Here is a 105440-nt window from a genome sequence, read left to right as displayed (position 1 = left end):
CACACAATGGAAAGCCCATACATGTAACAGCAGATCTTCCTGCAAGCCAGCAGAAACTCTGCAAGCCAGAAGGTAATGTCAGGATATATTTAAAATTCTGAAAGGAAAAAAAAAAAATCTACCGTCAAGTCTACTCTATCTAGTAAGGAAGGATCTCATTCAAAACTGATGGAGAAATGAAAAGCTTTACAGAAAAGCAAAATTTAAGAGAATTTAGGACCACCAATCCAGCATTACAACAAATACTAAAGGGACTTATTTTATATGTCATAAACAAAACAGAATGGAAAGACCTACAAAAACAATTAAGAAAATGTCAATAGAAACATATATATCAATAATTATTTTAAATGTAAATGAATTAAATTCTCCAACCAAAAGATATAGACTGGATGAATGGATACAAAACCAAAACTCATATATTTGCTGCCTACACGAGACCCATTTCAGACCTAGAGACACATACAGATTGAAAGCAAAAGGATGGAAAATGATATCCATGCAAATGGAAATCAAAAGAAGCCAGAGTGGCAATTCTCATTTCAGATATAATATACTTTAAAGTAAAGAATATTGCAAGAGATAAAAAAGGACTCTACATAATGATCAAGGGATCAATCTGAAAAGAAGACATAACAACCATAAATATCTATGTATCCAATATAGAAGCACACCCTTGCATGAGGCAAATATTGAGACATAAAAATGAAGCTCAAGAAGAGCAAAATAATCGTAGGTGGCTTTAACACCCTGCTTATACTAATGGACAGAGCATGAAAAACAGAAAATCAATAAGACAACACAAACCTTAAATGAAACATTAGGCCATTTGGATTATTGATATCTTTAGAATTTTCCATCCAAAAATGCAGAAGAATACACTTTCTTCTCAAGTGCACATGGAACATTCATTCTCCATGATAGACCACAGCTTGGGCTGCAAATCATGCCTCAGGATATTTTAGGAAACTGAAATCGTACCAAGCAACTTCTTTGACCACAATGCTATGAGACTAGATATCAATTACAGGGAAAGAACTGAAAAAAAAAAAAAAAACCAAAAAACACAAAAACAAGGATAATAAGCAATACATTTCTAAGTAATAAAGAGGTTACTGAAGAGATCAGAAGGGAAATGAAAAGATTCATAGAAAGAAATGACAACAAAAACACAATGGCACAAAACCTAAGGGATGCAGCAACTCAGTTCTAAGAGGGAAGTGTATAGCAATACATTCCTACTTGGAGATACAAGAAAATTATAAAACAGAGAACCTAACTCTACACCTAAATCAGCTGGTAAAAGAACAACAGCAACAACAACAAAAAGCCAAACATAGTAAATGGAAATAAATTATAAGGAACAGAGCAGAAATGAATGAAAAAGAAGTGAAAGGAGGCAGTCCTAAGATGGCAGAGGAATAGGACGGGGAGACCACTTTCTCCCCAACAAATTCGTTGAAAGAACATTTGAACGCTGAGAAAATTCCACAGAACAATTTCTGAATGCTGGCAGAGAATACCAGGCACCCAGAAAGGCAGCCCATTGTCTTCAAAAGGAGGTAGGAGAAAATATAAAAGATAAAAAGAGAGACAAAAGAGGTAGGGACAGAGATCTGTCCTGGGAAGGGAATCTTAAAAAAGAAAGAAGTTTCCAAACACCAGGAAACATGCTCACGGCAGGTCTGTGGCGAGTCTTGTAACCACAGAGGGCAACATAACCAGGAGGATAAATAAATAAATAAATAAATACTTAAAACCCAGAGATTACAAGCCATGGTAACTCCCAGTGGAGAAGCAGCCCAGAGGCTCGCATCTGCCATTAGCAAGCAGGGGCTGGACAGGGAGGTGCAGGCTGTATTGCATAGGGTAAGGCCTGGGCCTGAATGCCCTGAGGGCAATCTGAGGGAACTAAGGTGAGAAAGCAACCCAGACTATGGGGTAGCCAAAGAGACAGGAGAGAGAGAGAGAGAAAGAGAGAGAGAGAGAGAGAGAGAACTATCTGCTGAAAAGCTCTAACCTAAGACTGCCAGGCCCACTCACAGAACAAGGACTGAGCAGAGCTAGTGGACCGGCCCATTCCCTGCCAGAGACAGGCAGGCGGGGGCAGCCAGAGCCAGAAGGGCACAATAGTGGCCCCAGAGAGGCATCATCTACCAAACTGCAAGCAGGCTTTGTTGCTAACCAAGACTACTTGGGATTCTGGATGGCCGACATCTGCCGGGAGGGTCGAAGCCAGAGATCAGCTCCCCAGATGAGACACCCGGCACACCTGAGAAGGCGCGTCCATTGTACACTCAGAAAACCGAGCAGCTGGGACGGGGGAGGTAATAAGATGCACCCCCTACTTGGGGGTGACTGCGCTCACCAAGGACCTGGTCACCTGAGCTCCTGGGACCTGGGAAGGGCACCAAACGCAGGCCCAACCAAGTCTGCACCTTTGTGGAGCACCCAAAAACCTGAACCTGAGCAACTTAGACCTGGGAAGTAAATGCAACCCAGGGCCCACCTCAGACAGTTCCCGGCAGAGCAGCATAGAGCCTGAGAAGTGTAGAATGAAAGCACGCACGCAGCGAGCGGGGGCAAACCCAGGGCGGCTGAAACCCTGTGAGCACTTCCCATACACGCCAGGGGTATTTGTCTGCAGTGTTGCTCCCTCCTGACAGCACGACTGAACAAGTGAGCCTGAAAAAGTGACCACCATCACCCCCTTGTGTCAGGGCAGAAACTAGATGCTGAAGAGACCAGTAAACAGAAAAAGCTAAAATAAACAGAGGAATCCACTTTAGAAGTGACAGGTGCAACACATAAAAACCCAGTTAGCACTGACTACATAGGAAGGTGCCTATAAATCTTGAGAAGTATAAGCCAGATCAAGGAACTATCTGAAAATGAATTGACCCCACATTGTCCAGAACAGCTCCAGAGAAATTCCTAGATATATGTTTACTATTTTCATTTTAAAAATTTTTTAAATATAAATTAATTTAATTGGAGGTTAATTACTTTACAATATTGTATTGGTTTTGCCGTACATCAACATGAATCTCCCCAGGTATACACAGGTTTCACATCCTGAACCCTCCTCCCTCCTCCCTCCCCTTACCACCCCTCTGGGTCATCCCAGTGCACGAGCCCCAAGCATCCAGTATCATGCATCAAACCTGGACTGGTGATTTGTTTCCTATATGATATTATACATGAAATTAAAATACACTTACTCCTTGGAAGAAAAGTTATGAGCCACCTAGACAGCATATTCAAAAACAGACATTACTTTGCCGACTAAGGTCCGTCTAGTCAAGGCTATGGTTTTTCCAGTAGTCATGTATGGATGTGAGAGTTGGACTGTGAAGAAGGCTGAGCGCTGAAGAATTGATGCTTTTGAACTGTGGTGTTGGTGAAGACTCTTGAGAGTCCCTTGGACTGCAAGGAGATCCAACCAGTCCATTCTGAAGGAGATCAACCCTGGGATTTCTTTGGAAGGAATTATGCTGAAGCTGAAACTCCAGTACTTTGGCCACCTCATGCGAAGAGTTGACTCATTGGAAAAGACTTTGATGTTGGGAGGGATTAGGGGCAGGAGGAGAAGGGGATGACAGGAGATGAGATGGCTGGATGGCATCACTGACTCCATGGACGTGATTCTCAGTGAACTCCGGGAGTTGGTGATGGACAAGGATGCCTGGCGAGCTGCGATTCATGGGGTCACAGAGAGTTGGACATGACTGAGCGACTGAACTGAATTGAACTGAACATGGATCTGTCACGGGTGTACACGTGTCCCCCATCCTGAACCCCCCTCCCACCTCCCTACCCGTACCATCCCTGTGGATCATTCCAGTGCACTAGCCCCAAGCATCCTGTATCCTGCATTGAACCTGGACTGGTGATTTGTTTCATACATGATATTATACATGTTTCAGTGCCATTCTCCCAAATCATCCCACCCAGCCCTCTCCCACAGAGTCCAAAAGACTGTTCTATACATCTGTGTCTCATTTGCTGTCTCACATACAGGGTTATTATTACAATCTTTCTAAATTCCATATATATGTGTTAGTATACTCTATTTGTGTTTTTCTTTCTGGCTTACTTCACTCTGTATAATAGGCTCCCGTTTTATCCACGACATTAGTACTGATTCAAATGTATTCTTTTTAATAGCTGAGTAATACTCCATTGTGTATATGTACCACAGCTTTCTTATCCATTCATCTGCTCATGGGCATCTAGGTTGCTTCCATGTCCTGGCTATTATAAACAGTGCTGTGATGAACATTGGGGTACACGTGTCTCTTTCAATTTTTTTTTTCATTTCACATACAAGTGATATCATATGGTACTTGTATTTCTCTGTATGAGAAATTTCACAAAGAATAATACCTTCCAAGTCCAATCATGTTGTATCAAATGGCAAAAATTCATTCTTTTTTATAGTTTCTTAGCCCCTTGTGTACATACATACACATATATATATGTATGTATATGTATATATACACATACATATACACATACATATATATGTGTGTGTGTGTATATATATATATATATGTATATATATATATACATAATTAGTGGTTTTGGTTAAATCTACTATAAAGATGAGAAAACCGTCATATCTTTTATCAGTGTAGTCCTTGTTATTGAAGGTAAGCTAGGGAATAGGAAATTTAAATTTGACTCATAGTCATCCAAATTTATATGCTTACACTGAGTAAGAAGTATTAATTTCCAAGCTGCGATGGACTTTGACTAAGCATATTTGAAGGTTTTGTTTTTAAAGAAGTCGAAAAAGAGCTGTGGAGTCTAGCTTATTTTGCATGAATCTGGTGTGCAGGTGTGGGAGGTAAAACAGTGGAATTGTTTTACAATTGTCCCAGTATTTCAGAAGGCCACTTATAAATAAAATTTGTTATAATTTTCCTTTTAGTCTTTCTTTAATTGTACTAAGATATCTAATATTTTTGGAAAACACAGAGCAATATATATATATATATATGTATATATATATACCTCTAGGAGAGGAAGTTAAATGAAAGCATCATCACTTGAGGTACTTGAGAGAATAGACTATGATCTGGCACCTTTAATAAGTACTAGAGAGGAGAATCTAGACATATTTTGTAAGTCTGCAATGTGAAACACCAGGGGAAAAAGGATTACATACAAGATGCAAGTCTGGGAAAAATAATGAAGCGTGAGTCTAAGGAAGTAACCTGGACAGTAAGAACACAAATTGTTTTTTCAGTTTCAGTGAAAGGCTATGATTTTCTAAGCTAAAAATGAGATGAGTATGTACTATGCATGAATCATTACATGCAAATATGAGAATCGTGAACAAATCTCAGACTTTTATTTAATTTTAAAAACAAAATTTTTTGGAGCATAGTTGATTTATAATGTGTAGTATCAGATGTATTGCAAAGTGACTCAGTTAAAGATATACACTTTTTTTTAAGATTCTTTTCCCATATAGGCTGTAACAGAGTATGGAGTAGAGTTCCCTGTCTTCCATGGTAGGTCCTTATTAGTCATCTAGTTTATATATAGTAGTCTGTATATGTCAAACTTCTTCTTTTTTTTAATTAAAGAATTATGAACAGATCTTACACACAGTCAATTCTCTTTGGGAGAAGTGGCCCGTATCCACATACTAAGATGCAAATGATAAATTATACAACCCAAGTCTAGTATCAAGAAAGAAATTTAGGTTTACACTAATGCCTTATGAGAAGTCAATCTTTTAAATCCAGCAAGGATAATTAAGTCTAAGATCTTTTATTCATTATGAAAATATATTGAATAAAATAAAATGGTTTCAAAATCACTCTTAAAAGTAATTATTTTTAATGGAGGAATTCACAAACATGAAATTAAAAAACAAAACTCAAAATACAATGTCCAAGGGGTTGATATCAAATTTGTATAAAAAATGAAGTACACAAGTTGACCAAATGATCAAATGCCTTGATCATTTAAAATTTTTGATATTTGGTGTTTGCAGTTGTTCTATTAAAAATAGATTCTTTTTAGAGTTACATAATTTTTAAGTTAAATGGGAGTAATAAAACAAAGAAGTGTATTTTTTACATCTGAAAAATAAAATGTGATTTTACTCAGGTACTTTGCCTACAATAAGCTCACACACTTTAAGCACAGAGTTGAAGAAATTGTGACCAATATATACAGTTGCATAAGAGTCATCTAGTAAAAATACAGGCTGTCGTGCATTCAGCTGTGTCTGACTGTGTGACCCTATGGACTTTAGGCTGCCAGGCTCCTGGGTCGATGGGACTCTGCAGGCAAGAATACTGCAGTGGGTTGCCACTTCCTCCTCCAGGTGATCTTCCCCACCCAGAGATCAGACCTACGCTCTTACATCTCCTGCATTGGCCGGCAGATTCTTTACCACTAGCACCATCTGTTCAATAACCCCAGAAGAATCTTCTGCAGGCAATCCTCTTCATCAAACCCTAACCTCTGAGAAGCATTAATTTGGCTTTTGTGGCTGTAGTTCTGCCTTTTCTGAAAAGAACAGCCACAATCTGGGAATAATCTAAGTTTCACTTAACTGGTAGATGGATCGATCTTTGTTCTTATCAGCTAACTCTGTTAGTCATATGTTTCACTACTAGAAGTAAAATTACTGAGACTTATTCTTCAGTTTCCAATATTAGTATATCATCATTTGAAATCTCCAAATGTATAATCTTCAAATATACATTTGAAATCTTCATTAAGTACAAATCTAACCGATTCATGACCTGAATTCAGGTAATACACGACAGCATAGTAAATATATCACTACACATAAAGAGAATTGCAGTTAACTCTTTTTTGAAGAGTTATTGACTTTGGAAAAATGATGGAGTGAGTTCTCCAGAATCTGCATTTTGAAATCAAACTTTCTAAAGTGAGAGAATTGAGGTAGAACCTTTGGATGGTGATTAGGATTAGAGGAGGTCTTTGGGGTGGAGCCCTTATACATGGATTGAATCCCCTGGAACACTAACAAGAGCAGTTGCTTCCTTTTCTTTCAATTTGTTCTTCTTTATTCCACGCTCTCTCTGAGAATGAGTAGAATATTCTTTGCTTCTTTGTAGCTTCTGGGAGTGGCCATCAGTCCTCACTGGTTTTTGGCTTGCAGCTGCATTAGTCTAACTGCTGCCTCTCTGGTCAGAATATTTTCTCTGTCTTTGTCTTTACTTGTATTTTCTTCTTCTTAAAATACATCAGTCATATTTCATTGAAGCCCACCAAAACGACCTCATCTGAACTTGATTACATCTGTTAGACACCTAATTCCAAATAAAGTAAGACTTTTAGGTCTTGGCTGTAAGGATTCTAAAAACTCTTTGGAGGACGCTGGTTGACACATAACAGTGCACATTGCAGCCTCTCAGCTTCCTGTGTTTCCCACGTGTCAAATATATTCACTCAATCCCAACATCTCCCAAAGTTTTCACCCTTTTCAGCATCAACTCTAAGGCCCAAATTTTATGAAATGTCTTCCAAATAAGTTATGGGTGAGACACAGTTTCTTGTCCATCCTTGAGCAAAATTCCTATTCATGTGTGACCCTATGAACCAGAAAACAAGAAATGTGCTGCCAAAGTACAATGTTAATACATACATAGAATAGACATCACCATTCAAAAATGGAGAAAGAGAAAGAAAAATGAGTCTCAAGTCTTAAACTCAAAACCCATGAGGAGAAATTTCATTAGATTCCAATTGGGAGAACACATTTCTACGAAAAAAAAAAAAAAAAAAAGCTCGTGGGGGACAGTCACAAATCTTCTTTTTATTTTTTTAATTTAATTTATTTTTTAAAATATAAACTTATTATTTATTTTGAGGTTAACTACTTTACAATATTGTGTTGGTTTTTCAACCCACCATAGAAGTGAGCCTGCTTTCTCAGCTGAAAGAAGCCCTGTTATCAGAGCTCTATCTTTGGAGGCATTCCTCCTTTATGTGTATGATGCCTGTCCCTTTCAGTCCATGCTGAATGCATTTCTGCTAATATAAAGTTCTCAAAAACCTTGTCAGTCTCTTGTGCTTTAATACGTATAAGTTCTCAGCCATGTGGATAAAACACAGATCATCCCTGGATAACAGCATCTCTATTTCTGTCTTGTGCTGTGCCATGCTAAGTCGCTTCAGTTGTGTCCAGCTCTCTGCGACCCCAGGGACTGTAGCCTGACCAGGTACTCTGTCCATGGGATGTTCTAAGCAACAATACTAGAGTGGGTTGTGATTTCCTTCCCCAGGTGGTTTTCTCAACCCAGGAATCAAATGCCCATCTTTTAAGTCTCCTGCATTGTCATGCAGGTTCTTTACCACTAGCTTCACTGAGAAATTTCAAATCTTAATGACTGATGATTCATTCTTCCATATACAACTCATCTCATGTACTTTTGCAAGCAGTGAGAAGAAATTAGATGAATCTTCCATTATTGGGTTGGCAGTCTCCTGAACTAAATATCCAAGGTCACCTTGGATATTTTGTATAGTGGTTAATTTTATATCAGCTTGGTGGAGTTATAATACTCAATAGATTGGTCAAATCAGTTTGGCTGTTTCTCTGAAGGCATCTTAAAGATATGATTAACATTTAATCACAGACTTTGAATAAAGTAAATTACCTTTCATAACATGGGTGTACTTCATCCATTCTGTTGAAAGTTTTAAGAGAAAACACTGAGCTCCTTCCAGGAAAAAGGAACTCTGCCTCTCAAGGCTTCCAAAGTAAAAACTGCAACACTCACCCTTCCTGAATTTTCCAGGCTGCCAGCTGCCCTGCAGGTTTCAGACCTACCAGTCATCACAATCACATGAGCCAGATCCCTAAAACAAATCTCAGTCTGGTGTGTGTGTGTGTGTCTGGTGGGGAGTTTGGGAACTTTATATTTTCTGCTCACATTTGCTATGAACCCAAACCTGCTTTAAAACACAGAATTATTTTTCTAATGAAGTAATTTGTAGAATTATATGTGTAATTTCCTAATCCATTCTCCACTATATTATTCTTTATTTTAGTGTTAGGAAATATCAGTTTGTATCTGGAGATATGACTTGCTAGTGAGAATTACGTTTCTATCTCCCCTTGAAGTTTGTATCCACAGGAATGTTTAGTGGTAAGATAATTGCCTAAGAAGATATCAAATTAAGAAAAACTAAGTTTTCGTAACAACTGAATACTTATCTATACTACATTTCAAGATATTGTATAATTAATATGTGCTATCTTCACAGAGGGCCTTATTACTGGGTATTCAGTTCAGTTCAGTTCAGTCTCTCAGTCGTGTCCGACTCTCTGTGACCCCATGAATTGCAGCATGCAAGGCCTCCTGTCCATCACCAACTCCCGGAGTTCACTCAAACTCACATCCATCGAGTCAATGATGCCATCCAGCCATCTCATTCTCGGTCGTCCCCTTCTCTTCCTTCCCCCAATTCCTCCCTACATCAAAGTCTTTTCCAATGAGTCAACTCTTCATATGAGGTGGCCAAAGTACTGGAGTTTCAGTTTTAGCATCATTCCTTCCAAAGAAATCCCAGGGTTGATCTCCTTCAGAATGGACTGGTTGGATCTCCTTGCAGTCCAAGACACTCTCAAGAGTCTCTCCAACACCACAGTTCAAAAGCATCAATTCTTTGGCACTCAGCCTTCTTCACAGTCCAACTCTCACATCCATACATGACTACTGGAAAAACCATAGCTTTGACTAGACGGACCTTAGTCGGCAATGTAATGTCTCTGCTTTTGAATATGCTATCTAGGTTGGTCATACCTTTTCTTCCAAGGAGTAAGCGTCTTTTAATTTCATGGCTGCAGTCACCATCTGCAGTGATTTTGGATCCCCCCAAAATAAAGTCTGAAGCAGTTTTCACTGTTTCTCCATCTATTTCCCACGGAGTGATGGGACCAGATGCCATGATCTTCGTTTTCTGAATGTTGAGCTTTAAGCCAACTTTTTCACTCTCCTCTTTTACTTTCATCAAGAGGCTTTTGAGTTCCTCTTTTTGCCAGAAGGGTGGTGTCATCTGCATATCTGAGTTTATTGCTATTTCTCTAATTTTCTTGAAGAGATCTCTAGTCTTTCCCATTCTGTTCTTTTCCTCTATTCCTTTGCATTGATCGCTGAAGAAGGCTTTCTTATCTCTTCTTGCTATTCTTTGGAACCCTGCATTCAACTCAGATGCTTATATCTTTCCTTTTCTCCTTGGCTTTTCGCATCTCTTCTTTTAATAGACAGCCATTTTGCTTTTTTGCATTTCTTTTCATGGGGATGGTCTTGATCCCTGCCTCCTGTACAAAGTCATGAACCTCATTTCATAGTTCATCAGGCACTTTATCTATCAGATCTAGGCCCTTAAATCTATTTCTCACTTCCACTGTATAATCATAAGGGATTTGATTTAGGTCATACCTGAATGGTCTAGTGGTTTTCCCTATTTTCTTCAATTTAAGTCTGAATTTGGCAATAAGGAGTTCACGACCTGAGCCACAGTCAGCTCCTGGTCTTGTTTTTGTTGACTGTATAGTGCTTCTCTATCTTTGGCTGCAAAGAACATAATCAATCTGATTTTGGTGTTGATCATCTGGTGATGTCCATGTGTAGAGTCTTCTCTTGTGTTGTTGGAAGAGGGTGTTTGCTATGACCAGTGCATTTTCTTGGCAAAACTCTATTAGTCTTTGCCCTGCTTCATTCCGCATTCCAAGGCCAAATTTGCCAGGTGTTTCTTGACTTCCTAATTTGCATTCCAGTCCCCTATAATGAAAAGGACATCTTTTGTGGGTGTTAGTTCTCAAAGGTCTTGTAGGTCTTCATAGAACCGTTCAACTTCAGCTTCCTCAGTGTTACTGGTTGGGGCATAGACTTGGATAACTGTGATATTGAATGGTTTGCCTTGTAAATGAACAGAGATCATTCTGTCGTTTTTGAGATTGCATCCAAGTACTGCATTTCAGACTCTTCTGTTGACCATGATGGCTACTCCATTTCTTCTGAGGGATTCTTGCCTACAGTAGTAGATATAATGGTCATCTGAGTTAAATTCGCCCATTCCAGTCCATTTTAGTTCACTGATTCCTAGAATGTCGATGTTCACTCTTGCCATCTCCTGTTTGACCACTTCCAATTTGCCTTGATTCATGGACCTGACGTTCCAGGTTCCTATGCAATATTGCTCTCTACAGCATCAGACCTTGCTTCTATCACCACTCACATCCACAGCTGAGTATTGTTTTGCTTTGGTTCCATCCCTTCATTCTTTCTGGAGTTATTTCTCCACTGACCTCCAGTAGCATATTGGGCACCTAATGACCTGGGGAGTACCTCTTTCAGTATCCTATCATTTTTCCTTTTCATACTGTTCATGGGTTCTCAAGGCAAGAATACTGAAGTGGTTTGCCATTCCCTTCTCCAATGGGCCACATTCTGTCAGACCTCTCCCCCATGACCCACCTGTCCTGGGTTGCTGGGTGGGCATGGCTTAGTTTCATTGAGTTAGACAAGGCTGTGGTCCTAGTGTGATTAGGTTGACTAGATTTCTGTGAGTCTGATTTCAGTGTGTCTGCCCTCTGATGCCCTCCTGCAACACCTACCATCTTACTTGGGTTTCTCTTACCTTGGTTGTGGGGTATCTCTTCACGGCTGCTCCAACAAAGCACAGCAACTGCTCCTTACGTTGGATGAGGGTATCTCTTCCCGCCACCCTTCCTGACCTTCAACGTGGGATGGCTCCTCTAGGTCCTCCTGTGTCCACACAGCCACCACTCCTTGGGCGTGGGGTTGCTCCTCCTGGTCGCTGCCCTGGCCTCCTGCATGGGGTTGCTCCTTTCTGCTGCCACCCCTGGCCTCTGGTGCTGCCCCTGGCCTGGGACTCAGGGTGACTCCTCCCGACCATCATCCCTGGCCTTGGACATGCGGTATCTCCTCCCGGCGGTCGCCCCTGACCTGGGGCGCGGGGTAGCTCTCAGCCTTGCTTGTGCACTGGCTGCTGCCACTGCCGCCTGCGCTTAGTGCAGGTATTACTGGGGATCAGTTCAGTTCAGTTCAGTCGCTCAGTCGTGTCCGACTCTTTGCAACCCCATGAATTGCAGCACGCCAGGCCTCCCTGTTCATCACTGTTTCCCGGAGTTCACTCAGACTCATGTCCATCGAGTTGGTGACGCTATCCAGCCATCTCATCCTCAGTCGCCCCCTTCTCCTGCCCCCAATCCCTCCCAGCATCAGAGTCTTTTCCAATGAGTCAACTCTTTGCATGAGGTGGTCAAAGTATGGGAGCTTCAGCTTTAGTATCATTCCTTCCAAAGAAATCCCAGGGCTGATCTCCTTCAGAATGGACTGGTTGGATCTCCTTGCAGTCCAAGGGACTCTCAAGAGTCTTCTCCAACACCACAGTTCAAAACCATCAATTCTTCGGCGCTCAGCCTTCTTCACAGTCCAACTCTCACATCCATACATGACCACAGGAAAAACCATAGCCTTGACTACAAAGTAATGTCTCTGCTTTTGAATATGCTATCTAGGTTGGTCATACCTTTTCTTCCAAGGAGTAAGCGTCTATTAATTTCATGGCTGCAGTCACCATCTGCAGTGATTTTGGAGCCCCCCAAAATAAAGTCTGACACTGTTTCCACTGTTTCTCCATCTATTTCCCATGAAGTGATGGGACCAGGTGCCATGATCTTCGTTTTCTGAATGTTGAGCTTTAAGACAACTTTTTCACTCTCCTCTTTCACTTTCATCAAGAGGCTTTTTAGGTCCTCTTCACTTTCTGCCATAAGGGTGGTGTCATCTGCATATCTGAGGTTATTGATATTTCTCCTGGCAATCTTGATTCCAGCTTGTATTTCTTCCAGTCCAGCATTTCTCATGATTACTGGGTATGGTGGTGATTTAATTGCTAAGTCATGTCTGACTCTTGTGACTCTATGGACTGTAGAATGCCAAGCTCTTCTCTCCATGGGATTCTCCAGGCAAGAATACTGGAGTGGGTTGCCATTTCCTTCTCCAGGAGATCTTCACAACCCAGGAACTGAATCTGGATCTCCTGCATTGCAGGCAGATTCTTTACTAATGAGCTATGAGGGGAGACCATAGAAAGGAAGCTCATATACTGGAGTATATGATTGTAGATATTTCACAGATGAGATGGAAGCCACACAACTCATAGTATATCGCTGAAGACCTCACATCTATCCCGTTGTTATGACAAAACTTAAATTCTTATTAGTCTGTCTCTAAATATTGTGCCGTTTACAAAAATGTTATGCTATTTCTTAAATGCACAGGATCTTTTATATAGAATTCTACACAATTTTATATAATACAGCAATACATAAAAAGTAGAAAACAATGGCAGAGGAGTAGGATGGGGAGGTTTCCAGCTTCTCCACAAATACACCAAAAACTCATCAAGATATTGAACAATGCTTACAAAGCAGCCTCTAAGAGACAGCAGAAGATGACAGGCCTCTAGGGTGGCAAGCTAAGCTCACTGGAATGAGGTGGGGGAAAGATAAGACATGAAAAACAAAAGGAAGAGATGGAGAATTTCAGGATGGGAGATTATACCTGAGACTGAACCACTGAGGTGGGAGCATTGAGTCCAAGATCCGAGACTGCTAGAGAACTCCTAATTGCACCCCCCACCCCCCCCATGGAAACAAGGAAATTAAATACTGAGAAAATCCATGAAGGCCCATAACTGTAAACACAGCTTGGTATCACTGGGCTGGCAGTGGAATAGTCTGCAGGACACCTTGCCCAATCAAGTGGCAAGACAAAAGCACAAAAACAGTATCAGCCACAGGATTCCCACAGACACTCCAAATTATACCGCCTCACACAGCCTTCTCCATCAGGAAAGATAAATAAATAAATAAAACAACTCACTTCCTCCACCATGACACAGGCTCAAGTCACCCCTAACAAGAAATCAACACAAACCACTGAAATAACCTTTCCCACTGAGAGCAAAAACCAAAAAGAAGAAGGGATACATCCCTAAAGTCTGGGAAAAGGTGACTTCAAATGGAGCAAGTTAGGGAAAAAGGAAAAAAAAAAAACAGAAAAGACAGAAATATAGGACAAATGAAGAAACAAGGTAGAAACTCACAAGACCAAATAAACAAGGAGAAAATAAGCAAACTGCCTGAAAAACAATTCAGAATAACAACAGTAAAGATGTTCCAAAGCCTCAAAAGTACGATGTAGACTATGCCAAAAACAATTAACACAATTAATGCAATTACCAAGGACATAGAAGAAATAAAGAGAGATGAATAACACATTACTGAAATTAAAAATACTCTTGAAGGGACCAATAGTAGAGTAACTGAGGTATAAGAACAGATAAGTGAGCTAGAGGACAGAATGGCAGAAATAACTGCTGAAGAGAAAAATAAAGGAAAAAGAATGAGAAGGAACCTATGACAGTATTAAACTCACCAATGTTTGAGTTATAGGGGTCTCAGAAGAAGAACACAGAAAGAAAGACACTGATAACATTTTTGAGGAGATTATAGTTGAAAACTTCCTCAACATGGGAAAGGAAATAGTCAATCAAGACCAAGAAGCACAGAGTTAATACAGGATAAACCCCAGGAGAAAGATGCTGAGACACATACTAATCAAGCTAACAGATATTAAACACAAAGATTAAAAGCACAAGGTATAAAACACAATATTAAAAGCATCAAGGGAAGAGAAACAAGTAACACACAATGGAAAGCCCATACAGGTAACAGCAGGTCTTTCTGCAAGCCAGCAGAAACTCTGCAAGCCAGAAGGTAATGTCAGGATATATTTAAAATACTGAAAGGAAAAAAAAAAAAAAAAAAACTACCATCACGTCTACTCTATCTAGTAAGGATCTCATTCAAAACTGATGGAGAAATGAAAAGCTTTACAGAAAAGCAAAATTTAAGAGAATTTAGGACCACCAATCCAGCATTACAACAAATACTAAAGGGACTTATATAAGTCATAAACAAAAGAGAAAGGAAAGAAAGACCTACAAAAACAATTAAGAAAATGTCAATAGAAACATGTATATCAATAATTATTTTAAATGTAAAGGAATTAAATTCTCCAACCAAAGATATAGACTAGATGAATGGATACAAAAACAAGACCCATATATTTGCTCCCTACAAGAGACCCATTTCAGACCTAGAGACATATACAGATTGAAAGCAAAAGGATGGAAAATGATATCCATGCAAATGGAAATCAAAAGAAGCCAGAGTGGCATCTCTCATTTCAGATATAACACACTTTAAAGTAAAGAATATTGCAAGAGATAAAAAAGGACTCTACATAATGATCAAGGGATCAATCTGAAAAGAAGACATAACAACTGTAAATATCTGTGTATACAACATAGAAGCACCTTCTTGCATGAGGCAAATACTAAGAGATATAAAAATGGAGCTCGAGAAGAGCAAAATAGTAGTAGGGGGCTTTAACACCCTGCTTAAACCAATGGACAGAGTATGAAAAACAGAAAATCAATAAGAAAATACAAACCTTAAATGAAACATTAGGCCATTTGGATTATCGATATCTTCAGAAAGTTCCATCCAAAAATGCAGAAGAATACACTTTCTTCTCAAGTGCACATGGAACATTCATTCTCCATGAGAGACCACAGCTTGGGCCACAGATCATGCCTCAGTACATTTCAGGAAATTGAAATCGTACCAAGCAACTTCTTTGACCACAATGCTATGAGACTAGATATCAATTACAGGGAAAGAACTGAAAAAAAAACCACAAAAACAAGGATAATAAGCAATACATTTCTAAGTAATAAAGAGGTTACTGAAGAGATCAGAAGGGAAATGAAAAGATTCATAGAAACCCACGACAACAAAAACACAATGACACAAAACCTAAGGGAAGAAGCAACTCAGTTCTAAGAGGGAAGTGTATAGCAATACACTTCTACTTGGAGATACAAGAAAACTGTAAAACAGAGAACCTAACTCTACACCTAAATCAGCTGGTAAAAGAACAACAGCAACAACAACAAAAAGCCAAACATAGTAAATGTAAATAAATTATAAGGATCAGAGCAGAAATAAATGAAAAAGAAGTGAAGGGAGGCAGTCCTAAGGTGGCAGAGGAATAGGACGGGGAGACCACTTTCTCCCCAACAAATTCATTGAAAGAATATTTGAACGCTGAGCAAATTCCGCAGAACAATTTCTGAATGCTGGCAGAGAATACCAGGGACCCAGAAAGGCAGCCCATTGTCTTCAAAAGGAGGTAGGAGAAAATATAAAAGATAAAAAGGGAGACTAAAGATCTGTCCCAGGAAGGGAATCTTAAAAAAGAAAGAAGTTTCCAAACACCAGGAAACACTCTGAAGGCGGGTCTGTGGTGAGTCTTGTAACCACAGAGGGCAATATAACCAGGAGGAAAAATAAATAAATAAATACTTAAAACCCACAGATTGCATGCCAGTGGCAACTCCCAGTGGAGAAGCAGCAGAGGCTCGCATCTGCCATTAGCAAGCAGGGGCTGGACAGGGAGGCACCAGCTGCATTGCATAGGGGAAGGCCTGGGCCTGAATGCCCTGAGGGCAATCTGAAGGAACTAAGGTGACAAAGCAACCCAGACTGTGGGATAGCCAGAGAGAGACAGAAAAAGAGAGAGAGAGAAACTATCCCTTAAAGCCCTAACTTAAGACTCTGCCAGGCCTGCTGCTCACAGAACAGAGAACTAAGCAGAGCTAGTGGACTGGCTCATCCCCCGGCAGAGACAGGCAGGCGGAGGCAGCCAGAGCCAGAAGGAGGCAATAGTGGCCCCAGAGAGGCTTCATCTACCAAACTGCAAGCAGGCTTTGTTGCTAACCAAGACTACTTGGGATTCTGGATGGCCGACATCTGCCGGGAGGGTCGCAGCCAGAGATCAGCTCCCCAGATGAGACACCCGGCACACCTGAGAAGGCGCGTCCATTGTACACTCAGAAAACTGAGCAACTGGGACTGGGGAGGCGATAAGATGCACCCCCTACCTGGGGGTGACTGCGCTCACCAAGGACATGGTCACCTGAGCTGCTCGGACCTGGGAAGGGCACCAAACGCAGGCCCAACCAAGTCTGCACCTTTGTGGAGCACCCAAAAACCTGAACCTGAGCAACTTAGACCTGGGAAGTAAATGCAATCCAGGGCCCACCTCAGATAGTTCCCGGCAGAGCAGCATAGAGCCTGAGAAGTGTAGAATGAAAGCACGCACGCAGCGAGCGGGGGCAAACCCAGGGCGGCTGAAACCCTGTGAGCACTTCCCATACACGCCAGTGGTATTTGTCTGCAGTGTTGCTCCCTCCTGACAGCACGACTGAACAAGTGAGCCTGAAAAAGTGACCACCATCACCCCCTTGTGTCAGGGCAGAAACTAGATGCTGAAGAGACCAGTAAACAGAAGAAGCTAAAATAAACAGAGGGACCCACTTTGAAATGACAGGTGCAACAGATTGAAACTCTATAGTTAGCACTGACTACATAGGAAGGTGTCTATAGATCTTGAGAAGAAGTATAAGCCAGATCGAGGAACTATCTGAAAATGAATTGACCCCACACTGTCCGCAACAGCTCCATAGAAATTCCTAGATATATTTTTACTATTATCAGTTTTTAATTAAAAAATTTTTTAAATATAAATTTATTTATTTTAATTGGAGGTTAATTATTTTACAACATTGTACTGGTTTTGCCATACATCAGCATGAATCCGCCACAGGTATACACATGCTCCCCATCCTGAACCCCCCTCCCACCTCCCTCCCAGTACCATCCCTCTGGGTCATCCCAGTGCATCAGCCCCAAGCATCCAGTATCACGCATCGAACCTGGATTGGTGATTTGTTTCCTATATAATATTATACATGTTTCAATGCCATTCTCCCAAATCATCCCACCCTCTCCCTCTCCCACAGAGTCCAAAAGACTTTTGGAATTTTTTTAAATTTTAAAGTCCTTTATTACTCCTTTAATTTTCATTTTTATAACCTACTATTTTTATATCCTTGAAGAAAAAGACCATATTTTTAAAGCAAACTTCATATATACATATTTTTAATTTTGTGACTTTGGTTTTTTTTTAATATCATATTTTTGAGAATCTAACCTCTACTCTAGATTTTTAATCTTTGCTTTTTGGTATTTTTTATCAATTTGTATCTTTAAGAACCCTATAGTCAGTACCCATTTTTACTTGGAAGTGAGATTTCTGGCTTGACTGCTCTCTCCCCCTTTTGACTCTGCTTTTTCTCCACCAGGTCGTATCTATCTCCCCTCTCCACCTTCTCTTCTCTATCCAACTCTGTGAATCTCTTTGTGTATTCCGGACTGTGAAGAACAGTTAGGGAACTGATTACTGGCTGGATCTGTCTCTCTCCTTTTCATTCCCCATTTTTGCCTCCTGGCCACTTCAGTCTCCTTCCTCCCTCTTCTCCTCTCTGTGTAACTCCGTGGACATCTCTGAGGGATCCAGGCTGTGGAGAGCACATAGGGAAGTGATTACTGGCTAACTTGCTCTCTCCCCTTTTGATTCCCCATCTTCTCCTCCTGGTCACCTCTATTTCCCTCCTCCCTCTTCTCTTCTCCATGTAATTCTGTGAACCTCTCTGGGTGTTCCTCACTGTGGAGAAATTTTTCCTCATTAACATTTCTAGGTTAATTATCATTGGTGCGGTATAGATGGAGAAGTCTTGAGGCTACTGTAAGAATAAAGCTGAAACCCAGAGGCAGGAGGCTTAAGTCCAAATCCTGAGAACACCAGAGAACTCCTGACTCCAGGGAACATTAATCAATAAGAGCTCATCAAAAGCCTCCATACCTACAATGAAAGCAAGCACTACCCAAGAGCCAACAAGAACCAGAGCAAGGCATACCATGAAAATTCTCCAGCAACACAAGAACATAGCCCTGAGCTTCAATATACAGGCTGCCCAATGTCACACCAAACCCAAAGACATCTCAAAAGTCACTACTGGACACTTCATTGCACTCCAGACTGAAGAAATCCAGCTCCACCCACCAGAACACCGACACAGCTTCCCTAACCAGGAAACTTTGACAAGCCACCCATCCAACCCCACCCACAGTGAGGAACGTCCACAATAAAGAGAAACCACAAACTGCCAGAGTAGGGAAAGGCAACCCCAAACACAGCAATGTAAATAAGATGAAAAGGTAGAGAAATGCTCAGCAGGTAAAGGAACAGAATAAATGCCCACCAATCCAAACAAAAGAGGAAGAGATAGGGAGTCTACCTGATAAAGAATTCAGAAAAATGATAGTGAAAATGATACAAAATTTTGAAAACAAAATGGAGTTACAGATAAACAGACTAGAGACAAGGATTGAGAAGATGCAAGAAATAAAGACACAGAAGAAATAAAAAAGATTCAATATATAATGAATAATGCAATAAATGAGATCAAAAACTGTCTGGAGGGAACCAACAGTAGAATAATGGAGGTAGAAGATAGGATTAGTGAGGTAGAAGATAGAATGGTAGAAATGAATCAGAGATGATAAAAGAATTAAAAGAAATAAGGACAACCTTCAGAGAACTCTGGGACAATGGTAAATGCCCCAACAATCGAATCATCAGCATCCCAGAAGAAGAAGGCAAAACGAAAGGCCGGAGGAAAATACTTGAGGAAACAATAGTTGAACACTTCCCTAAAATGGGGAAGGAAATAGTCACACAGTCCAAGAAACCCAGAGAGTCCCAAACAGGATAAACCCAAGGCAAAACACCCCAAGACACATATTAATCAAATTAACAAAGATCAAACACAAAGAACAAATATTAAAAGCAGCAAAGGATAAACAACAAATAACACACAAGGGGATTCTCATTAGGATAACAGCTGACCTTTCAATAGAAACTCTTTAGGCCAGAAGGGAATGGCAGGACATACTTGGAGTGATGAAAGAGAAAAACCTACAACCCAGATTAGTGTACCCAGCAAGGATCTCATTCAAATATGAAGGAGTTATCAAAAGCTTTACAGACAAGTGAAAGCTGAGAGAATTCAGGAACACCAAACCAACTCTCCAACAAATGCTAAAGGATCTTCCCTAGACAGGAAACACAGAAAGGTGTATAACCTCGAACCCAAAACAACAAAGTGAATGGCAACAGGATCATACTTATCAATAATTACCTTAAATATGAATGGGTTGAATGCCCAAACCAAAAGACAAAGACTGGTTGAATGGATATGAAAACAAGACCCCTTATATATGTTGTCTACAAGCGACCCACCTCAAAACAAGGGACACATACAGACTGAAAGTGAAGGGCAGGGAAAGATATTTCATGCAAATGGAGACCAAAAGAAAGCAGGAGAAGCAATACTCATATGAGATAAAATAGACTTTAAAGTAAAGGCTGTAAAAAAAGATAAAGAAGGACACTACATAATGATCAAAGGATCAATCCAATAAGAAGATGTAAGAATTATATATGCACCTAACACAGGAGGACCACAATATTTAAGAAAATGCTAACAAGTAGGAAAGGGGAAATTAACAATAACACAATAATAATGGGAGACTTTATACCCCACTCACACCTATGGGTAGATCCACTAAACAGAAAATTAACAAGGAAACAAAAACTTTAAATAATACAATAGACCAGTTAGACCTAATTGATATCTATAGGACATTTCACCCTAAAACAATGAATTTTACCTGTTTCTCATGTGCACATGGAACCTTCTGCAGGATAGATCATGTCCTGGGCCATAAATCTAGCCTTAGCAAATTCAAAAAATTGAAATCATTCCAAGCACCGTTTCCGACCACAATGCAGTAAGATTAGATGTCAACTACAGGAAAAAGAAACTATTAAAAATACAAACATATGGAGGCTAAACAACCTCCATATGCATCAGACAATGCAGAAATACAAAAGATCACTGTATGCTAAGAAAATAGACAATCTAGAGAAAATGAATGGACAGATTTTTAGGAAAGTTCTACCTCCTTCAATTCAAGACTGAACCAGGAAGAAATAGTGATTATGAACAAGACAATTAGAAACACTGAAGTTGAAACTGTGATTAAAAATCTCCCCCAAGACAAAAGGCCAAGGCCAGATGGCTTCACAGGTGAATTCCATAAAACATTAAGACAAGAGCTAGTATCTATCCTTCCAAACTCTTCCTAAAACTTGCAGAGGAAAACATTTTCAAATGCATTCTACAAGGCCACAATCACACTGATGGCAAAACCAGACACTGATATCACAGACACACACACACACACACACACACACACACAATTAGAGGTCAATATCACTGATGAACATAGGTACAAAAATCCTCCACAAATTATAGCAAATGGAATTCATGAACAAAATAAAAACATAATACACCATGATCAAGTTGAGTTTATTCCAGGGTGCAAGGATTCTTGGATATATGCAAGTCAATTAATATGATACACCATTTTAACAAATTGAAAGCTAAAACAGTATGATAATTTCAATAGATGCAGAAAAAGCTTTCAACAAAATTCAACACCCATTTATGATTAAAAAAAAAAAAACTCCAGAAAATGGGCATAGCAGGAACCTACCTTAACATAATAAAAGGCATGTACAACAAGCCCACAGCAAACATTCACAATGGTGAGACAATGAAAGCATTCCCTGTAAGATCAGGAACAAGAAAAGGGTGCCTACTCATGCCACTAATATTTAACATAGTTTGGAATTCCTGGCTACAGCAATCAGAGAATAGAAAGAAATAAAAGAAATCCAGATTGGAAAGGAAGAAGTAAAAGTCTCACTATTTGCAGATGACATGATACTGTACATAGAAAACCATAAATATACTATCAGAAAATTACTAGAAATTATCAGTGAATTTAGTAAAGTCACAGATTATAAAATCAATACACAAAAATCACTTGTATACCTATAGAATAAGAAAAATCAGAAAGAGAAATTAAGATATCAGTCCCATTTACCACTGCAACAACATGAATAAAATACCTTGGAATAAGCCTACCTACGGAGAGAAAAGAACTATATACAGAAAATTATGAGACACGGATGAAAGATGACATAAAGGGATGGAGAGATATTCCAGGCTCCTGGGTTGGAAGAATCAATATGGTGAAAATGACTGCCTTACCAAACACAATCTAGAGATTGAAAGCAATATCAAATTGCTGGTGGCATTTTTCACAGAACTAGAACAAAAAATTTCACAATTTGTATGCAGACACAGAAGACCCCTAAAAGCCAAAGTAATTTTAAGAAAGAGGAATAGACATTATAGAGAAATGCAAATAAAACTACAATGAGGTACCATCTCACACCTATCTGAATGGCTGCTATCCAAAAGTGCACAAGCAATAAATCCTGGAGACGGTGTGGAGAAAAGGGAAGCCTCTTACATTGTTGGTGAAAATGCAAACTAGTACAGCCAGGATGGAGAACAGTGTGGAGACTCTTTAAAAAACTGAAGATAGATCTGCCATATGACCCAGAAACCCCACTGCTGGGTATACACACTGAGGAAAGCAGAATTGAAAGAGACACATGTACCCCAATGTTCATCACAGTGCTGTTTATAATAGCCAGGTCATGGAAGCAACCTAGATGTCCATCAGCAGAAGAATGGATGAGGAAGTTGTGGTATATATACACAAAGGAATATTACTCAGCTATTAAAAAGAATGCATTTGAATCAGTTCTAATGAGGTGAATGAATCTGGAACCTTTTATACAGAGTGAGGTAAGTCAGAAAGAAAAACACCAACACAGTATACTAACCCATATATATGGAATTTAGAAACTTCATAATGATAATCCCATATGCAAGACAGCAAAAGAGACACAGATGTATAGAACAGTCTTTTGGCCTCTGTGGGAGAAGGTGAGGGTGGGACGATTTGAGAGAATATATTGAAACATGTATATTATCATAGGTGAAACAGATCATCAGTCCAGGTTTGATGCATGAGACAGGGTGGTCAGGGCTGGTGCACTGGGATGACACAGAGGGATGGGATGGGGAGGGAGGTGGGGTGGGTTCAGGATGAGGAACACATGTAAACCCATGGCTCATTCATGTCAATGTATGACAAAAACCACTACAATATTGTAAAGTAATTAGCCTCCAATTAAAATAGATAAATTTTTTAAAAAGAATGAATACAGCTGGAGGAATCAACTTATGTAATTTCAGACAATAGTACAAAGCTATAGTGATCCAAAGAGCATGGCACTGGCACAAAAACAGAAGGATAGACCAATGGAACAAGATAGAAAGCTGAGAGATAAACCCCCACATCCATGGGCACCTTATCTCTGAAAAAGGAGGCAAGAATATACAATGGCAAAAATATAGTCTCTCTACTAACTGATGCTGGAAGAACTGGACAGCAATGTGCAGAAGAATGAAATTAGAACACTTCATAACACTATACACAATGATAAACACAAAAAGGATAAAAATTAAATGTTTTCAATTTAAGACCAGACACTATAAAACTCTTAGAAGAACATATAAGCAGAATATGGTATGACATAAATCACAGCATGATCTTTCATCACTCACCTCCTAAAATAATGGAAATAAAACAAAAAATAAATAAGTGGGACCTAATTAAACTTATAAGATTTTCACAGCAAAGGAATTTATAAACAAAGTGAAAAGACAACCCTCAGGATGGAACAAAATAATAACAAAGGAAAAATTGGTGAATTATTAATTTCCAAAATATGTAAGCAGCTCACACAACGCAATACCAGAAAAACAAACAAGCCCGTCAGAAAGTGGGCAAAAGACCTAAACAGACTTCTCCAAAGACCTCAGTTTAGTTCAGTTCAGTCTCTCAGTCGTGTCTGACTCTTTGCGACCCCATGCACTGCAGCACTCCAGGCCTCCATATCCATCACCAACTCCCGGAATTCACCCAAACTCATGTCCATCGAGTCGGTGATACCATTCAGCCATCTCATCCTTTGTCATCCCCTTTTTCCTCCTGCCCCCAATCCCTCCCAGCATCACAGTCTTTTCCAGTGAGTCAATTCTTTGCATGAGGTGGCCAAAGTACTGGAGTTTCAGCTTTACCATCACGCCTTCCAAAGAACACCCAGGACTGATCTCCTTCAGAATGGACTGGTTGGATCTCCTTGTAATCCATGGGACTCTCAAGAGTCTTCTCCAACACCACAGTTCAAAAGCATCAAGAAACCCATGAACATCACTCATTATTAGAGACATGCTAATCAAAGCTACTATGAGATATCACCTCACACCAGACCAAATGGCCATAATCAAAAAATTCATAAAGAAGAAGTGTTAAAGAGGGTCTGGAGAAAGGGAACCTTTCTGCGCTTCTTCTGGGAATGTAAATTGACACAGCTGCTATGGAAGATAGTATGGACATTCCTTGAAATAAAACTAGGAATAAAACTACCCTATGACCTAGCAATACCACTACTAGGCATATACCCTGAATAAATCAAAACAAAAAAGAAACCTGTACCCCAGTGTTCATTGTAGCACTATATACGATAGACAATGCATGCAAACAACCTAGATATCCATCAACGGTTTAATAGACAAAGAAACGATGGTGCATACATACAATGGAATAAAAAGTCATAAAAAGGAGTGCATTTGAGTCAGTTCTGATGAGGTGGAAGAACCTAGAGTCTATTATACAGAGCGAAGTAAGGCAGAAAGAGAAAAACCTATATTGTATATTAATGTACTTATAAGCGTGGTACTGATGAACCTGTTCACAGAGCAGCAATGGAGATACAGACATAGAGAACAGGCTTATGGACAAAGGTGGGGGAGAAGAGGGAGAGGGTGAGATGAATGGAGAGAGCAGCATGGATGCATATACACTAACATATGTAAACAGATACCAACAGGAATTTGCTGTATGACTCAGGGAACACAAACCAGGGCTCTGTGATAACCTAGATGTGGTGGGAATGGGTGAGAGGTGGGAGGGAGATTCATGAGGGAGGGGATATATGTACAACTATGGTTACTTCATATGGAGAAGGCAATGGCACCCCACTCCAGTACTCTTGCCTGGAAAATCTCATGGACGGAGGAGCCTGGTGGGCTGCAGTCCATGGGGTCGCTAAGAGTTGGACACGACTGAGCAACTTCACTTTCACTTTTCACTTTCATGCCTTGGAGAAGGAAATGGCAACCCACTCGAGTGTTCTTGCCTGGAGAATCCCAGGGATGGGGGAGCCTGGTGGGCTGCCATCTATGGGGTCGCACAGAGTTGGACACGACTGAAGTGACTTAGCATGGTTTCTTCATGTTGATGTATGACAGATTCAAACCAATATTGTAATGCAATCATCAATCACTTAAAACAAATAAATATTTTTTAAAATCACAGCAGAATCCTCTATGATCCACCTCCCAGAATTCTGGAAATAAAAGCAAAAATAAACAAATGGGATCTAATTAAAATGAAAAGCTTCTGCATAACAAAAGAAAATATAAGCAAGGTGAAAAGACAGCCTTCTGAATGGGAGAAAATAATAGCAAATGAAGCAACTGACAAGCAACTAATCTCAAAAATATACAAGCAACTTCTGCAGCTCAATTCCAGAAAAATAAACGACCCAATCAAAAAATGGGCCAAAGAACTAAATAGACATTTCTCCAAAGAAGACATACGGATGGCTAACAAACACATGAAAAGATGCTCAACATCACTCATTATTAGAGAAATGCAAATCAAAACCACAATGAGGTACCACTTCACACCAGTCAGAATGGCTGCGATCCAAAAATCTGCAAGCTATAAATGCTGGAGAGGGTGTGGAGAAAAGGGAACCCTCCTACACTGTTGGTGGGAATGTAAACTAGTACAGCCACTATGGAGAACAGTGTGGAGATTCCTTAAAAAATTGCAAACAGAACTACCGTATGACCCAGCAATCCCACTTCTGGGCATACACACCGAGGAAACCAGAATTGAAAGAGACACATGTACCCCAATGTTCATCGCAGCACTGTTTATAATAGCCAGGACATGGAAACAACCTAGATGTCCATCAGCAGATGAATGGATAAGCAAGCTGTGGTACATATACACAATGGAGTATTACTCTGCCATTAAAAAGAATTCATTTGAATCAGTTCTGATGAGATGGATGAAACTGGAGCCAATTATACAGAGTGAAGTAAGCCAGAAAGAAAACACCAATACAGTATACTAACACATATATGAAATTTAGAAAGATGGCAATGACGACCCTGTATGCAAGACAGGAAAAAAGACACAGATGTATATAATGGACTTTTGGACTCAGAGGGAGAGGGAGAGGGTGGGATGATCTGGGAGAATGGCATTCTAACATGTATACTATCATGTAAGAATTGAATCGCCAGTCTATGTCTGACGCAGGATACAGCATGCTTGGGGCTGGTGCATGGGGATGACCCAGAGAGATGTTATGGGGAGGGAGGTGGGAGGGGGGTTCATGTTTGGGAACGCATGTAAGAATTAAAGATTTTAAAATTAAAAAAATAAAAAAATAAAAAAAATAAATTAATTAAAAAAAAAAAGTAAAGAAGCAGGATGTTCTCACCTAAAACTTTAAGAAGTGGCACAGTTCAGTTACTCATACAAGGTCAGCTGTCAGGTTTGCTGTTGATCAATCACTAACCAGTGTCTGACTCTGTGACCCCATGGACTGTAGCACGCCAGGCTCCTCTGTCCTCTACTGTCGCCTGAAGTCTTTCATGTCCATTCAGTCTATGATGCTATCTAACCCATCTCATCCTCTGCCGCCCCCTTCTTTTGTCTTCAATGTTTCTCAGCATCAGGGTTTTTTCCAATGAGTCAGCTCTTTGCATCAGGTGGCCAGAGTATTGAAGCTTCAGCTTCAGCATTATTCCTTCCAATGAATATTCAGGATTGATTTCCTTTACAATTGACTGGTTTGATCTTACACTTCAAAGACTCTCAAGAGTCTTCTCCAGCACTGCAATTCAAAAGCATCATCTCCTCAGTGCTCAACTTTCTTTATGGTGCAACTCTCAGATCCATCCATGACTACCGGAAAAACCATAGCTTTGACTGAATGGGCCGTGTCTGGAATCTGATGTCTCTGTTTCAGTACACTGTCTCGATGACTGCAGCCATGAAATTAAAACATGCTTGCTCCTTTAAAGAGGGTTACAACAAACCTAGACAGGTGTCAAGTTAGTAAATGGTACTTAGGAAGGACAGGGAAGCCTGGTATGCTGCAGTCCATGGGGGTGCAAAGAGTCAGACACGACTGAGTGACTGACCCACAACAACAACAACAACAACAACAGCCACATATGAAGAAGACAGTGGGAGGGAAGACAAGAAGCATAATTGAACTGTGCAAAGTTCAGTTTGTGAAACTGAACATTTTCAGTTACCACACTTAGCTGTAAGTTTATTCCCACTGAGGACAAGTCTATTTGTTATCCCAACTGAAATATGCTACTCAAGTAGATTGATGATCTTTTCTATCATGATGTGTATGTGTATGTTTTCCATACCTCCAAGCAATTCTCCAACACGAGCTGAGTATCCTACAATTTAGTACATACTATTATCATCTACCTGGAACAGCTTCAGATCCCAGAGGTTAAGGGCTCAGTCCCACAAACATGCCACCCTCCCCACTTTAGAAGCCGATGACAAATCCATGTGACTCTGCACTTCTGGTCTAATCATTAAGATTGGATGTAGCTGCAACTTCGTCTTCAGGTTCAGTTACTTTGCTAGTGTGGCCCCTGGAACTCAAAAGAAACTCACTGGATTAACTCATGACCAGCCAGATGGAAAGGAGGCCCAGGGCAAGGTGTGATAGAAGTTAGTAGAAGACAGCAGGAAGCTACTAAGTGCAGAGCTTCTATGCTCTTCCAGGGCTCCACACTCCCAGTTCCTCTAAGCTATGAGTCCTGGAGGTTCTCAAACCAGCGCATCACTACATGGGCATAAATTATTTATTTATTCACCATTGCTAACTGAGGAAACCTCCAGTCCCTTGCCCTTCACTAGACATCAGGAGGGTAGGATCGTGGTTTAACCATCTAGTCGTATGGTTGGTTCCCCGGGCAACTAGCCTCCATCATTAGAAGATTTCTAAAAGTCACTGCATTAACATAAGTGTTAACATATTAACATAACAAAAGTGTTAACATATTAACATAACAGAAGACATATAGGAAATTCCAAGAGTTTCTGGAGTTCTGTGCCCAAAACGGGGATAAAGACCAACTATATCTTTTTTTATTGAAAATCACAACATCACAAACCCTAACATTGTTGCAAATTTGTTGGGATGGTACATATTGGCATTGTATCTTATCAATGGCTGTATATTGAACAAAGAAAATTTCTATTTGTCTTTGCAAGAACTTGATTTCTTGTATTTCTTTTTTACCAAGTATTAGTGTTTGTGTTAGTATTAGTATTAGTGTTAGGTTGTCTGCATTTGTTGAGATGTACAATCACTAATAACATTCTTTTTCCAGGCTTACAAATTCTTATCCTGCCAAAGTGCATGGTTTAGGTCACAGTATAAGATCTTTTCACCAGAAAAATGGATATTTCCCTTTCCTGGAAGTGGAAAGTAACTATCTGTTGTCTTAAGCCTTTTATGTCATTGAACTGTCAGGAACAGAAATTGATATGAACACAGGCTGGGGACATTGAACTCAGCCACCAAACGGCCATTGTCTATTGCTACATGATGTGCACAGGAAACTATATTTGGATAAGGATATTCTCTGAGGCTTCTCCCTTGCACACTTTTCAATGTTCATATTAAGGTTAATAGAAGACAGCAGGAACCGATTAAGTGTGAGATCCCTCTAGATTCTGACCACTTGGAAATGAAGTTTAGGTTAACCCCACTAGGTAAGGGAAATGGACTTTTTCATTGCCAGCTGAAGACAAGGCAGATATATTATCAGGTGTATAAAAACGAATTTATAATTTCAACAGAGTCTACTTTTGAGTCTGCTTTGAGGATTGTTTCATTGTGCTTTCTAGTTTCTTATAAACATACTTGTAAATTTTTAACCACATTTTCCTCTTGCCCTTATGGTTTTAAAGAAAAATCATTCCCTTTTTCAAAATACAAGACACCTGTGTGGAGTTGTGACTAAATTAAAAAGGTGATAATGTCACCAAATATAAATAAGGTGACTCTTGGAAGTTTTAACTTCAGCCTATAGAAAGAGAACAAAGGAATCTTCATTTTAGGAGACAGATTTAATATTGTTATGTAGAAGCATCATTGTTGTTATTGTGGTGGACAATGGTGAACTACACTGATTATTTACTGGTGTTGCCAAGCACCACATCCACCTTCTAGACACTGCTATTCCCTCTTAGAGGTTAGCGCTTATAAACTGTTTCAGATTCTTTTGGTTTTCAGGTTTTCCCTGAGTTTTGCCCATAGATTGGAGTGGGAAATCAGAAACAAGAAGATTTCTCCAGCTCTACCAGTGAGGCAGTTGCCCACAGTAGTTAGAGACAGAAATCTGGTGAGAGATCTCCACGTGGAGATGTGGTGATCCAGAGGGAAAATCCTGTTAGATTCCTGCTAGCCTGTTCCTCTTCTTCTCTAGATCCAGAAAGTGAAAGTGAGTGAAGTCGCTCAGTCGTGTCCGACTCTTTGCCACCCCATGGACTGTAGCCTACCAGGCTCCTCTGTCCATGGGATTTTCCAGGCAATAGTACTGGAGTGGATTTCCATTTCCTAGACCCAGAACTAACTGCAAAACCGTATCTCCAACAACAGAGGGGTGGTTGGAAGCTGAAGGTACATCCAGGAGCAGTAGAACCTCGTGTTTCTGGATCTAGCACAAGTTTCCCAACCTGGTAAGTCTTTATTGTGATTTGGACTTTTTGCATTGTGCAGTGTCCTTTGTTCCTCTGTCGTGAGCTTATTCTCTCAGTTCTCTCAGACTCCTTGCAACCTCATGGACAGTAGCCTGCCAGGCTCCTCTGTCCATGGAATTCTTCAGGCAAGAGTACTGCAGTGGATTGCCATGCCCTCCTCCAGGGGATTTTCCTGAGCCAGGGATCCAACCTGCATCTCCTGTGTCTCCTGCATTGCAGGTGGATTCTTCACCTGCTGAGCCATTTGTTCCATTCAGTTCAGTTCAGCCGCTCATTCGTGTCCGACTCTTTGCGACCCCATGCATCAAAGCATGCCAGGCTTCCCTGTCCCTCACCAACTCCCGGAGTTCACTCAAACTCACGTCCATCGAGTCGGTGATGCCATCCAGCCATCTCATCCTCTGTTGTCCCCTTCTCTTCCTTCCCCCAATCCCTCCCAGCATCAGGGTCTTTTCCAATGAGTCAACACTTTGCATGAGGTGGCTAAAGTACTGGAGTTTCAGCTTCAGCATCAGTCCTTCCAATGAACGCCCAGGACTGATCTCCTTTAGAATGGACTGGTTGGACCTCCTTGCAGTCCAAGGTACTCTCAGGAGTCTTCTCCAACACCACAGTTCAAAAGCATCAATTTTTCGGTGCTCAGCTTTCTTCACAGTCCAACTCTCTCATCCATACATGACCACTGGAAAAACCATAGCCTTGACTAGACGGACCTTTGTTGGCAAAGTAATGTCTCTGCTCTTCAATATGCTATCTAGGTTGGTCATAAATTTCCTTCCAAGAAATAAGTGTCTTTTAGTTTCATGGCTGCAGTCACCATCTGCAGTGAATTTGAAGCCCAAAAATTTCTTGTTAAATCTAAATTCTAACTTACCTCATAATACTCTGTCTCGCTCCCCACATCTCTCCCTGTCTCTGTCTCCTCCAAGCCTGGCCAATTGCAGTGCATAAATCAGGTTTAGTTTCCTAGGTCACTCTGATTAGGTGTGCTCCTTGTATAAGGACAGAATAAAGTTAAGTCAGTTGAAGGACCCTTTCTTTAATAGACAGTTTCACACTGCACATGCTTATAAATATGACTCATGTTTGGTGGAAACTGCTATAGCATCTTATGTTGAAATATATACACTCCTCTTTCCTTTTGTGCTTTTACATTTACTTTGTTATCTGCAAAAGTTTTGTGCTTTTCTATATGTCTAAACCTGTATAGTGTATTTCATAGAACACCATTCCTGTTTTCGTTATACTCCACCATTTGACATCTTACTACCAGTTGTAAGTAGAATGTTTGAACACTCACCTACTTCTCAGTGGTCAGTGTTTTTATTCCATTCATCTCTTCCCTCTCCTACCAGGATTTGGTTACATTCTTTCTACTTTGCAGAATATTTAATTCATACAAATATAAGTCTATCCATGCCCCAGTTCTTATTTCAGTCTCAGCTCTGGAAAAAAATATACAAAATGTTTAACATCATGACATTGCCTATTTCCCACATCATCTTTTGAAATGTATATTAAAGCAAAAAGAGTCTCAGAATCTTCAAGGCCCCTTCCTTCCTTGCCCACGGAATAACTAAAAAACAACAACAACAACAACAACAAAACACCTTCTTTAGAGGCTGAACAGTGCTATCTGGTGGAATAAGCTTCATTTTGTTGTTCAGTCACTTTTGTACCACTATTTGCAACCCCTTGGACAGCACCTCACCAGGCTTTCTTGTCTCTCACTATCTCTAGGAGTTTGCTCAAATTCATATCCATTGGGTCAATGATACCATCCAACCATCTCATCCTCTGTCAACCCCTTCTCATCCTTTCCTCAGTCTTTCCCAACATCAAGGTCTTTTCCAATGAGTTAGCTTTTCACATCAGGTGGCCCAAGTATTGGAGCTTCAGCTTCAGCATCAGTCCTTCCAATGAATATACAGGGTGGATTTCCTTTAGGATTGACTGGTTTCATTTCATCGCCCTCCAAGAACTCTCAGGAGTACACCACTGTTTGAAAGCATCAATTCTTTGGTGCACAGCCTCCTTTATGATCCACCTCTCATATCCGTACATGATTACTGGAAAAACCATAGCTTGAATATATAGGCCTTTTTTGGCAAAGTGATGCTTTTTAAAATTCTATCTACATTTGTCATAGTTTTTCTTCCAAGGAGCAGCTTTTTTTTTCTTTTTAATTTTGAGGCTGCAGTAACTCTTGTCAGTGATTTTTGAGTCCTCAAAAATGAAATCTGTCTCTATTTCCATTGTTTCCCCATCTATTTCTCATGAAGTGATGGGACTGGATGCCATAATCTCAGCTTTTTCATGCTGAGGTTTAAGCCAGCCTTTTCACTCTATTTTTTCACCTTCATCAAGGGATTCTTCAGTTCATCTTGGCTCTCTGCAAAGAGTTGGTGTCATCGGCACATCTGAGGTTGTTAATATTTATCTGGCAATCTTGATTTCAGTTTGTGAGTCATCCATCCCAGCATTTCACATGATGTACTCCACATAAAGTTAAATAACAGGATGACAATATACAGCCTTGATGTACTCCTACCCCAATTTGGAACGGCTCATTGTTCCATGTCTGGTTCTAAATATTGCTTCTTGACCTGTGTACAGGTTTCCAAGGTGGTCTGGAATGCCTGTCTCCTGAATTTCCCACAATTTGTTGTGATCCACAAAGTCAAAGGCTTTAGTGTAGTCAATGAAGTAGAAGTATATGTTTTTCTGGAATTCCCTTGCTTTATCTATGATCCAGCAGATGCTGGCAATTTGATCTCTGGTTCTTCTACCTTTTCTAAATCTAGCTTATAGATCTGGAAGTCTCAGTTCAGTTCACACACTTTTGAAGCTTAGCTTGAAAGATTTTGAGCATTATATTGACAATATGTGAAATGAACATAATTATATGATAGTTTGAATATTCTATGGCATTGTCCTTCTTTGAGATTAGAAAGAAAACTGACCTTTTCCAGTCCTGGGGCCTCTGCTGAGTTTTCCAAATTAGCTGGCATATAGAGTGCAGCACTTTATTGCCATTATCTTTTAGGATTTGAAATGGCACAGCTGGAACTGCATCAACTCCACTAGCTTTGTTTGTAGTAATGCTTCCTAAGGCCCACTTGACTTCACACTCCAGGATTTCTGGCTCTAGGTGAGTGTCACACCATCATGGTTATCTGGTTCATGAAAACCTTTTTTTTTTTTTGTATATTTTATTTTACAATACTGTATTGGTTTTGCCATACATCAACATGAATCCGCCACGGGTGTACACGTGTTCCCAATCCTGAACCCCTCTTCCACTACCCTCCCCATACCATCTCTCTGGGTCATCCCAGTGCACCAGCCCCAAGCATCTTGTATCCTGCATCAAACCTAGACTTGTGATTCGTTTCTTATATGATATTATACATGTTTCAATGCCATTCTCCAAATCATCTCACCCTCTCCCTCTCCCATAGAGTCCAAAAGACTGTTCTATACATCTGTGTCTCTTTTGCTGTCTCGCATACAGGGTTATCGTTACCATCTTTCTAAATTCCATATATATGTGTTAAGTATACTCTATTAGTGCTTTCCTTTCTGGCTTACTTCACTCTGTATAATCCACTCCAGTTTCATCCACCTCATTAGAATGGATTCAAATGTATTCTTTTTAATGGCTGAGTAATACTCCATTGTGTATATGTACCATGGGTTTCTTATCCATTCATCTCCTGATGGACAACTAGGTTGCTTCCATGTCCTGACGATTATAAACAGTGCTGTGATGAACATTGGGGTACACATGTCTCTTTCAATTCTGGTTTCCTCCGTGTGTATGCCCAGCAGTGGGATTCTGGGTCATAAGGCAGTTCTATTTCCAGTTTTTTAAGGAATCTCCACACTGTTCTCCATGGTGGCTGTACTAATTTGCATTCCCACCAACAGTGTAAGAGGGTTCCCTTTTCTCCACACCCTCCCCAGCATTTATTGCTTGTAGACTTTTGGATCACAGCCATTCTGACTGGTGTGAAATGGTACCTCACTGTGGTTTTGATTTGCATTCCTCTGATAATAAGTGATGTTGAGCATCTTTTCATGTGTTTGTTAGCCATCCATATGTCTTCTTTGGAGAAATGTCTATTTAGTTCTTTGGCCCGTTTTTTGATTGGGTCGTTTATTTTTCTGGAATTGAGCTGCAGGTGTTGCTTGTATATTTTTGAGATTAGTTGTTTGTCAGTTGCTTCATTTGCTATTATTTTCTCCCATTCTGAAGGCTGTCTTTTCACCTTGCTTATAGTTTCCTTTGTTGTGCAGAAGCTTTTAATTTTAACTAGATCCCATTTGTTTATTTTTGCTTTTATTTCCAGTATTCTGGGAGGTGGGTCATAGAGGATCCTGCTGTGATGTATGTCAGAGAGTGTTTTGCCTATGTTTTCCTCTAGGAGTTTTATAGTTTCTGGTCTTACATTTGGATCTTTAATCCATTTTGAGTTTATTTTTGTGTATGCTGTTAGAAAGTGTTCTAGTTTCATTCTTTTACAAGTGGTTGACCAGTTTTCCCAGCACCACTTGTTCAAGAGTTTGTCTTTTTTCCATTGTATATTCTTGTCTCCTTTGTCGAAGATAAGGTGTCCATAGGTATGTGGATTTATCTCTGGGCTTTCTATTTTGTTCCATTGATCTATATTTCTGTCTTTGTGCCAGTACCATATTGTCTTGATGGCTATGGCTTTGTAGTAGAGCCTGAAGTCAGGTAGGTTGATTCCTCCAGTTCCATTCTTTCTCAAGATTGTTTTGGCTTTTTGAGGTTTTTTTGTATTTTTGTACAGATTTTCTATGTATTCCTGCCACCTCTTCTTAATATCTTCTACTTCTATTAGGTCCAACTCTTTCTATCCTTCAGTGCCCATATTTGCATGAAATGTTCCTTTTGTATCTCTAATTTTCTTGAACAGATCTTTAGTCTTTACCATTCTATTGCTTTCCTCTATTTCTTTACATTGTTCACTTAAGGATGCTTTGTTATCTCTTCTGTCTATTCTTTTGAACTCTTCATTCAGGTGAAATAAGGTAGATTCCATATTTAAGGGGCCCCTTACATGCATGGAGGTAGTTCCTTGATGACTCAACATTTAAAGAATCTGCCTGTAAGGCAGGAGACATAGGAAATACTAGTTTGATTGATGGTTTTTGAAGATTCTGTGGAGGAGGTAATGGAAATCCTCACCTTTATTCTTGCCTAGAAAATCTAATAGACAGAGGAGACTGGTGGGCTAAAATCCAAAGGATAGCAAAAGTCAGACACGACTGAGTGACTAAGCATGTAGCTAAAGCCACAGAATGTGTGCATCTGTAGATCAATAGTGTCCTATGAGTTCTTGCACAATTAAAAATATTTTCTGTAGTGTAATACTTGGCTGTCTGGTTGTATGGATATAAAACTCTTGATTTTCATTTTTTTTCTTAACTTTTATGAAAATGCTCTTCTTTATTGCCTTGGTTTTTAGTTTCTTTGGAGAATTCTAAAGTCTTTCTATTTTCCCCCACCTAGAGCTCTGAGGAACTTCCCATTACCCTTACAGAGAAGACATGTTTAACCTGTCTATTCTAAATATGCAACATGATGAGTCTCACAAAATATATATAGTTATGTTGTGACAGGCTGTATCCATCTCTTGCGATCCCATGGAGGGTAGCCTGCCAAGCTTCTCTGTCCATGGTATTTCCCAGGCAAGAATACTCGAGTAGGTTTCCGTTTCCTTCCCAATACATCTATACAATTACTCTATATTCAAGATGTAGAGTATTTTCCTCATCCCAAATGTTCCTTCATGCATTTTGAACTCTCTCCATATTCCACAACTACACTATTTCTTTTTAGAGTGGAGGTTTGTGTTCAATGAGAAATGAACTTTTGAAGAAAAACAATAACTTTAAAAATATATATAATTTTTTTAATTTTAATTGGAGGTTAATTACTTTACAATATTGTATTGATTTTGCCATACATCAACATGAATCTGCCACAGGTAACTTTTTCTTTTTCTTTTTTTCAACATTCTTTTATTGATAAACATTTAAACAATCTGTAGTTTTCTCTATGAAAACATAAGTTGTATGGAAATTTTAGTTTATGGAAATGTCCACAACTATTTTTATAGAAGGTATACATAAAAAAAGAAACATTAAAATGTTGAAAGTGAAAATAGCACCCCATTCACAAATTTGTTTAATTTTTCATATAGGATTTCATATTATTCAGTAGAATCTAGTATGACCAATACCCCAAATTCTTGTGTTTGGGGATAAAAACTCAAGGCTCTTTCAAGTCCTTTTGATTTGAGACATAAGGTGTGTCCTCTGGATTGGATTTTGACTTTTAACTTTACATTTGATTCTGAAAATGGTAAGTTTTAAAGCAACGTTAAACATAGAAATAGCTAAACACCTAAAGTTAATCTTAACGTGATTGATAATTTTTTTAACACACATGTATGCCTGTGTAATTGAGTAAATGTCCAACACATCCTCAGGTTTCCTTGTCTCTCGTCCCATTCTGTACCACACGTTACCTCGTAGGCACCACCTTCATGATGAGGTTTTCTACCTTTCGAAAGCCTACCAATGAAATTATAAGATATGTACTTAGTGAGTGTGTTTGATTTTTTTTCCATTTACAAGAGCTGTGAGATTATCCCAAACCACTATCATTTTCTAAATTAGTGTGTATTAATCAGTCATATGAAAATGCTACAAATGTTTTATCCATTTTCTCAATGTTCATGGGAACAATTGCATTTTTGCCATTTATGAATAAAGCTGCAATGAACAATTCTGTATGTGTCTTTTTAAGGGATGCACTCCAGATCCTCTGGTGAGGGAGAGGTTAAGGGGAGAAACTTCCAGGTGCAAGATAGATGAGTCATAAACATGAAATATTCAGTGCGGAGCATTTAGTCAATAATTATGTGATTTTTAAAATCTTGCTAGATTGTAACTAGACTTACTGTGGCAATTATTTTGAAATGGACAGAAACATGGAATCACTACACTATGTAACAGAAAGTAACAGAATGTTATAGGCCAACTGTACTTAAAAGAACAAACAAATACTTTGAAAAATAAATCTCATTTGTGATTACCATAGTCTAGGCCTGGAGATAGGGGAACTGGATGAAGCCAGTCAAAAGGTACCAACTTCCTGCTGTGAGATAGATTAGTACTAAGAATGTAGTGTACAACATGATTAATATGACTAATTCTGCTGTATCTTAAGTATGAAAGTTAATAGGATGGTAAGTCCTGAGTTCTCATCACAAATTCTTTTTTGTTTACTTTTATATCTGTATGAGATGATGGATATTCACAAACCTTATTGTTGTAATCATTTCAGGATATATGTAAATTACATCATTAGGCCATACACCTGAAACTTATGCAGTGCTTTATGTCAATTACATGTTAACAACATTAGGAAATTGATAATCATAAAACCCATACATAAATAGCATGCAAATGAAGGGATTGTGCTATAATTTATATGATTGTTTTTAAGCTCTACTATAATTTTTTTTTTGTATTTCTATCAATATTTATTTTATTTGCAATAGTGATACACTCAGTATAAAACAGGGTCATGAACATATGCTTAAAAATTTTAATTGCAGTATATTAGTTCAAATATACAACATAGTGATTCAATACTTTTATAGATCTTAGTCTATTTAAAGTTATTAGGAAAAATGGCTATATGTATTTAGTTTACATTTTATTCACTTTTGCCAGTCCATGAAAATACAGATGACCCAAATGGCTGGTAAAAACTTCACCTACTGTCTTGAAATATATTATTGAAAGTTAGTATCTGATATATGGCTTTGGAGCTAGTCCATATCAGCCACAGAAAGTTGTGCACATAGATATCAGGTGGTGAATACAATAACTTATTGTGAAACTACCAACAGAAACAAGGTAGGGACATTTCAAAACTTTGAACTTTGATATTTACTAAATGGCACTAATTAACTAACTTCATTGTAACGCATAAATTCAATCACACTAGGTAACTGCAAATGAAGCAGATTTTTGAACCCTAAACAGTGCAACTGGAGTATTTGTGTGAATGTACCACTGGGAAAATCTAACATGTTGTTGTTAATCAATGTCCTTCTCACCTTGTGGTTTTACACTGTTCATGGACAGGGTAAGTTGAAACCGATGTGAACACTCAGCCTTCCTCCTAAATATAACTATCTACTTTCCTTTGTGTGTATTTTTGATGGAATAAACTGGTTAAAATAGTCTGCACTGTGAGATAACCATAAGAATACCTTAATGGAAAAATGATCAGACATTCACCTAAAAGGGGAAAACAAAATGAATACTTTTCTATGTCATCTGAGTTCCACAGTGCAAAAAGGTACTCTATGTAGATTATGGGGTCATGTGAATATGCTCATGAAAATGTGAATAGAAAATGTGTCACAGAAAAGTAGATTATAATTCCAGAATGTTTAGGAGAGTCTTACTTGTAATATGAGAAAGCTCTGGAGAACAATGGTTATTTTTATACTTTTACATATGGTGATTTTTACAGGTTCAAATCTCATTTTAAATATATTCAGTTGACTGTATTGTGATTATAGCTTAATAAATCTATTAAAGGTCATTAACATCGCTGTTAGTTTTTAAAAACCAGTGTAGGTACAAGATATATTTTCCTTTTACAAAATGTGAAAGACAGTCTTAATTTCCAGTGTAGTGCCAATATATTTAGAATTCTTTTCAGAGAGAAATGTAAATGTTGACAACCTTAAAAAAACTGTCACTTTTATTTTTAAACTTACAAGTTGTTTTCATTAGTTATCTATTTTTTACACTCTCCCAATTCATCCCTCTACTCTTGGGCCCCCTTGTATCTATACATCCATTCTCTATGCCTGTATCTCTATTTTTGCTTTGCAATAAGTTCATCCATAGCATTTTTTAGATTCCATATGTAAACAATATTATACAATATTTATTTTTCTCTTTCTGACTTGCTTCACTCTATGTGACAGTCTCTAGGTCTATCCATGTCTCTGCAAATTGTGCAATTTCATAGCTTTTTATGGCTGAGTAATATTTCATTGTGTATATGTACCACTTCTTCTGCATCTGTTCTTCTGTTGATGGACATTTAGGTTGATTCCATGTCCTGGCAGGTGTGGATAAAATAGATAACTAAGGAGAACTTACTGTGTATCATAGGCAGCTCCACTCAATGCTCTCTGGTGACCTAAATGGGAAAGAAATCCAAGAAAAGGGGATATATATATATATATATATATATATATATATATATATATGTGTGTGTGTGTGTGTGTGTGTGTGTGTATATTTTCATATAACAGATTCAGATTCACTTTGATGTACAGCAGAAGCTAACCCAATATTTAAAAGCAACTCCAATACAAATGAAAAGCAAAAATCAGCTTATATACATGTATTAATATAGGTAATTAAATCATATTAAAAACCAAGATTTTACTCCAAAATATAAAACTTATATGTTCTTCATTATGATGTTTTTGTCTTTCATTTTCTTTAATAATCCATTTGTCTTCAAGTTTTTGTAAATGAAAACTCTAATGAGTTTTAAGATCCCACATGAAATTCAAGATGTGAATAGAATATGCATCATTCTGCATTATTCATCTCATAATTTGTCGCATGCTATTTTAGTCCATTTGGTAATTTTCTTCGTGAACAACATTTGGAGCACAATAAAGCTCCCTGTCTAGTCCTTAGTGTTACAATTAAAAGCAGCTCTGGCCCCAGATCACTTATAAGAAAGGCTGTATCACCATTATTCTTGCTGAGGAACAGGCAGACATGAATTGTTTCTCCTGATTCTCAGGTACATGAGTGATGGTTTATTAATCAGCTAGAATAAGATTAATGGAGAAGGCAATGGCACCCCACTCCAGTACTCTTGCCTGGAAAATCCCATGGGCAGATGAGCCTGGTAGGCTGCAGTCCATGGGATCGCTAAGAGTCGGACATGACTGAGCAACTTCACTTTCACTTTGCACTTTCATGCATTGGAGAAGGAAATGGCAACCCACTCCAGTGTTCTTGGCCTGGAGAATCCCAGGGATGGGGGAGCCTGGTGGGCTGCCGTCTATGGGGTCGCACAGAGTCGAACATGACTGAAGCAACTTAGCAGCAGCAGCAGCAGCAGCAGAATAAGACTACAGGCATATTTCCAGACAAGAGGAGAAAGAGTACACAATATGAAAGAGAAATGTGAAACTTTGACAAATCTTCACCAGATATTCCAGTGCAACCCTTCTCTTCTCATTAACAACTGAACTCTTTCCAAAAGTGGTCTTAAAGCTAAATGTTTGAATATTTAAGCAAAGTTTTTCTTCCATAATTTATGGGTGCACTTATGAAATTTTTAGCATGCAAAATAATTGTAATATCAGATTCAAGCCATTAAGTAAAACTCACATCAACTAACACCTATTGTAGATAGATACCTGCATGCCTGCGTGCTAAGTCGCTTCAGTCATGTCTGACTCTTTGCCTCCCCATCGGCTGTAGCCCACCAGGCTTCTCTGTCCATGGGATTTTCCAGGCAACAATACTGGAGTGGGTTGCCATGCCTGCCTCCAGGGGATCATCCAAACCCAAGGATCAAACCTGCCTGTACTATGTCTCCTGCATTGGCAGGCGGGGTCCTTGTTTACCACTAGCACCAAGTGGGATGCCCATTATATTAGATACATAGTCCTAATTAACAAATGTTCCAGAAAACATATTGGCTTAAGATAATACACCTCCATATTCGTAGAGCTCCTGTGGGTCAAGAATAAAGAAAGGGCTTCGCTGGCTAGTTATGTATCACTCTGTTTGGGAGGCAACTGGGTAATGGCCTGGGCTGCTGTTACCTGGACATTGAGCTGGGCTGGAGGCTTTGCTTCCAAATTGGCTCACTCTCTTGGCTTTTGGGGGAGGCCTCAGCACCTGACCTCGTGGTCATCTGCGCAGGTTGCTTGAGAGATATCTAGCTTTCCTCAGGGCCAGTGACAGCAGACAGGGAGGAGGAAGCCTCCACAGCAGGTATGAGTTTGTCACACTGTCACGTCAGTCATGTGCAATCATGAGAAATGGTCACTAAGTCCTGCACACTCAGTAGAGAGGACTTAGGCTCTAATATTTGGAGAGAGGAGTGTGGAAGGCGTTGTGGACTTTCCTAAAACCATCACATACAGAAAAATGTCAGGTCAACTGAACAGAGTCTTTTCTGGGGATGCTTCCTTTACTTCTCAACTTCTTTCCTGCCTGTTTTGTAACAATACTCTTTTTTCCAACAGTACCTCATAAAATTTTGGCAAACTTAAACAAGTTATTACAGGAAAGAAAACTGTAACTTTAGAAAACATGTCAGTGACCTTAATAGCAATTGCAAGCATAAATCTAAAATGATTTTTCGAACCACAATTTCTTTTAAAATGAGAGTGTTAACAGTATAAAACAGATTTCAATCCACATAAGAATTATACTAAAGATATTTAAACTTGTTTAAGATGGATTTATGAAAATGGTGCTGTGTGCTTAGTCCCTCAATCATGTCCAACTGTTTGCAACCCTTTGGACTATAGCCCTCCAGGCTCCTCTGTCCATGGAATTCTCCAGGCAAGATTACTGGAGTGGGTTGCCACTTCCTTCTGCAAGGGAATATGATTGACCCAGGGATCAAATCTGCATCTCCCTTGTTTTCTGCATTACAGGTAGATTCCTTACCCACTGAGCCATAGGGAAAGCCTATGAAAATGGCAGATCAACCCAAATGTATTTACATCACAGCAAAGTTATCCCACAAGGGACCTTGTAAAGTTCATGGAGACAAGATGAGGAAATTGGCCAGTTAAATAGCTTATCAGATATTCATAATTTCATTAAATAAGCTGATTATCAGATGCAGGATTTTGTTCTCAGGCCTGCTCCATTGCTGTTTTGTATCAACAACCAGTTTAATGGAGCAAAGGAGATGTGCCTGGAATGATCCTGAGGTACTGAAAGTGAACCCACTTTAGGACAGGTTCATCACTCAGAAAGATGCCCATGTGTGAGGTTGGACTCAATAACATGATATTTAGCTGTGATAATTGTAAGATCCTGGGCCTGGACCATAGGAATAAGCAGCACAAATACAGAATGACTAGAAACACTTTTAAAACTTACTGAATACTTTTCAGTCAATTTTGAGATCAATCTGAGCCAACACTATGATGGACAGCCAAGCCTGCTCATGAGACCAGAACTTGTATTTGTAGAAGTGTGAGAGGAGAATGAGGTTGTTCTTAGTCTTGACAGAGTCAGTGCCACTCTGACCATAGTGGACTATGTATGTGCTTCAATAAATGATCTGATTAGAGAGACAAATACAGATTCACATGTGACCAAATAAAAGAGAGGAGGAAAAGAGCTCAGGGCAGTGACAGCAATGATGTTTACTTTTAATTATGCCCTCTTTGTGTACCTTTTGGAAGTGAATCTCAGTGGATTATTGTACTAATTCATGTTCTATGAGGCATCAAAATGAGGTGAATAACTGTACTAGATCTGAACTCAGATAATCAGGACTCAAATCTCTCCTCTACAATGTAATGACAAAGTTAGTTGAGTTCTTTTCACTTGAGTCCTGCAAATACAAACACTCAAGCTTGCCCAACATGGTATTATTGTTAAATATACATATCTTGACATACATGGTGAAATTTGTAAAATTCAAGGATTAAGAGAAAGTATTCTAATCTATAGAATGTAGTGGGAAGAAACCTAGACTGTTACTTAAGAGTAATCAAACTAAATAAGCATTTCAAACTAAAAAATGTAGAGAAGCTTCAAAAAAGTGTGGGAAATCTATTAGTGATGAGAGATGCAGACTATAGGCCATGAGATTGTATAATTGACAAGTCTTTGTTAAAGGGATTAAGATATACAAAGATTCAAAGTTTATAATTCACTTAGTAAGCATATAAGTGACAATTACTCAATATATACTAAAAAATAAATTGTAATTATGTTTTACCTCATTTAAAATATTTGTAAGAAATACTGAAAAAAATGCATCATTCTCCAATTAAAATTAGACACAAGCATTCAAGGGTTTCCCTTAATCTTAACCATTTGGAAATTAAGAATTATTGATTGTCCATTTCTCCAATTAGATAAGCAAGGGAAAAGATGCCTAATATCCAGTCTGAATGATAAACAATAATGTTACTTTCCTGTGTGGTTAGAGCCATGAAAATTATTGTGATTCTCTATATATATCACATGTTTCCAATAAACAGAAAATTAAAGTAATGAACGTTAATTGGAAAAACAACAACACTGTTTTCTTTCTACATTGATTTGGTCTGAGAAGAAGTGTCAGGATGTTGGTTTCTGATTAGAATGGAAAAGCAAGAAAAAGAAGTCAAATGAGCCACAAGATAAAATCTGTACTTTCATCTCTTGACTAAGATGCTAATTTAGTCAACTATGGTTAGCACTTCTCTATTCAAGGAGAATTCATTTATTAAGTCTCTATAGTTTTCAACCAAGAGAATCTACATACAAATTTTATATGATATGACTCACAAGACATAATTTGACCTTCAATATCAAGGACATCTTTATGTATTTCAATCATCTGAGTTTTCTATAACCTCTTTTCCTAGAAATCATAATGTAGTGAGTGTAATTAACTGAACAAGAATGTAATTCATAGAGATAATGTTAATTTCTTATATAATTTAATAATAAGGTAAAGCATTATTTCTACTTTTTTTACTCCAAGGGAAACACTGTAATTATCCAGTAATAAAACATGGACGGCTTTATCATTCATACAGAGGACGCTTTCCAGCACGTGTAAATCAACAGTTTCTCTATAACTGTGATCAGTATTTTGTGTCTCCTTCACAATATTCCTCAGATTACCTGACTTGCACAGCAGAAGGATGGTCTCCAGAAGAACCATGCCTCAGTAAGTAAACCTATTTAAGTTTATATGCATAAATCTTTGAAAGAGTGAAGAGACAAAAGTAGACAACTGAGTAAAGTGTTGTGTAACAACAGCAAGGCCAAGGGATGAGTTCTATGAAAAAAAAATCCAAATAGATCTTCCCTTTACTAGAGGCTCTTCATGTAAATCCTGTGAGATAGAGACTTTATAAGAATATCTGTATCATGTATACATACTTTAATCATAAATGAAATAAAAATAATATGGAATGTTATTTTCATTTGTAACAATGGTGGTAGTAACTTTCATTTTTATTGTTACATATCATATTTAGATGCTAGTGCATTCACATTTAAATTCTAGAAGGTTAATCTTTAAGGTTCTATTTTAACAAATTTATGTTTTTTTCTACCATATTATTTTTATGATCCTTAGGAGAATGTATTTTCCATAATTTGGAAAATGGATATAACCCAAGTAGTGAAAAAAAAGTTCTACAGGGTGAAACTGTAAGGGTTCGCTGCTATCATGGCTACAATCTTCAAAATTATCGGAACATAATGACCTGCACAGAGAGTGGCTGGTCTCCTCCTCCCAGATGCATCCGTGTCAGTGAGTAAACTGGGCTGAGATCCCACTGTGTTCATAATTTTCTAAGACTCAGCTGTTTTATTCACTCCAAAAGTTTATATCAACCTCTTGTTTTGCCAAAGGACCTATTTGATGTTATTTTTTACAAGTGTCTATGAGTGTACCTATGGACTTCCTGATAAGTATATAACAAAATACATGTACCTATTGATAGACATTGCTCAAGAAAATAGGAAAAGATCCACAAAGAAGAAACCTGTAATAACAGAGTGAGGTTAGAAAGATGGCAGGAGTCTCACTGTCTTTCCTGATATAAACACAGACTTTGACCATCATTCGTGGATAGGAGGATCTTTGTGGGGGGTCCAGGAGTCTAGCAGAGACATGACAGCATGCTGCTAGAGCACAAAGATGGAAGACTGCACGCATCACTGAGGGTTAGAGCAGTAGCCTCATTTTGCCCTTGAGGTGGCACTGCTTAGTGCCAAGACAGTCCCCTCAGCACAGGATTTTACCTGTGGGGAAAATAAGAGCATGTGAGCAAGTGCCATGTCCTCATCTTCCAGCCCTCTTCTCTCTCCCTTTATCCAGGCCACTGGGGTCACCTGCATGGCTGGGATGGGGAGAGGCCAGGAGCACAGCATCCAGGGCTAGAATTCTTCAAGGGACATGGGTTCTACTGACCACATGGAGACCCCAGCAGGGAGCCCCAAACCATTGCAGACACCGTGCTTGTGGTCCTGCTCACCCCTGGGCCCCTCATCTCATCCACATCCCCCTCCCCAGGGCCAGCTCCCTGTGTAAGTCCCCACGGTGGCACCTAGACCTTTGCAGATGGCCTGTGGGACATCCAGAAGCCAACCTGTCCCCGTGGGTCTGTGAGAAAGCACATGAATGTGAGCATTTGGCATTGCCCCAGGGAAGCAGCCAGGAAACTGTCAGCACAGAGACTGTCTTTGCTGCATTGGTAGAAGCATACAAGCTTCAGAATTCTCTCCTAGGAGGAATTGAGTACATGGGACAGGTGTGTCCTTAAAAAAGGTCTGAAAAAGTCTCAAAATCCCTATCAGTGTGACAGTGTACTTCCCTCCCCAAGTCAGTCTGTAAAGACAGGAGGGAGTGACTGCTTCGTTAAACGCAAACACAGCTACCTGAGACTTCAAGGGACACAGACATCAAAGGACTAAAATGTTAACAGAGAAACACGATAGTTTTTCAGTTACTGTCCCCAAATAATGGATATGGATGATTTGTCTGATAAGTCAAAGTCATTGCTTAAGAACTTCATTGATATAGAAGACAACAGTGGAGAAGGAAATGGCAACCCACTCCAGTATTCTTGCCTGGGAAATCCCATGGACAGAGGAGCCTGGTGGGCCACAGTCCATTGAGTCTCAATGAGTCAGACACAACAGTAGCTACATGCATTCCTTTATATTTAGTGTAATTATTGATAGATAAATGTATTAATACTATCTTTTGTAACAGGATGTTTTATAGTTCCCTAATTCCTTTGCTCTGACTGCTTGCCTTTGTGAATTCATGATTTTTGTTATAGTAGTGTAACAACACTACTGTAATTTTTGTTATAGTAGTATGTGTTTAATAAACTTCTCTTTACCGTTTGTGAATCTAGTATGGATTCCTGCTTTGTTTACCATGAGATTTACATCAAGCATCTTTCAGAGAGAGCAGTGTGTTTTATGCTGATAATATATGAGCACAACCATATATTAAATCTCCTTCCTTTTCCCCTTCTCCATTTTATCTTTTTGATGTCATGATTTGCCTCTTTTTATAGTGTGTACTTAATTAAAAAATAATTGTAGCTAGAGTTACTTTTATATTCTGGCACTTTAACTCTTAAATTGTTAAGTGTTTAACATTCCATATCAAAGTACTATAGTGTCCTGAGTGTGAGTGTGCACTTAAATTTACCATTGTACTATGTATTTTCATGGAATTAATTAGCATTATTTTACTTTAGCTTGAATAATTCCTTTTAGTGTTTCAGTAGGGAAGGTCTGTGTGCCTGCTCAGTTACCTCAGCTGTGTCTGATTCTTTGTGACCCTATGGGTGGCAGCTTGCCAGGTTCTCTGTCCATGAGCTTCTCCAGGCAAGAATACTGGAGTGGGTTGCCATGCCCTCCTCAAGGAAGGTCTAGCTGTGTTCAATTTTCTCAGTATTTTTTTGTCAGGTGAAGTCTTTATATTGTTTTCTTTTCTGAAGGGTATTTTCAAATATTCTTCTTTGGCAGTTTTTTCTTTCAACACTTGGAATATGTCATCCCACTTTCTCCTGGCCCACTAGGTTTCTGCTGAGAAATATTCCTAGATTCAAATGAAAGCTCCTTAGTAAATTCCAGGTCAGGAAGCAACAGTTAGAACTGGACATGGAGCAACAGACTGATTCCAAGTAGGAAAAGGAGTATGTCAAGGCTGTATATTGTCACCCTGCTTATTTAACTTATATGCAGAGTACATCATGAGAAACGCTGGGCTGGGTGAAGCGCAAGCTGGAATCAAGATTGCTGGGAGAAATATTTATAGCTTCAGATATGCAGGTGACGCCACCCTTATGGCAGAAAAGGAAGAAGAACTGAAGAGCCTCTTGATGAAAGTGAAAGAAAAGGGTGAAAAAGTTGGCTTAAAGCTCAACATTCCGAAAACTAAGATCACGGCATCTAGTCCCATCACTTCATGGGAAATAGATGGAGAAACAGTGGAAACAGTGGTTGACTTTATTTTTTAGGGCTCCAACATCACTGCAGATGGTGATTGCAGCCATGATATTAAAATATGCTTACTCCTTAGAATTACAGTTATGACCAAACTAGATAGCATATTCAAAAGCAGAGACATTACTTTGTCAAAAAAAGGTCCATCTAGTCAAGGCTATGGTTTTTCCAGTGGTCATGTATGGATGTGAGAGTTGTACTATAAAGAAAGCTGAGCACGGAACAATTAATGCTTTTGAACTGTGGTGTTGGAAAAGACTCTTGAGAGTCCCTTGGACTGCAATGAGATCCAACCAGTCCATCCTTAAAGAGATCAGTCTTGGGCGTTCATTGGAAAGACTGGTGTTGAAGCTAAAACTTCAATACCTTGGCCACCTGATGCGAAGAGCTGACTCATTTGAAAAAACCCTGATGCTGAGAAAGATTGAGGGCAGGAGAAGGGGATGACAGAGGATGAGATGGTTGGATGGCATCACCGACTCAATGGACATGGTTTGAGTGAACTTCGGGAGTTGGTGATGGACAGGGAGGCCTGGCGTGCTGCGGTTCATGGGGTCACAGAGTCAGACACGACTGAGCGACTGAACTTAACTGAACTGAAGTAGTAAATTACAAGGTTTTTGTTTTGTTAGCTTGTTTGTTTTTTCCTCACGCTGCTTGAAGGCTTCTCATTTTTTCTTTGATTTTTGCAACTTTATTACAACATGTGATGTAGAGGATTTTTTAAGTTGACTTGGTTTGGTCACCTGTAAGCTTCTTGAACGTAGATATTCAAATATCATCCTTGATTTGAGAAGTTCTCAGATGTTACTCCTTAAATATGTTTTCTGCCTCATCTCCTTTTCTCCTCCTAGAACTTCAATAATTTGCAAATTGGCCTATTGACAATGTTGCATAGACCATGTAACCTTTCTTTGTTCTTTTTCATTGCTTTGTTATAAGATATTTTTGTTTTGATTTGAATCTCCTTTGACAGGATAACTTTGATATGTCATCTGTCCCACAGATTCTTCTGCTCTTTTCACTCTGTGGATGATGCTCTTCAATGAATTTTTTCATTTCATTCTTGGATCCTTCAGCACCAGAATTTCTGTTTTTTTTTTTTTTATGATTTGTACATTTTATTAAAGTTTTTTTGTCCATTGTTTACTGTTCATTTGTTTAATGTTTTCCTGCTTTTGTTCAATTCTCATAATGTTTTTTCTGTAGCACACTAAGTTATTAAAAACAGCTATTTTGAATTATTCCCTGGACAAATCACAGATCTCCAATCTTCAGATGTGAATACTGAAGATTTTTATACTTTGTTGGTGTCATGATACTTTGGGTTCATGTTCCTTGAAGTTTTGTTGTGCTGTTTTTCTAATTAAAGTACCAGTCTCCTTTGGGTGAGAGATAACTTCCTTCAACCCAGCTAGAGACTCTGCAGCTATCTCAGATCTTCTATAGTGGCCCCTGCTGACACTTCTCATCCCTGCTTTGTCAGAATTTCTGTGCATCATGTCTTGTCTAGATACATTAGTGCACCAGGAATGGTACTGACAGCTTGTCATTTGTTTCCCCCAAAGTAGCACTACATCTTAAGCTCGTGTTCCTGTACTTGGTCACAGATTTAAGCCAAATTTGTGTGCAAACTCACTGGTGGCCTGTCAAAGGTTGCTCTTCCCTTTGAGTTAGTTGTAACCACAGGGATCTGGCCACAGGGTAGAAGGGTGTGTGAATGAAGCAGACAGAGGTCCTCCTGTGAAAACCTGGACTTTCACAGAAGGATTAGCTCCATGCATGAATTTTTAAGCTAGGTTTTCCGGGACTCCTGAAGTGCAGCTGAGAGGGAATTGAGATGGTTCATGAGCCACTGTAGGCATCTCAGTCAAGACAGAGATCTGTCTGCCTTTTACCTTTTGCATGCATGAGCAAGCCTTCTCCTGGGCCCCTTGGCATATGGAATTTTGGGGTGGGTGGTTGTTTATTTTATATTTATTTATTTTTAATTGAAGGATTTACAGTATTATATTGGGTTCTACCAAATATCAACAAGAATCAGCCATAGATTTACCCATGTCCCCTCCCACATGAACATCCCTCCCAGGTCCCTGCCCATTCCACCCTTCTAGGTTGTTACTGAGCTCTGGTTTGAGCTCCCTGATTCATACAGCAAATTTCCATTGACTGTCTATTTTACATATGGTAGTGTAAATTTGCATGCTAACCCTCTCCATACATGCCACCCCCTACTTCCTCCCTGCCAGCCGTGCCATAAGTCTGTTCTCAGTGTCTGTGTCTCTATTGCTGCTGTGCAAATAGGTTTATCAGTACAATATCTCTAGATTCCATGTATATGTGTTAGCATACAATATTTGTTTTTCTCTTTCTGACTTACTTCACTCTGTATCCTAGGCTCTGTGTTCACCCACCTCTTTAGGACTGACTCCAGCGCATTCCTTTTTATGGCTGAGTAATATTCCACTGTATTTATGTAGCACAGCTTCTTTATCTATTCATCTGTCGATGGACATCTATGTTGCTTCCATGTCCTAGCTGTTGTAAACGGAACTGCAGTGACCATTGCTGTGCATGGGTCTTTTTCCATCTTGGTTTCCTCAGGGTGTACGCCTAGGAGTGGGGTTGGTGGGTCTTACAGTGGTTTTATTCCTCATTTTGTAAGGACTCTTCATACTGTTCTTTATAGTGGCTGTATCAGTTTACATTCCCACCAACAATGCAAGCAGGTTCCCTTTTCTCCACACCCTCTCCAGCATTTATTGTTTGTAGAATTATTGATCATGGCCATTCTGACTGGTGTGAAGTGATATCTCATTATAGTTTTGATTTGCATTTCTTTAATAGTGAGTGATGTTGAACATCTATTCATATGTTTATTAGCCATCATAGGTCTTTGGACAAATCTCTGTTTAGGTCTTTTTCCCACTTTTTTATTGGGTTGTTTGTTTTATTGGTATTGATTTGTATGAGCTGCTTGCATCTTTTGGAAATTAATCTTTTGTCAGTTGTTTCATTTGCTGTTATTTTTTTCCATTTTGAGCATTGTCTTTTCACCTTATTAATGATTTCTGGATAAGCTTTTAAGTTTAATTATGTCCCACTTGATTATCTTTTTTTTTTTTCTGACTACTCTAGGAGGTGGATCATAGATGATCTTGCTGTGATTTATGACGTAAGGTGTTCTGTCTGTGTTTTCCATCCATTTTGAGTTTATCTTTGTGTATGGTGTTAGGAAGCAGTCTAATTTCATTTTTTTCCCGTGTAATTGTCAAGCTTTTCTCAGCAGCACTTATAGAAGAGACTCTCTTTGCCCTATTGCATATTCTTGCTCCTTTTCAAACATAAGCTGTCCATAGGTGTGTGGGTTTATTTCTGGGCTTTCTATCTTGTTCCATTGGTCTCTATTTCTGTTTTTCTGCCAGTACTATACTGTCTGGATGACTATAGCTTTGTAGTCAGTTCATAGTCAGGAAGGTTGATTCCTCTAGCTCTATTTTTCTTTCTCAAGATTGTTTTGGTTATTCAGGTCTTTTGTGTTTCCCTATGAACTGTGAGCTTTTTGTTCTAGTTCTGTGAAAAACAGCATTGGTAATTTGATACAGATGGCATTGAATCTGTAGATTATATTTGGTAGCATAGTTATTTTCACAATGTTGATTCTTCCAACCCGAGATAATGGAATAGCTCTCCACCTGTTTGTGTTGTCTTTGGTTTCTTTCCTCAGTGTCTTATACTTTTCTGTATACAGCTCTTATTTCTCCTTAAGTAGGTTTATTCCTAGGCATTTTATTCTTTTTTGTTGCAGTGGTAAATAGGATTGATACCTTAATTTCTCTTTCTAGTGTTTCATAGGGATTCAAGTGATTTTTGTGTATTCATTTTTCTCTTTCTTTCTTTCTTTCTTTCTTTCTTTCTTTCTTTCTTTCTTTCTTTCTTTCTTTCTTTCTTTCTTTCTTTCTTTCTTTCTTTCTTTTCTTTCTTTCTTTCTTTCTTTTTTACTTTACAATATTGTATTGGTTCTGCCACACATCAACATGATTCCACCATGGGCGTAAGCATGTTCCCCATCCTGAAGCCCTGCTTCCACGTCCCTTCCTGTACCACCCCTCCAGGTCGTCCCAGTGCACCAGCCCCAAGCATCCTGTATCGAACCTGGACTGGTGATTCGTTTCTTATATAATATTATACATTTCAGTGCCATTCCCCCAGATCGTCCCACCCTCTCCCTCTCCCTCTCCCACAGAGTCCAAAAGACTGTTCTATACATCTGTATCTCTTTTGCTGTCTTGCATACAGGGTTATGGTTACCATCTTTCTAAATTCCATATATAGGTGTTAGTATGTATGTATATAGTGTTTTTCTTTCTGGCTTATGTCACTCTGTATAATACATTACATTTTGTATCCTGTCACTTTGCTAAATTCACTGATTACCTCTTGTAATTTTCTGACAGTATCTTTTGGGTTTTCTATGTGTTGTATCATCTGTGTAAACAATGAGAGTTTTGCTTCTCCTTTTCCAATCCGGATTCCTTTTATTTCTTTTTCTCCTCTGCTGTAGCTAAGGCTTCCAAACAATGCTGACTAATAGTGGTGACAGTGGGCACCTTTGTCGTTTCCTGATCATAGAGGGTATGCTTTCAGTTTTTCACCATTGAGAATGATGTCCGCTCTGGTTTTCTCATATATGTATGAGAGAGGTAGTTTCCCTCTTTGCTCATTTTTTGAAGAGTATTTATCATAAATGGGTGTTGAAAATTTTCAGAATTTTTCTGTATTTATCTTGATTACCATATGAATTGATCTTGCAATTTGTTAATATTGTATATCACATTGATGGATTTGTGTATACTGAAGAATGTTTGCATCCCTGGGATAAACCCAAGTTGATGGTTGCTATCATGGTGTGTTGCTGCCACTGCTGCTAAGTCACTTCAGTCCTGTCTGACTCTATGCGACCGCATAGATGACAGCCCACCAGGCTCCCCCATTCCTGGAATTCTCCAGGCAAGAGCACTGGAGTGGGTTGCCATGTCCTTCTCCAATACATGAAAGTGAAAAGTGAAAGTGACTCAGTCGTGTCCAACTCTTAGCGACCCCATGGACTGAAGCCCACCAGGCTCCTCCATCCATGGGATTTTCCAGGCAAGAGTATTGCAGTGGGGTGCCATTGCCTTCTCTGTATCATGGTGTACTATCTTTTTAATGTATTTTTGAACTCTGTTTGCCAGTGTTCTGTTGAGGATTTTTCCATCCATTTTCATCAGTGATTTTGGCCTGTAATTTTCTTTTTTGTGTTGTCTGTGTCTGGTTTTGGTATAAAAGTAATGATGGCCTTGTAGAATGAGTTTGGAAGTGCTTCTTCCTCTGCAGTTTTTTGAAAGAGTTTTGTAAGAATATTATTAGATCTTCTCTAAATGTTTGAGAGAACTCACCTGTGAAATCATCAGGCCCTGTGCTTTAATTTTTTGAGAGTATTTTTTTTTTTTGGTCACATTTTCAATTTCAGTGCATGTAATTGGCTTGTTCATAATTTCTATTTCTTCCTGGTTCAGTCTTGGAAGATTGAACTTTTCTCAGAATATATCCATTTCTTTCAGGTTGTTCACTTTATTGGCATATAGTTGCTCATAACAGCTTCTTATGATCATTTGTATTTCTGTTGTAACCTCTCCTTTCTCATTCCTAATATTATTGATTTGATTCTTCTCCCATTTTTTCTTGATGCATTTGCCTAATTGTTTGTCAATTTTGTTTATCTTCTCAAAGAAGCAGCTTTTAGTTTTATTAGTCTTTACTATTGTTCCTTCCTTTCGTTTTCATTTATTTCTGCTCTGATCTTTAGGCTTTCTTTCCTTCCACTAACTTTGGGTTTGTTTTTTGCCCCTCTTTATCGAATTGTTTCAGGTGTAAATTAGGTTGGCAATTTGATGTTTTCCTTGTTTCTTCCTATAAACTTCCCTTTTAGAACTGTTTTGCTGCATCCTATAGGTTTTGAGTTGTTGTGTTTTCATTGTCATTTGCTTCAAGAATTTGTTGATTTCCCTTTTGATTTATTCAGGATCCAGTCTATTATGTAAAAACATATTGTTTAATCTCCAAGTGTTTGTGTTTTTACCATTTACCCTCTATTTGACATCTATTCTCATAGTATTGTGGTCAGAAAAGATGCTTCATATGATTTCAGTCTTTTAAAATTTACTGAAGTTTGATTTGTGACCCAAGGTATGGTCTTTCCTGGAAAATGTTCCATGCACACTTGAGAAGAAGGTGTATTCTTATGCATTTGGGTGGAAAGTTCTGAAGATATCAATTATGTCCGTTTGGTCTAATGTTTCATGTATGGTTTATGTTTCCTTATTAATTTTCTGTTTTGATGATCTGTCCATTGTTAACATCCCTTACAATTATTGTGTGTTAACATCCCTTACCATTATTTTATTGCTGTCAGTTTCCCCTTTTATGTGTGTTAGTTATTGCCTTATGCATTGAGGTGCTTCTATGTTGGGTGCATAAATGTATAGAATTATGTCTTCTTCTTGGATTGATCCCTTCATCATTATATAATGTCCCTTCTCTATTTCATATAATATTCTTTATTTTAAAGTCTGTTTTGTCAGAAATGAGAATTGCCACTTCAACTTCCTTTTGGTTTCCATGTTCATGGAATATGTTTTTCCATCCTTTTAATTTCAGTCTGTATGTGTCTCTAAGTCTGAAGTGGGTCTCTTGTAGACAGCATATATATGGGTCTTGTTTTGTATCCATTCAGCCAATCTGTGTCTTTTGGTTGGAGAGTTTAATCCATTTACATTTAAAGTAATTATTTATATATTACTATTAGCATTTCTCTGTTATAATATAATATAATATAATGCTATATGTTCCAATTAGCATTTTTTAAAGTATTTTGTGTTTCTTGTAGGTCTTTCCTTTGTCTTATGCTTATAGGTCTCTTTAATATTTGTTGTAAATCTGGTTTGGTGGTGCTAAATTCTCTTAACTTCTGTTTGTCTGTAAAGATTTTTAACTTTTCCATCAATGTTGAATGAAATCCTTGCCAAGTAGAGTAATCTTGCTTGTAGATTTTTCCCTTTCAGTACTTTAAATATATCCTGCCATTCCTTTCTGACCTGCAGAGTTTCTGCTGAAAGATCAGCCTTTAATTGAATGGCTTTTCCCTTGTGTGTTACTTGTTGCTTTTCCCTTACTGCTTTTAATATTCTTTCTTTGTTTTTAATCTCTGTTGCTTGGTATGTGTCTCGACGTGTTTCTCCTTGGGTTTCTCCTGTATTGCACTCTGTGTTTCTTGAACTTGATTGGCTATTTCCTTTCCCATGCTGGAAAACTTTTCAACTATAATATATTCAAAAATGTTCTCAGTGACTTTCTTTTTCTCTTTTTCCTCTGGGACCCCTATAACTCAAATGTTGATGAGGTAAATACTGTCCCAGAGATCGCCAAAGCTCTCCTCAATTCTTTTCATTCTTTTTCTTTTATTCTGCTCATCAGCAACTACCACTATTTACTCTTCCAGCTCACTGTTTCACTTTTTTGCTTCAGTTAATCTATCATTGTTTCCTTCTAGAGAACTTTTTTATTTCCATGATTGTGTTATTCATCTTTGTTGATTTATTCTTTATTTCTTCTATATCCTTGTTTATTGTGCTAATTTCTTGATTGCTTCATGGCATTTTATCCATTCTCTTTTCAAGGTTTTGGAACATGTTTCCTATCATTACTGTTAATTCTTTTTCAGGTATTTTACCTATTCTCCCCTCCCCACGCCTTTTTTTTTTTTTTTGGTCTTTTGTGCTTCTAGTTTCTTTCTTCACTTGAGCAATATTTTTCTGCCCACCCCTTTCTTTTCTCATTATTGCATTTGATGTCTCCTTTTCTCAGGCTTTCAGGTCGAATTCCTCCTTCTTTTTGGTTTCTGCCTTTGGTGTGTAAGACGGTGCTAGTGGTTTGTTTAAGTTCCTTTTGGTTGTTTTTGTTTGTACTCTGCTGAAAGGAGGTAAGATTTTTTTTTTTCCCCTCTAATGGGCAAGACTTTGTGAGGTGGCAATCTTATTTGCTGATGACTGGGTTTGTGTTTTTATTTTGTTTGTTTTTTGGGTGAGGCATCCTAAACTGGGTGCTGCTGGCAGTTGGGTGATGCCAGGTGTATACAGATGGAGGCCTTTATGGGAGTTCTCACTAATAAATACTCCTTGGGGTTAGGAGTTTTATGGCAGTCTAGAGTCTTGTCAGTGCTCCCACATCAAGGGCTCGGGGCCTGATCTCTGGCCAGGGAAGTGAGATACCACTGGCGGTTTGTAATGGCATTAAAGGGGATTAAAACAAACACACTGAAACAAGAAAACAAAATGGAAACCCCATACAAATGGCAAATACAAAATAAGGCATGTATTCACAAAAATAATGGGATATAGACACATGCATGTACATGCGGGGTGGGGAACAAACAGTGTTAAAAAAAAAAAAAGAAGAAGAAAGTAGAAGAGATTGATCCAGTGAGAAAATGAAAGCAAAAATGATATGAACTAGTTAAAAACAAAACTAACTAAAACCATAAACTGGAAAACAAAACCAAAGCCATGTGACAACTGGGGAATAAAGCAAATAAAGCAAAACAGACTAATAAACATAGTGAGAAAAGGAAGAAAAGAAAGAAAGACTAGAAAAGAAAATTTCAGTAGAGGTAGATGAATGTTTATATATATATTAAAGAATAATTTGCCACAGGAAAAGAATAAGAAAAGCAAATGAAAGAATATATGTGGAAAAATAATAAAATTTTTAAAAACTTTGAAAATTAAAAGTAGGAAAAAGTCCATAAAACAACAAAAACCAATGTAGAGGAAGAAGTATTTAAAGGAAATTAAAAGTGTGATTTAAAAAATTTCTCAAAAGCATAAGTAGATTTAATGGTAGCATTAAAATCAACAACTAGAATAACAGGAATAAAAAGGTAAAAACCCAATAGCAACTACTGAATAAGTTAAAATATAAAAATAATAAAATTTTTTTGATGGGCTGTCAGCATCCTTTTCCTCAGTGTGAGTCACAGTCCACCTCACCTCCCTGAGCTGGTCTCTGGACCTATTGTGGGGGCAAGCTCAGACTCTAATCTGGTCCTACTCACATCTGCCAGTGCTAGTGTTTTTTGTTTTTCAGGAACTCTATATATTCCATAAATAGAAAGTCTGCCTACTTGATCATGTGGATTCAATCTTCAGCTTGTACCACTGGTGGGAATGTTTTGGTTCTATTCTTTAGCCACCTGCCCCTGGATTTCACTTGTGGTTTTATCTCCACCTGTGCATGTGAGTCGTCTACAGGAGTTTGCTTCTGAGGCTCGCTTGGACGACTTGGGTGTGCCCCAGGGAGGACCAAATGTGGAAGTGGTGCAGTTGCTTGGATTGCAGGGGCCCTGGCAGTACCAGGTACTAAGGGGAGCCATCGGCTATGACAGCAGGAAATATGAGGCCCTTAGGGATTTTTGCAGCCTCTGGCTGCTCTGTCCTTGTGGGATTGAGCTAGGGAGTGACACAGGAGCTTGGATAATGGGGACCCTGGCAACACCAGATACAAAGCTGGTGGCTATCATCAGGAGTTTTGTGACTATTCGGGACTTTTCTAGCTTCTGACAGCTCTGCCCAGTGAGGATTGAGCATGGAGGTGACACAGCTGCTTGAATTATGGGAACCCTGGCAGTGCTAAGAGTGCAAGGAAACCAACTGACTCAGCTGCAGGAGCGATGACCCTATTAGAGTCTTTTCCTAGCTTCTGGCATCTGGCCATCAGAGGGCCTCTTTGGCTGGCCCTTCCCTGTTGCTTGGCCCCTTCAGCCGCTTACAGGGCCCCACACTTGGGGTAATTGTCTGTTGTTTATCTCATCAGGGACATAAAGATCACCCTGGCTGGGGTCCCTCTGTGTTGCTTTGCACATCAGGTCCTTATAGGGCTACCCTCCCTGGGTTGTTTCAGCTGTCTGGTGCTGATGTGTTCAGACAGAGAGGCTGCAGAGATTGCTCTATTGTCTGTGTGTGACTCAGCAGTATTACCCTTCCTCCAGGTTAGCTGGCTTTCCTTCAGAAGCATTTTCCACTGCAATCTTCTCCATCAGGTTCCCTCACAGCATCTCCCTTCAGTCAACAGTAGACCTTGCCCTGGGATTGTTTTCCAATCTCTATGTTCCGGCTCCAAACTACAGCACTTTCTAGGGGACTTGAATACTTGTCTGGTGTGGGTACAGCTGTGGAAAGGATTGTCTGTGTGATCCTCATTCCATTCAGACTCTCACAGATCTGCTGCTTCACTCTCCAACAGCCTCAATGCTTCACCTCTGTCGCAAACATTTGCCCTCCCGTGTAGCTCTGTGCCCATTCATCCAACCCCAGCTGCAGATCCAGTTCTACTCACTCTCCTTTTTTTCTGCCATCCTTCTTTTGTCCTGCTGACACACTGTGGTTGTGCCGCCCATGGACCATAAACGTCACCATGGATACGTCAACTACAGTGTTGAATGCATAGGTTTAGCCAGGAGATGTACATGTGAGATTATCATTCTGTAAATGATGACATCAGATTGGAAATGAATGTAGAATGAAAATAGAAAAGAGCTCAAGACTGAGTCCTGAAGCTTCCAACACTGAGGCGCCTGACGAAAGAAGAATAGATGGCAAAGTAGACAGAAAGAAAGGAGAACCCAGAGAATTTAGGGTAAAAAAATGTCAGAATGAATGATTCATAGTTGTGGACAGAAGAACATGATATAATAGCAAGGAATAATAAAATGACTAACAGTAATTCCTGTGGAATCACCCAGAAATGGTTCTATATCCAATTCCACCATTATCTAACTATATCTAAGAGCAACGACCTATTTGAAGTTTGTTCACACCTCTGAATCTGTACAATGATTTAATATTTACAAATGTTCTAATATTTCAAAAGATTTTTTAGTTATTAAAATAAGTTATTCATGTAAGCATCTTGTCATAATGTCTACCATACAGTTTATTCAAGGAAAGTGCAATCTAATTACATTAGAATAGTTACACTAATGAATATTTCTAATTCAGTTAATGTCAGGTTAAAAGACTTAAAATGTGGTGGATTTGGCTACATGGAGGCCAACAATAATTGTAACAGAGACAGTTTCAGATGGAATAGACAGGGGAAAATCTACTTACAGCCTGCTAAATAAATTATTAGTAAGAAATGCAATACAGCATGATTACATAACTCTTTCAAAAGGTTTGGTTGTGGCAGAGAACAAGAGGTTCAGGATATATTGCTCGGTGGATTATGTATTGTTTTAATGGGAAAGATGAGAGTGTAATGAACGTTGAAGAGGATGAGCCTTGAGGGAAGCAGCAAAGACTGACCACAGGCTCCCTGTGAAAGAGGTGGGAGAGGAACCAGCAGTTTTGAGAAAGTCCTGGACTTGGTGACAACTGGATTCTTTGCAACTTCCTGTCAGGAGAAGGAAGGAAAATGGGTGTGTAAATACAATGCTGGAGAGAAGCAGGTGCTGATGGTTCCTCTTCTCATTTCAGGAAAGAGACAAAGTCATGTGAGACTGAATGGTGCATGGGGGAAGGAGGAGAAGGAACACTGGGCAGTGTAGAAAAGATTGAGCACAGAGATTTCATATAGACACACAGAGGGAGCTTGTTATAGAAATGGGCCAGGCTTGTTCAACAGTGTCCAGAGCCCAGGTAGTTTCAGTTTTCAGGCTGTAGGCAAGCATCTAATATGTGCCAGAAGTAGGCTAAGAGAAAATTGTGAAAGATACAGTGGCGACCACTGGTTTGCCTTTCAAGAGCTTTCATGCCAGTATGAAAAAAAGAAAAAAAAAAGATGAAATAAAATATTTAATTAACCAAAAAGTAAAAATATTTCTATTCTATTGTTCCAATAAGTGTATTCTAAGAACAAAAGAATCCAAGTGCTTAAAAAGTAGGAGGGACTGCGGGTCAAGTTTATGTAGGAAGACGTCTATGCAAAGAAAGCCTGGAAACCATTCATCAGCAGAGACACACGCCTTTGCAGCAGCCGAGGCAGCAAAGAAATTGACTATTTTAGAAAAGATTGATTATTTTAGTAAAGAATCCGCCTGCAATGCAGGAGACTTGGGTTCGATCGCTGGGTCAGGAAGATCTCTTGGAAAAGGGAATGGCATCCCATTGCAGTATTCTTGCCTCAAGAATTCCACAGACAGAGGAGTATGGTGGGCTATAGTCCATGGGATCAAAAAGAATCAGACATGCCTGAGAGACCACACTTTCCATTTCAAAATTTCTGAGCCACCTGGCAGTAATATATCTACCTGCATTGCAGGAGACCTGGATTGGATCCCTGGGTCGGGAAGATCCCCTAGAGAAAGGAAAGGCTAACTACTGCAATATTCTCACCTGAAGAATTCCATGCAATTTTGGCAAGCTGCAGTCCATTGGATCACAAAGAGATAGACACAACTGAGCTGCTAACAATTCTAAGTAAAGGCAAAGGCTTTTAAGATGATCATGTCATTTTTACAGTCACTCTTTGTAAAGAAAGCAGTTAGAAAAGAGCCTAATATTAAGATCTTTTTTTGTTAAGGCAGCACTTTACGTAGTAGGATAAAATAGGAATTTTATGTAAGTTTCCAGTGGTCATGTATGGATGTGAGAGTTGGACTGTGAAGAAAGCTGGGCACCAAAGAATTGAAGCTTTTGAACTGTGGTGTTGGAGAAGACTCTTGAGAGTCCCTTGGACTGCAAGGAGATCCAACCAGTCCATTCTAAGGGAGATCAGCCCTGGGTGTTCTTTGGAAGGAATGATGCTAAAGCGGAAACTCCAGTACTTTGGCCACCTCATGCAAAGAGTTGACTTATTGGAAAAGACTCTGATGCTGGGAGGGATTGGGGGCAGAAGGAGAAGGGGACGACAGAGGATGAGATGGCTGGATGGCATCACCGACTGGATGGACGTGTGTTTGATCGAACTCCGGGAGTTGGTGATGGCCAGGGAGGCCTGGTGTGTCGCTATTCATGGGGTGGCAAAGAGTCGGACATGACTGAGCAACTGAACCGAACTGAACTGAACTGAAGCACAATATATGTAAACAAAGTCGCATACCGTTAGAAATATTGCTATGTGGAAGTTTGGAATACAACTTTAGGAAAGGAATCCCAATGGTTCTCATCAAGAGTAACCTCACAGCTAAGCTACAAAACTCAACAGTAAAACAAAAGCAGAAATAAATTTATTGATTTTGGGAAGAGGGAGCATTACTTTTAAAACTAGTTAGCTTCTATATAATGTTATGATAATGTTTGAAGACTATTAGATAGTCCTTCTTTTGGGTGAGATTCTAATTCTTAAATTCCAGTTTTGAAGTTTATAAATTATTGAGCAATAGGAAGATTCCAAATAAGAATAATGAAATTTTTGATAATATGTAGCAATCCCTGGTGGCTCAGATGTAAAGAAACTGCCTGTGGTGCGGGAGACCTGGGTTTGATCCTTGGGTTAGGAAGATCCCCTGGAGAAAGGAATGAATTACTCCTTTCAGTATTCTTGCCTGGAGAATTCCACGGACAGAGGAGCCTGGCCAGCTATACTCCATGGGGTCACAAAGGCTCAGAAACAAGTGAACGACTAATCCACACACAGCAATGTCACAAATTTCATAGATTTTACACATTTTCAATGATAAGTTTACACATTTTTAAAAATGAATCAGAATAATTAAGCAGATATTAATAGTTAAGCTCATTTATGGGTACAATAAGATTAGATGTCTGTGTTGTCCCATATATAATCAAGACATCTAAAATATGCTTATGTGACCTTGAACATGTTTACTCAGTTTGTTTCATGTTTCGGTTTGATTTCTACACTTGTATGTAAAATTAAGTGATTTTTAATGTACCTGTAACTCAAATACAAGAGAAATGTCTCTCTTGTGTGTTCTAGTTTTCCAGTTATATTTTTATAATACCATTTTTTCATTTGTTTTTTTTTGATGGATTTTATACTTTTTATTTTATTTTATTTTTTTATCTTTAAAATTTTTCCTTTTTAATTATAACTATTCAACAATTATGATATTTACAGATATTTTCTTAATATTGATCTTATACTTAACAAGTGATCACTGTCTAAGTACTGGATGACAGTCAGTGCACTGTTTTACCTTATTAAAGAGGGTATTCAATTTAAAAATTGTGTCTTTTTTTTATTCTGAGAGAATATTTATACATTTTGAGACCAAAAAAGCAGCATTATATTTTGTAAATGTCAGTGATAAAATCAGATCCAGTATTAACAAGTTGACTTTACAAATAAATTATCAGGACATATATGTTGCTGCTCAATACCTTAATATTTCTCAAAATCCCAGATGAGTGCAGAGGGTGTGTAAAACCTAACATGTAATGTTTTTCAAGGAAGAGCATTAATGTGCATTAATGTATGTCCTCTGTGTATGCAGTACCCAGCACCTCATTTTATGTGACACAAATGATATTTATCTTCCAATGGTTAAATATTCTCACTCATTATTTATCTTTTTTGATAGAAAGAGAATGCAGTATTCCTGAAATGGATACATATTTAAATGCTTATCCCAGGAAAGATACATTTGAAGTTGGAGATGTGCTGAAATTCTCCTGCAGCCAAGGTCGAATTATGGTTGGAGCAGATTCAGTTCAGTGCTACCACTTTGGATGGTCCCCTAGACTTCCAACGTGTAAAGGTAAATATTTATCTGACAGTTGCTGGAGCAAGAATTGGGATTTCAGATAATAATCTTTTTATTTCCCTCCTTTAATTTTCTGTCCACTTCAAGTGCATCTATAGTCTAATGCATTAAGGCAGAGATATACCCACCAAGGTGGAGAAGGAAATGGCAACCCACTCCAGTATTCTTGCCTGGATAATCCTGGAGACATAGAAGCCTGGTGGGCTGCTGCCTATGGGGTTGCACAGAGTAGGACACGATTGAAGCGACTTAGCAGCAGCATACTCACCAAGGACATGTGCTGGGTAGTAGATACCTCAGATTTCCTTCTTAAAGAAATTGGCCTCCAGGAGCTTCTTGGAATATGTGGTGGAGATTCCACAGAAATGCATGAGGAACCTGACACTGGCAGGATTTCTTGTTAGTTTTCCTTTTTCCTGCAGCTCTACCATTAATATTGGAGAGAAAATCATGATGGTGTGATCACTAATCTAGAGCCAGATGTCCTGGAATGTGAAGTCAAGTGGGCCTTAGAAAGCATCGCTATGAACAAAGCTAGTGGAGCTGATGGCATTCCAGGGGAGCTGTTTCAAATCCTGAAAGATGATGCTGTGAAAGTACTGCACCCAATATGCCAGCAACTGTGGAAAACTCAGCAGTGGCCACAGGACTGGAAAAGGTCCATTTTCATTCCAATCCCAAAGAAAGGCAATGCCAAAGAATGCTCAAACTACCACACAATTGCACTCATCTCACATGCTAGTAAAGTAATGCTCAAAATCCTCTAAGCCAGGCTTCAGCAATACGTGAACCGTGAACTTCCTGATGGTCAAGCTGGTTTTAGAAAAGGCAGAAGAACCAGAGGTCAAATTGCCAACATGCGCTGGATCATGGAAAAAGCAAGAGAGTTCCAGAAAAACATCTATTTCTGCTTTCTTGACTATGCCAAAGCCTTTGACTGTGTGGATCACAATAAACTGTGGAAAATTCTGAAAGAGATGGGACTACCAGACCACCTGACCTGCCTCTTGAGAAATCTGTATGCAGGTCAGGAAGCAACAGTTAGACCTGGATATAGAACAACAGACTGATTCCAAATACGAAAAGGAGTATATCAAGGCTGTATATTGTCATCCTGCTTATTTAACTTATATGAAGAGGACATCATGAGAAACGCTGGACTGGAAGAAACACAAGCTGGAATCAAGATTGCCAGGAGAAATATCAATAACCTCAGATATGCAGATGACACCACCCTTATGGCAGAAAGTGAAGAGGAAATCAAAAGCCTCTTGATGAAACTGAAAGAGGAGAGTGAAAAAGTTGGCTTAAAACTCAACATTCAGAAAACGAAGATCATGGCATCTGGTCCCATCACTTCATGGGAAATAGATGGGGAAACAGCGGAAATAGCATAAGACTTTATTTTTTTGGACTCCAAAATCACTGCAGATGGTGGCTGCAGACATGAAATTAAAAGATGCTTACTCCTTGGAAGAAAAGTTATGACCAACCTAGATAGTATATTCAAAAGCAGAGACATTACTTTGCTGACTAAGGTCCGTCTAGTCAACGCTATGGTTTTTCCAGTGGTCATGTATGGATGTGAGAGTTGGGCTGTAAAGAAGGCAGAGCACCGAAGAACTGATGCTTTTAAACTGTGGTGTTGGAGAAGACTCTTGAGAGTCCCTTGGACTGCAAGGAGATCCAACCAGTCCATTTTGAAGGAGATCAGCCCGGGGATTTCTTTGGAGGGTATGATGCTAAAGCTGAAACTCCAGTACTTTGGCCACCTCATGTGAAGAGTTGACTCACTGGAAAAGAATCTGATGCTGGGAGGGATTGGGGGCAGGAGGAGAAGAGTGCGACAGAGGATGAAATGGCTGGGGCATCCCTGACTCGATGGACGTGAGTCTGAGTGAACTCCGGGAGTTGGTGATAGACAGGGAGGCCTGGTGTGCTGTGATTCATGGGGTCACAAAGAGTCAGTCACAACTGAGTGACTGAGCTGAACTGAACTTACATCTAGTGTCGGCATGTATGTCTAAAGAGTGGTCAAGTAACTTAAAGTCAATTCAGTCACAGTATCAAATCATATGAATCAAAGTTAAACTGTTCAAATGCTTCTCTCAAATGATATTTTTTTCAAAAAGATTTCATACAGTGTTTCTGTGGAATAAATGTATTGCTATGTTTGCTATGATATTTACAGTCATACCTGTGTTGAGTAACTGGTTTGCATATTTATTTACATGTCTGGATAATGAACATGCTTTCTGAGCATACATAGACTTCAATATGGTAGTTCAAGAAGAGTAACAGAATTAGTAAACACGAGTCTGCTGTAAACACTATTCTTTTTTCATTGTTTAAGAATGCTAAAGTAAATTATATAACAAATAAAAGATCATTTAGCAAAATAAATTTCTGCATTAGCTGGGTTTTTCAGTCATAAGACAGACAATGTAACCATAATTTATGCAATATTTCTACAGTAAGGAAAGTAAAATCGTGTGCTCCACCTCCTCAACTTCTCAATGGAAAAGGGAAAGAAATACACAAAGAAGAATATGCACATAATGAGGTAGTGGAATATGCTTGCAACTCCAGATTTCTGATGAAGGGTTCTCATAAAATTCAGTGTGTTGATGGAGAATGGACAGCATTACCTGTGTGTATCGGTAATGTATTAAAAATAGTAATATTTAAAGGTAAATCATTACTCTTATTTGTATTCATATGCACATTTAAATAATATTTTAAAGATGAACATATTTTTGTGGATTTTCAGAGGAGGAGCGTACCTGTGGAGATATACCTGACCTTGATCACGGCGATATCAAGCCTTCTGTCCCTCCCTATCACCATGGAGACTCGGTAGAGTTCAGTTGCAGAGAAGCATTTACAATGATTGGACCCAGATTTATTACGTGTATTAGTGGCGAGTGGACCCAGCCTCCTCAGTGCATTGGTCAGAATACACATCTCAAATTGACCTTTAGTATTTGCAGCCATACTGTTGAAATTTAGAGTTATACTTGAAAATGTCAGATTAAATTATAATGATCCCAAACATTTGATTTTTATAGTTCAATATGTGTCTAAAGAGGAAAAATATAAACGAGCAATAGAATTTTATGCATCTTTCTGTCCTGATATTAACATTGTTTATTTTGACAAGTGTGAAGCTAAATCTTACTGATAGTTGCTCATGCGAGCAAAAATGGGAGTACTAATTACCAGGAAAATACAACTATCATTGCAGAAATGCCATTTTTGCTTTTATATGATACTCTTTCTTTTAGAACATTTGAAACCAGGAATTACAGTTGAGGAAAATACCCATTTAATACATTTCTGTAGGAATCTTGCCTCTCTCAAGCTTCTAACAATGATTATTTCTCTGTCTGTTTCAAATTCTGCAAAGAGAATTTACTGTGCTGGGGAGGGTGGGCTCAAGCCCTCCCTGCTAGTAGGTAACTCTGTCATGGGAGGCACTTGGGTGGGGCCAGGAACCACATTTCCCTGTAAGAGACTCATCCTGACTTTTTGATGACCAAGTCTTTGATGACTGGCCAGGAGAATCAATGTTAGCTGCCTTATTTCATTTTCTCTTGAAATCGACTTTTTCCTGGAGTTTTCCTGGGGTCTGCATTCAAAGAGAGATCTGGATGTCCAGGCTGATTAACTCATTATATTTCTAGTCATTAATTATTCCAAGAAGAAGTTAGGGCTTTGGCTCAGGCCCTGAGTGAGGGCAAGGGACTGATAGCCGTTTTCTTTGCTGACAGTATGTCGAAAGACCCACACTCAAAAGACCAGTTGACAGATGGGAGACTTTTAGTAGGAATTTGTGTAGTTAAATAGTAATATTTTTGCTGATTAATCCCTACAATTTTATGAACACATTCCTGTCCTAGGTATTGCCAGTTCTTCAAGACCAAACCTCATCTTTGTTCTCTTCTATCTCCTCAAATGACCTCACCTCATTTAACTTTTCATTCTACCTAATGCCAAAATGCTTGGAAAATTATTACTCTTCAGACTTCAGAGTTTTCCTTGCAAAGGTTAATCCTCTACCTGTATTCAGTTTAATATAGTCCCGTTTTGCTGTAATAGACCTTATTCCAGTTTTCTTCTCTCAAGGTTTATTTTGTAACTCTGTCTAATCTAGCTCGTCTTTCTTCCTACTATGCTTATTTTCTCCTAATAAAATAAGTCTGCTTTCCTTCCAGAAACCAGTCCATCATAGGATGAGGCCTGCAGCCACTATTTCTCCTTTTGAGTATACATCTTCCTTTGGCCACCATTCCTTGAAGAATACTACTGGTTTTTTGTCCCTCTACACCCTGAACAAATCTTAAAAACAGGCTAATTCTCAAGCCTTTATTGTATTTTCAATTCAGCTTGTAGTTTTATTCTTTCAGAGTTTCATTTTGAAATAATCACTTTTCTTTGACTACCTACTTGACTTTTCCTGATTTTATTCATTTCACTTAGCCTTTATCATTAACAAATCATTAACATACACTGCCAAAGACCTATACTAATATTTTGTCAAATTCAAAAAGAACTTCCACCTGCATTGAAATTATGAAATAGGTATATATATATATATAGGTATATATATAAATAGGTATATATATATAAAGGTATGTATATATATGTATATAAAGCTTTTTAAGTCCATATTTAACTTATCCTGGAGCTAGGAAAAATTGTTATCATTGTTTTATATTGCATTATAATGATCTGATATATAACATAGTGGTTCAAAGACTCTAAGTATATATACAAGATAGGTTGTAACTTTAAGTACCCAATCTTCTTATTTCAAGTGTTTATTTATTTTTGGTGTCAGGTAAAAGATTTGCTTAAAAGTTAAGATTCTATGCAAAACACCTTGGATGTAGTTTTCTTATTATGTTTCATTACATTTATTGAAAAAACATTTATAAAGTAGCAACTTGGTATGCTTTGTCCACAGAAAATTGTTTTTATTTTATTGTTTTAAGATTGTGAATTACAAACAATGCAGAAATGCTTAAGGTCAACAAGCAAATTATATGAACATTTGCACAGATTTCAAGTTTGGGACCAAATTTATTCATGTGATAACTATTCGCTATGTAGATCATCAAAAAGGCAGAAATCTTCAGGATGGGTATTTTCTCTGAAATTTCAAAAGAAAGACTGGACGCAAGACTCAGGCTCATGTATAATTTTTCATCTCATGAAATTTGATCAGAAAGAACTTGGCTGGTGGAATTTGTAGGCATAAATTCTATCATCATTATTTTATTCACTCCATAGCTATTTTGTTTGTTTATTTATTTATTACTTTACAATATTGTATTGGTTTTGCCATACTTAGCTATTTGGTTCTTTAGAATTAGTCTTTTCAAGAGAATGTTTTCATTTTATAGCAACAGATGAACTTAAGAAGTGTAAAGGGTCAACATTATTTCCACCTGAGGGAAAACCAGCACATATGATTGAATATGACCATAACACCAACAAAAGTTACCGATGTCGAGGAAAATCAGAACACAAACACTCAATCTGTATAAATGGAGAATGGGATCCTAAAGTAGACTGCAAAGAAGGTAATCTCTTTTCCATAATGTTTTTAAAAATGTATCCTATATCTCTCTAACTTGTAAAAATAGTATCTTTGTCTGCTTCAAGGAAATTTAGCTATTTATCATTCCAAATATTTTCCATCTGCAAGGTAATTTAGAAGCTAATCAAAATACTGTGTCTAAATATTAATTGTATAATGTGCCTTAGTCAGCTATGTGACAAACCACTCAGAGACTTTGTGACTTTAAATTACCATCTGGGCTATAGGTGTGCTCATTTCTTTTTTTTTTTTAATATTTTATTTTATTTTATTTTATTTATTTATTTTTTTTTTAGTTTTTTATTTTTTAAATTTTAAAATCTTTAATTCTTACATGCATGCTCATTTCTATGGGAAAGCCATTGTTTCTGATTTTGTGTATTACACATAAATGTACTTAGGCTTGTGCTGAACTATTATGCATTTATCAGCGTATCTATACGTATCAATCTATTTATCTATTTATATATATCTATGTATCTATCTAGTCATCTGTTTCTCTATTTGTTTAACTATCTTGAAAAGACTTGAGACATGTTTACCTGATGAATTCCAGTTAAATAGGTTCATTTCAATTTTCTACTTTTAATATCTGTTTCTCTTCTCTGACTCTATGACATCTTGACTCCCTATCCTCAATATGTTTACCAATTTCTACAAGCCTAGAATATCTATAAAGAAGTTTCAAATCAATGGAAAACCAGATCTACTATCTAATATTCAACCTCATGATTCATCCTTTTATAAAGATCCTAATATAAAAATCATACAACAATAAAGCTGTATTAATGGAGAATAAATTATTTAGAAGAGCATAACTATTTGGGAATTAAACAAGCTTCTAAATAACTGCCACACCGATACATAATGTACATTGTATATTATGGGCTTCCTTGGTAGTTGAGCTGGTAAAGAATCCCTCTGCCATGCAGGAGAACCCAGTTCAATTTCTAGATCAGGAATATCCCCTAGAGAAGAATTAGGCTGCCCACTCCAGAATTCCTGAGTTTCCCTGGTAGATCAGTCTACAATCTGCTTGCAGTGAGCGGGGTTGGGGGGGGGGGACCTGGGTTCAATCCCTGTATTGTGAAGATCCCATGAAGGCAACCCACTCCTGTATTCTTGCCTGGAGAAGCCCCAAGAACAAAGGAGCCTGGCAGGTTGCAGACCATGGGATCACAAAGAGTGGAACCTGACCGAGTGGCTAAGCACAGCATTGTATATTAATCATTATATATTTATGATTGCTTGGTCCTTGTGAATTAACTTTTTTATAATTATAAAATATTTCTTAATATTTGACATGCACCTTGTCTAGAAGTCTATATTAGCTTATTAAAGATAGTTAAAGCAATTTATTATTTCATATGATGAAGGAATTCTCAACAAATTTCAAGGAATTCACGTTTATGAATTATTCTAAATTAATAGCAAGTATAAAATTAAAAGAGCTTGCTACACAGCTTCATCTTTAAGGAAACGAATAACATCTACAGGTAGTGAAGTACATATGTTCTACAGTTTCTTCTAGAAACTATAATTTTATGTGAGTATATTTAAGTATGTTATCTGTCTCATGTTAACATTTGAGGATTGCATAAAGTACGAGTTGATTTTTTATGGGTGGATTGTCAATTATTTTAAGAATATGTGTGGAAAAGCCATTGAAATGAAAAATCAGTTAACGATGAAAGGGTTGATTTATTTCTGAACTTTCTATTTAGTCATTTAACTATCTTCATTGCTGCCAAATTACCTTTGTAACTAGCTTTTTAGCAGGCTGACAGTCTGATAATAGTCTCTAAGTATGTTCTTCTCACTCAATATAACTTTAGTTATTTTGGTTTTGAACATAGAAATTTCAGGGGAAACTTACAAATTTTGATAAAATATTGGGTTGTATATCGAACGGGATGACTTTGTAATGAGAAATGAATTGTGGACAATTGGCTTCCTTACCATATTGAATTTTGAATTCATAAACATGATATGTCTCTATTTATTTCTGCTTCAATTTTTCCAGACATACAAATAGGCTCCCCTGGGGGCTTAGACAGTAAAGAACCTGCCTGCAATTCAGGAGACCCAGGTTCAGTCCCTGAGTAGTGAAGATTCCCTGCAGAAGGGAATGGCTACCCACTCCAGTATTCTTGCCTGGAGAATCCCATGGACAGAGAAGCCTGGCAGGCTGCAGTCCATAGGGTTGCAGAGAGTTGGACATGACTGAGCACACATGAGATCTGATATGCAGTTTGCTTCTTCAAAAAATTCCCTTGATGAAGAATTCAATTTCTTTAATAGGGAGTATGCTATTCACATTTTCTACATTGTCTTATCAGTGTGTGAAAGTTGCATTTTTCAAGAAATATCTCTTTTACCTAACGTATGAAATTGATTGATGGGAAAACATTTCTAATAGTCATTTAACATTCTATTTTTCTTCTAATCCTATAGTATATTTGGTAATATCACCTCTTTCATTTTTGGTATTGAGAGTTGTTCCCTCCTTCATTTTGTGAATAAAGTTTTGTTTTTCAAAATTATCATTTTCAAATTAACCTTTTTTTTAATTAGTTTTTTATTTTTTAAATTTTAAAATCTTTAATTCTTACATGCATTCCCAAACATGAACCCCCCTCCCACCTCCCTCCCCATAACATCTCTCTGGGTCATCCCCATGCACCAGCCCCAAGCATGCTGCATCCTGCGTCAGACATAGACTGGCGATTCAATTCTTACATGATAGTATACTTGTTAGAATGTCATTCTCCCAAATCATCCCACCCTCTCCCTCTCCCTCTGAGTCCAAAAGTCCGTTATACACATCTGCGTCTCTTTCCCTGTCTTGCATACAGGGTCGTCATTGCCATCTTCCTAAATTCCATATATATGTGTTAGTATACTGTATTGGTGTTTTTCTTTCTGGCTTACTTCACTCTGTATAATCGGCTCCAGTTTCATCCATCTCATCAGAACTGATTCAAATGAATTCTTTTTTACGGCTGAGTAATACTCCAGTGTGTATATGTACCACAGCTTGCTTATCCATTCATCTGCTGATGGACATCTAGGTTGTTTCCATGTCCTGGCTATTATAAACAGTGCTGTGATGAACATTGGGGTACATGTGTCTCTTTCAATTCTGGTTTCCTCGGTGTGTATGCCCAGCAGTGGGATTGCTGGGTCATAAGGTAGTTCTATTTGCAATTTTTAAAGGAATCTCCACACTGTTCTCCATAGTGGCTGTACTAGTTTGCATTCCCACCAACAGTGTAGGAGGGTTCCCTTTTCTCCACACCCTCTCCAGCATTTATTGCTTGCAGATTTTTGGATCGCAGCCATTCTGACTGGTGTGAAGTGGTACCTCATTGTGGTTTTGATTTGCATTTCTCTAATAATGAGTGATGTTGAGCATCTTTTCATGTGTTTGTTAGCCATCCGTATGTCTTCTTTGGAGAAATGTCTATTTAGTTCTTTGGCCCATTTTTTGATTGGGTCGTTTATTTTTCTGGAATTGAGCTGCAGAAGTTGCTTGTATATTTTTGAGATTAGTCAAATTAACCTTTTAAACACACTCAGCTTCTTCCATTTCCTCTCTTGTCTAATTTTTACCTTGTTAATATTCATGATTTTTAACTTTCTTAATTTTCTGTTTTCTATTAATCTTTCTCAATTTTTTCTCTCTTGTGGACGTAATTTTCCTTTTTTCTGATTGCTTCATTGTAATTTTACTCTCATTTTTTAAGATAAAAAATGAAAACATTGATTCAAACCATCCTGTTTTTCAAATCTAAACCTGTAAAACTACCTTTTTTTACTTCTAAGTATTGCTTTACCTGTGTAAAACTACCTTTGTTCACTTCTAAGCATTGCTTTACCTGTGCCTCAAAAATGTATAAATATATATCAATTTTATTTTCAATTAACTGTATGTGAAATATTTTCTAATCTTCCTAGTGGCTTCTTTGATGTAACAGTTGTTTAGAAATGTGTTTTATAATTCTCACATGTTTGTGATTTTCTAAATAATTCATTCTCCATTAACAGTAATACTGTGGTATGATTTTTATCTAGAGAGCTGTATATATTTATTGTACACAATTTGATGATTATCATCGTTGATTACATAGATAATTTATTCTTATTGATTTCTAATCTAATTCCCTTGTCATAGAACACACTGTAAATTTTTAATATTTTAAATGTTATTCTTTGTTGCACAGCATATTGTCTATCTTTGTGATGTTTCTATTTCATATAAAGTATATGCATATTCTAGTTTCTGGATCAGGTTAACTTGTTCATAGTGTTCTAAAATCTACCTATGTCTTAAAATAGCTTTTTGTAGTTGTTCTATCCATCAGAGTAGGAAGGCTCTCAGAATTGCTAAAAAGGGTGTGGATTTGTCTATTTCTTCTTTCATTTCTGCCCATCTTTGCTTCATGTATTTTGATATATTCTTGGATACATTATATATTTATAATGGCTTAGTCCTTGTGAATTACCTTTTTAATATTTATAAAATAGGTCTTCATAGTTTTCATAATATGCCTTCTCTGGAAGTCCACATTAATTTATTGAAATATAGATAATTAATTAAAAACACCTGATTATTTTCATGTGATAAAAGAATTCCTAATCAGTTTCATGATATGTGTCCTCAAATTATTCTCTATAAATTAAAAGCAATTGTAAATTAAAAGAAAGCTAGCTAAACAACTTATTCACCCATATCACAAAACTTGAAAATTAAAAAAAAAAATTCTGTGATTTACTGGCAGAAACTATGTTAAATTAAGTAAAATGAAAACAGTATACTTTGGAATCCATGGTATACAGCAAAAAAACAAAGATATGTATAGATTAAAACTTGCTTTACAAAATGAAGGTACTTAAGTAATAGGTAGTACAATCTAGAATCTAGAAAAGAACATACATCCAAAGAGCATAGAAGGAAAGAAAAACTAAAATTAAAATGTCAATTTTTAGAATAAGCTAAAAAGGATAAGTAGCTGATTTGCAAAATATTCAGTTTATGGGGAAATGTAGTGTATAAACTAAGTTTTGCAAGACTTTTAACAAATTAAATTAGGACAAAAATCAACATAAAACATCAAACATAAAAGAAAAAAATTCTTGAAAATGCATTGATAAAAATGTCAAAATAGTTAAAACAGAAATAAGAGAAATATTTGTGATGAAACATAAAAGATTCCAAGTCTTTCCTGGTGACTCTGATGGTAAAGAATCCACCCGAGTTGCAGGAGACCTCGGTTCAATTCTTGTGTTGGGAAGATCCACTGGAGGAGGGCAAGGCAACCCACTCCAGTATTCTTGCCTGGAGAAGCCAGAATCCCCATGGACAAAGGAGCCTGGCAGATTATAGTCCATGGGGTCATGAAGAATCTGACATGACTGAGTGAGTAAGCACAACACAGCACAAAAAATACTCCTATTGACTTAGATCAGAATAGAAAATCTGATGATATTACTATGTATTCAGTCAAATATTTCCCTGAATTTAATACAAAATGTTGGATCCCTGGAAGGATTTATGAGTTTCCAGCCTATACTTGCATAGTGTTTCTAATGAAATAGAAATGAAGTATGACAGGAGAAAGCAAAACCAAGGAGTCATAGAGGGCTCCAAATTCTTCCAGGTGTATTCACGCAGTCTTCCCTCAGTTGAGCAGAACAAGCTTTGTCTTCAGATTATGAATTGGATATTTAGGTATCTCTATTTGATGGACTCAGACAGTCTACAGAGGGATCCTTTATACCCTCTGGTCACGTAGAAAAAGCCAGGCTTGCTAATCCGTTAAAGAAGGTTCATTCGTCTATGTATATATCATTGAACAGTGCAGGCGAGCTAGTGAATTGTACCTCCAGGAGAGTACTCTACTGTAAACAATACACTCTAAATCCCACTGAACATATCTAACTTACCTTGTTCAAGAATCAGCATCAAATTAATAGGTTATTAACTAAATGTAGTTTCTCATATGGCTAAACAACTCCCATGGTAGAAAAATTTGCTAGGGCTTCAATCCAATTCCAATATATCTGATCATGAATACCTGCTTAAAAAAAAAAAAAAAAGACCCTGATAACAGTGTTTCCTCAGTACCTATAACTGAGTGAGCAATTCAATTAGGGCATTCTAAAGGTTAGAAAAAAATAAAATCCGTTTTACATAAATCATGCAAGATTGAGCACAGGAAGAATAAAAGGAAGAAACTAAGATCATGAGACAATGTACCAAATGTGATATACTGAAGTGCTAAACAAGCTTAAGAGTATAATTACAGAGTATCATATTATTTGATCATTTATGATATATCATTAGAGCTTTCTGTTTATTGAAAAGTTTTCCTTTAATATTTGGCCTTATACTTTTTAATCAAGAAATCTAAATTTAATATTTTCAGAAGCACAAATACAAACATGCCCACCTCCACCTCAGATTCCCAATGCTCGAGATATGACAACTACTGTGAAATATCAGGATGGAGAAAAAATATCAATTCTATGTAAAGAAAATTATTTAATTCAAGATGCAGAAGAAATTGAGTGCAAGGATGGGAGATGGCAGTCAATCCCACGTTGTATTGGTAAGCAGTGCATGCATAAGTTTGTTTAAAATACTCTTTAAAGAAGATTAATACTCCTCTAAGCTTTGTATCCTTCCATGGTGGCTCAGTGGTAAAGAAACCTCTTATAATGCAAGAGATGCAGAAGATATGGGTTCGATCCCGGGATGGGGAAGATCCCCTGGGGAGGAGGGTGGCAACCCACTCCAGCGTTCTTGCCTGGGAAATTCCATGGACAGAGGGACCTGGTGGGCTAGAGTCCACTTGGTCACAAAGAGTTGGACATGACTAAGTGACTGATCATGCACACAATCTTTGTATGGATCAGCAAGATGAAGTCCTCTCTGTCTCTTCCAATTTATCTTGAAAGAGTAAATCACAGCTTCAGTTTATGAACTGATGAACACTCTTTCACCTCTGATGTGAAACGCAGACAAACTCCTTGGGCTACTGTGCAAATAATAGGTAAAATTTATGTTTATGCAAACTTTATTCCTAATGATCAAAAGGACGAGAATGAAGGGACAGCTGGGCTACCCAGCCTGGAAGTCATAGTCCTAAAAAATATGCCCCCAGAAATGCTAACTTAGAAGTCCAGAGTAACTTGTGCACAAGAAAGCCCGAGGGCTTTAGGAAACAGAGCTTCTTCTGTTCTTTAAAGGCATACAAAATCTCACATACTCTGTGTCCCAGTGAAGAGGCATCAATGGGAAAGAGGCTTGGGTTAGACTAATTTGTTTTTCTTTGTAAAACTTCTAGAGAGATAGGAGACAATTGGGATCATAGATACTGGTGCCAGCCATCATGAGAGACAAGTACTACTTTAGAGTTCTCCCTAACACACACATACATAGCTTACTAGCACCAGAGGCTTAACAACTCACCGGCATGACAACACCAACTCCAGACTCCATGGGGCTCCACAGCTGCTACACCTGCATCTCATCCTTCTCTTGGGTGTGATATCACCAGCTCAAGTATGCTTAGGCCCTGAAGCCAGCTCCATCATCACTTCATCCTGACTGTGAGTGGGCTGGCAGCCACCACATGAGGCACAGTCTGTCAGCCACCTGGGGAGGAGGTGGGACCCTTGCCTACCAGTGCACCCAGAGTAGTTGGCATTGACACAACAGAAGGGCACCCCTATATCATCTAGATCTGCTTCACAGATCCTACAGAGGGGACCATTCTGTTGGGCCCCATAGACTTCTGCATAAGACTACTTCTCTAAGATCAGGAGTACACCTAACTCTTAGAAATAAACACAGAGTTAGGTAAAATCAGGAGACAGAGAAATGCATTCCAAATGAAGGAATAAGACAACATCTCAGAAAAGTCACTAAACAAAGTTAAGATAAGCAATTTACCCAATAAAGTATTCAAGGTAATGACCATAAAGATGTTCAGTAGACTCTAGAGAAGAATGGATGAAAGCAGAATTTTAAGAATAAGAAAATATAAAGGATTAAACAGTGCTGAAGGATACAACAGCTGAGATGAAAAATACACTAACGAAAATCTTCAGTAGTTTAGAGGATTCAGAAGAATGGATCAGAGATCTGGACGACAGGGTAGTGGAAACTTCCCAAACAGCATAGGAAAAAGGAAAAAGAATTTATAAAATGAGGATAGGTTAACAGACATCTGGGACAACATCAGTACCATTCTCATTATGGGGATCTAAAATAGAGAGAGACAGAGACTTATTTGAAGAAATAATAGCTGACCTTTTCTAACGTGGGGAAGGAAAGAGACATTCAGGTCTTGAAATCAGACAGTCCCAAAAAGAGATGAACCTGAAGAGGTCCATACCAGGACACATTATCATTTAATGGAAAAAAATTAATAATGTTATTGTTCCAAAGTAAATGGCAATGTGATCATACTTATCAGTAATTACCTTAAATGCAAATGGGTTGAATGCCCCAACCAAAAGACAAAGACTGGTGAATGGATACAAAAACAAGACCCCTATATATGCTGTCTAAAAGAGACCCACCTGAAAACAAGGAACACATACAGACTGAAAGTGAAGGGGTGGAAAAAGATATTTAATACAAATGGAGACCTAAAGAAAGCAGGAGTAGCAATATTCATATCAGATAAAATAGACTTTGAAATAAAGGCTGTGAAAAGAGACAAAGAGGGACACTACCAAATGATGCTAAAGCTGAAACTCCAGTACTTTGGCCACCTCATGAAGAGTTGACTCATTAGAAAAGACTTTGATGCTGGGAGGGATTGGGGGCAGGAGGAGAAGGGGACGACAGAGGATGAGATGGCTGGATGGCATCACTGACAGAATGGACGTGAATCTGAGTGAACTCCGGGAGTTGGTGATGGACAGGGAGGCCTGGCGTGCTGTGCTTCATCGAGTCGCTAAGAGTCAGACACGACTGAGCGACTGAACTGAACTGAATGATCAAAGGGTCAATCCAAAAAGAAGATATAACAGTTAGAAATATATATGCACCCAACATAGCAGCAGCTCAATACATAAGGCAAATGACAACAAGTATGAAAGGAGAAGTGAATAATAACACAATAATAGTGGGAGATTCTAATACCCCACTCACACATATGGACATGTCATCCAAACAGGAAATTAGCAAGGAAACACAAACTTTAAATGATACAATGGACCAGTTAGACCTAATTGATATCTAAAGGGCATTTCACCCCGAAACAGTGCAGTTCATCTTTTTCAAGTGCGCAAGCGCTATTCTCCAGGATACACCACATCCAGGGCCTTAAATCTAGTCTTGGTAAATTAAAAAAAAAAATTGAAAATCCTTTCAGAGATCTTTTCTGATCACAGTGTGGTAAGATTAGATGTCAACTACAGGAAAAAGAAACTATTAAAAATACAAACATATGGAGGTTAAGTGACACGATTTTTAATAACTAACAAAATAAGGGAAGAAATAAAAAAAGAAATAAAAATATGCATAGAAACAAATGAAAATGAAAACACAACAACTGAAGACATATGGGAATCAGTAAAAAGAGTGCTAAGTGGAAGGTTCATAGCTTTACAAGCTTGCCTCAAGAAACAAGAGAAAAATAACCTAACTTTACACCAAAAACAACTAGAAAAAGAAGAACCCTGGGTTTAGTATAAGGAAGGAAATCATAAAAATTAGGGCAGAAATAAATGAAGAAGAAATACAGGAAACTATAGCAAAAATTAAAAAATGCTAAAAGCTGGTTCTTTGAGAAGATAAATAAAATAGACAAACCATTAGCCAGACTCATCAAGATAAAAAGGGAGAAGAATCAAATCAATAAAATTAGAAATGAAAATGGAGAAATCAGAGCAGGCAACACAGAAATACAAAGGATCATAAGAGACTATTATCAGCAAATATATGCCAATAAAATGGACAACTTGGAAGAAATGGATGAATTCCGAGAAAGGTATAACCTTCCAAAACTGAACCAGGAAGAAAGAGAAAATCTTAACAGGCCCATCACAAGCATGGAAATGGAAACTGGAATCAAAAATTTTCCAAGAAAAAAAAGCCCAGGACCAGATGGCTTCATAGGTGAATTTATCAAAAATTTAGAGACGAGCTAACACCTATCCTTCCTTGGTGGCTCAGAGGGTAAAGCATCTGCCTGCAATGTGGTAGACCTGTGTTCAATCCCAGGGTACATAAGATCCCTTGGAGAAGGAAATGGCAACCCACTCCAATACTCTTGCCTAGAAAACCCCACAGATGGAGAACCCTGGTAGGCTACAGTCTATGGGGTTGCAAAGAGTTGGACACGACTGAACAACTTCACTTTCACTTTTCTTTTCAACATCTATCCTACTCAAACACTTCCAGAAAAGTACCGAGGAAGGTAAACTCTTAAACACGTTCTGTGGGGCCAACATCACCTTAATTCCAAAACTAGGCAAAGATGCCACAGAAAAAGAACACTAAAGGTCAATATCACTGATGAACATACATGCAAAAATCCTTAACATTATTCTAGCAAACAGAATCTAACAACATATTAAAAAGATCATACATCATGACCAAGTGGGCTTTATCTCAAGGATGCAAGGATTCCTCAATATTCACAAATCAATCAATGTCATACACAAATTGAAGCAAAAAAACCCCACATATGATTATCTCAATATATTCAGAGAGAGCTTTTAACAAAACTCAACATCCATTTATGATAAAAACCCTCCAGAAAGAAGGCATAGAAGGAACATACCTCAACATAATAAAAGCGATATATGATAAACCGACAGCAAACATTATCCTCAATGGAAAAAATTGATATCATTTCCCATAAAGTGAGGAACAGGACAAAGGTGCTCACTCTCGCCACTACTATTCAACATAGTTTTGGAAGTTTTATCCACAACACTCAGAGAAGAAAAGGAATCCAGACTGGAAAGGAATCCAGATGGGAAAAGAGGAAGTAAAATTCTCATAGTTTGCAGATGACATGATCCTCTACATAGAAAACGCTAAAGACACCATGAGAAAATTACTAGAGCTAATCAATGAATATTTGCAGGATAAAAAATTGCAGGATATAAAATTAATACACAGAAATCCCTTGCATTCCTATACACTAACAATGATAAAACAGAAATTAAGGAAACAATCCCATTCACCACTGTGATGAAATGAATAAAATACTTACCCAAAGAAACAAAAGACCTATACATGGAAAGCTGTAAAACACTGATGAAAGAAATCAAAGATGACACAAATAGATGGAGAAATATACCATGTTCATGGATCGGAAGAATCAATATACTGAAAATGAGTTTACTACTCAAAGCAATCTATAGACTCAGTGCAATCCCTATCAAGCTCCAACAACATTTTTTTTTCACAGAACTAGAACAAATCATTTCACAATTTGTATGGAAATCCAAAAAAACCTCGAATAGCCGAAGCAATCTTGAGAAATAAAAATGGAACTGGAGGAAACAACCTGCCTGACTTCAGACTATACTACAAAGCTAGAGTCATCAGGATAGTATTGTACTGGTACAAAGCCAGAAATATAGATCAATGGAACAAAATAAAAAGCCCAGAGATAAATCCATGTACCTGTGGACAACTTATCTTTGACAAAGTAGGCAAAAATATACAATGGAGTAAACGCAATCTCTTTAACAAATGGTGCTGGGAAAAGTGGTCAACCAACTGTAAAAGAAGGACTTTCCAACACCATACACAAAAGTAAACTCAAAATGGATTTAAGATCTAAATGTAAGATCAGAAACTATAAAACTCCTCGAGGAAAACATAGGCAAAACACTCTTTGACATAAATCACAGCAAGATCCTCTATGACCCACCTCACAGAGTAATGGAAATAAAAGCAAAAATAAACAAATGAGACCTAATTAAACATAAAAGCTTTTCCAGAATGAAGAAAACTCTAAGCGAGGTGAAAAGACTGCCTTCAGACTGGGAGAAAATAATAGCAAACTAAGCAACTGACAAAGAACTAATCTCAAAATAATATAAACAACTCATGCCTCTCAATACCAGAAAAACTAACGACCCAATCCAAAAATGGGCCAAAGCACTAAACAGACATTTCTTCAAAGAAGACATACAGATGACAAACACATGAAAAAACACATGAAAAAAATGCTCAGCATCACTCATTGTCAGAGAACTACAAATCAAAACCACAGTGAGGTACCATCTCATGCCAGTCAGAATGACTGCTATCTAAAAGTCTAATGCAGGAAAAGGTGTGGAGAAAAGGGAACCCTCTTACACTGTTGGTGGGAATGCAAACTACTACACCACTATGGGTAACAGTGTGGAGATTCCTTAAAAAAACTGAAAACAGATCTATCATATGACCCAGCAATCCCACTGCTAGGCATAACCATTGAAGAAAACAGAATTGAAAGAGACACATGTACCCCAGTATTCATCGTAGAACTGTTTACAATAGCTAAGACATGGAACCAACCTAGATGTCCATCAGCAGACGAATGGATAAGAAAGTTGTGGTACATATGTACAACAGAATATTACTCAGCTATTAAAAAGATTGCATTGGAATCAGTTCTAATGAGGTGTATGAAACTGTAGCCTATTATACAGAGTGATATAAGTTAGAAAGAAAAACACCAATACAGTATATTAATGCATATATATGGAATTTAGAAAGATGGTCACGATGACCCTATATGCGAGACAGCAAAAGAGACACAGATATAAAGAACAGACTTTTAGACTCTGTGGGAGAAGGCAATGGGGGGATGACTTGAGAGAATAGCATTGAAACATGTATATTAGCATATGTGAAACAGATCACCAGTCCAAGTTCAATGCATGAAACAGGGCACTCAAAGTTGGTGCACTGGGACAACCAAGAGGGGTTGAATAGGGAGGGAGCTGGGAGAGGGGTTTGGGATGCGGGTACACCCGTGGCTGATTCATGTCAATGTATGGCAAAAACCACCACAATATTGTAAAGTAATTAGCCTCCATTTAAAATAAATAAATTAAAAAATAAAATAAAATATTAATTAAAAGAAAGTTGTTGTTCAGTTGCCAATTCATGTCCAACTCATTGCTACCCCATGGACTGCAACATGCCAGGCTTTCCAGTCTCTCACCATCTCCCAGAGTTTGCCCAAGTTCATGATCATTGAAACGGTGATGCCACCCAACCATATCATCCTCTGTCACCCTCTTCTTCTTCCAGAGAAAAGGCAGTAGTTACCTACAAGGAGACCCTAACAAGCATCAAAAGCTTCTGAAGAATATTTTTTAGGTCACAGTGGACTGGCACAACATATACAAAGTAATGAAAGGAAAAAAAAAGCTTGCAGGCAAGACTACTGTATACAGGAAAAACATATTGCAGCCATAGTGTGATGTCCCTTCACACCTGTCATAACGGCTGTCAGGAAAAGGACATCAAGTGTTGTCAAAGATGTGGAGAAAAGGGACTCTTAGTGTACTGTTGGTGGGATCGTAAACTGGCAGAGTTGCTATGAAAAAGAATGTGGAATTTCATTTAAAAATTAAAAATAGAACTGTCATATGATCCAGCTATTCCACTACTGGCTATTTATTCACAGGAACAAAAAACACTAATCTAAAAAGATATATGCACTCCAATGTTCACTGCAGCATTACACACAATAACCAAGGTTTGGAAGCCACCTAAAGAGTCCACTGATATATACGTAGTTAAAGAAGGTGTTTTATATATACACACTATATGAACTATGACCGAGCCATAAAATATGAAACATTTCCATTTGCAACAACGTGGATGTGTCTAGGATGTATTTATTCTGAGAGAGGTAGGTCAGATAGAAAAAGACAATGTCACATGATTTCACTTATTTGTGGAATCTAAAAATAAAACAAAATAAAAGGAAAACAGGCTCATACAGATACAGAAAATTAGTGAGTTGCAAGAAAGGAGGAGGGGGTTGGCAAAATAGATACTGGGGATTTTGAAGTACAAACTCCAGTTATGTAATAAGGAAGCCAGAGTGATGTAATATAGGCATACAGAATATGGTCAATAATGTTGTAGTAAATTTGTTAGAAAATATTGTTACTAGACATATTGTTAGTCATTTTATAATGTAGGTAAAAGTAAAATCATTTTGTAGCCCATTTGAAGCTAACATACTGTTATACATCCAACATTTCAATAAGAAATTCATTTAAAAAAGGATGAAGGGGCATATTGAACAAGTGGTAGTAGCAGTGTTTATGGAGACAAATAGCTTGCAAGTTTCAAATATCTGTCAGTTTTAAAATTCTGTAAATTGTTCTGAGTATTCTTTTCTTTTTATTCTTATTTTAAAATCCAAAGTAATATTTGATTGTATTAACATGTTAATTTTAAAGATTATATTTGTACTTTACTCTTTGACCTCTGTACTTCATATAGAAAAAATTGGATGTTCTCAACCACCTCAAATAGACCATGGAACCATTAACTCATCTAGCTCTGCAGAAGAAAGGAGAGAAATACATGAGCAAAAGCTGTATGCACATGGCACGAAGTTAAGTTATACTTGTGAAGAAGGCTTCGAGATATCTGAAAATAATGTGATAATATGCCACATGGGAAAGTGGAGCTCTCCACCTCAGTGTGTAGGTGAGGACACTAGGCAAACCAAAATCTATTTTCAGTACCATTCATTAAAACTAATCAATTGTCATCAAAGTCATGAGACTCAATCCATTAGATTTCTAAAGATATCAAGTAACTTATCCATTTATAGATCATTTATGTATTAAAATAATATCTATATTTTATACATCAAATCGTTTGACATATAAAATTAATCATTTTGTTATTAATAATTTCTTTTGTTCTATAGAGAATCGCTTTTCAATCTGGCAATTATTTTGTATTAACACTGGATATGCAATAAAACTAAACCTAACTACTTATATTTTATATTCCTATCTATTTAAGTTTCAAAAAAATGTTCCATGTCTTCCCTAAAATGTCCCTTTTAATTTCTTACAATATATAGTACGTTTCCTAAGATGATGTGTGGAGTCTCAATGTGTTTTTCTTTCATTATTCATGACTGGTTAGAGAAGCACTGATGGTTTCTTTCATATATTGGAAATTTCAGTTTCAAGTTCTTGCTCAAGTGGACACACACCAGAATGGAAATTTTAGGAAAAATTTGTGCATTTTCCTCCCATGTCATGGAAGTTCCTGTATAAGGATTTATTATTTTCAAGTAACACTACCAACTATGTTGACCAGTACATCAAATTAAATTTCAAAGATAGCAAAACATGAATTCATTCTTTCATGTCTTCCCAGGACTTCCCTGTGGATTTCCACCTTATATTCAGAATGGTGTTGTATCTCACAAGAAATACAGTTACCAATATGGAGAAGAAGTTACTTACGACTGTGATGAAGGGTTTGGAACTGATGGACCTGTATCTATAAGATGTTTAGGGGGGCAATGGTCTCGTCCACAAGATTGCATAAGTATAGTATTTTTCCTTTAATTCTAAAGCTGACAAATATCTTTTAATTCAAAGCATAAATGGCCCAAATATGAAATTAAGCAGTAATTCTAGAATTTAACAAGGTATCCATGAAAAGTTCTGAATTCTGGCAGAGAATTAATAACCCTAGAAATAATAAAAGTTTGATTTGTTGTTGTAGTTCAGTCAATCAGTCGTTTCTGACTCTTTGCGACCCTATGGACTGTAGCAAGCCAGGCATCCCTGTCCTTCACTGTCTCCTGGTGTTTGCTTAAACTAATGTCCATTGAATCAGTGATGCCATTCAACCATCTCATCGTTTGCTGTCCCCTTCTTCTCCTGCCCTCAATCTTTCCCAGCATCAGGGACTTTTCCCATAAGTTGGCTCTTCATATTACGTGAACAAAGTATTGGAGCTTCAGCTTCAAAATCAGTCCTTTGAACATTCAGGGTCAATTTCTTTTAGGATTGACTGCTTTGATCTTGCAGTCCAAAGTACTCTCAAGAGTCTTCTCCAGCACCATAGTTCGAAAGTATCAATTCTTTGGAACTCGGCCTGACCCTTCTGAACTGTCCAACTCTCAAATCATACATGACTGTTGAGGTTTGTCATAGCTTTTCTTCCAAGGAGCAAGCATCTTTTAATTTCACGGCTTCAGTGACCATCCACAGTGCTTTTAGAGCCCAAGAAAACGAGGTCTGCCACTGTTTCCATTTTTCCCCCCTGTATTTGCTATGAAGTGATGGGACCAGATGCCATGATCTCCATTTTTTGAATGTTGAGTTTTAAGCCAGCTTTTTCAGTCTCTTCTTCCACCTTCACCAAGAGACCCTTTAGTTTGTCTTTACTTTCTGCCATTAAGGTGGTGTCATCTGAGGCATAGCTGAGGTTATTGGTATTTCTCCTGGCAATTTTGATGCCAGCTGGAGCTTCATCCAGCCAGGCATTTTGCATGATGTACTCTGCCTTTAAGTTAAGCGGGATGACAATATACACCCTTGAAGTACTCTTTTTCCAATTTTGAGCCAGTCAATTGGCCATGTACGGATCTAACTGATACTTCTTCACCTGCATCGTTTTCTCAGGAGGAAGGTAAGGTGGTCTGGTATTCCCATCTCTTCAAGGACTTTCCACAGTTTGTTGTGATCTACACAATCAAGTGCTTTAATGTAGTCAATGAAGCAGAAGTAGATGTTTTTCTGGAATTCCCCTGCTTCTTCTGTGACCCAATGGAGGTTGGCAATTTGATAACACTAAACGATCTCTTTTTCATCATCTTGGGTGCAGCTTGAACATCCTCTGATATACATCTCAGATTTCTGGTCTCTGTTTCTGTCCTATGGCTGAACTCTGCTCTTATCACTACTCAATTTGCTGTTAATTTGTCAATCATCTCTTTGTAATATGCAGTTTTCTAAGACATTTAACATAACTCAAGGTAACATTTTGATAAAAGCAAAAACAGAAACATTCATAATTTAGGTGGGCTGTCATGGGAGAAGAGAATTTAAATTTGAGAAGTATGCAGCTCTACCTCTTAGAATGTCACCATTCCCATGGTGTATTTTTGATAATATAGTGTGACTAAATCAAGATTTCTAACATTTGTCGCAAGGTATAAGAGAAATGCTGTAGAATATTTGTTGGTTTGATATGTAATTATTTATTTTCTGGAATATAATCAGTGGTCACTATGAATCTTTAAAGATGTACTTAACAAATGCATATTCTTTTTTCTTTCAGGCACAAATTGTGTTAACTTGCCCACCTTTGATGATGCTGTACTCATAGATCGGGAGAAGGATTCCTATAAGTCAGGAGAACAAGTGGCTTTTAAGTGTTTATCATATTATCAGTTGGATGGAGCTAATACTATACAGTGTATTAAGGGCAAATGGATAGGAAGGCCAGCATGCAGAGGTACTTTGGTAAAATTTTAAAATTTATATAAGTATCTGAAGTATTATAATGTAGAAAATTGCCTCCACTATCATTAAAAGGACATAGACTACTTTTAGGCCAGGTCAAAACCAGTTTGTGCCTGAACATAACAAGGGATGGACTTGTGTTCCCAGTGTTTGGTGTTGTAGCCCAATAGTTCTCAAAGCACAGTCCTGGCAGAGCATTCTCAGCACATTCTGTAAACTGTTAGATATGCAAGCAGATTCACAGGCTCACTCAGACTTGTAGAATCTAAACCTCTGGGGCTGCAACTCTGACAATGTCTTGATGATCCCCAAGGAATTCTGTATATATTTCAGTTTAAGACTCATGGCTACAGCCTCTGGTAGTCACAGCCTCTTCATTCCCTGAATCACACTGAGGAATGCACATCATTGATGGTGTCGTCCTTAGCATTTGCCCCCAAAATATCATTAAAGTACAGTTTTGTAAATTTACATTTTATTTTTCTATTATCTTTCCAGATTTTCTGTTCAAAACTTAATCATCTTCTTTTCGCAACTATAGTATTCTTCAAAGTGTGTTAATTCTTGATCAAGTCTCTAAAGAAGAACCTCCTATGCTTATTTTCTGAAAGGCCCTAAAGTTATATCTCATAAACAGGGTGAATGTAAACCAAATCTTGATGTTAAATGATATTTTTATTATGTTTTGCTTATGGCTTATAAATATGTTTTGAATTTATACACTTTATAATTTTTATTTTACTAATCTCAGAAAGAGATTTCCAGGAAAACTTTTTTTTTTCAGTGCCCTAAAAATTGTGTATTACTTTTATAGTGAAGTATAGGGGAGAGATTTAAGATACAGAAGTTTAATTCATGCTGAAAAATATTGCTTTATTTCCTTTCCCTTAACCTTACATATAAACTGACGACAATTAGTAGTCTTTCATGACAGATTAACTGTTGAATTGAAACAACTATGAAATATATTTGACATTCTAATTCCTCCTTGCTGTTTATGATAATCATTAGATTAGAGATACTTTTTTCCCTTTCTATTCAGATGTTTCCTGTGTGAATCCACCTCAAGTGGAAAATGCTATTATACAAAATCAGAAGTCTAGATATCAAAGTGGTGAGAGAGCACGTTACGAATGCGTTGGGAATTATGACCTTTTTGGGGAAATAGATGTCGTATGTTTAGATGGAACTTGGACAAAACCACCTCAGTGCAAAGGTAGAGTATCTTACTCACCATGTCTGCCCAATTTAGAGAATATAATAACAAAATACATTGAATCAAAATTAGGATGAAGTAGCCTTTCTGGAATAATTTTTAGTTGCAGAAAGAATGGTGCTGAAAATCCAGTTTTTTGTGGTCTGAATATGTAATCTAACATATTTATTGTATGACAGTATTGACCAGATTTGAGCAGTTGGAATCATGGGACATTTCCTGTCTTAAAACATTAAGATAGTTGTTTTCTGAAGATAAGTGTGAAAAAGATACCATAGATACATTTAACAGCCCAAGAAATTCCACTTTGAGACATGGAATAAGCAGCTGGGGCCTGATCACAAAATCTGACATAGATGTGGGGAGCTGTACCTATGGATGATATTTAAAGGTAGGTTACTAGCTGAGTTCCAGCAGAGCTATTTAAAATCCTACAGGATGATGCTACAGTGCTACACTCATTACATCAGCAAACTTGGGAAACCCAGCAGTAGTCACAGGAGTGGAAAAGGTCAATCGTCACCAATTCCCAAGAAGGGCAGTGCTAAACAATGTTCAGATCACCAGACAATTGCAGTCATCTCCCATGCTAGTAAGGTTATGTTCAATGTCCTCAAGCTAAGCTTGATATGAATAGCTGATTCCTTGGAAAACACCCTGAAACTGGGAAAGGTTGAAGGCAAACAGAGAAGAGGGTGACAGAAGATGAGATGTTTGGGTGACATCACCGATTCAATGGACGTGAACTTAGGCAACTCCGGGAGAGGTCAGGGACCTGGAAACGTGGCATGAGCAGTCCGTGGGTAGACACGACTTGATGACTGAACAATAACTAGCTGAACTCACTCAGGAAATCAGTGTACACATAAAAATAAAGAGTCTGAACTTGGTACTGGGACACTTCAGTGTTTAGCGATCAGACAGGATGGGAATCCAAACCAAGAAGTACATTCAGTTCAGTTCAGTTCAGTTCAGTTGCTCAGTCGTGTCCAACTCTTTGTGATCCCATGAATCACAGCACACCAGGCCTCCCAGTCCATCACCAACTCCTGGAGTTCACTCAAGCTCATGTCCATCGAGTCAGTGATGCTATCCAGCCATCTCATCCTCTGTCGTCCCCTTCTTCTCCTGCCCCCAATCCTTCCTAGCATTACAGTCTTTTCCAATGAGTCAACTCCTTGCATGAGGTGCCCAAATTATTGGAGTTTCAGCTTCAACGTCAGTCCTTCCAATGAACACCCAGGACTGATCTCCTTTAGGATGGACTGGTTGGATCTCCTTGCAGTCCAAGGGACTCTCAGGAGTCTTCTCCAACACCACAGTTCAAAAGCATCAATTCTTTGGCACTCAGCTTTCTTCACAGTCCAAGTCTCACATCCATACATGACCATTGGAAAAACCATAGCCTTGACTAGACAGACCTTTGTTGGTGAAGTAATATCTCTGCTTTTCAGTATACTATCTAGATTGGGCATAACTTTCCTTCCAAGGAGTGTCTTTTAATTTCATGGCTGCAATCACCATCTGCAGTGATTTTGGAGCCCCCAAAAATAAAGTCCGACACGATTTCCACTGTTTCCCCATCTATTTCCCTTGAACTGATGGGACCAGATGCCATGATCTTAGTTTTCTGAATGTTGAGCTTTAAGCCAACTTTTTCACTCTCCTCTTTCACTTTCATCAAGAGTCTTTTTAATTCCTCTTCACTTTCTGTCATAAGGGTGATGACATCTGCATATCTGAGGTTATTGATATTCTCCCATCAATCTTGATTCCAGCTTTTGCTTCTTCCAGCCCAGCGTTTCTCATGATGTACTCTGCATAGAAGTTAAGTAAGCAGGGTGACAATATACAGCCTTTTCCTATTTGAAACTAGTCTATTGTTCCATGTACATTAGCCACTTCTAATTTTTCAAGTTAACTTTTGCGTGGTGTGTAATTTTTGCAGTCTTCACTTGTACATATTTTCATGTTTGAAGCAACTTTTGTTTTAGACAACATATAGCTCAGTCTTCTTTAGGTGTCTACCCTGCCATTTTCAGGTTTTTAATTGATGTATTTGCCATTTATATTTTGAGAGACTTATTAACTATTAAGGACAGTCTGCCATTTTCTTATTTGTTTTGTGTGTGTTTACTTCAATTCTCAACGTTTTTCTTTTCTTGACTTCCTTGTGGATTTTTGAACATAAAATAATTTGACTTGGATCTACATTGTTTTTGAGTATATGTCTTTGCATGGTTTTCTTAGTCTCTCTAGGTATTAAGATACACATAAGTAGTTTATCCGGAGAAAGCAATGACACCCTACTCCAGTACTCTTGCCTGGAAAATCCCAGGGACAGGGGAGCCTGGTGGGCTGCTGTCTTTGGGGTTGGATACAACTGAAGTGACTTAGCAGCAGCAGCAGGTAATTTATCACTCCCTACTGTTGCTGACATTTTACCACCTCAGATAAAATGTGGAATGCTTACTTCCATTTAGACTTATTGGTTCTCTTGACATTTTTTAACATAAATGTCTGTAGTATCCTCTCTATATACATTGAGCACCGTATCAGATGACAGTTTTGTACAACTATAATAAAATCAACAGGAAGATCATACTCTTATTACATCTACCCTTTAAAAAAAACCTCCATTCTAAAATCTCAATTCTTTTTCTATTTTGCTTTCTTTTGAAAAGTTCTTAAGTATAGTTCTGCTGGAGACAAATTCTCTCAGTTTTGCTTTGTTCAGGAAATTCTTTCTTTCTCCCATTAATTCAAAAAGATAGTTTACAAGATATAGAATTTGGAGTTGACAATTTCTTTCATCCAGCTTTGGAAAAATGTTCTCAGTTCTTTCTGGCTCTATGCTCATTGATGAAATTTCCACCGATGCTTGAATCCTTTTTTCCAAATACTTATTGCATAATATTTATCCCAAATAAGTATTGCATATCTATCAAGCTGCTTATGAGACTTTTTTCTGTAAGTTTCAGGAACTTGAACATGATGTATCTTGTTTAACTTTTTATTTAGTATTGGCTTATAGCCGATTAACACTGTTGTGCTCACTTCAGGTAAACAGAGAAGGGACTCAGCCACACATATGCATATGACCATTCTCACTCAAACTCCCTTCCTGTCATATCTGCTACATTACACTCCACAGAGTTCCCTGTGCTATACAGTAGGTCCTTATTTGTCATCCACTTTAAAAATAGCAGTGTGTTCATATCCACCCAAACTCCCGAACTGTCTCTTCTCCCATCATTCCCCCTGGCAACCATAAATTCCTTCTCTAAGTCTGTGAGTCTGTTTCTGTTCCACAAATAAGTTTGTTTGAAAAATTTCTTTTGAGATTCCATATATAGGGGATGTCTTACAATTTTTCTCCTTTTCTAACTTCACTCAATATAACACTCTCTAGGTCCATCCATATTTTTGCAAATGGCATTATTCCATTCTTTTAGTGGATGAGTAATATTCCATTGTATATGTACCACATCTTCTTTGCCCATTTCTCTGTTGATGGACATTTAGGTTAACTCCATATCATGACTATTGTAAATAGTGCTTCAATGAACATTAGGGTGTGTGTTTCCTCTTAGACCAAGTTTTTCACCAGATCCATGCCCGGGGCAAGATTGCAAGGTCATATGGTAGCTCTATTTTTAGCTTTCAAAGGAGCATAAATACTTGTCTCCATAGTGGCTGTATCAACTAACAGTGTAGGAGGGTTACCTTCTCTCCACATACTCGCCAGCATAGCTCTTTGGACTCATGTTAAGGGATATCATGCTGTAGTTTTGATTTGAATCTCTAATAATTACTGATATGAACATCTTTCCATGGGTGTCTTGCCCATCTGAATGTCTTCTTTGGAGAATAAACCTAAGGAGACAGAAGATCTGTAATCTGAAAACTGTAGTACACTAATGAAAGAAATTGAAGACAAAGACAGATAGAAGGATATACCATTATCTTCGGATAGAAAAATCAATATTGTCAAAATGACTGTACTACCACAAGCAATCTATAGATTCAATGCAATCCATATGCAATTACCAATGGCAATTTTTCACAGAACTAGGAAAAAAAAAAAACCCTTAAAATTTGAATGGAGACACAAAAGACCAAAAATAGACAAAGCAATCTTGAGAAAGAAAAATGGAGCTGGAGGAATGACACTCCTTGACTTCAGACTATACTACAAAGCTCTACACATTAAAAAAAAAAAAGGTACTCATTATGACATCAAGACTTAATGAATCAGTGAATTGAAGTGGACAGGAAAGGGCAAATTTAATTCAGAGGACCATTATATCTACTACTATGGGCAAGAATTCCTTAGGAGAAATGGAGTAGCCCTCACAGCCAACAAGAGTCTGAAATACAGTACTTGGGTGCATTCTCAAAAATGACAAAATTATCCGCATTAATTTCCAAGGCAAGTCACTTAAAATCACAGTAATCCAAGTCTATGCCCCACCCACTAATGTCAAAGTATATGAAGTTGACTGCTTCTATGAAGACATGTTACATTTTAGATCAAAACATCAAAACAAAAAAAATCTGCTTTTCATACAGGGAACTGGAATGCAAAGGTATGAATAAAAAGATACCTGGAGTAACAGGCAAGTTTGGCCTTGAAGTACAAAATGAAGCAGGGGAAAGGCTAAAAGAGTTTTGACAAGAGAAGACATGGGTCACAGCAAACACACTCTTCAAAAACACAAGAGACAATTCTACACATGGACATCATGAGATGGTTAGTACCAAAATCAGAATGACTATATTCTTTGCAGTCAAAGATAGAGAAGCTCTATACAGTTGGCAAAACCAAGACTGGAAGCTGACTGTGGCTCAGATCATGAGGTCCTTATTGTGAAATTCAGACTTGCATTGAAGAAAGCAGGGAAAACCACTAGGCCATTCAGGTCTTTTATGATTATATAGCAAAAAGGATAAAAAATATTCAAGGAATTAGATCTGAGAGAGTGCCTGAACAACTATGGATGGAGGTTTGTAGCTGTGTACAGGAGGCAGTGAGCAAAACCATCCCCAAGAAGCAGAAATGCAACAATGCAAAATGGCTTTCTAAGAAGGCCTTATATGAGATGAAAAAAGAAGAGAAGCAAAGTGCAAAGGACAAAAACGAAAATATACCCATCTGAATGAAGAATCGAAAGAATAGCAAAGAGAGATAAGAAAGCCTTGTTAAGAGAGCAATGCAAAAAACTAGGGGAAAGCAATGCAATGGGGAAGACTAGAGATGTCTTCAAGAAAATTCGAGGGAGCAAGGGAACATTTCATGTAATGATGGACACAGTAAAGGGCAGAAAGAGTATGCCCCTAAGAGAAGCAGAAGTTATTAAGAAGAGGTGGCAAGTATATACAGAAGAACTGTACAGAAAAAGACTTAATGACCCAGATAACCACAAGTCACCTAGAGCCAGAAATCCTGGAGTGTGAAGTCAAGTGGGCATCACTACAAACAAAGCTAGCGGAAGTGACGGGATTCCAGTTAAGTTATTTCAAATGCTAACAGATGATGCTGTGAAAGTACTGCACTTAATATTCCAGCAAATTTGGAAAACTCAGCAATGGCTATAGGGCTGGAAAAGGTCAGTTTTTATCCCAGTCTCTAGAAGGGCAACACCAAAGAAAGTTCATACTACCACAACACAACTGGGCTCATTTCACATGCTAGCAAGTTAATACTTCAAGTCCTTCAAGCTAAATTTTAACAACATGTGAACTGAGAACTTCAAGATGTACAAGGTAAATTTAGAAAGATGGCAAAACTAGAAATTAAATTGACAACATCCATTGGATCATAGAAAAAGCAAAGGGATTGAAGAAACACTCTGCTTCATTGACTACACTAAAGTCTTTGACTGTGTGGATCACAACAAACTGTGGAAAATTCTTACAGAGATGGGAATACCTGACCACCTTGCCTGCCTCCTGAGAAACCTGTATGGAGGTCAAGAAGCAACAGTTAGAACCGGAATGGAACAACAAACTGGTTCAAAATTGGGAAAGGAGTGTGTCAAAGCTGTATATTATCACCCTGGTACTTTAACATCACACAAAATAGAAGGTTGGAAAAAGCACAAGCTGGAATCAGGATTGCCAGGAAAAATACCAACAACCTCAGATACACAGATGACATCACACTAATGGCCAAAAGCAAAGAAGACCTAAAGAGCCTCTTGATAATGGTGAAAGAGGAGATTGAAAAAGCCAGCTTAAAACCATATTCAAAAAACGAAGATCATGGTGTCGGGTTCCATCACTGACTGTCAAAAATGGGGGAAAATGGAAACAGTGACAGACTTCATTCTTTTCAGCTTCACAATCACTGTGGATGCTGACTGCAGCCATGAAATTAAAAGACTCCTTGGAAGAAAAGCTATGAAAACCTCGACAGCATGGTGAGAAGCAGAGACATCAATTTACCAACAAAGGTTCATATTTTCAAAGTTATGGTTTTTCAAGCAGTAATGTGTGGATGTGAATGTTTGACCACAAAGATAGCTGAGTACCAAAGAATTGATTTTTTGGACTGTGGTGCTGGAGAAGACTCTTGAGAGTCCCTTGGAATGCAAGGAGATCAAGCTAGTCAATCCTAAAAGAAATCAGTCCTGAATATTCATTGGAAGGACTGATGCTGAAGCAGATGAACCAGTATTTTGGCCACTTGATGAGAAGAGCTGACTCATCAGAAAAGATCCTGGTATTGGAAAGATTAAGTACAGAAGGAGAAGGGACATCAGGGGATGAGATGTTTGGATGACATGGTCAACAGAATGGACATGACTTTGAACAAACTCCGGGAGTTAATGAAGGACCGGGAAGCCGGGCTTTCTGCAATACACGGGGTTGCAAAAAGTCAGAAACAATTGAGCGACTGAACAACACAACAGGAACTGATTACGATGTATCTTGACATTAAGTTCTTAGCTCCATCCCCTTTGGAAATATCTCTGTTTGTCTCCAAGGCAAACCATTCAATATCACAGTTATCCACAGTTATGCCCAACCAGTAATGCTGAAGAAGCTGAAGTCAAACGGTTTTATGAAGACCTACAAGACCTTTTAGAACTAACACCCATAAAAGATGTCCTTTTCATTATAGGGGACTGGAATGCAAAAGTAGGAAGTCAAGAAACACCTGGAGTAACTGGAAAATTGGGCCTTGGAATGCGGAATGAAGCAGGGCAAAGACTAATAGAGTTTTGCCAAGAAAATGCAATGGTCATAGCAAACACCCTCTTCCAACAACACAAGAGAAGACTCTACACATGGACATCACCAGATGGTCAATACCGAAATCAGATTGATTATATTCTTTGCAGCCAAAGATGGAGAAGCTCTATACAGTCAGCAAAAACAACACCAGGAGCTGACTGTGGCTCAGATCATGAACTCCTTATTACCAAATTCAGACTCAAATTGAAGAAAGCAGGGAAAACCGCTAGACCATTCAGGTATGACCTAAATCAAATCCCTTATGATTATACAGTGGAAGTGAGAAATAGATTTAAGGGCCTAGATCTGATAGATAGAGTGCCTGATGAACTATGGAATGAGGTTCGTGACATTGCACAGGAGACAGGGATCAAGACCATCCCCTTGGAAAAGAAACGAAAATAAGTAAAATGGCTGTCTGGGGAGGCCTTACATAGCTGTGAAAAGAAGAGAGGTGAAAAGCAAAGGAGAAAAGGAAATATATAAGCATCTGAATGCAGAGTTCCAAAGAATAGCAAGAAGAGATAAGAAAGCCTTCTTTAGCAATCAATGCAAAGAAATAGTGGAAAAGAACAGAATGGGAAAGACTAGAGATCTCTTCAAGCAAATTAGAGATACCAAGGGAATATTTCATGCAAAGATGGGCTCAATAAAGGACAGAAATGGTATGGACCTAACAGAAGCAGAAGATATTAAGAAGAGGTGGCAAGAATACACAGAAGAACTGTACAAAAAAGATCTTCACAACCCAGATAATCATGATGTTGTGATCACTCATCTAGAGCCAGACATCCTGGAATGTGAAGTCTAGTGGGCCTTAGAAAGCATCACTATGAACAAAGCTAGTGGAGGTGATGGCATTCCAGTTGAGCTGTTTGAAATCCTGAAAGATGATGCTGTGAAGTGCTGCAGTCAATATGCCAGCAAATTTGGAAAACTCAGCAGTGGCCACAGGACTGGAAAAGCTCAGTTTTCATTCCAATCCCAAAGAAAGGCAATGCCAAAGAATGCTCAAACTACCACACAATTGCACTCATCTCACATGCTAGTAAAGTAATGGTGAAAATTATCCAAGCCAGGCTTCAGCAATATGTGAACCGTGAACTTCCAGATGTTCAAGCTGGTTTTAGAAGAGGCAGAGGGACCAGAGATCAAATTACCAACATCCGCTGGATCATGGAAAAATCAAGAGAGTTCCAGCAGAACATCTATTTCTGCTTTATTCACTATGCCAAAGCGTTTGACTGTGTGGATCACAATAAACTGTTGACAACTTCAAAAGAGATGGGAATACCAGACCACCTGACCTGCCTCTTGAGAAATCTGTATGCAGGTCAGGAAGCAACAGTTAGACCTGGACATGGAACAACAGACTGGTTCCAAATAGGAAAAAGAGTACGTCAAGGCTGTATATTGTCACCCTGCTTATTTAACTTCTATGCATAGTACATCATGAGAAATGCTGGACTGGAAGAAGCACAAGCTGGAATCAAGATTGCCAGGAGAAATATCAATCACCTCAGATATGCAGATGACACCACCCTTATGGCAGAAAGTGAAGAGGAACTAAAAAGCCTCTTGATGAAAGTGAAAGAGGAGAGTGAAAAAGTTGGCTTACAGCTCAACATTTAGAAAATGAAGATCGTGGCATCCGGTCCCACCACTTCATGGGAAATAGATGGGGAAACAGTGGAAACAGTGTCAGACTTTATTTTCTGGGGCTCCAAAATCACTATAAATGGTGATTGCAGCCATGAAATTAAAAGACGCTTACTCCTTGGAAGAAAAGTTATGACCAACCTCGATAGCATATTCAAAAGCAGACACATCACTTTGCTGACTAAGGTCCGTCTAGTCGAGGCTATGGCTTTTCCTGTGGTCATGTATGGATGTGAGAGTTGGACTGTGAAGAAGGCAGAGCGCCAAACAATTGATGCTTTTGAACTGTGGTGTTGGAGAAGACTCTTGAGAGTCCCTTGGACTGCAAGGAGATCCAACCAGTCCACTCTGAAGGAGATCAGCCCTGGGATTTCTTTGGAAGGAATGATGCTAAAGCTCAAACTCCAGTACTTTGGTCACCTCATGAGAGTTGACTCATCGGAAAAGACTCTGATGCTGGGAAGGATTGGGGGCAGAAGGAGAAGAGGAGGACCGAGGATAAGATGGCTGGATGGCATCCCTGACTGGATGGATGTGAGTCTGAGTGAACTCCGGGAGTTGATGATGAAGAGGGAGGCCTGGCATGCTGCAATTCATGGGGTTGCAAAGAGTCGGACACGACTGAGCAACTGAACTGAAGTGAGCAGTTTTAGCATGTAGTTGTTCTTTTTGGTTCGTCGCTAAGTCATATGCCCTATTTGAGAAATTATCAGCCATTATTAAAAAAAATTTTTTGGAGTATATTTCCTATACAATATAGTATTAGTTTCACTGTACATCAAAGTGAATCAGCTACACATGTAAACATATCCCCATATCCCCATTCTTTTGTATTTCCTTTCCATTTAGACCATCACAAAATGATGGCACAGGGAACTCAGACATTATTTTTTTTTATCTCTTATTCTTTATTTTCAACTTCATGTTCAACCTTCTTTGCTATCTTCCACAGGTCCTTGAAGCTATGTCCATTTTCTTTTCAGTCTATTTTCAAGGTTAGTTAATATTCAAACTTATTGATCATTCTGCCATCTGCAATATATTGTCAAACCACGTGGTTTTCTAATAATCTATTTTCTAGTTCTACCAATTGGACTAGATTTTTAAAAACCATCATCCAATGATTTCAATATCTGTGTCACCTCAGTGTTGTCTTCTGGTAATTGCTTTTACCCTTTGGAGGTTTTTCCTGGACTTTGGTCTGATAAATGATTTTCAATTGTATTCAGACACTTGAGCTTTTATATCTTGAGACTAAGGATGTTATTGGTCTCCTTCATTAAACAGGCCTCCATTACTGCCATGTAGGGTGGAAGTCCAAGGTTCCCACCTGGCCTCCTCTGACACCAGGAGAAAGGACAGAGGTTTCTTATTCGATCATTCAGCTCAGTTCAGTTCAGTCGCTCAGTCATGTCTGACTGTGCTATCCCACGTATTGCAGCATGCCAGGCCTCCCTGTCCATCACCAACTCGGGGATTTCACTCAAACTTATGTCCATCGAGTCGGTGATACCATCCAGCCATCTCATTCTCTGTCATCCACTTCTCCTCCTGCCCCTAGTCCCTCCCAGCATCAGGGTCTTTTCCAATGAGTTAACTCTTCGCATGAGGTGGCCAAAGTATTGGAGTTTCAGCTTCAACATCAGTCCTCCCAATGAACACCCAGGACTGATCTCCTTTGGGATGGACTGGTTGGACCTCCTTGCAGTCCAAGGGACTCTCAAGAGTTCTCTCATTATGTGGGTGGAAATAGGGTCTGCTTCCTTGGACCCTGTAGATCAAGGCATGGAAAGGATTGGTCTGAGGTTTCTGTCATCGTGTGTTTCTAGACTAAATTAGTCCAGTTGAGTCGCTCAGTCATGTCTGACTCTTTGCAACTCCATGGACTGCAGCGCGGTAGGCTTTCCCATCCATTACCAACACCCAGAGCTTAACCAACCTCATGTCCAGCAAGTCAATGATACCATCCTACCATCTCATCCTCTGTTATCCTCTTATCCTTCTGCCTCCAGTCTTTCCCAGCATCAGAGTTTTCTCCAAAGAGTCAGTTCTTTTCATCTGCTGGTCAAAGTATTGGAGCTTCAGCTTCATCATCAGTCCTTCCAATGAATATTCAGGACTGATTTCCTTTAGGATTGACTGGTTTGATCTCCTTGCATTCCAAGGGACTCTTAAGAGTCTTCTCCAACACCACAGTTCAAAAGCATCAATTTTTCAGTGCTCAGCTTTCTTTATAGTCCAACTCTCACATCCATGCATGATGACTGTAAAAATCATAGCTTTCACTAGGTGGAATTTTGTTGGCAAAGTAATGTCTCTGCTATTTGATATGCTGTCTAGGTAGGTCATAACTTTTTTCTAAGGAGCAAGTGTCTTTTAATTTCATGGCTGCAATTACCATCTGCAGTGATTTTGGAGCCCCACAAATAAAGTCTCTCACTGTTTCCATTGTTTCACCTTCTGTTTGCTATGAAGTGATGGTACCAGATGCCATGACCTTAGTTCTCTGAATGATGACTTTTAAGCTAACATTTCCACTCTCCTCTTTCACTTTCATTAGGAGACTCTTTAGTTCTTCACTTTCTGCCATAAGAGCGGTGCCATCTGCATATTTGAGGTTGTTGATATTTCTCCTGACAATATTGATTCCAGCTTGTGCTTCATCCGGCTTGGAATTTTGCATGATGTACTCTGCATATAATTTAGTAAGCAGGTAACAGTATACAGACTTGATGTGCTCCTTTCCTGATTTGGAACCAGTTTTTCTTCCAGGTCTGACTCTAACTGGGGCTTCTTGACCTGCAAACAGATTCCTCAAGAGGCAGGTCAGGTGCTTCCATTTATTTAATTTCCACAGTTGTGATCCACACAGTCAAAGGCTTTGGTGTAGGCAATTAAACAGAAGTGGATTTTTTTGTGGAACTCTCTTGCTTTTCGGATGATCCAACGGATGTTGGCAATTTGATCTCTGGTTTCTCTGCCTTTTATGAATCCAGTTTGAACATCAAGAATTTCATGGGTCACGTGCTATTGAAGCCTAGCTTGGAGAAGTTTGGGCATTACTCAGTGTGTGAGATGAATGCAATTGTATGGTAGTTGCAACATTCTTTGGGATTGCCTTTCTTTGGGATTGGAATGAAAATTGACATTTTGTAGACCTTTGTTTACTGCTGAATTTGCTGGCATATTGAGTGCAGCACTTAAAGAGCATCATCTTTAGGATCTGAAATAGCTCAACTGGAATACCATGACCTCAACTAGCTTTGTTCACAGTGATGCTTCCTAAGGTCTACTTGACTTTGTATTTTAGGATGTCTGGCTCTAGGTGAGTGATCACACCTTTGGGGTTATCTGGGTCATGAAGATCTTTTTTTGTATAGTTCTTCTGTGTAGCCTTGCCACCTCTTCTTAATATCTTCTACTTCTGTTAGGTCCATATCATTTTTATCCTTTATTGTGTCCATCATTGCATGAATTGTCCTTGGTATCTCTAATTTTCTTGAAGAGACCTCCAGTCTTTCCCATTCTATTGTTTTCCTCTATTTCTTTGCACTGATCACTAAGGAAGGCTCTCTTATCTCTCCTTGCTATTCTTTGGAACACTGCATTCAAATCATTTTTCTTTCCTTTTCTCCTTTGCCTTTAGCAGCTCTTCTTTTCTCAGCTATTTGTAAGGCCTCTTGAGGCAACCATTTTGCCTTTTTTATGTTTCTTTCTATTGGGGATGATTTTGATCCATTCCTCCTGTACAAAGTCAAGAACCGCTGTCCATAGTTGTTCAGGCATTCTGTCTTATCAAATCCTTTGAATCTATTTGTCTCTTCCACTCTAATTGTAAGGGATTTGATTTAGGTCATGCCTGAATGTCTAGTAGTTTTCACATCTTTCTTCAATTTAAGTATGAATTTGACAACAAGGAGTTCATGATCTGAGCCACAGTTAGCTCCCAGTCTTGTTTTTGCTGACTGTATAGAGCTTCTCCATCTTTGGCTGCAAAGAATATAGTCAATCTGATTTGGGTATTGTCCATGTGTATGTAGAGTTTTCCATGCACATTTGGTGATGTCCATGTGTAGAGTTTTCACTTGTGTTTTTGGAAGAGGGTGTGTGTGCTATGACCAGTGTGTTCTCTTGGCAAAACTCTGTTACTCTTTGCCCTGCTTCATTTTGTACTCTTAACCCCAAACTTGCCTGTCAGTCCAGATATCTCAACCTCCCACTTTTGCATTCCAGTCCAATACGATGAAAAGGACATCTTTTTGCTTGTTACTTTTAGAAGTCCTTGTACGTCTTCAGGAAACCATTCCACTTCAGCTTCTTCAGCGTTACTGTTCAGGGCACAGACCTGCATTACTGTGCTTGTAAATGGTTCGGCTTGGAAATGAATAGCAATCCTTCTGTCGTTTTTGAGATTGCATACAAGCACTGCATTTCAGACTGTTTTGTAGACTATCATGGCTACTGCATTTCTTCTTGGGGATTCTTGCTCATAGTAGTAAATATACTGGTCATCTGAGTCAAATTCACCCATTCAAGTCCATTTTAGTTTGCTAATTTTTAAAATGCCAGTGTTCACTCTTGCCATCTCCTGTTTAACCGCTTCCAATTTGCCTTGATTCATGGACCTAACATTCCAGGTCCCTATGCAATAGTGCTCTTTACAGCATCAGACTTTACTTCCATCACCAGTCACACCCACAATTGGATGTTGTTTTGCTTTTTCTTCATCTCTTCATTCTTTCTGGAAGTATTTCTCCACTGATCTCTTGCATATTGGGCACCTCCCCACCTGAGGAGTTCATCTTTCAGTGTCCTTTTTTTTTTTTTGCCTTTTCATACTGTTCGTGGGGTTCTCAAAGCAAGAATAATGAAGTGGTTTGGCATTCCCTTTTCCAGTGGCCAACGTTATGTCAGAATCCTCCACCATGATCCGTCCAACTTGAAGGCCCTATATGGCATGGCTCAGAGTTTCATGGAGTTCTATAAGGCTGTTGTCCATGCTATCATATTGGTTAGTTTTCTGTGATTGTGGTTTTCATTCTGTCTGCCCTCTAATGGATGAAGATAACAGGCTTATGGAAGCTTCCTGATGAGACAGACTAACTCAGGGTTAAACTGTGTCTTGGTCTGATGGAAGGGTCCATGCTCAGTAAATCTTTAGTTCAATTTTCTGTTGATGGGTGGGGTCATGTTCCCTCCCTGTTTTTTGACCTGTGGCCAAACAGTGGTGGAGATAAGGAGGATACTGGTGAGCTTCTTCAAAAGGTCTTATGCATGCACTGCTGCACTCAATGCCCCCAAACCTGCAGCAGGCCACCACTAACCCATGCCTCTGCTGAAGACTCCTAGATACTGATGGCCAAATCTGGGTCAGTCTCTTGTGGGGTCACTGGTTCTTTCTCCTGGGTTCTTTTGTGCACAAGGTTTGTTTGTGCCCTCTAAGAGTCTGTTTCTGCAGACCTGTGTAGGTTCTGGTGGCTCTGTGGTGGAGTTAATTGCAGCCTCCTCCAAGAGGGCTTATGCAATACCCAAGTCTACTGCACCCAGAGCCCCTGCCCCTGTAGCAGTGCACTGCTCACCCGTACTTCTGCAGGAGACACTCAGACATAATTCTGGCTTAGTCTGTTTTGGGTCTCTGGGTCCTGGTGCACACAAGAAGTTAGTGTGCACACTTAGTGTAGTATTTCTAGACTAATTCAGTATTGTGAATACTGTTTGTATCTCGCTAGGCTACTCTTTTCTGGGCCTTTTCTTAAAGAGATCAACTGCTTCATGAGACTTTCTTTTTTCTGGACTTGTATTATTTCTGAGTTGCTGTCTCAGTGGCCCATTCAGGGTACATAGAGGGCAAAATGAAGATCCCAAGGACTCTCTTCAGTGTAACTCTTTAAATCCCAAGGTCCCTAAGCAGATTGACTTACTTTTTGTTTCACAGTCACCTGTGTTGGTTTTTATAATATGTTCAGGACCTTTATATGGCAGAAGGAATACTTAGCAGATGCTGTAAGCACAAATATTTTTACCTCATCTTGTCCAGAAATGGAAGCCAAAGTTTCCTTTCACAGGCACTGCCACATGTTGTATAAAAGGGTAAATTTTTTTTTTTAAATCTTAGCTATCCATCTTCCCAGCATATACTCTGAAAGAAAATATGTTTGAACATCAGGACACTGCAAAGCAGACATATTCATTAAAGTACTATATGTGCTTCCATGGTGGTAAAATAAGGTCTTAAAATGTGTATTTATGATTAAGTGATTAAAATTCCTTCTATAAAACATTTCTGTCATCAGAAATCTTAAGTTTTGATATGACATATTTGGCTGCATTTTTATTTTATTTGTTTAAAACTGTAGGAGTTATCTTTAAATAAAGTAAACGCCATTATTTTTTAGACTCTAAAGGAAAATGTGGGCCTCCTCCAACAATAGACAATGGAGACATTACCTCACTCCTGCAATCAGTATATCCTCCAGGAATGATTGTTGAGTACCGGTGTCAGGCCTACTATGAACTTCAGGGAAACAGAAACATAGTATGTCGGAATGGAGAGTGGTCAGAACCACCAAAATGCTTTGGTAAATGCTTTAAACTTCTCTTGGATCCTGGGATAGTCCTTGTACACAGCATAATGTTTAACTGTTTATAATAGAGTTTTTATGGATTAAATAACCAGTTAATGCTTGCACACCAAGGATTAATATCTGTATATAGAAATAAAGTTAGAAAACTTCATGTTCAAGCAACGATGGCTCGTTTATGAAAGCTCTTCATATGATAACTGACATTATGAATCTTATAACACTTAATGATTACACTAAACAAAGTATCTCATGCTTATAACATTCATTTTTTAAATATGATGAAACCTACATTATACATTTTCAGTGTATTGGTTTGGAAAAGGTTTGCGGAAGAAGTTTGGGACCAAAGCTCTTGAAACCCTGAAATTCTGTAGAAAATATTTGCGTATTACTCAAAGGTTTATGTTTATTTTCTTTAATTTTAGAGGCATGTGTAATCTCAGAAGAAACAATGAGAAAACATCACATACAGTTAAAATGGAAACACGATAAAAAACTTTACTCCAAAACAGAGGATACTATTGAATTTACGTGTCGATATGGTTATCGTCCACGGACAGCACTACATACATTTCGAACAACTTGTAGGGAAGGAAAGGTGGTGTATCCTCAATGTGGATAGACTCAATGCAGTTGTAAAACTGAAATATGTACATGTATTCAGATTTTTCCTTATTAATTCAATTTTGTTTATTTTATCAATATTTTTCTAACTCATCTTGAATCATAAATCAGATTTGTGTTAAATATTATGGGGACAGTGTAATAAAGAGATGGGTCCAATGAATCACTTCTTAAAAGTACCTCATTAAACTTGGCAAGTCAAAATGTTATGTGTCCTGTTCATGAAACATTTACAGCAAGAAATGAGATTCAATCACTTCCATGCCTCCTTCCATCCATCAGTTTCCTAACTTTCTTAAAGCTTTCTCCATTACTTCTGAGGGTTTCTGAAACTCTGTTTTAGAAGACATGGGAAAAAAGTGTGGAATGAAATGGAAAACATTCAACATATTGATAATATCACTTATCAAACATATAAAAGCAAACTATGTCATACTTATGTCAGCAATTAAATATAAGTAGTTTATCTTACTTTTGCTCATCAGTAGATGAATAAACCAAAAATGATGAAATACATAATATTTTCAGTTCAGTTCTGTCACACAGTCGTTTTCGACTCTTTGCAACCCCATGCGCTGCAGCATTCCAGGCCTCCCTGTCCATCAGCAACTCCCGGAGCTTACTCAAACTCATGTCCATTGAGTCAGTGATGCCATCCAACCATCTCATCCTCTGTCGTCCCCTTCTTCTCCCTCCTTCAATCTTTCCCTGGATGAGGGTCTTTTGAAAGGAGTCAGATCTTTACATCAGGTGGCCAGTATATTGGAGTTTCAGCTTCAGCATCAGTCCTCCCAGTGAACATTCAGGACTGATTTCCTTTAGGCTGGACTGGTTGGATCTCTTAATATTTTACAAGATGCTTATCAAAGTACACATAATTCAAATAAAGAACAATGACAATCACATCGCATAACTACAATAACATGGCATATAAGTGATTTAAAAATTCAACATTAAATATACACACACATAAGGACACTCTGCTTTAAACACTGAATAACTTTTATAGAAAAATACTGGCAAGAAATGTAAGAAACTATTTAGTATAGCTAGAGTTGAATTCACAGATAATCGGTGTAAAAGGTGTTTTACTTCTTTTTTTATATATATTTTTTTCATTTTTTTTATTTTTTATTTTTTTTAGTTTTTTATTTTTTAAATTTTAAAATCTTTAATTCTTACATGCATTCCCAAACATGAACCCCCCTCCCACCTCCCTCCCCATAACATCTCTCTGGGTCATCCCCATGCACCAGCCCCAAGCATGCTGCATCCTGCGTCAGACATAAACTGGCGATTCAATTCTTACATGATAGTATACTTGTTAGACTGTCATTCTCCCAAATCATCCCACCCTCTCCCTCTCCCTCTGAGTCCAAAAGTCCGTTATACACATCTGTGTCTCTTTCCCTGTCTTGCATACAGGGTCGTCATTGCCATCTTCCTAAATTCCATATATATGTGTTAGTATACTGTATTGGTGTTTTTCTTTCTGGCTTACTTCACTCTGTATAATCGGCTCCAGTTTCATCCATCTCATCAGAACTGATTCAAATGAATTCTTTTTTACGGCTGAGTAATACTCCATTGTGTATATGTACCACAGCTTGCTTATCCATTCATCTGCTGATGGACATCTAGGTTGTTTCCATGTCCTGGCTATTATAAACAGTGCTGCGATGAACATTGGGGTACATGTGTCTCTTTCAATTCTGGTTTCCTCGGTGTGTATGCCCAGAAGTGGGATTGCTGGGTCATAAGGTAGTTCTATTTGCAATTTTTTAAGGAATCTCCACACTGTTCTCCATAGTGGCTGTACTAGTTTGCATTCCCACCAACAGTGTAGGAGGGTTCCCTTTTCTCCACACCCTCTCGAGCATTTATTGCTTGCAAATTTTTGGATCGCAGCCATTCTGACTGGTGTGAAGGGGTACCTCATTGTGGTTTTGATTTGCATTTCTCTAATAATGAGTGATGTTGAGCATCTTTTCATGTGTTTGTTAGCCATCCGTATGTCTTCTTTGGAGAAATGTCTATTTAGTTCTTTGGCCCATTTTTTTGATTGGGTCGTTTATTTTTCTGGAATTGAGCTGCAGGTGTTGCTTGTATATTTTTGAGATTAGTTGTTTGTCAGTTGCTTCATTTGCTATTATTTTCTCCCATTCTGAAGGCTGTCTTTTCACCTTGCTTATATTTTCCTTTGTTGTGCAGAAGCTTTTAATTTTAATTAGATCCCACTTGTTTATTTTTGCTTTTATTTCCAGAATTCTGGGAGGTGGATCATAGAGGATCCTGCTGTGATGTATGTCGGAGAGTGTTTTGCCTATGTTCTCCTCTAGGAGTTGTATAGTTTCTGATCTTACATTTAGATCTTTAATCCATTTTGAGTTTATTTTTGTGTGCGGTGTTAGAAAGTGATCTAGTTTCATTCTTTTACAAGTGGTTGACCAGTTTTCCCAGCACCACTTGTTAAAGAGATTGTCTTTACTCCATTGTATATTCTTGCCTCCTTTGTCAAAGATAAGGTGTCCATATGTGTGTGGATTTATCTCTGGGCTTTCTATTTTGTTCCATTGATCTATGTGTCTGTCTTTGTGCCAGTACCATACTGTCTTGATGACTGTGGCTTTGTAGTAGAGCCTGAAGTCAGGCAAGTTGATTCCTCCAGTTCCATTCTTCTTTCTCAAGATTGCTTTGGCTATTCGAGGTGTTTTGTATTTCCATACGATTCTTGAAATTATTTGTTCTAGTTCTGTGAAAACTGTGGCTGATAGCTTGATAGGGATTGCATTGAATTTGTAAATTGCTTTGGGTAGTATACTCATTTTCACTATATTGATTCTTCCGATCCATGAACATGGTATATTTCTCCATCCAGTAGTGTACTCTTTGATTTCTTTCATCAGTGTTTTATAGTTTTCTATATATAAGTCTTTAGTTTCTTTAGGTAGATATATTCCTAAGTATTTTATTCTTTTCGTTGCAATGGTGAATGGAATTGATTCCTTAATTTCTTTTTC

The 105440-nt window shown here is 38.3% G+C and overlaps 1 protein-coding gene across 1 annotated transcript; it reads left to right on the top strand.

Annotated features, from left to right (window-relative positions):
• Positions 1–37933: 37933 nt before the first annotated feature.
• LOC138416347 (complement factor H-like) lies at positions 37934–102624 on the top strand. Its single transcript, XM_069545296.1, has 14 exons — positions 37934–38120; positions 43752–43940; positions 44355–44531; positions 61827–62003; positions 64484–64669; positions 64780–64959; positions 67415–67594; positions 74040–74222; positions 82100–82309; positions 82997–83170; positions 84914–85090; positions 86141–86314; positions 101608–101790; positions 102222–102624. Exons 1-14 carry the CDS (start codon positions 38063–38065, stop codon positions 102416–102418), a joined length of 2445 nt encoding a protein of 814 aa, XP_069401397.1. The 5' UTR covers positions 37934–38062; the 3' UTR covers positions 102419–102624.
• The last annotated feature ends 2816 nt before the right edge of the window (positions 102625–105440 follow it).

This window comes from Ovis canadensis, chromosome 12 (genome assembly GCF_042477335.2).
Source record: "Ovis canadensis isolate MfBH-ARS-UI-01 breed Bighorn chromosome 12, ARS-UI_OviCan_v2, whole genome shotgun sequence".
NCBI classification, from domain to species: Eukaryota; Metazoa; Chordata; class Mammalia; order Artiodactyla; family Bovidae; genus Ovis; species Ovis canadensis.
Note: the sequence above shows the minus strand (reverse complement) of the source record. Positions and strands in the feature narration are given on the sequence as shown.

What these genes read in the sequence shown, in the direction of transcription:
- LOC138416347 (XM_069545296.1), top strand. Translation starts at nt 38,063, where the DNA reads ATGTTGTTGTTAATCAATGTCCTTCTCACCTTGTGGTTTTACACTGTT. An exon ending in AGCATTACCTGTGTGTATCG is followed by an intron (nt 64,670 to 64,779) that starts GTAATGTATTAA and finishes GTGGATTTTCAG; the next exon opens with AGGAGGAGCGTACCTGTGGA. An exon ending in CCAGCCTCCTCAGTGCATTG is followed by an intron (nt 64,960 to 67,414) that starts GTCAGAATACAC and finishes TTCATTTTATAG; the next exon opens with CAACAGATGAACTTAAGAAG.